Source organism: Mesoplodon densirostris, chromosome 16, assembly GCF_025265405.1.
Source record: "Mesoplodon densirostris isolate mMesDen1 chromosome 16, mMesDen1 primary haplotype, whole genome shotgun sequence".
Lineage (NCBI taxonomy): Eukaryota > Metazoa > Chordata > Mammalia > Artiodactyla > Ziphiidae > Mesoplodon > Mesoplodon densirostris.
The window spans coordinates 48220977-48365155 of record NC_082676.1 but is presented as its reverse complement, the minus strand read 5'-3'; the positions used below and the strand labels follow the sequence as shown (position 1 = coordinate 48365155).

The following is a 144179-nucleotide window of genomic DNA, read 5'->3' as shown; positions in this document are numbered from 1 at the left end:
CTAGAGACTGAGAAGCCAGTGTGAAAAGGGCCACCAGGCAGGAGCTGTGACCCTAAGGAGGTCACACCCACCCAACAGGGAGGAAGCTGGAGGTTAAATCCTTCCAACTTTCTCCTCCTCCGCTCACCTTCTCCAGCTCCCTATTGGTCAAAACCAATGGGAAGTCACAGGGCAAGGGAGCCCTGTGAATCGTCCATGTTTTTGGCCTCCCAAAGGCACAGGGCATAGAGCATACAGTAATTGCCCAATAAGTCCCTGAATTCAACCCTCACAACAATCCTTCAAGGTAGGCATTTACATTCCAATGGGAAAACTGAGGCTCAGAGAGATTAATTAATTGCCCAAGGCCGCACAGCTAGTTTTGGAGGGCTCCCAAGCCCTGTGCTCTGAAGCGCTGTGGAACTTGGATCTGAGGGCAAGTAGATGGTTGTCACCACAAACACTTTGTCAAATAATGAAGTCCCCCAACATGGGGCAGGATCCAAGGAGTTGTGGTGGTCTCGAAAGACTCTCCTGCAGCTTCTGTGACAGGTGAGGTGGTAACTCAGGTGAGGTGCAGTGAAGAGTCGCGCTCCTAGCTGTGGGTCCAGCGCGGCATCCCCGGGGACACCGGCCTCATCACTGACGCCACCTGGGAGACGTGGCAGGGCGCAAACTGCCCGCGTTCAAATCCTGATCCTGTCACCCACCAGCTGTGTAACCTTGGGCAGGTCCCAAGGACATCTGTCCTGTTTCTTCATGTGTTAAGTGAGGATCATCATCGAACCTATTGTGGTGAGGACCTCAGAAGTCAGCACGCGTGGTACCCAGCACCTTGTTAACGCGCACCACAGCTAACTCACAGGGAACTGCCGCTTCCCGGCCTCACTGCCCTTCAAAGGTCCAGATGCACGATTTCTCCCTAATTACACTCTGCTCTGCAAAGCCAGAGGCGTCTTGTCCAGGGCTTGGCAACTTCCTTCCATCAGGGGTCAAACATTCAGTATTATCGGCTCTGTGGGCGGTGCATCTCTGTCTCAAGTACTCAACCCGCTGGCACGGCGCCAAAGCGTCCAGAGCCCACTGGCCAACGTGGGTGTGGCTGTGTTCCAATAAAACTTCATTTATGGACACGGAAATCTGAATTTCATATAATTTTCACATGTCACAAAATATTTTTTCAAATTCTTTTTCAATGATTTAAAAACGTAAATGCCATTTTTAGTTGGCAGGCGTGTACAAAAACACGCAGCTGGCCAGACTTAGCTCTCAGTCTGGCATTGGTTAGCGAACCCCTAGTGTAGGCCCCTTCAGGCAGGACTGACCCCTGAGAGTGACCGTGAAACCTGACTTTCTTCTGTAATCTCACAGCATCAGGACTGGGAAGGAACCCCACCTCTTCCCATTAGAGAGAAATCTACCGTGGGTACTGTGTGATCCAGCTTCTGGCACTCTCCATGCTGCTCGGAACTGCAGCCCCTCTGGCTTCCAGTTCTTCCAAGGGGCCAGCTCCTTCCTGCCTCGGGGCTCCCAGGGGGGCACTTCCCTCTGTCCTGAATGTGCCTCTGTCCATCTATAAGCTGCTTGATCTTGGGACTGTATTTGTCTTCCATCCTGCTGTACTTTCAAGGCCCAGCATAATGTCCGGCGTGCAGCAAGTGCTCAATAAACATGCATTGGATTTAACCCTAAAACAATCCTTCAAGGCAGGTGCTCTATACCACTGGGGAAACTGAGGCCCAGAGACACTAATTAACTTGCTCAAGGTCACACAGCTAGTTTTGGAGGCTCCAGAGTCCTGTCTTTGTTTGTTTTGGCCATGCTGCGAGGCTTGTGGGATTTTAGTTCCCCGACCAGGGATTGAACCCCGGGCCCTTGGCAGTGAAAGCAACAGAATCCTAACCACTGGACCACCAGGGAATTCCCAAAGTCCTGTCTTAAGCGCTGTACTCTGTTGACCAAGAAGTGTCCAAGCACCTCAAATTCTGATGCCAGCATCAACAATCTGGTGACCTTGGGTGAGTCACAAGGACTCTGTGCTTCAGCTTCCTCATCAGTAAAATGAGTATGACAATAACACAATGCCTTCCTCACTGAGTTGTGGCGAGGATTGGGGGAGTTAATAGATCTTGCCTGGCACCCAGCAAGCACCATATAAATGTCAGTCCTTGTCAGCAGGGAGCCTCCAGCCGTGAAGGAGACTGAGGTCTTAGGTCCAGGCAGAAAAATGGCTTCCTCCTTCAGCCCTGGGGTGACACTGCCCTGGGGACCCAGAGCAGGCTGGAGTTGTCATTCAGCCCTTGGTGCTGAGGGCCCTTGGAGGAGAGGCCACTGGACTTTCTAAAAAAACCAGGACCTCTTAGACTAGGAGGTGAGGCTACCCTGGCTTCGTGGGGGTTAAGTCCAACCAGAATGTGTTTATTTTCCCCTGTGTCTGGAAGGGCCTCTCTGGTCTCCATGGCAACGTGATTTCCTGTCCTGGTTTTCCCTTGGATGAGATACCTGCTGAATGCAGAGGCGCCTGGGCTAAAGCTTGGGGTGGAGGCCAGCGCTGAGGCAGGCTGCTTTCCCTGCCTCTCCCACACGGCCGAGTGGCCAGCCAGGGCCCCTGTCACAAGAGCCTTTGTTTACCAGTCCAGACATCCAACTTCAGGGTGACGTCATGGAATCCAGCCCGGAATCCTTGTTACGCCCCATTTTCTTTCTTTCTTTTCAAGGTTTTTTTTTTTTTTTCCTCCTGAGGCCGAGGAAACAGGCCAGTTTGCAGAGAATATTTCAAAACCCTCTCGATCACAGGCCATACCCTGGGTATGGGAACTTCACTAACAATCATTCATTCATTCACCGTTTCATTCATTCAGCAAACATTGCGTACTGGGTCAAATGCCATACTGGGTCAAATGCCAAAACTGTGCTAGAGCTGAAGAAACAGGGAAATAGATCAGGTCTTCAGTCTTGAGGAGCCTCTCTACTGCAGAATGGAGAAAGGCATGGAAATAATCAAACATATACAGTATGGTGTCTCCACAAAGCCCTCTTCAGGGGTGGTGTGGAGTTGTGACGGGGAAGAAGCTCAGTCTCTGCCACCTGCCTGCTTTCAGGTTCAGCTCCTAAACTCCATGGCCTTAGGCAAATCCTAGCCTGAACCTCAGTCTTCTCATCTGTAAAATGGGGATGATGCTGCTACCCACTTGAGAGCATTACTTAGCGTGGTGTTTAGGAGTCTGCCTTCTGGAGTGGGACTGGCGGGTTCAGGTCTCAGCTCTACCACTTACTAGCTCTGTGTCTTGGGGCAAGTTACTTATACTCACTGTTAAATGGGGACGGTCCTGGTGCCCATCACATAGAGCTGTGTGAGGTCTACGTAGGTGAGTGCATGTACATAGGACAGGGCTCTTAGACCTGTTGTGTTACTACCACTACCTTAGGGGACCCTGGAGCCCAGAGGAGGGAGAGACAGGTCCCTCTGGAGAATTGGGTGATGAGCAGTGAGAGGGACCTTCCCAGAGGAGGTAGCATATAGATAATTAGCTATCCAATTAGCTATACAGTTGGCCCTCCATATCTGGGTTACATGTATGTGGATTCAACCAACTTCAGATCGAAAGTATTTGAAAAAAAAAATCCAGAAATTTCCAAAAAGCAACATTTGAATTTGCCACCTACTGAGCACTGTACTGAATCCACATGAATGCAGTGATGTGTAGGCACGCCCTTCTGTGGCCTCGGGCCCCTCACAGGTCCTCAGTATCTCTCCAGTGCTCCTCGCTTGAGCATTGTTTGCCTCACCTCTCGTTCCCTTGCTCCTTGTGTTGTGTGCACCCTTTGTTTCTGTGAAAAAAAAATAGCTTCTAAAGAGCAATTAAGTGGTCAAAGCAATCCATCAAATGCTAAGAGGGAGCCTAAAGTGCCGTTTCAACAAGAAAATAAAAATCTTAATCTTTTGAAAAGCAGCATGTGGCTTGCGGAAGTGGGAGTAAGGTTGCTAAGAACGAATCAAGCATTTACACAGGGAAGCAGAAAGAAGCTGAAATTCGTGGAAGGGTCAGTGGTGGCCCTACAATGGCAAAAATGGTCTCTCTGGTTCGTGATAAAGTACCTGCAAAGCCTGAGAAAGCATTAAGTGCATGACCAGAAGACATGTCACAGAAGGATGTCCCTGATGGTGGCAAAATTATGTGTGAAAAAGCACCCAGTCTCTGTGAGCACTACCGTGAGGGGCTTAAGAGAAGAAGGAGATGCAGGCTGGTAGGGGTTGGCTGGCTGGCTTTGTAAAGCTGCAGCCTCAAGAACTTAAAAATCAGGGGGGACTCAGCATTGGCTGATGCTGAAGCGGCATCAGTGTTCCCAGGAGAGTTCAAGAAACTCATAGATGAGAAAGGCTATCTTCCAAAGCAAGTTTTCTACTTGCTCTGGAAGAAGATGCCCAATGGTACCGACATGCATAAGCGTGCCAAGCATCTAGAGATGATTTAAAGTATACAGGAGGATATGCATAGGCTATATGCAAATACAATGGCATTTTATATAAAGGACTTGAGCATCCATGAATTTTGGTATCTGCGGGGGGTCCTGGAACCAAACCTCTGCGGATACCTGGGGATCGAATGTATCTCCCTATACTTTCTTGAGGTCAGGGTTTATATCTGCATTATTTCATCATCTTATCCCTAACTCCTTGCACAGTTCATGGAGCAGGGAATCAAAGAATGTGTGGGGGGCTTTCCTGGTGGCGCAGTGGTTGAGAGTCTGCCTGCCGATGCAGGGGACGCAGGTTCGTTCCCCAGTCCGGGAGGATCCCACATGCCGCGGAGCGGCTGGGCCCGTGAGCCATGGCCGCTGAGCCTGCGCGTCTGGACCACAACGGGAGAGGTGTGAATGGTCGAATGACTAAAGAATAAATCCAACCTGTTTCTCATGTCATTCAAGACCTTCTACAATTTGACTGAGACCCACTGTGATGGTTAATTTTATGTGTCAACTTGACTGGGCCAAAGGGTGCCCAGATATTTGATTAAACGTTATTTATGGGTGAGGCGTGTCTGTGAGGGTGTTTCTGGATGTAAAGACTCACATTTGAATCAGCAGATTGAGTAAAGCACAGCCCTCCCCAGTGTGGGTGGGTCTCATCTAATCTGTTGAAGGCCTGACTGCAATAAAAGGCTGAGTAAGAAAGAATTCTTTCTCTCTGACTGTTTTTGAGCTGGGACATTGGTCTTCTGCCTTCAGACTCAGACTTAAGCCAGAACTTACACCATCAGCTCTCCTGGTTTTCAGGCTTTGGACTCAGACTGAAACAATACCATTGGCTCTCCTAGGTCTGGACTTCTCAGTATCCATAATCCTGTGAGCCAATTCCTTATAATAAATCTCTTTCTATATACAACCTATTAGTTCTGTTCTTCTGGAGAACTCTGAAACACTCACTTGGTCTAATTCCTGGAAATTCTTCCCAGCCCTATCATCCTAGGCTCTAGTTGTAACAAACCTTGAGAAGTCTTGGCTTTATGGGCTGTTCCAAATTTCTTGAACATCTTTCATCTCTAGCAGATGAAACCCTACTCATTCATTTATTCATTTACTCGCATTTATTCAAAATAATAATTGTGATCATTGAAGGAATAGTATACGGGGTGCTGTGAGATATATTGTGAAGCAAATTGTGTTATTCCTTCAACACCCTTCCCACCTCCTCTCCACCATTCAGAAGCCACTAGAGGCATTGACCCTCAGCACCATGGAAGCAGGAAAAGGGAGGAGCCTGATTGATAAAAACCAGTTATGATATTACATCCACCAAGTCAGTGATTGATTCAGAAATCCAGACCTAGGTCAACCAGAGCATGGCTTTCTCCCAGAGGCAGGGACTGATTTAAGAAGGGGAAATGACCCAACCTAGTCCAGAGGGAAGTGAGGCAAGGGCTCATGACATTTGAGAGAGAGCCTTAAGATGCATTGGTCTCTCCATGGAAACAACCTAAATATCCATCAACAGATGAATGGATAAAGAAGTTGTGGCATACATATATATATATATATATATATATATATACACACACACACACAATGAAACATTACTCAGCCATATAAAAGAATGAAATAACACCATTTGTAGCAATATGGATGGACCTAGAGATTATCATACTAAGCAAAGTAAGTCAGACAAAGACAAATACCATGTGCTATCACTTACATGTGGAATCCAAAATGCAACACAAGTGAACATACATACAAAACAGAAACAGACTCACACATAGAGAGAACAGACTTGTGGTTGCCAAAGGGGAGAAAGAGTAGGGGAGGGAAGGATTGGGAGTTTGGGATTAGCAGATGCAAAGTGTTATATATAGAATGGATAAACAACAAGGTCCTACTGTATAGCCCAGGGAATATATTCAGTATCCTGTGATAAACCATAATGGAAAAGAATATTAAAAAGAATGTGTATATATATATATATATATATATATATATATATATATATATATATATATATATAACCGAATCACTTTGCTGTACAGCAGAAATTAACACAACATTGTAAATCGACTATGCTTCAATAAAATTTTTTTAAAAAGGTATAGTGGGCTCTCCTCTTCTGGATGTTGTTGATTGAGGAAGCGAGGCCAGCACTGAAGCTGTTTTCTCTCTACAAGCCCATGAATGAAACCTACGTAGGACCTGAGCCAAGGCCAATGGAGCAGGACCCACGGGGTCAAATCAGACTCTTTATTGGATTCAATTCATGTCCACATTGATTCAGTTGAAAGTATGTTTTCTGGTTTAAAAAAAAATCCAGGAGCTTCCTAACTGGTATAAACATGTAACATGGGGATCTAGCCATCAAGAGGCAACATAGATTCTTCCAGAGAAGAGCTACATGACCAGATCCAGTGCTTTAAAAAGAGCCCTCTGGTGGCAGTGAGGAAAGTGAGCCGGATTTGAGACTGAAACAGGACCATGTTGTTAGATGCCTGGCGTGGACATGGGTCAAGGACAAACTGAAGGAGACTCCTAAGACTGGAGGCTAAAATATACACCTTGACAAGAATCCTTCCTCAGACTCCAAACGTTCTGAGATGATGGGACTCTATGCAGACCTGGAGAAAATTTAGGAATATTCATTCATGCATCCAACACAGTTTTTGGAGCTCTTATGTGCCAGCACTAGGCTAGCTGCCAGAGACTCAGCAGAGAACAAGACGGGCACAAATCATTGCCCCTATAGAGCTGACGTCTCAGTGGAGGGACAGGCAATAAACAAAAAGAATAAATACACGGATAAAGTTGGTTAGGTGGTGATACATGCTATGAAGAAAAAAAATTTTTAAGGGAAGAGAAATAGGGAGTGTCAGAAAGGGAAATCATTCAGCCAGAAGTTCCCATTCCATGGTCTTCAAAGGTGAGGTTTTTTTCAACAAAACCCCTCAAGGAATGGTAACTTTCTGTATTATTTTGTGGCTGATAAGGTACAGAAACATCTTTCCTAGATAAAGTAACCCTAACATTGATTGGGTGCCTACTATATGAAAACCAAAAGCATTGTTCCGATCGGTTCACAAATACTAGTTTACTTAAGCTCCATTTTAAAAATAAGGGAACAAAAAGTGAACGATGTAAAGTATGCCACCCAAGATGGCACGGTGGCAAGAGCTCTGAACCTGGGTTCATTCAACACTGAGTCCCTTGTTTTGCTTTTTGACTGTGTGATGGTAACTTAGGGAGTAACTCCGCTTAATCCCAAATTCATGTTTCTCAGCAGCTACAATTAGTAGTATTAGATAAGACAACCAAAGAGAAAATAAATTTGTTAGGAAAGCTATGTTTGATTAGATAAGTGCAGTCTTTCAAATGTGTTCCGTGAGAGGAAATATAAAATTCTCTGGAGAGTAAAGATAGGTCAGCCTGACCTCCAGACTTGGATAGTCTTTTCACCAATATTCTGATTCCCACTTGCTCCACTGCCTACATATCTCCTCCTTTTTGCTTCCAAATTTATAATCTCCGGGTGCTGCCTGGAGTCTTTGGAGGTCTGGAACAGACCCAGAAAGGTGAAGATCTTTGACATTTGGAGCAGTGAATCAACCAGATTTCAGATAATGGGTTCCTTGTCCCTTTCTCAAACGAACACACAAATAAAACTCCATGTAATTACGGAAGCCCCATGTTAGAGACCCAAGGGCCAAAAAGCAAAGCCAAGGGCGTTCTGTGCATACCCTTCCTCGGGGCTACTTGGCTCCCCTCCGGCCCACTTGTTTTTCAATCATAAGTTAACTTGTTAGAAAATGATTTTAACTGTACACAAAATATATGAATATCTTCTCCTTAAAACAATTAAAATGTAACAGGTAAGGATAAGTCCCCTTTAGATGCCATTGCTTATCCTGGGCTCCCCTTCCCTGCCTCGGTTCAGTGTGCTTGGAGTCGATCCCTCTGGATGTTTTTCTAAACGTTTCTTCTTTTCTATAGAATCCACATTCTGTTGCTGTCTATGTGCTTTAAAAAAAAAAAAAGTGTCATACTGTACATGTAATTCTGTAATTTTCACTCTTTATTTAAAAGATAGTCAGCCCTAAAGATATGTGGACCCCAATGTTCATAGCAGCACTGTTTACAATAGCCAAGACATGGAAACAATCTAAGTGTCCATTGACAGATGAATGGATAAAGAAGATGTGGTACATATATACAATGGAGTATTACTCAGCCATATAAAAGAATGAAATAATGCTATTTGAAGCAACATGGATGGACCTAGAGATTATCATACTAAGTGAAGTAAGTCAGAAAGAGAAAGACAAACACCATGTAATATCACTTATATGTGGAATCTAAAAAAATGATACAAGTGAGCTTATTTACAAAACAGAAGTAGACTCACAGACATAGAAAGCAATGTTATGTATAGCTGACTCACTTCATTGTACAGCAGAAACTAACACAACATTGTAAAGCAATTATACACCAATAAAAATTATTTTTAATTAAAAAATAAATAAAATAAACTTTAAAAATAAAAAAATAAAAAAGCAATGTTATGGTTACCAAAGAGGAGGTGGGGGGGTTAATTAGGAGTTTGGGATTAACATATACATACTACCATATATAAAGTGGATAATCAACAAGGACCTACTGTATAGCACAGGAACCTATACACAGTATCTTGTAATAACCTATAATGGAAAAGAATCTGAAAAACAATAGATATATATAGAATCACTTTGCTGTATACCAGAAACTAACACAACATTGTGTTAAGTGAACTATACTTCAAGTAAAAAAAAAGAAATAATATATTGCCAGCCAGCACCTTAAAAAAAAAAAAAGAAAAAAAGATAGTCAACCCTTAATATCTAACACCTCACCCAGAACTGTTCTTAGTGAACCTTCTGGGAGGAAAACTAATATTTATCATGGTTCCAGTAGGTGCCAGACACTGCACTAAGTGATTTATGACAAATCCTTGAGGTCTCAGATTTGAGCCAAAGCTGTATTTATTCCAGGGTGAACTGGCAAATATATTCCCAACTGAAGTATATTTAAAATAATAGTTTTAAAATAATAATAGTAGTAGTATGAAAAATAATCATATATGCATACTCATACCATGGCAAGATAATTTAGCCAGCTATTAATTCATAGTGTGGTCCCAATGGATTTTTCCCTCCCTTGCTCCAAGAAGGAAACCAGACTTTGTGTTCTCTCACCTGAAAGGGATTGGTTGATATGGAGGAAAGCAGAAGGAACCTCAAAACAGCCCCCATCTCTGGCTTTGTTCTTTGGAATATTATTTGTTGCAGGACTTATGTTGGGTCATCGCTGAGGATGAGGGGAAAAGGCAAGTGTCTTAGATGGAGGGGAGACAGAGCAATGAATACCAAGTGGAGCAGAACTGTCCCCAGGACTAGTCATGGGGACAGAGTCTGGCATGTCCCCACCCATGTCCTACCTCTTACAACACCCTGGGGAGGTGGCAGTACCTCGGAGGGAAATGATTTCATGTGGCCATTTGGACTGTGGCCTGGGCTCCCATCTCAGCCAAGGATCCTTTGTCCAAACTCCACACAACAGAAGCCAAGCCACTTATCTTTAAAAGCCCAACACGTGGACTCAGACAATGGTGCTAAATGCACTGATCCAAGAGCAAGGCCCGAGAGCTCTCCCACGACCATCACCCACCAGCACGGGCAGCTGAGCAGGTCCAGTGAGCTGATGAAGCTCCCAGGGTTTTAATTTGGCTTATTTGTTTGTTTGTTTATTTATTCATTCCTTAAAAATTTTTATTTTATATTGGAGCATAGTTGATTAACAATGTTGTGTTAGTTTCAGGTGTACAGCAAAGTGATTCAGTTATACATATACATGTATCTATTCTTTTTCAAATTCTTTTCCCATACAGAATATTGAGCAGCATTCCCTATGGTTTAGATAAAAGCCGTGAAGCACTGTGATATTCCTTGCACCTCTGTGCTGGGCCCTCTCAATGAATCCCACCGTGAGGGTGTTTCTTTTTCCCACTCTTGAAGCTGAAGAAACTGAGGCTTTTGGAAGTGAGGTCAAGCAGTTAGCAAGTGAAAGAAGGGGAATTCAACTCGAAGTTGTCTGCTGCTGGAGCCCATGCCTATAACCATCCTAAGTTACAATGCCTGACGGTATTAGCCACATGCTTTCAGCTGCCAGTGACCGAAGCCCAGTGCAAACTAGCTTAATTGAAGGAAGGAATGAAAACACTAATTTGAAAAGATATATGCACCTCAATGTTCATAGCAGTGCTATTTACTATAGCCAAGATATGGAAGCAACCTAAGTGTCCAGCAACAGATGAATGGATAAAGAAGCTGTGATATCAACATAATAAAGGCCATATATGACAAACCCACAGCCAGCATCGTCCTCAATGGTGAAAAACTGAAACCATTTCCACTAAGATCAGGAACAAGACAAGGTTGCCCACTCTCACCACTCTTATTCAACATAGTTTTGGAAGTTTTAGCCACAGCAATCAGAGAAGAAAAGGAAATAAAAGGAATCCAAATGGGAAAAGAAGAAGTAAAGCTGTCACTGTTTGCAGATGACATGATACTATACATAGAGAATCCTAAAGATGCTACCAGAAAACTACTAGAGCTAATCAATGAATTTGGTAAAGTTGCAGGATACAAAATTAATGCACAGAAATCTCTGGCATTCCTATATACTAATGATGAAAAATCTGAAAGTGAAATCAAGGAAATACTCCCATTTACCATTGCAACAAAAAGAATAAAATATCTAGGAATAAACCTACCTAAGGAGACAAAAGACCTGTATGCAGAAAATTATAAGACACTGATGAAAGAAATTAAAGATGATACAAATAGATGGAGAGATGTACCATGTTCTTGGATTGGAAGAATCAACATTGTGAAAATGACTCTACTACCCAAGGCAATCTACAGATTCAATGCAATTCCTATCAAACTACCAATGGCATTTTTCACAGAATTAGAACAAAAAATTTCACAATGTGTATGGAAACACAAAAGACCCCGAATAGCCAAAGCAATCTTGAGAACGAAAAACGGAGCTGGAGGAATCAGGCTCCCTGACTTCAGACTATACTACAAAGCTACAGTAATCAAGACAGTATGGTACTGGCACAGAAACAGAAAGATAGATCAATGGAACAGGATAGAAAGCCCAGAGATAAACCCACGGACATATGGTCACCTTATCTTTGATAAAGGAGGCAGGAATGTACAGTGGAGAAAGGACAGTCTCTTCAATAAGTGGTGCTGGGAAAACTGGACAGGGACATGTAAAAGTATGAGATTAGATCACTCCCTAACACCATACACAAAAATTAGCTCAAAATGGATTAAAGACCTAAATGTAAGGCCAGACACTATCAAACTCCTAGAGGAAAACATAGGCAGAACACTCTATGACATAAATCACAGCAAGATCCTTTTTGACCCACCTCCTAGAGAAATGGAAATAAAGACAAAAATAAACACATGGGACCTAATGAAACTTCAAAGCTTTTGCACAGCAAAGGAAACCATAAACAAGACGAAAAGACAACCCTCAGAATGGGAGAAAATATTTGCAAATGAAGCAACTGACAAAGGATTAATCTCCAAAATTTATAAGCAGCTCATGCAGCTCAATAGCAAAAAAACAAACAACCCAATCCAAAAATGGGCAGAAGACCTAAATAGACATTTCTCCACAGAAGATATACAGACAGCCAACAAACACATGAAAGGATGCTCAACATCTTTACTCATTAGAGAAATGCAAATCAAAACTACAATGAGATATCATCTCACACCAGTCAGAATGGCCATCATCAAAAAATCTAGAAACAATAAATGCTGGAGAGGGTGTGGAAAAAAGGGAACACTCTTGCACTGCTGGTGGGAATGTGAATTGGTACAGCCACTATGGAGAACGGTATGGAGGTTCCTTAAAAAACTACAAATAGAACTACCATATGACCCAGCAATCCCACTACTGGGCATATACCCTGAGAAAACCATAATTCAAAAAGAGACATGTACCAAAATGTTCATAGCAGCCCTATTTACAATAGCCCGGAGATGGAAACAACCTAAGTGTCCATCATCGGATGAATGGATAAAGAAGATGTGGCACATATATACAATGGAATATTACTCAGCCATAAAAAGAAACGAAATTGAGCTATTTGTAATGAGGTGGATGGACCTAGAGTCTGTCATACAGAGTGAAGTAAGTCAGAAAGAGAAAGACAAATACTGTATGCTGACACATATATATGGAATTTAAGAAAAAAATGTCATGAAGAACATAGGGGTAAGACAGGAATAAAGACACAGACCTACTAGAGCATGGACTTGAGGATATGGGGAGGGGGAAGGGTAAGCTGTGACAAAGTGAAAGAGCGGCATGGACATATATACACTACCAAACGTAAGGTAGATAGCTAGTGGGAAGCAGCCGCAGAGCACAGGGAGATCAGCTCGGTTCTTTGTGACCGCCTGGAGGGGTGGGATAGGGAGGGTGGGAGGGAGATGCAAAAGGGAGGGGATATGGGAACATATGTATATGTATAACTGATTAAATTTGTAAAATAAAAAAAAAAAGAAGCTGTGATATTATATATATGTATATATATATATATACATACATACATACATATATATATAATGGAATATTACTCAGCCATAAAAATGAATAAACTCTTGCCATTTGTGACAACATGGATGAATACAGAGGGTATTACGCAAAGTGAAATATCACATATTGTGTAATCCCATTTTTGTCAAATATCCAGAATAGGCAAATCCATAGAAACAAAAAATAGATTAGTGGTTGACAGAGGCTGGGGGAAGGGAAGTGAGGAGGGACTGCTAGTGGATATGAAGTTTCTTTTGGGGGTGATGAAAATGTTCTAAAGTTGTTAGTGGTGATGGTTGTACAAGTCTGTCACTATACTGAAAACCGTCGAATTATACACTTTAAAAGGATGAACTTTATAGTATGTGAATTATATCTCAATAAAGTTGTTATTTAAAAAAATAATAGAAGGGAAACAATTGATAGCAGGAGTGGGCAGAATTTCAATATCCCACTGCCCTCCTTATGTGTATGACAGTTTGAGAAGCTTTCTGAGAAGGACTTCGTGCTAGAGGTGCTTGTTCAGCTCAGAGGTTATGCACCATCCCTGAACCATAGAGGCAGAGAAACATTATTTTACTAATCCCATAATTTTCTGAGAATGACAAGAAGTGGTGTGTACATGAATCTGGGCATATGCACGGACTGGCTGGTATTGCCAGTTGCTTATCTCTTATCCATTCCTCTCATGCTTTCCCATTCTGTTTTAGGCAGGACTGTGCCCAAACACCTTCCCATCCTTCCTTGAAGCTAGTGGTAGCCATGTGAAAGCATTCTTGCCAATGAGATGTAAGCAGAGCTTTGTTAGAGGTGTGGGGGATAGCTTTTGCTTTTGTATTAAAAAGGCATGCTCAGAACTGGCCTTCCTGTTGACCCATCCCCCTTCTTTCTGCCTGGGTCTTGGACTTGATGGCTGGAGCTGAAGCAGCCATTTTGTGGCCAAGAGAATCACAGACCCTGACAACATTAAAATGCTAAAACAATGGTAGCAACTACCTATGTCAGGGTACCTTTTGATTTCTTTCTTTCTAATCCTCTTTCTAATATTAACTTATATGCTTGTTTCTCACTTATTTGTGAGAAAAACCAATCCTTATTGTTTTGGTCCTTGTTAAGTCAGATGTGATCTGTGGACCTACAACATCAGCATCACCTGGGAGTTTGTTAGAAATGCATCATCATCTTAGGCCTGCCCCACCTTCCAAATCAGATTCTACAAGATCTTCAGTTGATTCAGAGGCACATTAAAGTGGGAGAAGCCATGGTTTCAGTAATCACAGGAGTGTGGCTGATTGCAAGCTAACCGAGACAGAGGTTGCCTAGACTCCACAAGATTGGATTAGATGTCCCGCCATCTTTGTTATTAACAACAGTGGGAGATCATCACAGGCAGCTGGAGTGGGAGAGAAGGAGCATGGCCGGACAGCCAGGAGGACTGGTGTGGGGCATTTTCCAGATGTTTATTAAATACTTTCATGGTATTTACTACATTCCAGGCACTGTTACAAGCGTTATGCCAATAGTAGCTTATTTAATCTCCATGGCAACCTTATGACTCATTTCATGGGTGAGTAAACTGAGGCACAGATAGAGTCAATCATAGAGCTGGTGAGTGGCAGAGGCAGGATAGGAACCCATGCATTCTCTTTCCAGAGTCTGTACTTTCTTCCGTGGAGTCTCCCCACAGGATCTGGGGAGAATTTTAAGGGAGCCAAAGCACCTACAGAGAGGGTACAAAGTGGGTAGGTATTCTTTCGTGTTCCTAGTGTGTTTTGGGAGGCGTGGGCTAAACCTGCATGATCTCACTTCATCTTCAAAACTTCATTTCATCAACATTTATCTGTTGAGCGCCCAGTGTGTGCCTTGAAGTGGGGGTACGATGGTGGCAAGATCCTGCTCCTGCCTCCACAGACCTGGCAGGGAGACGGACAGGTAAAGAGTTCTGATGTGGTGCAGTTAGTCCTGGGAAGGGGGTAAGCGAAGCGGGCAGGAGAGGGACACCTAATCAAGAAGGGCTTGCAGGAGACAGAAGAGAGCCAGATGAGATGCAAAGGATGACCAGGAGATATTCAGGCAAATCTGGCTTGTGTAAAATGTGCTTCTGAGGGAACAACCAAAACAAAGGCCCAGAAATGAACAGGAAAGTAGCACTGGACGGCCACTGACACCACCTCCTCAACAGCCAGCCCTGAAAAGAAGAGATATTAATTAATTTCCATTTTACAGATGTGGAAGCTGAGGCTCCAAGAGGCTAAGCAGTGTGTCAAATTCTAGTGTTACATGGCAAATAAGTAGCAGAGACAGGCTTGAAGTGTAAATCTGACACCAAAGGCTACCTTCCTTCAACCACACTATACTGTCCCTTCTAGAATCAGGAACCCTATGCCTCCTGGTGCCCAGAGACTTAGACCAGCAGTAACTCCAGTATAACTCCAATAGCTGGGGTCAAAAGATATTTCTTGGGGTTCCCTGGCACCCTCCCCTTTCTCTTGTGATACTCCTGAACCCTAATGGGCTGAGGATCTCCAGGGTAAAGGTGCTTGATTGGCTATGCTCAGTAATTAGGTTCAAGGTGATGGGTGATGTGCCAGTCTGGCTGGCCTTACCCACCCCTGGGGAATGTCCCACCTATGTGTCTCCACCCTGTTCCCTGATCCCACACATTTAGACATTCGCCAACATGTTAAATATCTTTCTAGCTTCTTTGACAAACCACTGGTCTCCTTCCACCCCACATTTTCCCGTGCCTAACAAGGGGGGCTGATGTACTATCAGACAGATTTCTGTCTGCTCTTTGGATTTGTTTGTCACTAACCCAATGCCATGAGGCTGCCAAGGGGAATCTAGTCATCTTAGGTTGAATTAATGAAAGCATAGGGCTCAGAACCAGGGAGGTGGATTTGGATCAGTGCTCACCAGCAAGGAACACTCAGTTCTGGGAGGAGGGTTGCCAAAGGCAGCCAGTTCAGAGGAGACTATCCAGAGAGTAAGAGGCTCAAAGCCAAAATGTATGAGTAATAGTGAAAGAATTGGGGTTGTCTGGCCCGAAGCAGGAATGACTCAGGAGGAGATGGCTCCTGAACAAGGCTGCAGGGAAGAACTGCAGGGGTCTTGTCTCAGCATCACTTCAGAATCTATTCCTCTGCTGGCAGCCAGGTCTTCAGGCTCCCAAGCCCCTCTGGGTTCCTCGCTCACTCCCCTTACTAAGCTCTAACTTTCCTCTCTCCTCAAACCCACGACCTTGATCTCTCTTCTCGTATTTTTACAAATGATTTTGCCTTCTTTCCAGAGAAAATTGAGGCCAGTAAGAAAAAAAATTCTCTGCACCATCAACTAATTAGTATCCGAACTCATCCTCTCCCCCTTTCTTCTGGTCTTATGGGAGAGAGGCTGGACTCCTTCCCAGGTGATTGCTTCCGCCCTGACTCTGGAGGTCATCCATCAACCTTGTTCCTATTTCTTCAACATCTCCCACTCTGCTGGTTCTTTCTCCTCCTCCTATATGGGAAGTCTAAGTCTCTCCCATCCTCAACAAGCAAACAAGCCTCCCCCTGCCCCCACTGGTTGCCTCCTTTCCTATCTTCTCATGCAGGTAGACTTTATACTCCCTCTTCTCTTCCCAGATTCACACATAAACTCTATCAAATCTTCAAGCCATACCATATAAGCCAGTGCTATTTAAGATACTGGACAATATTGGGTTGAACCATATGAAATTGACATGTTTCTGGCAACAGCTTTCTTGAGTTATAATTCACATACTCTACATTCACACATTTAAAATGTACAATTCAATGGGTTTTAGTATATTCACAGAGTTGTGCAACCATTGCCATAATCAATTTTAGAACATTTTCATCAGCCCAAGAAGAAACCTCAATACCCTTTATCTCCCACCCCAGTCCCCCAACTCTCCATCCCAGCCCTAGACAACCACTAATCTACTTTGTGACTCTATGGATTTACCTATTTTGGACATTTCATGTAAATGGAATCATATAATATGTGATCTTTCCCGAATGACTTCTTTCACTTAGGGTAATGTGTTCAAGATCCATTCATGTCATAGCTGGTATCAGGACTTCATTCCTTTCTATGGCCAAATCATATTCCATTGAATGGATATATGACATTTCTTTGTGCATTCATCAGTCGATAGACATTTGAGTTATTTCTACGTTTTCACTATTATAAATAGAACTGTTAAAAACTTCTGTGTGCAAGTTTTTGGGTGGACACATGTTTTTATTTCTCTTAGGTGTATACTTAGAAGTGGAGTTGATGGGTCAATATATATGGTAACTATATGTTTAATTTTTTGAGGAACTGATAGACTGTTTTCCAAAGTGGCTGCACCATTGTACATTCTCACCAGCAGTGTATGAGGGTGCCAATTTCTCCACATCCTTGCCAACTCTTGTTATTATCTTTTTGATTATAGCCATCCTAGTGCATGTGAAGTGATATCTCACTGAGGTATTTTTGGTTTTGGTTTTTTTGCATTTCCCACATAACTAATGATGTTGAGCATATTTTCATGTGCTTATTGGCCATTTGTCTTGGAGAAATGTCATATAGATCCTTTGCACATTTCTTATTTCTGTTATGTGCCTTTTTTTAAATTGAAGTATAGATGATTTACAATATGTTAAAGGTGCACAGCAAAGTGAATCAGTTATATATATATAAAACTATATATACGTATACACACACACACGTACCTATATATTCTTTTTCAGATCCTTTTCCATTATCAGTTATTACAAGATATTGAATATAATTCCCTGTGCTATACAGTAGGTTCTTGTTGTTTCTCTATTTTATATATAGTAGTTTGTATCTGTTAATCCCAAACTTCTGATTTATCCCTCCTCCCCTTCCTCTTTGGTAACCATAAGGTTGTTTTCTATGTCTGTGACTCTGTTTCTGTTTTGTAAATGACTTCATTTGTATCATTATTTTTAGATTCCACATATAAGTGATATCATATGATATTTGTCTTTCTCTGTCTGACTTACTTCACTTAGTATGATAATCTCTAGGTCCATCCCTTTGCTACAAATGGCATTATTTCATTCTTTTTTAGGCTAATATTCCATTGTGTGTGTTTTTATATATATACATATATATATATTCATATATATATATGAAACATCTTCTTTATCCATTCATCTGTCAATGGATACTTAGGTTGCTTTCATGTCTTGGCTATTGTAAACAGGGCTGCTATGAGCATTGGGGTGCATGTATCTTTTCTAATTAGAGTTTCTGTCTTTTCCAGCTATATGCCCAGTAGTGGGATTGCTGGATCACCTGGTAATTCTATTTTTAGTTTTTCAGGGAACCTCCACACTGTTCTCCATAGCGGCTGCACCAATTTACATTCCCACCAACAGTGTACCAGGGTTCCCTTTTCTCCACACCCTCTCCAGCATTTATTATTTGTAGACTTTTTGATTATGGCCATTCTGACTGGTATGAGGTGATACCTCATGGTAGTTTTGATTTGCAGTTCTCTAGTAATTAGCGATGTTGAACATCTTTTCATTTAACTGTTGGTCATCCTTAGAGAAATGTCTATTTAGGTCTTCTGCCCATTTTTTGACTGGGTTGTTTTTGTTTTTTGGTTTTTGGGTTTTTTTGTTTGTTTGTTTGTTTGTTTGTTTGTGGTACGCGGGCCTCTCACTGTTGTGGCCTCTCCCGTTTTGGAGCACAGGCTCCGGACGCGCAAGCTCCGCTCACGGGCCCAGCCGCTCTGCGGCGGCATATGGGATCCTCCCGGACAGGGGCACGAACCCGTGTCCCCTGCATCGGCAGGTGGACTCTCAACCACTGCGCCACCAGGGAAGCCCCTTCTAAGAGTTTTACAGTTTTAGTTCTTACATTTAGGACTTTGATCCATCTTGAGATAAAGTTTTTATGTGCATAAGTTAGGGGTCAAACTTCATTCTTTTGCATTTGACTATCCTGTTGTCCCAGCACCATTTGTTGAAAAAACTACTCTTTCTCTCATTGAATTGTTTTAATATCCTTGTTGAAAATCAATTGATCATAAACGTGAGGGTTTATTTCCAGATTCTCAATTCTATTCCATTTATCTATATTTCTATCTTTATGTCAGTATCAAACTGTTTATTTACTATGTTTTGTAGTAAATATTGAAATCAAGAAATATGAGTCCTCGGGTTTCCCTGGTGGTACAGTGATTGAGAGTCCGCCTGCCGATGCAGGGGACACGAGTTCGTGCCCCGGTCCAAGAAGATCCCACATGCCGTGGAGCGGCTGGGCCCGTGAGCCATGGCCGCTGAGCCTGCGTGTCCGGAACCTGTGGTCCGCAACGGGAGAGGCCACAACAGTGAGAGGCCCGCATACTGCAAAAAAAAAATAAAATAAAAAAGAAGAAGAAACATGAGTCCTCCAAATTTGTACTTTTTTTTTAGACAGCTCTGGCTATTCTGGGTCCCTTATACTTCCATATAAATTTTAGGACTGGCTTGGCAATTTCTATAAAGAATCCAGCTAGTATTCCAATACAGATTGTGCTAAATCTCTCAATCAATTTGAGGAGTGTTGCCATCTTAACAATATTAAGCATTCTGGTTGTCCTTTAATTTGTTTAAATCTTCTCCAATGCAATTGTTGTTTCTGTAGTTCCAAAATAGTTGAATATTGGCAATTTAGTAATTTTCAACCTACTATATAAAGAAAGTCAACTTTTTCCACAAAACCGGCATATTGTTGATAAACAGACCAGAATCCAGTAGCATCTCAAAACCATAATGCACCACAACCTGTTTGCTGTAAAAGGGTAGTGGTTTCCTGGGGGGAGGGGTGTCAGGGTGGAAACTGGGAGGGGGATGTGTGGACTTACATGTGTGTGTTCACTTTTGTAGTTCATTCAGCTTTTTTTTTTTCACTAATTGAAATTTTTGTTTTATCAATCATAAAAGCAGCTCAGTAAAGTTTTTAATAAATTTTTTACTGGAGTATAGTTGATTTACGTTGTTGTGTTAGTTTCTGGCATACAGTAAAGTTAATCAGTTATACATATACATATATCTACTCTTTTTTAGATTCTTTTCCCATATAGGTCATTACAGAGTATTGAGTATCATTCAGCTTTTTTTTAAAACAGCTTTTTTTTTTTTTTTTTTTTTTTTGGCGGTACGCGGCCCTCTCACTGTTGTGGCCTCTCCCGTTGCGGAGCACAGGTTCCGGACACGCAGGCTCAGCAGCCATGGCTCACAGGCCCAGCCGCTCCGCGGCATGTGGGATCCTCCCGGACCGGGGCACGAACCGGTGTCCCCTGCATCGGCAGGCGGCCTCTCAACCCCTGAGCCACCAGGGAAGCCCCTAAACAGCTATTTTTAAACATTGTTCTAGATGTACCAAGATTTAAAGGTAAGAAGTTTAAGAATTCCAAAGTGGAGACAATATAATGATTATTCGCAGGTAATATAATTACATGTCCAGACAATCCAAGAGTACTATTGAAAAATCTCTTTTATAAAGTTAAGAAAGGGGCTTCCCTGGTGGCGCAGTGGTTGAGAGCCCGCCTGCCAATGCAGGGGACACGGGTTCGTGCCCCGGTCTGGGAAGATCCCACATGCCACGGAGCGGCTGGGCCCGTGAGCCATGGCCGCTGAGCCTGTGCGTCTGGAGCCTGTGCTCCACAACGGGAGAGGCCACAACAGTGAGAGGCCCGCGTATCGCAAAAAAAAAAAAAAAAAAAAGAGTTAAGAAAATCTCTTATACACAATGAACTAATTCTGAAAGGTAGTTGGTTGCAAAACAAATATCCAAAATCAACAGCATTTTTATGTTTCAGAAAAAAAGCTATTAAAAAAAGGAAGAAAAATATTGTACTTAAAAGAACACCAACACCCACTTTTACAATGTTTGCAAAACAAAAATGAAGGAAAATGAAAGAAGAAGCAAATGAAAATACATACCCTGTTCATCTATAAGAAGATTTAATGGTGTAAAGATGCATATTCTCCCTAAATTAACCTTTATTTTTAACTTTATATCAATAAAAATACATTGTGAGGTTTTTTTGGAAGTAGACTCACTGAGTCTAAAGTTCAAATGGAAAAATAAACAAGTGAGGCTAGCCAGGAAAATTCTGAAGAAGAAAACTAATAAAGAAGGATTAACCCTAGTATGCATTGAAGCATATTATAAAGCTGCTTTTATGAAAAAAGTTTGGTACTGGTACATGAAAAGAAAGGCAGATTAACAGAACAGGTTAGAATTCAGAAAAAGACCTAAGTACATTTGAGAAGTTAGTATATGATAAAGCTGTATTTCAAACCAGGGAGAAAAGAAATAAAATCATAGAGTGGAGTAATCAGTACTGAGGTAATTGGCTAGCCATTTGAGAAAATATAACTTAAAGCTGGGTGCTTATCTGATTTCTTACACCAAATAAATTCCAGACGAATAAACAATTTAAATGTAAATAAGTGACACAAAAAATAAGAAAACATGAACATTGTACACACACATATAATTTTGAACTGAAGAAAATCTTTCTAAGCAAGCCACAATACTCAGAAGCTGAACAGGAATAAATGGCAACATAAAAATTAAAATAGGGGCTTCCCTGGTGGTGCAGTGGTTGGGAGTCCGCCTGCCGATGCAGGGGACGAGGGTTCGTGCCCCGGTCCGGGAGGATCCCACGTGCTGCGGAGCAGCTGGGCCTGTGGGCCATGGCCGCTGGGCCTGCGCGTCCGGAGCCTGTGCTCCGCAGAGGGAGAGGCCACAACGGTGAGAGGCCCACATACCGAAAAAAAAAAAAAATTAAAATAGCTGCACAGTATAAAAACAGCATAGACTAAGTTAAAAGATAGATAACATGCTAGAAAAAAAGTGTTTTCAATTCAAACTACAAAAAAACAATTTCTTTAATATACAAAGAGCTCATAAATAAAAAGGAAAATATGAATAGCTTTAAAATTGGACAAAGGATATGAAGATGTAGTTCACAAAAAAGAAATCCAAATTGCTTTTAAACACATAAAAAGTTTCTCAACCTTGCTAGTGACTAAAGAAATATAAATTAAAATGAGATAACAGATTGGCAAAGATAAAAGTGTTTAATAATGTCCAAAAGGAGTGAGAGGAAATAAATGCTTTCATAAACTGTTGGCCAGGGTATGAATTGGCACAATCTCTTTGAAAGGCAATTTGGTGATACTTATCGCATTTAAAGATGTTCATAACCTTTGACCCCGTTAGCCCACTTCTATGAATCTGTTCCACAGATATCTCAAACACATTAACAAAGTTGTAAATAGAAGAATTTTTTTTTTAACAATCACAAATTAACAGAAAAGTTGGAAGTACAGAAAAAGAACTTTTTTCCCCCTGAACCATTTGAGAGTAAATTGCTGACACAACCTGAAAATAGACCCAAATCCATGCCACATCACCCTGGAATAAATTAGTGTATATTTCCTATGAGCTAAGAAACTCTCCTGCATAACCTTAATACAATGATTGAAATCCAGAAATTAACATTGGTATCATCTAATCCTCAAACCCTTTCAGGTCCATAATTATCTGAATGATGTCTTTGAAGGGAAAGGATCCAGTTCAGAATCAAGCATTGTTTTTGTTTGCCATATCTCTTTAATCTCCTTCAGCCAGTCTTTCCCTGATTTTCATAATCTTAACACTTAAAAAAATTACAAGCCAGTTATTTTGAAGAATGCCCCACAATTTAGTTGGTCTGAGGTTTCCTCATGATCAGGTTCAAGTAATGCATCTTTGACAGGAACAGCACCAAATGATGCTGTGTTCTTCTCATTGCATCCTACCAGGTGGTGCTAGATTTAGAAGTATCCGTCTCTTGATGATGTTCACTTTGATCACTCGACTAAGGGGGTGTCTGTCAGGCTTCTCCAATGTAAAGTTACTCCTTTTCCTTTTACATTTTTGAGTATTTTGTGGGAGGTGTTTTGAAATTATGTAAATATCCTGTTCCTTGCCAAACTTTTTTTTTCTTTTTATTTTGGGAACAGCTTTATTAACTCACATATTTAAAGTGTATAATTTGATAAGTTTTGACATATGTATACAGCTGTGAAACCATCACCACAATCAAAATAGTAAACATATCCATCACCCCCAAAAGTTTTCTTTTGCCTTTTTGTAATCTTTCCCTCTCGTCTTTCCCTGAATCTTCCCCATCCCCTGGCAAGCACTGATCTACTTTCTATTACTATAAAATAAGTTGCATTTTCTAGAATTTTATATAAACTGAACCATACAATTTGTACTAATTTTGGTCTGAGTTCATCCATGTTGTATATATCAATAGCTCATTCCTTGTAAGTGCTGAAGAATATTCCACCATATAGATTTATACCAGTTTGTATATCCATTCTTCTGTTGATGGACAATTGGGTTGTTTCTAGTTTTGAAGTGTTACAAATGAAGCTTCTATGAACATTCAGGCACAAGTCTTTGTATGGACAAATGCACTCATATCACTTGGGTAAGAATCTGGGAATGTAATCACAAGGTTAAAATGTAGGTGTGTGCTTATGTTTTTTAAAAAAACTATCAGAATGGTTTTCCAAAATAATTGAATAATTTTACATTCCCACCAGCAGTGTTCGAAAACTACAGTTGCTTCACATCCTTACCAACAATAGTATAATGAGTCTTTTCAATTTTGGACGTTTTTTATAGGTGAGTAGTGGTATCTTATTGAGGTTTTAATTTGCATTTCTCTAATTACTAAAGCTTTCGAGCATGTATACATCTTATTTACTGAAGGTCTGTTCAAATCTTTGGCCCATTTAAAAAAAATAGGTTGCTTTCTTATTATTGAGTTTTGTGACTCCTTTTTGTATTGTGGATATAAATTCTTTATGTGATTTGCAAATATTTTCTCCCAGTCTGTGGCTTTTCATTCTCTGAACAGCATCTTTTAAAGAGTGGAAATGTTTAATTCTGATACCTTATGGACTGTGTTTTTGGTGACTATGAAATCATTGCCTAACCCAAGGTCACAAAGATTTCTCCTATATTTACTTCCAAAAGTAGTTGAGTTTTTTTTTCAAAGATTTTTAGTTTTTGTTTTCATATTTAGGTATATTATCTATTTTGAGTTAATTTTTGTATATGATATGAGGTAAGGGTTGAGGTACTATTTTTTGCATATAAATATCCAGCAAAATTTATTGAAAAGATTATCTTCACTCCACTGAATTGTCTTTGCACCCTTTGCTGAAAATAGATTGAACATGTGTGTATAGGTTTATTTCTGGACTCTCTGTTCTGTTACTTTGATCCATTTGTCTATCTTGATAACTGCTGCTTTCTAGTAAGTCTTGAAGTTGGGTTGTCTACATCCACCAATTGTTTGGTCTTTTTCAAGGTTATTTTTGCTATTATATGTCCTCTACAGTTCTAGATGAGATTTAGAATCAACTTGTCAATTTTTACCAAACTGCCCCCCCAAAAAAACCTGATGGGATTTTGATTATCTTTATTTATTTATTTATTTATTTATTTATTTATTTATTTATTTATTTATTTATTTTGCGGTACGCGGGCCTCTCACTGTTGTGGCCCCTCCCGTTGCGGAGCACAGGCTCTGGATGTGCAGCCTCAGCAGCCATGGCTCATGGGCCCAGCCGCTCCATGGCATGTGGTATCTTCCTGGACCGGGGCATGAACCTGTGTCCCCTGCATCGGCAGGCGGACTCTCAACCACTGCGCCACCAGGGAAGCCTTTGATTATCTTTACATTAAATCTATACATCAAATTGGAAGAACTGATATCCTAATAATGCTGAGTCTTCCGATTCATAAACACCATATATCTCTGTTTATTTAGGTGCACTTTAATTTCTCTCAGTAATATTTTGTAGTTATCAGGGTATAGGTTTTGCACATGTTCTGTCAGATTTATCCCTAAGCATTTCATATTTTTGATGCCATTGAAAATGGTTGTGATCTTTAATTCCAAATTCTTTTTGATCATTGCTATTGTATAGAAATATAAATGATTTTTGTATGTTGCTTTTGTATCCTACAGCCTTACTAAACCTACTTATTAATTCTAGTAGCATTTTTGTAGATTCCATCGAACACTCTGCATAGAAAGTGAATAAAGACAGTTGTATTTCTTCATTTCCACTTTTTTGCATTGACTGGAACTTCCAGAACAATGTTGAATACAAGACGTTCGAGCAGGCATCTTTGTCTTATTCCTGATATTAGAGGAAAAATATTCAGTATTCCATCATTAAGTACAATGTTAGTTGTAGACTTTTTATAGATACCCTTTATCATGTTGAGGCAATTCCCTTCTATTCCTAGTTTGCTATGAGGGTTTTTTTGCTTAAATAAGGAATAAATATTGGATTTTGTCCAAAGCTTTCTCTGCATCTATTGAGATGACTATGTGGTTTTTCTTTTATAGTTTTATAATATGATGAATTACATTGATTTCATTTCTGAGATAAACACCACTTAGTTGTGGAATATTTATATGTCTTTTTATATATGGTTGGGTTTGTTTTGCAAAAAAATTTTAAATTCATGCATTTGTGTTCATTAGAGATGTTGGTCTGTAGTTTTCTTTTCTTGTAATATCTTAGCCTTTGTTACTGGAGTAATTTTGACTTCCTAGAAGGAATTGGGAAATAGTTCCTCCTCTTTGATTTTATGGAAGAGTTTGGTTGATTTTTACTTTATTTATTTCTTAAATATTTGCTAGAATAAATGAAAAAACCTTAACCTGGAGTTTTCTTCATGGGACGGTTTTTAACTATAAAGTTAAATTTTTAAATAGATAAAGGACCGTGCAGGTCATCTCTTTCTTCTTGAGTGAGTTTTTGTAGTTTGTCTTTCAAGGAATTTGACCATTTTACATAAGTTGCTGAATTTTTGGCATAAACTGGTTCACAATATTCCCTTATTATCATTTTAATGTCTATTGAATTTGTAGTGTTATCACCTCACTCATTTCTGATATTACTACTTTGTGTTTTCTATCTTTCTTCCTGGGTAAACATTTATGAATTTTATTGATAAAACTAGTTATCAAAGAACTAGTTTTTTGCTTCATTGATATTTCTCTCTCTCTCTCTCTCTCTCTCTTTTTCTCTTTCACTTATTACCATCCTGATCTTTATTATTTCCTTTCTTATTATTTTGGGGTTCATTTGCTTTTCTTTTTCTAATGTCTTATGGTAGAAACTGAGGTCATTGATTTAAGACCTTATTTTCTAATATAGATATTTAGTGTGCTATAAATGTCCCTCTAAGTACTGCATTAGCTACATTCTACAAATTTTGGTATATTTTCATTTTCATTTTTCATACTTTAGAACTTCCTTTTTGATCTCTCCTTTGACCGTTGGTTATTTAGAAGTGTGTTATTTTGTTTCCAAATATTTGGGGATTTCTCAGATCTTTTTCTGTTATCAATTTTTAATTTTATTCTGTTGAGTATGATAATATGCCATGTATGATTGGAATTCTCTTTAATTTATTGAGACTTTTTATGGCTAAGGATGTTGTTTATCTTCATAAACATTCGGCATGCAATTGAAAAGGATGTGTATTCTGCTGTTATTGTGTGGAGTATTCTGTATATGTGAATTAAGTCAAGTGGTTGATAATATTGTTCACGTGTTCTATGTTCTTACTGATTTTCTGTCTACTTGTTCTATCAATTATTGAGTGAGAGGTGTTGAAATCTTTGGCTACAATTGTGGATTTGTCTTTTTCTCCTTTCAGTTATGTCAGTTTTTGCTGTGTTTTGAAGCCCTCCTAGCAGCTGCATAAACAGGATTCTCATGCCCTCCTGATGAAGTGACCCATTATCATTACAAAAGAATCATCTTTTTCCCTGGTAATAGTCATTGCTTTAAAATCTACTTTGTCTGGTATTAACATAACCACTTCAGCTTTCTTTGGATTGGTGTTAGCCTAGTTTATTTTTTCCACCCTTTTGCATTTAACTTGTTTGTGTCTTAGTATTTAAAGGGGTTTCTTGTACACAGCATACAGTTGGATCCTTCTTTTTTATCCATTCTATTTCTGCCTTTAATTGAGATGCTTAGAAAACTTATATCTGATGTGACCTGGTAGATTTAAATTTTACATTTTGGCTGTTTGTTTTCTGTTTGTTCTTTCTTTCCATTTTCCTTTTTTTTTCCTGTATACTTTTAGTTTTGTAATTTTTATGACTTCATTTTACTACTTTCTAGAATGCCAAGAACTTTTAATGGTTGGAGGACAGTCTTTTAACAAATGGCGATGGGAAAACTGGATATCCACCTGCAAAAGAATAAAGTTGAACCCTTACTTTACACCTTTTTACTCCTCTGTTGGCTTATTAGCCATAACTATTTATTGTATTATTTTAGCAGTTGCTGCAGGGTTTACATTTACAGTCTTAACTTATCATAGTCTACCTTTAAGCAATAGTATACATCTTAGTAAACAGACATTACAACAATACATCCATTTCTCTCCTCCCAGATTTTGTGTTACTTTGTCTTACATTTTATTTCAGCATATGTTGCCAACCCCACAATATGTTTTTCTCATTTTTGTTTTAAACAATTATCTTTTAATGATATTTTAATAATAAGAAAAATATTTTTCATAGCTATCTATGATTTACCTATGTAGGTACCATTTGCAGTGTGCTTTATTCATTTATATAATCTGGATTTCTATCTCACTCATTTTACTTCTGTCTGAGGACTTCATTTTACCACTTTTTTTTTTTTGTAGTAGATCTGATGGTGACAATTATTTCAGATTTTCTAAGCTTGAAAAGTCTTTATTTCATCTTTAATTATAAAAGTATTTTTGAAGGTAGTAGGATTCTAGGTTGACCAATTTTTTTTTCTTTTAATGCTTGAAATATGTTGTTCCATGTCTTCTTGCTTGCATTGTTTCTAACAAGAAGTCTGTTGTTATCTGACTCTATTCCTTTAATCCTTCCAATATTTCCCAATCTTGAATTATTTCATGACATGAAGGCACTATTCAGTTCTCAGCTAAAGACCCAAACATGACCCTCTGCAGATCTCCAGAGCCCTCCATGTGTGTGGTTCTCTGCTTTCTGGGGCTCTGACCTGTCAATCTAGCCACCTTGACTGCTCCAGACTCTCAGCTACATTGTCTCAATTCAGGGAGTCCTCTCTGCTTGGGTTCCCCCTCCCTGTACCACTGCACCATTGCCTGGAAACTATCCTCAAACAGTAATCTAGGGCAATCATAGGGCTCACCTCATTTGTTTCCCCTCTCTCGGGGATCACTCTCTTTCACTCCTTGACATTCAATATCTTAAAAACTGCTGTTTCATAAATTTTGTTTGTATTTTTAGCTTTTTCAGAAGGGAGGGTAAATAGAGTTTTGGTTGCTCCACCTTGGTTGGAAGTGGATGAGGAAACCCCTATTTCTCACCTAATGTTTAATGAATGAATGAATGAATAATATACATTTGTGTCTATGCAGATGTATAGTTTCCTATTTTATTGAGGGGGTTATAATCCCTTACTATCTTTATTTATTTTAGTGTTAAAATTACCCTAAATTTGGACAGTGGGTATAAAAAAATTTAAATATAAAAATGCTCAATGCAGCATTTCTTCATCAAAATTAACGGACTGAGAGTAAAGGAGATTTGCCCTCAAGGCAAAGCAGGCGCCATTATCACTTGTTCAATTCAGAGAAAAAGGGAAACAATAACTGATTAATTTAGCAGTAAATGTTGAGGGACCTAGTAAGGGGTAGGTGTACCTACTTTATCCTCAACAAAACAATGAAGGTGCCTGATGGATCTGGTGGGAAAACAAAAGCATTATGAAAGAATGTTGCTTGCATCTGCAAGATAAAGCAAAACCCAGCAGATCTAAGAAAGTAAGCAGATGTCTAGGAGAATCTATTTCTTGCTGGTAGTCAAGATGGTCACAAGCAGGTACCTGGGAGAGCAATGATGCTCCTTGACACACCTGGTGGGACTGCTTGGAAGAAAGACAACATTCATTCTTCATCATTCAACAAATATTAATTCAACGTTTGATACTCCTGGGCACCACTCTAGGTACTGGGAATACAACTCTGAACATCACAGACAAGTCCCCACTCTTATGGACCTTACATGGCAGCAGTGACTGGATAAAATGAGTTATCTCATGAGAACATGTAAGATTCCAGCCCTAAATGCTCAAGGGGTCCTTTCTAGGAGGGCTGAGTTTCCACCTGAATAGGAGGGGAAAACAATCAGTGAAGTCTAGGTTAGTTTTGATACATGAATCCCATCTGTATTAGTATGAGGTCCAGAGAACCTCAGCGAAGGTTTATTAAAGTAGGAAGCATTTGAGCTGGGCTTTGAAGTAGAAGTTTATGTTAAGTAGACATAATAGGAGAGATGTTCCACCCAGAAGAAATAACATGCTTAAGTCAGAGAGGCTTTGGAAAACATGAGAAAGTAGCAATAACTCAGTGTCACTGGAACACAAAATAGGAATTCTAAGAAATAGGGTAGGTTATGAAGTAAGAGTTCTTGAAGAAGGGTTCTTTTATGTTAAGCAAGGGGTTTCAGTTAATATTCTATAGAGTACAGAGATCTCTTTAAGAATTTTTAGGTCCTTCAGCTCCAATACACTACCCCTCTGCTCTGTTGGAACCTGTGCTCAAGATTCTTAATTACAGCCACTGGGCGCTGGGAGAAATTGTGGAAAACTAGACAAGTAAAGTCAAAGTGAGTTTCAGATACGTTATAAGGGTGGTTCAGCCATGTGGCTGACAGGGTCTTGGTGAATCGGCCAGGTGTCAGGCCTGAGCCTCTGAGGTGGGAGAGCCAAGTTCAGGACATTGGTCCACCAGAGACCTCCCAGCCCCACATAATATCAAACAGCGAAAGCTCTCCCAGAGATCTCCATCTCAACGCTAAGACCCAGCTCCACTCAACGAACAGGAAGCTACAATGCTGGACACCCTATGCCAAACAACGAGCAAGACAGGAACACAACCCCACGCATTAGCAGAGAGGCTGCCTAAAGTCAAAATAAGTTCACAGACACCCGAAAACACACCACCGGACGTGGTCCTGCCCACCAGAAAGACAAGATCCAGCCTCATCCACCAGAACACAGGCACCAGTCCCCTCAACCAGGAAGCCTATATAACCCACTGAACCAACCTTACCCACAGGGAGCAGACACCAAAAACAATAGGAACTACGAACCTGCAGCCCGCAAAAAGCAGACCCCAAACACAGTAAGTTAAGCAAAATGAGAAGATAGGGAAATACACAGCAGATAAAGGAGCAAGATAAAAACCCACCAGACCAAACAAATGAAGAGGAAATAGGCAGTCTACCTGAAAGAGAATACAGAGTAATGATAGTAAAGTTGATCCAAAATCTTGGAAATAGAGAAAATACAAGAAATATTTAATGAGGACCTAGAAGAACTAAAGAGCAAACAGGGCTTCCCTGGTGGCACAGTGGTTAAGAATCCACCTGCCAATGCAGGGGACACGAGTTCGAGCCCTGGTCCAGGAAGATCCCCATGCCGTGGAGCAACTAAGCCCATGAGCCACAACTACTGAGCCCATGTGCTGCAACTATTGAAGCCCATGCTCCTAGAACCTGTGCTCCACAACAAGAGAAGCCACTGCAATGAGAAGCCCATGCACCGCAATGAAGGGTAGTCCCTGATTGCCGCAACTACAGAAAGCCCACATGCAGCAACGAAGACCCAACACAGCCAAAATAAATGAATAAATAAAATTAATAAAGAGAAAAAAAATAAAGAGCAAACAAGCAATGATGAACAACACAATAAATGAAATTTAAAATTCTCTAGAAGGAATTAATAGCAGAATAACTGAGGCAGAAGAATGGATAATTGACCTGGAAGATAAAATAGTGGAAATAACTACTTCAGAGCAGAATAAAGAAAAAGAATGAGAAGAATTGAGGACAGTCTCAGAGAACTCTGGGACAACATTAAACGCAACAACATTCGAATTATAGGGGTCCCAGAAGAAGAAGAGAAAAAGGGACTGAGAAAATATTTGAAGAGATTATAGTTGAAAACTTCTCTAATATGGGAAAGGAAATAGTCAAGTCCAGAAAGTGCAGAGAGTCCCATACAGGATAAACCCAAGGAGAAACACACCAAGACACATATTAATCAAACTATCAAAAATTAAATACAAAGAGAAAATATTAAAAGCAGCAAGGGGAAAACAACAAATAACATACAAGAGAATCCCCATAAGGTTAACAGCTGATCTTTCAGCAGAAACTCTGCAAGCCAGAAGGGAGTGGCAGGACATATTTAAAGTGATGAAAGGGAGAAACCTACAACCAAGATTTCTCTACCCAGCAAGGATCTCATTCAGATTCAACAGAGAAATCAAAACCTTGTCAGACAAGCAAAAGCTAAGAGAATTCAGCACCACCAAACCAGCTTACAACAAATGCTAAAGGAATTTCTCTGGGCAGGAAACACAAGAGAAGGAAAAGACCTACAATAACAAACCCAAAACAATTAAGAAAATGGTAATAGGAACATACATATAGATAATTACCTTAAATGTAACAGGATTAAATTCTCCAACCAAAAGACAGAGACTGGCTGAATGGATACAAAAACAAGACCTGTATATATGCTGTCTACAAGAGACCCACTTCAGACCTAGGGACACATACAGACTGAAAGTGAGAGGATGGAAAAAGATATTCCATGCAAATGGAAATCAAAAGAAAGCTGGAGTAGCAAGTCTCATATCAGACAAAATAGACTTTAAAATAAAGACTATTACAAGAGACAAAGAAGGACACTACATAATGATCAAGGGATCAATCCAAGAAGAAGATATAACAATTGTAAATATTTATGCACCCAACATAGGAGCACCTCAATACATAAGGCAAGTGCTAACAGCCATAAAAGGGGAAATTGACAGTAACACAATCATAGTAAGGGACTTTTAACACCCCACTTTCACCAATGGACAGATCATCCAAAATGAAAATAAATAAGGAAACACAAGCTTTATATGATACATTAAACAGGATGGACTAATTGATATTTATAGGACATTCCACCCAAAAACAACAGAATACACTTTCTTCTCAAGCGCTCATGGAACATTCTCTAGGATAGACCATATCTTGGGTCACAAATCGAGCCTCGGTAAATTTAAGAAAATTGAAATCATATCAAGCATCTTTTCAGACCACAATGCTATGAGACTAGATATCAATTACAGGAAAAAAAACTGTAAAAAATACAAACACATGGAGGATAAACAATACACTACTAAATACCCAAGAGATCACTGAAGAACTGAAAGAGGAAATCAAAAAATACCTAGAAACAAATGATAATGAAAACATGACAACCCAAAACCTACGGGATGCAGCAAAAGCAGTTCTAAGAGGGAAGTTTATAGCAATACAATCCTACCTCAAGAAACAAGAAACATCTCAAATAAACAACCTAACCTTACACCTACTGCAATAAGAGAAAGAAGAACAGAAGACCCCCAAAGTTAGCAGAAGGAAAGAAATCATAAAGATTAGACCAGAAATAAATGAAAAAGAAATGAAGGAAATGATAGTAAAGATCAGTAAAACTAAAAGCTGGTTCTTTGAGAAGATAACATTGATAAACCATTAGCCAGACTCATCAAGAAAAAAAGGGAGAAAACTCAAATCAATAGAATTAGAAATGAAAAAGAAGTAACAACTGACACTGCAGAAATACCAAGGATCATGAGAGATTACTACAAGCAACTCCATGACAATAAAATGGACAACCTGGAAGAAATGGACAAATTCTTAGAAAAGCACAACCTTCTGAGACTGAACTGGGAAGAAATAGAAAATATAAACAGACCAATCACAAGCACTGAAATTGAAACTGTGATTAAAAATCTTCCAACAAACAAAAGCCCAGGACCAGATGGCTTCACAGGTGAATTCTATCAAACATTTAGAGAAGAGCTAAAACCTATCCTTCTCAAACTCTTCCAAAATACAGCAGAGGGAGGAACACTCCAAAACTCATTCTACAAGGCCACCATCAACCTGACACCAAAACCAAAGATGTCACAGAAAAATAAAACTACAGACCAATATCATTGATGAACATAGATATAAAAATCCTCAACAAAATACTAGCAAACAGAATCCAACGGCACATTAAAAGGATCATACACCATGATCAAGTGGGGTTTATCCCAGGAATGCAAGGATTCTTCAATATAAGCAAATCAATCAATGTGATATACCACATTAACAAATTGAAGAATAAAAACCATATGATCATCTCAATAGATGCAGAAAAAACTTTCGACAAAATTCAACACCCATTTATGATAAAATCCCTCCAGAAAGTAGGCATAGAGGGAACTTACCTCAACACAATAAAGGCCATATACGACAAACCCACAGCAAACATCATTCTCAATGGTGAAAAACTGAAAGCATTTCCACTAAGATCAGGAACAAGACAACGTTGCCCACTCTCACCACTATTATTCAACATAGTTTTGGAAGTTTTAGCCACAGCAATCAGAAAAGAAAAAGAAATACAAGGAATTCAAATAGGAAAAGAAGAAGTAAAACTGTCACTGTTTGCAGATGACATGATACTATACATAGAGAATCTTAAAGATGCTACCAGAAAACTACTAGAGCTAATCAATGAATTTGGTAAAGTAGCAGGATACAAAATTAATGCACAGAAATCTGTTGCATTCCTATACACTAACAATGAAAAATCTGAAAGAGAAGTTAAGGAAACACTCCCATTTACTACTGCAACAAAAAGATTAAAATACTTAGGAATAAACCTACCGAAGGAGACAAAAGACCTGTATACAGAAAACTATAAGACACTGATGAAAGAAATTAAAGATGATACAAGCAGATGGAGAGATATACCATGTTCTTTGATTGGAAGAATCAACGTTGTGAAAATGACTATACTACCCAAAGCCATGTACAGATTCAATGCAATCCCTATCAAACTACCACTGGCATTTTTCACAGAACTAGAACAAAAAATTTCACAATTTGTATGGAAACACAAAAGACCCCGAATAGCCAAAGCAATCTTGAGAAAGAAAAATGGGGCTGGAGGAGTCAGGATCCTGGACTTTAGACTATACTACAAAGCTACAGTAATCAAGACAGTATGGTACTGGCACAGAAACAGAAATATAGATCAATGGAACAGGATAGAAAGCCCAAAGGTAAACCCATGCACATATGGTCACCTTATCTTTGATAAAGGTGGCAAGAATACACAATGGAGAAAAGACAGCCTCTTCAATAAGTGGTGCTGGGAAAACTGGACAGCTACATGTAAAAGAATGAAATTAGAACACTCCCTAACACCATACACAAAAATAAACTCAAAATGGATTAAAGACCTAAATGTAAGGCCAGACACTATGAAACTCTTAAAGGAAAACATAGGAAGAACACTCTATGACATAAATCACAGCAAGATCCTTTTTGACCCACCTCCTACGGAAATGGAAATAAAAACAAAAATAAACAAATGGGACCTAATAAAACTTAAAAGCTTTTGCACAGCAAAGAAAACCATAGACAAGACGAAAAGACAACCCTTGGAATGGGAGAAAATACTTGCAAACGAAGCAACTGACAAAAGATTCATTTCCAAAATATACAAGCATCTCATGCAGCTCAATAACAAAAAAACAAACAACCCAATCCAAAAATGGGCAGAAGACCTAAATAGACATTTCTCCAAAGAAGATATACAGATTGCCAAAAGAAACATGAAAGGATGCTTGACATAGCTAATCATTAGAGAATTGCAAATCAAAACTACAATTAGGTATCACCTCACACCGGTCAGAATGGCCATCATGAAAAAAATCTACAAACAATAAATGCTGGAGAGGGTGTGGAGAAAAGGGAACCTTCTTGCACTGTTGGTGGGAATGTAAATTGATACAGCCACTGTGGAGAACAGTATGGAGGTTCCTTAAAAAACTAAAAATAGAACTACCATACGACCCAGCAATCCCACTACTGGGCATATACCCTGAGAAAACCATAATTCAAAAGGAGTCATGTACCACAATGTTCATTGCAGCTCTATTTACAATAGCCAGGACATGGAAGCAACCTAAGTGTCCATCGACAGATGAATGTATAAAGATGTGGCACATATATACAATGGAATATTACTTAGCCATAAAAAGAAACGAACTTGAGTTATTTGTAATGAGGTGGATGGACCTAGAGACTGTCATACAGAGTGAAGTGAGTCAGAAAGAGAAAAACAAATACCGTATGCTAACATATATATATGGAATCTAAAAAAAAATGGTTATGCAGAACCTAGAGGCAGGACAGGAATAAAGACGCAGACGTAGAGAATGGACTTGAGGACATGGGGAGGGGGAAGGGTAAGCTGGGACGAAGTGAGAGAGTGGCATGGATATATATACACTACCAAATGTAAAATAGATAGCTAGTGGGACGCAGCTGCATTGCACGGGGAGATCAGCTCGGTGCTTTGTGACCACCTAGAGGGGTGGGATGGGGGGGTGGGAGGGAGGGAGACGCAAGAGGGAGGGGATATGGGGATATATATATATACGCATAGCTGATTCACTTTGTTATAAAGGAGCAACTAACACACCATTGTAAAGCAATTATACTCCAATAAAGGTGTTAAAAAAAAAAAAGAATTTTTAGCAGCAGCAGCAGCAGCACCTGATGAGACTTACTTGTTAGGAAACCAGTTTGGCAGCAGTGTGGATATTTGGATAGAGGGAGGTAAGCAAGCGTGGAAGAATCATTCCTTCATCCAATAAATTTCATTAAGGGCCTAATATGTACTGGGCAATGTGCTAGATGTGAAAGATATATTGAGAACAAGGCAGTTATTGTCCTTGCTCTCTTGGAGCTTACAAAGAATCTGCAGGGTCAAAAATTAAACAAATAATGATGGAAGTACTACATTACAAATGTGATCATGCCAGGAAGCAGAAGTAGAGGATGCCTTTAGAATATGTAATTGGGAGACCTAATAAAGTCAAGGCAGGTGGTGGTCAAAAAGTCTATCCTGAGGAAGTGACATGTGGTTGAGAGCTGAAGGATGGTAAGGCTGGGTGAGGAACTGGACAAGTTTTAGAAAACGAAAGAAAAGCCCTCTGGAGAGTTCTCTGGTGGTCCAAGGGTTAGGACTTGGCACTTTCATGGCTGTGTACCCGGTTCAGTCCCTGGCTGGGGAACTAAGATCCTGCAAGCCATGCGACATGGCCAAAAAAAAAAAAAAAAAAAAGCCCTTGGATTGAATTGTCTGGAGCAAGGAGAGAGGGGTGGTGGCTGGAGATAACACTGGGCGACCTTGCAGACCATGTTAAAGTTACTGGGCTTTGAATCAAGAGCCCTGGAAAGCCTTTGAATTATTTTAAGTTCAGGAGTAAGATGATCAAGTTTTCAATTTAAGAAAAATCACTGAGGCTGCTGAATGGTGAATGATTTCATGTGAACATGTATAAAGCTGGTGAGGATGTGGAGTACCAGAGCCCCTCCTGGGACTGGAAATGTAACCTGGTGTAACCACTTCAGAAACACTGTATAGCTTCTCATGTAGTTAAGGAGAAACTTATTCTGTGATTCAGTATTTCTATTCCTAGCTATTTATCCAAGAGAGGTAGAAACATATGTCTACTGTCCACCAAAAAAAGAAAGAAAGAAAGAAAGAAAAAAAAAGACTTGTACAAGAATACAGCTTTGGGGCTTCCCCGGTGGCGCAGTGGTTGAGAGTCTGCCTGCCGATGCAGGGGACATGGGTTCGTGCCCTGGTCCAGGAAAATCCCACATGCCGCGGAGCAGCTGGGCCCGTGAGCCATGGCTGCTGGGCCTGCGGGTCCGATCGCAAAAAAAAAAAAAAAAAAAAAAGAATACAGCTTTATTCATAGCAGCTTTATTCATAATAACCTCAAACTGGAAACAAGTGTCAGTCAACAAGAGGATGGTAAACAAACCGTGGTACATTCATTTAATGGGATAATTCTCAGTAACAAAAAGGAATGAACTTCTGACACATGCAACAATATGAATGACTAGGATATGTTCAGCAAGAGAAGTTAGGCACAAAGGTATATATATACACATACTATATGACTCCATCTATATGAAGTCCCAGAACAGACAGTACTAACCCATAGTGATATAAATCAGAAAAGTGGTTTCTTGGTGTCAGGTGTGTGTGGGGGGGGGCAGGGGCGGGGGGGATCAGGTGAGTGATGAAAAGGGGCACAAGGGAATTTTCAGGGCTGACCAAGTGTTCTATATAGTGATTTTGGTTACACTAATTTTGGTATTTATTTTGACAAAATAACTACACGGGTGTATTTATGTGTCAAAACTCGTCAAATTTTTTTTTACTTCAAATGTGTGCATTTTATTTTATGTAAACTATACCACAACAAAAAAGAAAGGGGAAGAAAAGTGAATCGGTGGCATTTTCAGGGTATACTATGGGGGCTGGCAGTGGAGAAACAGAGGAAGGGAAAAATAAGAAGTTTGGAAACAAAGTAACAGTGATACATTGGATGATGGGGAGAGGAGTCAAAATTGACTCAGGTTTCTAGCTGGGGCAGCTTAGTGCCGGGTATTACTGCTACCTGGGGGAAACTCTTTTTGGGGACAGGTTTGTGTGTGGTGGGAGGAATGGGACAGAGAAGGAATAAGGCTAAATTCATTCATTCATTCATTCATTCATTCATTTTTGGCTGCATTGGGCTTTCGTTGCTGCGCGCGGGCTTTGCCGCGAGCGGGGCTACTCTTCGTTGTGGTGCGCAGGCTTCTCATTGAGGTGGCTTCTCATGTTGTGGAGCACGGGCTCTAGGCACGCGGGCTTCAGTAGTTGCAGCACGCAGGCTCGGTAGCTGTGGCGCACAGGGTTAGTTACTCCACGGTATGTGGGATCTTCCCGGACGAGGGCTCGAACCCGTGTCCCCTGCATTGTCAGGTGGATTCTTAACCACTGTGCCAGCAGGGAAGTCTGGAATAAGGCTAAATTCTGACACATCAATCTGAGAAGCATCAATTGTCCCCATTATACTACCCTTAATCCTGTTAATCGTGCCTTGCTAGGTTGTCACTGGAGTAGCATTCCTCCGCTCTTTCCTCAGTCCACAGCAATGGTTCTCCATAGGGTAATATTTCACCTCCACTCCTCAGAGGGGTGGGGGAAACTGCTGAAGGGGTTTGGGCTGTCACAAAGAGGTGGGATTCAGTGGAGAGGGGCTGGACAGGGACAGTCCCACAAAATGTAGGACCCCCCCGACATTCTCATGAGTGAAAGCATGTTTGTAATTATCCAAGGACCTAACTCTTTACTTTATTCAGCATTACTATACACTTAAATTTTCAGTAATTCAATGTTCCCTTAAATTGAAAGAGAATTGTTCTCTAGTTGTTCAGAACTTGACTGAGAGTTGTCCTCTCTTCAGATAAATTACATCTCCAGCATCACTACAGTTCTTGGTGTATGAGTAGTTATTTCAACACTGCTGCATTTGTAGGAGTGATCCAACACATAGGTGCCAGGATCTGCCTACTTTACTGAGTCTTCCAGTGTAGACCATTACCAAGTATTTACATAGTGAAAGACATTTTATTTTATTTACTTTTCTTTGAATTCTTTATTTCAGATATGTCATTTTATGTGATTTTAAAATTATATGTTAGGTAGCTTATACTATCTATGATGATCATTTAGGGATAGAAAGGGTGGTGTTACAAAATATTTCTTATCAAAGGGAGCTGCGGGGTCTAATTCAGTTGAGAAAAAAAGATCTACAATGTAGTGGTTAGTGATCTAGGCTCGGAAGCCAAATTGCTTGATTTTTACCACTTTTTAGGTGACTCTGGGCAAGTTAATTATCCTCATCTGTAAAATGGGGATAACATCATTGGGCTGTGTGAGGACAATGATAATGATCAGTTAATATTTTTAAAGCACTTAGAACAATGCATAATTGGCATGTATTAAGTACCAAATAGATTTCAGTTAAATAAAATAACTATACTCTTTCCAGGAAATCTCATTTGTGTTCATGTTTTCAATATCCATTTATACATTATTGTGAAATTTTTTCTAAATTTAAAAATATTTTGAGTGAGCTTTATTTAAATATGTATATATATATATATTTCACGATGGTATTTGGTAGAGACTTGGGAGAAAAAATAAACCTTTCAAGTACATAATTTTTCAAGTATTAGGCTAGTCATTTACCCTTCTTAGATAAGGAAGAGAGGGTTGAAGAATACTTAAGCTCTGGTAACCTCAGAAACCAAAGGAACAAAAAACCCAAGGAAGAAAGACAAATGGAGAAAAGATCTTATTTACGTTTAATTTTGTACAGCCTCTGTTTCTTACTATGCTCACTAAGAAGAAGAAGCTTCCTGAGATAGTTACAGATTCTTCCAGAGCTATTCCATAAAAAGCTATGGTAGGAAAGTCATTTGATGTTATATACAAATTCTCAAACTGGAAACTTCAACCATAAGGCATGCAACATATTATACTATTCACTTTAAATCTAGAGAATATGCTTGTTGTAGGAAATGGCATTTGCTTACTTAAACCAGCTATGTTAGTGAAACCCATTACTCTGTACAGAACCTTGTTTCTGATTTTGTTCCTAATTGTTTATACAAGTAAGTAAAAATGGTGGCACCAGTGGATTTAAAGCTAAATACAATACAAAGCCTGTTTTCATCCACAATAAGGACACACAGTCTAAGCCTCCAGCCTGAGACCCTTCCTCTGCTGTTCCCTAGGTGCTGGGTTGGCTGCCCCTTTTCTTTCAGCTCTCAGATGAAGCTTTACATTTTCAAAGAAACCTTCTTTGACCACACAATCTATGTAATGTTCCTTTGTTTCACGCTTAGCACAACATTTCTTTCCTTCTGTGCACTTGTCATAGTTTATAATTATAGACTTTATAGTTTGCTTTAAAAAGAAAAAAATCTGTCTGCCTCTTAAGACTTAATGCACAGGAGTAGTTGCTCCTGTGTTGCTGAGAACTGGGCCCTAGCACAGTACCTAGCACATATATTTGTTGCCCAGACAGACTGGCATTTTAGCATTCTGGGGTACACAGGTGAGATATGGGCTAAAAATATGAATTTGAGAGTCATCTACATTTAAATAGTATTTAAATACAAGAGAAAGGATGGAATTACCCATCCCAAGGAGAAACTTGAGACAGAGAGGGGGAAGAGTCTGTAACAAAGCCTTGGGGTTCTCCAACATTTATTTGGTACAAAGCAAGAGATGACGGCAAAGGATACAAAAACAAGAAATGGCTAGAGAGGTAAAAAGAAACCCAGGAGAATGTGCTGCCAAGACATTCTGGAAAAGAAGCTATCTTAAGAAGGCGGGACTGGTCAGCTGTGACAAATACAGCTAAAAATTAAATCAGGGGCTTCCCTGGTGGCGCAGTGGTTACGATTCTGCCTGCCAATGCAGGGGACGTGGGTTCCAGCCCTGGTCCAGGAAGATCCCACATGCCACGGAGCAACTAAGCCCATGTGCTGCAACTACTGAGCCTGCATGCTGCAACTACTGAAGCCCACGTGCCTAGATCCCGTGCTCCGCAACAAGAGAAGCCACCGCAATGAGAAGCCCGCGCACTGCAACGAAGAGTAGCCCCTGCTCGCCATAACTAGAGAAAGCCCGCGTGCAGCAATGAAGACACACGGCAGCCAAAAAAAAAAAAAAAAAAAAATGAAGTAAATCAAGAGCAGGATAGAAATGTTACTATTGAGTTTGAGAGCTTCAAGGTCATTTCTGACTTTGATAAGAGCTATTTGGGGGCAGGAGTGGGGATGTCAGGTTAGAGTGGGCTGGGAAAGGAGGTGAGCAACTGGTATAGAACACCTTTTCAAGAAGTTTTTCTGGGAAAGAGAGAAAAAAAGAAAAGAAATGAAGCTGGAGAGGAATGAGCCATCCATGGAGTTGTTTTTTGTTTTGTTTCCATTTTTTTCTCATTGTGGAAGTTACTAGAATATGTTTGTCTGATGATGGGAAATATTCAATAGAGACTAATTATTAATAAAGAGAAAGAATAATAAGAGAAGACCCCTTAGTAGGCTTCTTTTCTTTTTTTTTGGCCACAGCATGTGGAACTTCCCCAACCAGGGATTGAACCCATGCCCCCTGTATTGGAAGCATGGAGTCTTAACCACTGGACCACCAGGGAAGTCCAGTAGATTTCTGATAAGGAATCAGTGCTGGTTTTCTGTTGTCATTCTTCTTTGACCTATCCCTATGCACCAAGTTTAAGAGATAATCAAAAAGTGATTAGCATGCCTTCATAATGCAGCCCTGAAGGAGTCCTATGTGATTGTGTCAAACCACTCTGGAAAGATCTTCAAGAAATTATATCTTCTCAGCTTCCTTGGAGCTGGGAATTAGTTCCAGGGTTTCTCAACCTTGGGTGCTATTGGTATTTTGGTTCAGATACTCTCCCGCTGGGGGAAGTGGGGCTGTGCTGTGCACTGTAGGATGTTTAGCAGAATCCCTGGCCTCTACCCACTAGGTATCAGTAGCATCCAGTTGTGACCATCAGAAACCAGAAATTGCTAAATCTTTGTGTGAGGGTTAGGGAGCCAAATTGCCCCAAATGAGAATCAATGATTTATTCAAACCTAAGGAAGTCTAATTTTTTAAAAAAAATCAGTTAATCTTAACAGCTGTGTAAATGTTGATAAATATTACATTGCTTTATGCTCTTGTGGAAAACTATTCATAAACCTGGTATGAAAGCATACTGTTCTATATATACATGTTCATTTTTTTAACTCCTAAAGAAATGCTGTAATATAATTTTTAATGCTTTAAGTAGAAAGAACAATAAAAGAAAACAAACCCAAATATATGCATGGATGAATCGAACTTAGGGATATGGCAAGAAAAGGGAAGTCACTAGCATTTATTTGGTGCCCCCTACATTTTACATTTTGCAAACCAGATTAAAAAAAATTTTTTTTACGTGTTCATTGTATAAAAATGAAAAAAAAAGCCAGATACATTAAGAGAAGGATACTAAAAACTTAACTATATCATCAGTTAACATTTTGGTACATATGCTTTAGGACTTTCTGTGCATCCATTCATTCCCTTATACATTAACTTATTACACATCTCCCTGACAGAGGACAGGAACTGGGCAGTCAAGGGAGGTTTTGTTTCTTTTTAATGGGAGAGATTTGGACATGTTTTAAGGCAATGAAAGGATCAAAGCAGTAGAAAGAGGAAAATGGGATGATCCGTAAAGTGAGGTTCCTGAGAAGGAATGGATTGCAAGCACAGAGTTGGAATCATCTTTAGATTAGGGGGGAGAAAGCGTTGTGAGGGACTTCACTGGTGGCGCAGTCATTAAGAATCCACCTGCCAATGCAGGGGACACGGGTTTGAGCACTGGTCTGGGAAGATCCCACATGCTGCAGAGCAACAAAGCCCATATGCCACAACTACTGAGCCTGCGTGCCACAACTACTGAAGCTCATGTGACTAGAGCCCGTGCTCTGCAACAAGAGAGGCTACCACAATGAGAAGCCTGCGCACGGTAACGAAGAGTAGCCCCCGCTCTCAGCAACTAGAGAAAGCCTGTGCAGCTACGAAGATCCAGTGCAGCCAAAAAGAAAAAAAAGAGAAAGCGTTTTGAGAGGATGGAAAGAATACACACATAGGCACACGAATATATGTATCTTATTGTATATACAGGTATGTATATTGCTGTATCTACCCGTAGGTATGTATCTTGTATCTACATGTAGGTATATATTTTTACTTTATGTACACATATGTATCTTACTATCTTCATATATAAGTATCTTACTGTATCTACATGCTTTCACAGTGTGAGCTACTTAGGAACTTGCTTTTTTACTTAGTCTATTGTAACCATTTTCCGCTGTGCCATTATTCTTCCTCTCCAGCATTTTTATATTATCCTAACGCATGCAGTAGTTCCGTTTTTTTTTTTAATAGATCTTTACTGGAGTATAATTGCTTCACAATACTGTGCTAGTTTCTGTTGCCCAACAAAGCAAATCAGTCATATGCATACACATGTCCCCATATCCCCTCCCTCTTGAGCCTCTCTCCCATCCTCTTTATCCCACCATTCTAGGTCATGGCAAAGCAAAGAGCCGATCTCCCTGTGCTATGCTGCTGCTCCCCAGCAGCCAACTATTTTACATTCGGTAGTGTATATATGCCGATGCTACTCTCACTTCACCCCAGCTTCGCCCTCCCACCCCATGTCTTCACGTCCATTTTCTATGTCTACCTCTTTAATTCTGAACTAGGTTCATCAGTACCATTTTTTTTTTAAGATTCCACATATATGCGTTAGCATACGGTATTTGTTTTTCGCTTTCTGACTTACTCTGTATGACAGACTCTAGGTCCATCCACCTCACTACAAATAACTCAATTTTGTTTCTTTTTAAGGCTGAGTAATATTCCATTGTATATATGTGCCACATCTTCTTTATCCATTCATCTGTTGATGGACATTTAGGTTGGTTCCATGTCCTGGCTATTGTAAACTGCAATGAACAACCACTATGGAGAACACTATAGAGGTTCCTTAAAAAACTAAAAATAGAACTATCATATGACCCAGCAATCCCACTACTAGGCATATACCCTGAGAAAACCATAATTCAAAAAGAGACATTTACCACAAAGTTCATTGCAGCACTATTTACAGGAGTTCAGTTTTTAAAGCCACGTCGTTATGTTGGACATTTTGGCTGTTCACAATTTTTCACCACCATCAACGCAGGACTTAATATCACGATGGTGACATTATCTTAATATCACGATGGTGACATTATCTGTAGCTTTCTAGGATTTTTTGAACAGAAGTTCATGCAAGTGGAATTGCTCAGTCAAATGGTCTGCAAAATTCGAAGGATAAAAATCGCTTTTAAACCTCACTGTCATCCTCAGGTATGCATTCTTATCTGAGGAGGAAACAGAGAAGCAGAGAGGTTAAATAATTGGCCCAAGGTCAAAAATAATTAGAAGTGGCAGATTTCAAAAGCAGCGCGGAATCATCATGCTGCGGCTGGGGTAGAATTTGCGGTTTAGGCGATTTTTTTTTTTTTTTCTGCTGTGTTTTGGTGGGGGAGGGGCCGGGCAGCAGGGAAGGAAACTTGTGTCGCAGCAAAGAAGGAGGAGAGGGACTCAAGTCAGAATCCGAGGCGGCCGTGCCAAGAAAGGCTGGGCTCGGAGTTCGGCGGGGCCCCTGCCGCTGTGCTGGGCGCCTCGGAGGCTGTGACCCACCCCCATCCCCCCAGGGAGGTCCAGCCGGCGGCCGCGCCGCGCCGGGGCGGTTGCCAAGGGCCTACCCCGTCTGCGGCTCTAGTTGCTACGGCCTCCATCTTGAGGCCGGTGGCCGCGGCACCCCCGGAAGGGGTTGCCGAGTGGGGCATTCACTTCCGGTTTGGGGCCTGCAGCGGCGTCGGTGGTGGCGGCGGCGGCGGCGGCAGCGGGTCGGTGTAGAAAATGGCGCTGGTGCAGCGGCTCGGGCTTCTCCCCGCGGCGCTACGGAGGGCTTGAGGCTCGCGAGCCTCACTCGCCGCGCCCCTCTTGCTCGTGCACTTTACACACATGAGGTGAGTGGGGCGGGGGCCTCCCTCCGGGCGGGAGGAGCCTCGGGCGCTGCCGCAGGGCCCGCAACTGCGGGCTGCAGCGGCGGCGCCGGGCGTCCCCGAGACCTCGGGCCTCGGCGTGAGGGAAACCGGCTGCGCTGCTGCGGAGGCCGGACGGGAGGCCCGGAGGGGCCGCGCTGCACGGCTGGGGCCAGGCCGGGGGCTGCAGCTCGCCCGCGCCGCCTGACCGCAGTCGGGGTTGCAGCCCGCAGCTTTGTGAGCCCCCCCGGGCTCCCCTCCCCCTCCCCATCCGGCCCCGGCGCGAGCCTCTGCCGCAGCAGCTCCGTTTTCATGCGCATCTCTCTCTCTCTCTCCCTTTTTCTTTTCTGTTCCAGAGAATTGGAAGCTAAAGCTACCAAAGACGTAGAAAGAAATCTTAGCAGGTAAGATGGGCGAGCTTACCGCCTCTCGATCTATTAATCTTGTATTTCCACTCTGGCTCGCCCTTGCTGGGTTTAGAAGTTACCCGGTGTCATTTTCTTTCGCACGCAGGGAGCAGACACGGAGAAGAGGCCGGAGGGAATACTGGATGGAGGGATTGCGGGGAGATGCGTAATTACGCGTGTGTTCCTTTCTTTGGTGGGGGGGGGGAACAGCGAAAAGCAATTCTTGTAAACTTAGTTAAAGCATTCTCACCCTTTTAGAATTTAATTAGGGGACTTGTGCATTAATTACTATTGTAAATGGTTGCAGGCATTGTGTGACTCATGATTGAGGCGGCCCTTATGGCGGGCTGTCAAACTGTTTTGGCTTCCCCGTTATTACTTTGTAACTCAAATTGTTGCCTTTATAAAAAGATCCTATGTGTTCGCATTTTTTTTTTCAACACATTGCAGTCAGGCGGATTCTGTTGCACTGGAAGCAGTTTTGCCCTTGAACTTTACCAAGCATAAACTGCGTTTTGTTTTCTTTTGAAAATATATTTATATCTGCGTTCGGTGTGTGCTCTTTTTATCAGCTGGTAAAATAATTAAAAATCTGTTCCCAGTAAGTGGTTCTCATTCCTCTTGGACCTGAGTGCTTTTGCCCTGGTAATTTAAATCATCACCACAAAGGGGTTTTTTGGTTTTTTTAAACGATGGCTTTATGGAAATGTTGAGCTTTATTGAGCTGTAATTGCTTAAGCATCAGGGCATTGCACCGTATTTAACTCTTTTTCACATTCATTTTCTGTCTTACAGTCTTTTCCTTTCTTATTCGCCGTTTTCTTTTGCATCGTATTGGGACACTCAGAGAAACTTCTAGATTAACCTAATCAGTGAGCAGCTTTCTTTCACTTGAACAGAATAAAATAAAATTTCTCTGTCTCAGGTCTTAGTGTAGTTTGTGCTTGGTGATTGTAAGTTTTATGTTTGTGTTGAGGTTCTTAATTAACATTCACAGTTCAAATCATGTGAATATTTTTCAGCATAGAGAATCATTTCAAACTGCTAGTCTTTTGAGTTTTATAGGTATTAATTTGTTAAAGTGATCATTAAAGAATCTGTTCAGTCGGTGAAGGATGGACGTCATCGTCTTACCAAATAAGAGATTTTCTGTTATTCAAAATAATTACAGGATCATTTAAAGGAAATTAAACCCGATGTCACTGACTAAATAACTGTTGGATATTTAAATAAGTTTTGTCAAAAGCTATTAAAGAAATGTTAAGATATGAAACCGTTAAATAAAACAGGTTGAGTTTTTAAGGTGTAATTTCAGAAAGGAGCTTGGAGGTATCAGTCTGTTTCTCTTTCTGTTTTTGCTTTGTCAGGTAACTATATCAGTGTAATTCCTATGGAGGTTTTCTGGGACTATAAATTAAAAATTGTCTCTACCACAGGTATAATTTTTACATGCTATTACAGTTGGATAGAACTTGGAGTCTCTGTATCAGCTATGTATCAGGGTCTGAATCCCAGCTTTGGCACTTAGAGTATGACCTTGACTCTTGGCAAATCACTTAGCCTCTCTGTTCCTAATCTATAAAACAAGAGGCTTGGGCCAGCTAGTTGCTAAGGTCTGTTAGGTCCCTAGGGTTTTATAAAAAGGAGTCAAGTGTTGTCCCTGGCCACGGAGAGCATGTGCAGTCTAGGAGGAGGACTGTCATGGGTACATAAATAACTAATACAAGGTAGATGATGTAAGAGTCAAAAGAAGATACCATTCCATTCATATACTTAAGGCTCTTCGGTTGGTCAGAAAGAATGAAAAGGAAAAACAACAGGGCACTGTGTACTAAGGACCCTGTGAGAGGGTAACATTTCCTAAAGGTTAAAAGTTTCCTGAGGAGGGAGAGAGATGATTAGGTGGGTAAATGCTTCCTTTCAACTCCATCCTTAGCTCTGTGCTTCCTTTTTCACAAATAAGGAGAGTATGTCTTTACCCATTTGTGCTCTCCCCAGGAAGGCATTATCCTATATTCATTCAGTAAACATTTCTTGAGCATCTTATATGTTCCAAATGGAAGACTAGGCACTAGGGAAGGGAAGAATGGAAGTAGCTGAATTTATTGAATGTTTTTTCTGTCTGCCTGGCACACTTTTTTGAAGGTCTTATATTGACTCATCTGATCCTGGAACACTGTGAGGTAGGTATTTTTAATTTTCCTGTTTTATAGGTGAAGACTTTGATGCACAAAGAGGTTAAGTAGCTTTCAGGAGGCCACACCACTGGTATGCTTTGGACTTTATTGTGTTGCTTCACAAGAGGCGTGGTTCTTCACCTTGAAAAATTTTAAAAAATCTTTGGGGAGGCACAACCCACACATACAAGCAACACTTCTAGATCAGAATTTCCCACCCTGGGCACTGTTGACATTTTGACCAGATCATTTATTATTGTGAATTCTGGCCTGTGCATTGTGGGATGTTCAGCAGCATCTACCAGAAATACTCAGATGTGACAATCAAAAATGTCTTCAGATACCGCCAGAGGTCCCCTGGAGGGCAAAGTCACCCACACTGTTGTAGGTCTTAATGTTTCACGAAGATAACCAAACATTTGGATTTTTTTTTTTTTTTTTCCGGTATGCGGGCCTCTCACTGTTGTGGCCTCTCCTGCTGCGGAGCACAGGCTCCAGACGCACAGGCTCAGCGGCCATGGCTCATGGGCCCAGCCGCTCCACGGCATGTGGGATCCTCCAGGACTGGGGCACGAACCCGCGTCCCCTGCATTGGCAGGCGGACTCTCAACCACTGCGCCACCAGGGAAGCCCAAACATTTGGATTTTTAACGTTAAATCTTTAAATGTTAAATATCTTTTAATACCACGGAACTCCAAATTCCCATTGTATAGACCCCCTGTTTGGAAACTCTAGTCTCTGAATGAATGACAAAGTTATATTGCCATTCTCCTTTCCCTCTGCTAAACTGCAAACCCTCAAGACAACATGCCAGGTAGCCCGTGCCAGTTAAACAAAATTGGCACAATAGCTAAGTTTAGTTGCTCACATGAGGTAAACTATCTTAATTTACTGTTGGCCATTGAAATTGTCACTTTTTGTCGGTATCCTGGGCATTCACAAGAGAGCTATAATGTCTAGATCTGTGAGATCGCCATTGGAACTAAATTTTAAAGAATGGAATCAGATTTGTTTTTTTTTTTTTTTTTTTTTTTTGCGGTACGCGGGCCTCTCACTGTTGTGGCCTCTCCCGTTGCGGAGCACAGGCTTCGGACGCGCAGGCTCAGCGGCCATGGCTCACGGGCCCAGCCGCTCCGCGGCACGTGGGTTCTTCCCGGACCGGGGCACGAACCCGTGTCCCCTGCATCGGCAGGCAGACTCTCAACCACTGCTCCACCAGGGAAGCCCTGGAATCAGTTTTTAAAGGCAGAGAAAAAGGCAATGTAGGAACAACAGCAGAAATGAAGGCACAAAATCCAGAAAGTATAGGGAAATTTGAAATAGCAGTAAGTAGTTCAGTTGGATTGATATATAAGGGTGGGGGCAGGTGTAGAGTTTCTTGAATATCAGGTTGAGGACTTTTTGCATAAATCTTACATTGTGGGAGGCTACTAGGTGCTTTTAGGTGGGGTGGTGATAGGATAGAAAAATGATAACTAGTGATCTGGGCAAGAGGTGTGATGAAGACCTGAATTAAAATGGTAGCAGAAAAGAGGGGAGAGTGTGAGATACTAAAGATGTGGAATATGGGGTTTGACAGCTACTTAGTCTGTGATTAGTTGTGAGAGGAGTAAATACACAGGGTCTCTATCTTGGCTGAATGGGAGATTGACCCAGCCTCTGAACAGAATAGATGTGAGAACAGAAATAGGAGTTTGGAGAGAGAAGATGGTAAGTTACAGTTTATAGTTGTAAAAAATCTCTTGTAACTCAACTTATCTATCTTAAAAAAAATATATATATATATATCCAGTGTGATAGAATCATTGAATATTTAGGTCTGGACCATGATCCCAGCCAATATTCTGATCCCTTCATTTTACAGATGAGGAAGCTGTGGTCAAGGTTATAGTCTCTAACAAGTGACAGAGCTGGGATTCAAACAGGCCTTTTGACTCTCACTGTAGGGTTCTTACAGCTAGGCAGTATTTTATATTGCACAATAGAAGAAAGATAACTGTGGTTTCTCCTTTCTTTCTGAAAATGTGAGAACAATTCCCTGAATATATTTCGTGACCATTTTACTAATTTACTATAATGTAGGGTGTGTTGTCTAAAGTAGAACTACATGCTTCATGTTATGCTGTTTTTTTTTCTCCCTAAACCAACCATTAAATGTCATCATTTAAGAGAAGTCGTTAAAGATGCTACATACCATATAAAGTAGCATCTAAACTGGAACGTTTTTATCTGAGACACCTTTACTTGGGACATACTAAATAAGAAAAGACTAGGGACAGCAGGAGTAAACCAGAGCATTAGGTCTTCCTAGATAAGGTGGACCCTGCTCTTGGAATTCACCAAACTTTATCTGGAAAAAAAAAAAATCATCTTCTGATTTTGTTAAGCTTTTCTGTTGCTTTCCTGTGATGTAGTTTGTAGGCCAGCAATTTCATATTAGTAGGTTTCTTTCTAGCTTTATTTGGCAGCTATGTGGTATATCAATTGGTAGAATAAATGAATCACAAACTGTAAGCCTAATTTTAAAATGTGTAACAACCCTCTGGAAATTTTAAATATAAACATCATTAAAAAATCTGAGTACCATTCTGTAACTCTTGTGAGTTTTGGCATCTGAAGTAAGTGTGCAAGTATAAAATACAGTCCTTTACAGTTCTGTTTTATGACAACCTCAGAAGTATTGCCCATAATTGGAAAGACTAAAATAGATATGGCTGTATATATTCTTGTCAGATTGACTTACGATGTCTCTCACTCAGAATCGAGAAAATGTCCTCTCATTTAAAAAATTTTAAAAATCATTCTAATCTTCAGCAAAGTACCAAGAATAGTGCAGTGAACACCTGTATCTCCACCTAGGTTTACCAGTTACTAATATTTTGCCAAATTTGTTTTATCATGCTCTCTCACCCCTAAATAAGACAACATGTATCTCCCAAGAACAAGGGCATTCTACATAACAGCAATCAAATTATCACAGTCGGGGAAGTTTAACTTTGTTACAGTACTATTTGGTCCATATTCAAATTTTCCCAGTTGTCCTAATGTCTTTTTTTTTGGACATTTTTTTGGGGGGGTCGGGTAGCTATTTAATTTTTTTAAATTTATTTTATTTTTGGCTGCGTTGGGTCTTGGTTGTTGCGCGCAGGCTTTCTTTAGTTGCGGCGAGGCGGGGCTACTCTTCATTGCGTAGCGCGGGCTTCTCATCACGGTGGCTTCTCTTGTTGCGGAGCACAGGCTCTAGGTGCGCGGGCTTCAGTAGTTGTGGTACACGGGCTCAGTAGTTGTGGCGCACGGGCTTAGTTGCTCTGCAGCATGTGGGATCTTCCCGGACCAGGGATCGAACCCGTGTCCACTGCATTGGCAGGCGGATTCTTAACCACTGCGCCACCAGGAAAACCCCTAATAGTATCTTTTAAAATGTAGTTTGTTCTTTTCTCTCAGTTCCTTAATCCAGGGTTGCATTTAGTCATCTGTAATTTCCTTCCATCAGGAGCAGTTCGTTATGCATTTCTTCCCCTTTCATGACATGGACATTTTGGAATAGTCCAGTCTAGTTGTTTTTGCAGGCTTCAGTTTGGATTTGTCTGGTTGTTTCTGTATGATTAGATTCAGGTTGAACCTTTTTGGCAGGAATATCACATAGGTGATGTGTTTGTTCTCAGTGCATCACATCAGGCTCTCTCCCTGACCCCTTTGAAGGAAATTAGCTAAAAGTTTACCCAGTACTTTTACCTTTACACTAGCTCAGTGTTTCTTTCATTTTAGGATATGTCAAACAATTAGTTGAAACTGAGGTATAATTTTAAATAGTTGAGGTTACAGTAATTACAAGTCTTTTTAAAATTGGCCAACTATAATGATTGCAGGTTTTTTGAAGGGTTATTCTGAAGGTAGCTCTTCTATTGTTAGACATAAAAGTTGCGTGTTTTTGGCTTTCACCAGTAGTAAACTGAACCCTGGTAAGAAAATGAAACATAGGACTGGGCTTGTGATATGCATTCTTCAAAAGAATACCCCAATGAAGTTAGAGTGGCATTGTGCCACCAGAACAGGGTTTCTCATCCTGGATTCCACAGAGGGACCACAGGTGGTATGAGGTAGTTTGAAAAACTGAATGTGTGCTTTTTTTTTAAAAAAAAAAAGATGATCCTCAGCATTTATCAGATTTCAAAGGCTCATGGCTCTGCAAATATTAAGAAACATTGTGTTATAGGGGGGATGTTAGAGGAGCTGAATAATGTCAGTAAAAGGGAGATTTTAAGATTTAAAAGAGAGAAAGTAACATTCAACTAAGGCATGGTTTCTCAAAAAAAAACAAACCCAAAAGACCAACAACATGAAAATACAGTTGTCCCTCAGTATCTGAGGGGGATTGGTTCCAGAACCCACACCCCAGCCCATAGCAAAATCCAAGGATGCTCGAATCCCTTATATAAAGTGGTATAGTATTTGCCTATAACCTGTACACATTCTCCTGTGTACTTTATTTATTTATTTATTTTTATTTAATTAATTAATTAATTTATGGCTGTGTTGGGTCTTCCTTTCTGTGCGAGGGCTTTCTCTAGTTGCGGCAAGCGGGGGCCACTCTTCATCGCGGTGCGCGGGCCTCTCACTATCGCAGCCTCTCTTGTTGCAGAGCACAGGCTCCAGACGCGCAGGCTCAGTAATTGTGGCTCACGGGCCCAGCCGCGGCATGTGGGATTTTCCCAGACCAGGGCGCGAACCCGCGTCCCCTGCATTGGCAGGCAGACTCCCAACCACTGCGCCACCGGGGAAGCCCTCTCTGTGTACTTTAAATCATCTTTAGTTTACTTATAATAACTGATAACAATGTAAATACTATGTAAATAGTTGTAAATACAAGGTAAATGTTATGTGAACAGTTGCCCATGTATGGCAAATTCAGGTTATGCTTTTTGGAACTTTCTGGAATTTTTTTTGATCCTTGGTTGATTGAATCTGTGGATTTGGAACCCGGGATATGGAGGGTCAACTGTATAGTTTAAATGTCATATTAAGGTGGTCTTACTTTTAAAATGAATTGCATACTCTGTGTGAGCTGGTTATGAAGCAGAAATCCTAGCATTTCTACTCTTGTAACTAGGGAAAAGCATTTTGAATTTTAGGCAGTAGTACGTTGTGTGACCATGACTCAGCTGACTTCCCGTTTCAGATGGAATGTTCAAAACAGATTGAAACTTGGAATTTTATACTTTGAACCTTACAAGATACTTTCTGCAAACAGCAATTGATTGGATTTGTATAATAACAAACAAGATTAAACCAAGTCACTTGCTTTGCTATTCTTACTAGTGGTTTTGAGTCAGCCAGCATTTATTGAACAGCTTGTTGCAGTGATATTGAATGTTTTTATAATTTTGACATCTGTGTTTTGTTGACTTGGGTCCCTTCTTACTCTTATTCTTTTGGAGTATCCCCCTAAAACACAAGGAAATAGTGCCGTGTGGTGTGAAATATGCACTAATTTAAAATGTATTTTTAAGCATTACTTTGATAATTGACCATACAAAGGCTGTCAGAGAAATATGTTTTACTTAATATTCTTCTTGTGAATCCCTAGGTGATGTGAGGCATATAAGGGAGAATCTTACCAGGTAAAAATAGAAAGGGACAGAAAATGTGCATTCTCTACACTGCTGCAAGTGAATCATGTTCAAGCCACAGTTCTGAGCCTGTCGCTCACTATTTCTTAGAAACCTCTGCTGCCTTCCTAGTGACTCTGGAATTGAAGCCCAAACTCTTGTCTGTGCTGAGCTTATCTGTTTAGCTTTATCCCTTCTACCTTTTGCCCTGTCCTCAGTTCCTCCTTCTCTGAATGTCTCCTTCAATTTCTCCCTCAATTTTTTTTTCTAACAGCTTTATTGAGATTAAATTCACATACCATAAAGTTCACTCTTTTAAAGTACATGATTCAGTGGTTTAGTATATTTACAGAATTGTGCAATCATCACAACTACCTAATTCCAGAACATTTTTTTTATCCCCCCCCCCCAAAAAAAACCCATACCTGTTAGCAATCACTCCCCATCACTCCATCCCCTGGCAACCACTAATCTATACTCTGCATGGATTTGCCTATTCTGGACATTTCATATCAACAGAATCGTATAATATGTGGCCTTTTGTCTTGCTTGTTTCACTTAGCATGTTTTCACAGTTCATACATGTTGTAGCACGTACTTAATTCTTTTTATGGGCAAAAAATATTCCATTGTGTAGCTGTACCACATTTTGTTTATCCATTCATCAGTTGATGGGCATTAAGGTTGCTTTCACTTTGGGGCTATTATGAATAGTGATACTGTGAACATTCGTGTGCAAGTGTTTGTGTGGACGTACATTTTCAGTTCTCTTGGGTATGTACTTTGGGGTGGAATTGCTGGGCATATGGTAATTCTGTGTTTAACTTTTTGAGGAGCTGCCAAACTATTTCCAAAGCAACTGCACCCATTTTACAATTCCACCAGCAGTGTATGAGTATTCCATTTTCTCCACATCCTCACCCACACTTGTTATTGTTCTTTTTGATTATAGTCATTTTAGTGGGTGTGAAGTGGTATCTTACTGTGGTTTTGATTTGCATTTCCCTAATGACTGATAATGCTGAGCATCCTTTCACGTGCTTACTGGCCATTTGTGTATTTGATTTGGAGAAATGTCTATTCACATCCTCTGCCCATTTTACATTTGGTTATATTTTTATTGTTGAGTTGTAAGAGCTCTTTATATGTTCTAGATACAAGTCCTTTATTAGATACATGATTTACAGATATTTTCTCCTATTCTGCGGGTTGCCTTTTCACTTTCTTGATGTCCTTTGAAGCACAAAAATTTAAAATTTTGGTATGGCCAACTTGCTGTCTTAACCATTTTTGAGTGTACATTTCAGTGAAATTAAGCACATTCACAATGTTGTGCAACTGTCACTACCAGTGACTCTTTTCATCTTGCAAAACTGAGACTCTGTACCTATTAAACAGTAACTCCCCATTCTCTCCTCCCCTTTACCCTTGGGAACCACCATTCTAATTTCTGTCTCTATGAATTTGACTGTTATAGGAACCTCTTGAGTAGTTCCTAGAACCACTCCTAATATTTGTCCTTTTGTGACTGGCTTATTTCACTTAGCATAATATTCTCAAGGTTCATACATGTTTTAGCACATTAGCCAATTGATTTTTGTATGTTGATCCTGTATCCTGCAGCTGTGCTGAACCCGTTGTGTGTGTGTGTGTGTGTGTGTGTGTGTATTCCTTAGGACTTATATATATAGGACCATATTAACTGTGAATAAAGATAAGTTTTATAATTTCCTTTCCAATCTTGGTGCCTTTTGTTTCTTTTTCTTGCCTAATTTTCCTGACTAGAACCTATAGTAAAATGTTGAATAGGAATGGCAAGAGTGAACATCCTTGTCTTGTTTCTAATCTTAGAGGAAGAGCATTCAGTCTTAACCATTAAGTATAATGTGAACTGTGGGCTTTCTGTAGATGGCCTTTATCAAATTAAGGAAGTTTCCTTCTATTCCTAGTTTGAATGTTTTTGTCTTGTCATGAAAGGGTGTTGGATTTTGTCAAATGCTTTTTCTGTGTCTGTTGAGGTCACGTTGGTTTATCCTTTGTTCTGTTAATGTTGTATTACATTGATTTTCATATGTTAAACCAACTTTGCATTCCTGGGATAAATCCCTCTTGGGCAAGGTATATAGTCCTTACTATATGTTGCTAGATTCGATTTATTAGTCTTCTGTTAAGGATTTTTGAGTCTGTGGTCACAAGGGTTATTGATCTGTAGTTTTCCTTTCTTGTGATGTCTTTGTCTTTTGGTACTGGGTATGGTCTGGTTTGGAACCTAGAATCTGGGGTCTTGAGCTGTTTGGTTTGGCATCTACCTCATTCTGCATTGTGCATTAATAATTGTTTTTATATATCCAGTTCCATTTTTTCTTTTTAATTTTTTCCCACTTTATTAAGGTATGATTAACAAAATCAATTCCATTTTCTTTTTTCCCCCCAGCAGTGAGTGCATTGCCTGTGTATGTGTGTGTGTTCTATTGAGATATAATTGACAGCTGATTTGAAATATTTATATGCATGTTTACCCTTGAACAACATGGGTTTGAACTGTGTGGATTTTTATATGTAGATTTTTTTTTCCCACTAAATACATATTACAGTACTACATGATCTGTGGTTGGTTGAATCGTTAGATGTGGAACTGTGGGTTTGGAGGGCCAACTGTAAAGTTATATGCAGATTTTTGACTGCATGTGGTTAGTGCCTCTAACCCCTGCATTGTTCAAGGGTCTACAGTATTACAATATGATTACCACTGAAGCATTAGCTAACACCTCTATCATGTCACATAATTATCATTTCTTTTTTGTGGTGAAAACATTTAAAATCCAGTCTCTGAGCAACTTTGAAGCATATAACATAGTATTGTTGACTATAATCACTATTCTGTATATTAAATTTCCAGAACTTATTCCCCTTAGTTTCAGGAGTTGCAGGTTTGTACTGTTTAACAACATCTCCTCAATTCTATCCCCCAGCCCCTGGTAACTGCAAGTTCAGGTTTTTTAGAGTCCACATATAAGTGATAATCATATAGTATTTGTCCTTCTCTGTCTGACTTATTTTACTCAGCATAATGCCCTTAAGGTTCGTTCATGTTGTTGCAAATGGCAGAATTTTCTTCTTTCTCGAGGCTGAATATTATTCCTTTGTATGTGTATACAACACCTTCTTCATTCATTGATGGACACTTAGGTTGTTTCTATATCTTGTGAATAATGCTGCAATAAACATGGGAGTGCAGATATCTTTTTGATATCCTGTTTTCATTTCTCTTGGATATATTCCCAGAAGTGGGATTGCTGGGCCATTAACAGTTGTATTTTTAGTTTTTTAAGGAACCTCCATACTGTTTTCCATAGTGGCTGCACCAATTTACATTCCCACCAACAGTGCACAAAGGTTCCCTTTTCTCCATGTCCTCGCCAACACTTGTTACACTTGTTACCTCTTGTCTTCTTGATGACAGCCATTCTAAGAGGTGTGTCAATTCCATTTTCTACTGTATGCTCTCCTTTCTTTGGTCGCAACATTTTTTGGGTCCTAACGTTAGTTTAGTGCCATATTTTGTACCTAGTTTCTTGTAGTTAATGTTTAGTGTACACTTATGTGCATCTCTTAAGCACTTCCTCTGCATTACCTAATTTAATCTTCACAACAACCCTCTGAGGGAGGTACAGTCTAAGACCTCTTATAAAGGAGGAGACGGAGGCGTTAGAGAAATTAAACAAGTTGCTTACACAAGTCGGTAGTGGAGTTGAGATTTAAGCCCACATCTCTTTGGGATCAGAGCCAGAGCTCTTAACCTCATGCTGTGCTGCCCAGGAAATGCTTGTTTGAATAGATTGGATTTAAACTGGTCCTTAAAGAAGTAGAATGTGGGTAGAAGAAAGTGAAAAGAGTTCATGTTTGGTGGTGGATGGGGTTAGAGTGTTAGTAACAGCAGGGAAGAAGGAATTGGTATTAAATTGGAGTACTAATATAAGTAGAACTGCTTTTTGTTCGCAGAACAGTAATTAGTTCTATTTGGAAGAGTGAGATTAACATCTGAAATAATTAGAAAATGAGCATTGTTTAATTAGAGGTCAAGGGTGAGTTTTGTATGAGTTGGAAAGAATTATGAAGGAACTAGTAATTGTTAAGCCTCAAAAGAGGAGTAGATTTAGGAGAGTAGTTTAGCAAACCAGATTTGGGGTCAACCTTTACCATTGTCTTATACTGTACAGGTCACTTAGAGCTTCCAATCCTTGGTTTCTCTTAGTGTCAAATGGGAATAACATAAATTCTGTGTTTTGGCATTGTGGGTTCAAAATAGATGATCTCTTCAGAGCACCTTGTAAACTGTACAGTGCTCCTGTTACTAAGGTGGGGGGTTTCAGTTCTTTTAAAATTCTAATACCACTATCCTCAACCTGTGATTTTTATTTGAAAATAATTTCAGTCCGAGAGAAATTTTACAAGGATAGAAAAAAAATTCCTGAATAGCCTCCATCTGTGTTCCTCAAATGGTGATATTTAACCACCTTTGCTTTCTCATTCTCTTTTTACATGCATACTGGTTTTTTCCCTAACCATTTGAGAGTAACTTAGAGACATGATGTCCCTTTACCCCTAAAAACTTAAATATTTATTTCCTAACATACTCAGCCATAAAAAAAGAATGAAATAATGCTATTTGCAGCAACATGGGTGGACCTATGTTGCTGCAAACATAGATTATCATACTAAGTGAAGTAAGTCAGAGAAAGACAAACATTATATATCGCTTATATATGTAATCTAAAAAAATAGTACACATCAAGTCATTTACAAAACAAACAGACTCAGACATAGAAAACAAACCCATGGTTACTGAAGGGGAGGGGAGGGAGGGATAAATTAGGGGTTTGGGATTAGCAGATACACACTACTATATATAAAATAAACAACAAGGATCTGCTGTATAGCATAGGGAGCTATATTCAATATCTTATGGTAACCTGTAATGGAAAAGAATCTGAAAAAGAATGTGTGTTTGTGTATAAACTGAATCACTGCTGGACACCTGAAACATTGTAAATCAACTATATTTCAATTTAAAAATAAAATAAATATTTCCTAAATTCAAAGACATTTTCTTAGTAACTACAGTGCCATTATCAAAATTGGAAAAGTATTATTCAGTACAATCTTAATAGCAAATCTGCAGATCTTACTCAAATTTTGCCAATTGTCTCTAATACCTTTTAGAGCAAATTTTTAAAAAAAACAACTTCTTTCTGGTCAGAGATTCAATCTAGGATACAGGCTGCATTTAGTTTTCAAGTTTGTTTAGTACCTGTAATCTGGAACAGTTTCTCAGTCTGTCTTTGTTTTTGAAGACCTTGATATTTTTTAAAGAGTACAGGTTAGTTATTTGGTAGAATGTCTCTCAATCTATATTTGTCTGATGTTTCCTCTTGATTAGATTTACATTATGTGTTTTTGGCAGGAATAGCACAGGACTGATGTTGTTTTGCTTATTGCCTCATATAAGGAGGTGCATCATGTCCATTTATCTCATTATTGGCGATGGTAACTTAAACTACTTGGGTAAGTTGAATACCAGCTACTTGGTATATGTCAGGTTTCACCACTGTAAAGTTAGTACTTTCTCTCTGTAATTAATAATTATGTTGTTGGGAGTACTTCGAAACTATGTAAATATATTATTTCTCATCAAGATTCTTGCCTGAGTCAATGGATTGCTAAATAGTGATTTTCTAAGTCCATTATTTTTGCTACATTAGTTGACATTCTACTGTATGATCTGTCCCTTTACCCTGTTAATTCATCCATTCATTCATTTATTCATATCAGTGGGGATTCATGGATTCTTCATTTATTCAGTGGGTTGTAATCCTTTACTAGCATTATTTTATTGCTTAGTTTATGAGGCCAGTAGAAGCCCCCTTCAAGCTCAACCTCCTACTTTTTGAGGATATCCAGACTATGTATCATCTGTATCTTCACTGCTACCTCATCATATCCTGTTGTCTTATTTTTTCTTCATTCTTAAGAGGAAGATATGCTGACTTCACTGCCGTCTGTGCTTCACTACCTGCCTATGCTTTATGGTTCAAAATCAAATGCTATCTAGAAATACACAGCGTTGCTGCCACCCTGTCTTTTGTCCTCTTTTCTCCACATATTTCTATCACAAATAGGTATTTTTATTAGTTTCTGTATGTGTGTGCTTCTAGAATTCCTTTATGCAAATACAAGCACATGGGGGATATATATTCCTATCTCTTCCCCACTTTTAACACAAAAGATAGTATACTGAACCTTAGTTTTTTCCCCAGTTAACTATATACCTTTCAGATCCTTTCATATCAGAATATGGAGGCCTTCCTTATCTGTTTTACAGCAGCATAGTTATTCCATTTTATGGATGTATCAATTTTATTTAACTACTTTAACATTTGCAGGTATAAACTACCTGTGACTGTAAACAAGCTTCTCTTGTGTTACCCCATCTATTATCACCCTCTCTGATACCTTTGTTCCTTAACCCCTTTTCTACTTCTAAATAAGTACTAGTCTTCCTTATTTAAAAAAAAAAAAACTTCAGTTTTATCCTGTTTTTTTTTTTTTTTTCATATCATGGCTAAATTTTTGAAAATCTGATCACGCTTAACCTCTTTTGCAGCAGTTTGGTTTCCATCTTTACTATCTGGTGAAATTGTAGCTTTGAGGGTTACCAGTGACTTCCTGTTGTGTAGTGCTAGACTGGCTTTGGTGATTAATTTAGGCATAGGAGGACAAGAAGGAGGAAAAAAGAAGAGGCTGAGAAGCAGATAGGAAAAGGAGAAGCAGGAAGGCTGGGAGAAAACAATAAATTGTAAGGGAAAAAGTAGGTGAACAACATTTTTTGGCAGAAGATGTGAAATTATTTTCAAAACTAGCTTGTAACATACAGTTGGTTTCTGTGTGAAGGTGAGCTGGTTCATGGTAAGTTGTGACTGATAGGCTAGTTGGGCCCTATGGAAAGTAGCCCCCTATTTTCTATAATCATTTCTAACAGCAGAGCCTCCATTTAAAAATTTTTGCTTTCTACAATCTGGAGTTGTCATTAACCTGTCTCTCTCTTGTCATTCTTATTAATATTGTCAACTATTCCAATTTCTTGTGATTATATTGGATTTATTCTTTGCTGTTCGTTTCCACTTGCCACCATCATGGTTCAGGACATAGCACTTTTACTTGGATTACTGCAACAGTCTTCTCACCCTATTGAGCAAATTTATTTCCTACTTTTACCCAGTGCTTTTCCTCCCTTTTCTATCCCAGTCAACACTGGACCCTGAAATTGCCATGCTAACAGGTCTCCATGCTTTGCTGGTGTCCATGCCCTTTTGTGCTCCCTTGCTTGAAAAAGCCCATCTCTCTTTAGAAATCCTGCCTCTTCTTTAAGACCCAGATCAACTTCTTACTGCTCCATGAAGCTTTGCTTAGCTGTAACAGCTCATATGCATGTCTTATTTTCCTGAACTTGCTTATGACCTCTACCAAATGATTTCTTGTTTCCATATTGTGGGTGTGTTCAGTTGTTGTTTCTACAAAATTGTAGTTTAAAACCATGTATTCTACTTGGGTTCTCCCAGTACACAGCAGACTGCTTGACTTTAGGAATCCCCAGGCATATTCTTACTGATTAAACATTTTGTATGTTATTATTAAATGATTTTGGATGCAGAGAGTCAGATCATCCAGGTACCTTGAGGGTCTGCTTCCTTGCTGTCCTGTGGATGTGTACCTTTTTTAATGGGATTTTGTTTTTGTTTTTTTTAACAAATGATATACTGATCTGGACCTTGACCTTTTTTCAACTCAGCAGTGTGTCTTAGAGATCTTTTCTGTAAGACCACATTTGTTGGGGGGGTTCCCCAAGACCACCCTCAGGTCTGATGATTCACTAGGAAGGCTCACAGGATTCAGCATATAGTCATACTCATGGCTATGAATCATTACAGTGAAAGTATACAAAGCAAAATCTGTAAAGGGAAAAGGCACCTTGGACAAAATCCAGAGGAAACTAGGTAGGTGTAAGCTCCCAAGATTTCTGTCCCTGTGATGTCACACAGGATGTGCTTAATTTCTCTAGCATCAAATTATGATAACATATGTAAACTGTCTACCAGGAAAGCTCATTAGAAATTCAGTGCCTAGGGGTTTTTTTAGGGGCTGGTTATGTAGGTACCCTCTGCCTAACGTGTACCAAAATTCCCAACTGCCATAAAAAAAGGTTTTCAGCAAAGCTGTACTGTTTGTACTAAGCTTACCCATATCAGTTAGGGGTTGGTGGGAACCTCCCTGAAATCCAAGTTCCTTGCAACCTGCCAGTGGCCAACCTTACAGTCCTTTCTTAGGATCACAGTCTCAAACCTGCTGTGTTAATAACTCCTTTCTGCACACCATGGAAATCTATAACTCCTCTCCTTTTTTTTTTAACTAATGCGTAGTATTTCATGGTATGAGTACATTATGATTTGTTTAATTTTTCCCTATTGATTGGCTTTTAGGCTATTATTTTGCAGTATCTATTTTTGTACCTTTCCTTTTGTAGAGGCTTAGATTGAAATTGATGGGTCATAAACATAGTGATGTTTAAAAGTTTAATATTAATAGATATTTTTAAGTTGTTCACCAGAGGTCCTTGCTAGTCCATATCCAACAGCAGTTTACAGGAGTATCCTTTGGAAGAGATTGCTTTTAATGATACTCGTGTTGGGAATATAGGGAAAACCGACCAAGCATCAGGAAGAGCAGTTCCAGGATGGGCTTTCTAGATCCCAGGTCTGTCTTGCTGCCATTATGGACACTTGTCTTACTCATTCTCTTCCTGTTCCCAAGACACTTGGTTCACACGGTTATCTGCTTCATCTAATCTCCCACCTTGTTGCCTTTAATCATTTGGGTGGAGGCTTGTGATCATTTTTGTCTTTTATTATGGAAAATTTCAAACATACACAAAAATAGAACAGAATAAAGAACTTTCACTACCTATTACCCAGTTTCAGCAATTGTCAACATTTTGTCAATCTTGTTTCATTTTTCTCTTTTCCTTTTTTGGGAAGATGGGGTGGGGACTGGAGTAGTAAAAGCAAATCCTAGACATGATTTTTTTTTTTTTTTTTTTTTTTTTGCGGTACGCGGGTCTCTCACTGTTGTGGCCTCTCGCGTTGCGGAGCACAGGCTCTGGATGCGCAGGCTCAGCGGCCATGGCTCGCGGGCCCAGCCGCTCCACGGCATGTGGGATCTTCCCAGACCGGGGCATGAACCCGTGTCCCCTGCATCGGCAGGTGGACTCTCAACCACTGCACCACCAAGGAAGCCCGACATGATGTTTTTAAAAAACATTTTTTTGGTACTAATTTACAAAAATAATGCATGTTTACCATAACATTTTCCATGGGGATATGCTTTTTAAAAAACATAACAATTTCCCTAAACAGTTGGTTCAGTTGTGAGGTTACTGTAATGTCCTAGTTCAGGAGGGTATTTCCTCATGTCTTTCCTTAAATTTGTTTAAAGTTATACAAATATACAAACAGACAACTTTAAAAAAATATGGGCTAACACTGTTCACAGTTCTTCAAATTGCTTTTTTTTTTCATTTAACAATGTTAGGGACATTGCTTCAGATCAACTTTTTTTCAATACAATATGCTATGCTATTATAAAGCCATTTCTTTATTGATGGACATTCAACTTTTCTGCTTTTCAGCCCTTGTGAACCTTGCAGTGAACCTTCATACGCATATGGCCTTGTGTACTAGTGCTTTATTTCCGTAAGACACATTCTGAAGCATGGGGTGGCTGGTTAGATTATGTCTTCCTTCCTTCCTTCCTTCCTCCCCTCCTCCCCCACCCCACGTAGTATCTTAGTTCCCCAGCCAGGGATTGAACCAGTGGCCCCTGTAGTGGAAGTGCGGATTCTTACCCACTGGACCGCCAGGGAAGTCTCAGATTATGTGTAACTTTAATTTTTAAAACTGTTACCACAATACTTTCCAAAAGGTTATAGTAGTTTTCTACCAGTAATATAAGCAAGAACCTCTTAAGGTTCATTTTTGCCAGCACTGGATATTATTATTCTTGAACATTTTTGCCAGTGAAATTAGTATAAAAAATAGTGTAGCGTTATAGTTTTTTGCCTTTATTAGAAAGAAAACTCAGCAATTTATTTTAAAAAATAATATATTGAATTGGCTTTATACTAGGAAATGCAAAGCTTGGTTCAATACTAGAAAATCCACGATAGAGTTAATCATATCAGTGATGATCAAAAGACAAAAATTCTGTAACCATTTCAATAGATACAGAAAAGAAATCTAAGAGAATATAGCATGCATTCATGACTGAATTTCTGAGCAAACCAGAAACAGAACAGCCTTTTACTTTTTAAATATTAAAATTTAATATTAATACTGGAAAAATTTTAATATTTAAGTTTTTGAATACTTACATAGCTCAGAAACTAAAATACTGTATGAAAAGGTTTATACAGTGAGATCTCCCTTCCTCTCGGGACCAAATGCTTAGTTCCTTCTGCTTCCTCCCCCACAATTACTATTAGTTTCTTAGGTGTTCTTTTAGAGTCATTTTAGACACATACAGATGAATATGAATACATAGGCTCTCTCACTTTATACACAAATGGTAGAATACTATGTACTCTGTCATGCACCTTGCATTTTTCATGAGTTTTTTTTTTTTAAAGACAGGCATTTTTGCTCACTTCTGATAGCTTTTTAGCTACTCTCCTACTTCTCTCTCTTCTTAAAACAAACAAACAAGCCCCACAAAACTATTGAACTCCTCAAATATGGACCTTACAACTATTCACTAGTTGTGGTCTAGTTGTTTCTTCCACATTGTCCTCCCACAAACATTCACAAAATAAAAAATACTGAAATTGCTGTCTTAAATATCACCAATGCCTGGTCCCCTCTTGTTAAAACCAGTGGTTGTTTAGTCTTTGTCTTTGACTCTTTTGCAGTTCTTGCTCCTGATTATACACCCCATGGTTTTTGGAACTCCAATACTTTGTATTTCCTGTAGTACATTGTTCTTAAGTGTTCTTATAAAAGGTGGAAGGAAATAAGAAAAGGATTGTGGAGGCACACAGTCTGGAGAAAAGATAAAAGTGAGAAGATGTGTCACTTAACCTATCTAAAGGAAAAGGATTATTCTCTGTGGCTTCTGAAAAGAGAGCTAGTACTTTGGGAGGTATAATGGTGTAGGGGAAAGGAAGGACCATGACTTTGAGAACCAAGATTTGAATCCTTACTCCACTGTATACTAGCCATATGACCTTGGACAAGTCACTTAACCTTTCTGAGCTTCAGTTTCTTCATCTATAGAAGGGAAACCTGTCTCTATCGTTTTAAAAAAGTGACAAATGGAAAATATATTTAAACTGCCCGGCATAGTCACTGTAACATTTTAATCACTCAGAGGTTTGTTCTCATTCCTAGATCCAGAACTTGCATATTTGAGATATTTTGCTACTAACTTTCAAGGAATGAATGATTGCTGACTGGAATGTTGTCTTTGTGGAGCATGTACAACATGGACAGCTTAGACCTACCAAATCCGTCAACCCTTACTCATTTTGATAGATATGGTGAAAGATAGAATCAAATATCTTAAATGACTCTACTAGCATTTAAATTCTGAAAGTCGAAGTGTTTGGGTATATTTATATATTTTTTTCCAGTTGGCTTTCTGAAGGAGATGTGGGAAAAGTGTGGTTAGTTGGTGGTGATGACAGTGTTGAAGAAGAGAACTTTTTTCTCTTATGCTTCTGGTATCAATTGATACTATAATATTTCCTTGAGGAAATATTTTTTAAGTACTAAAGAGACCATTTTTGGTCAGGAAAACATGTGCTAATGTCATCAAAAAGTCTTCAAAATGAAGTTTGAGAAGGGAGAAAAAAATTCCGGGTAAATAGTAAAGGAACATCCCATAGAGTAAAATTATAGTGATGTAGAACAAGGTTAGAAAAGGACTTGTCTGTAATTCACAGGCAAACACAAAGAACAAATGCTAAAGATTCCTGAGTTTCTGCATAATAAGTGACCCTAAATATCTTGACAAAAGTAGAGTGAATACAGTCTTAGAGATGCCACTGAGAATTGGTGAGAGGGGTTCCTGACTAGGCATTTGAGTTGCTTACTCAAATGTGTTAAGTAAGCATTCTTCATTTAAACCTTACAGAAATGCTAGGAAGTAGATGCATACGGTAATTTATCCCCAGTTTTAATGAAGAAATTGAGGCTGAAGGAGTTTGAGTATTTGGAGCTAGTAAACAGCTTTGGTTGAGTAACGTGACAATGATGTAACTTATTTGCTTTTGTTTATGAACTTACTCTTTCTCTCACATGCTGTGGCTATCTCAGCCTTGGCTTCCAGGATTACAGTGAGTGAGCTTGCTCAGTCTCATTACCTCCCTCACACAGAATGCTAGAGAATGAGTCATGGTTACAGTTGGCTTGAATCTGTTTCGCTACTCTATTAGCCACATGACAGTGCTGCTTTGAACAAAACGGAATGAAATACAGCAACAGTTATCATCCTCTTCTTCCAACTTCTGATTTTAGCAGTTGTATACTTAACTTTTACTAAATTATCATCAATTTACATAATGTCACTCATTTTGTTTTTCATGGTCTCCCTGCGTCTTCTCTCAGTTTCTTCCATCAGCAAAGCCAACTTAGGTTTCATGTAATCTCAATGGAGTGCACCTATAGCACCCCTTCTAGTTTTGTATGTATTTGTCTGTGTTTCTCATTTTATCTTCTACTGCATCCCCACTGTCATATGCATTCCAGCCTTAATGAATTATTTACAATTTCCCAAGTGTCTAGTTCATGTCCCTTGAACCTTCTCTGCCTGGTATTCATAATGTCTCCTCTGGAAAGCTTCCTCAGGGCAGAGTTAGGTACTTTTTCTTTGTGTACTGATTTTCTTTAAGTATCTCGTGATTTTTGGTTGTCTGTTGATATTATGAATGAAAGTTTAGGTTCTAGACTCTAGGGTAATTAATGTAGGTACTTGAGTATGTTTCCTCCAACTTTGTGTAGATTTCATTACCCAGTAGCCCCCTACCTTGAAAGGGTTGGGGGGATGCTGATGGGGAGCCCTGTGTATGTGAAGGGTGTTGATTGTTAGGCTTCACTTTAGAGTTGTTTTTTTGGATTTAAATGCATTTGCTACCTGTGGCCGTGTAGCCATATAGGAATGGAAAGTGGATGGAAAGAGCTGAGTAGTTGTGGCCTTTCTATTCCTTATGCAGTCTTTGCTCTGTGCCTGTTTCTGCTCAACCAGCTCTAATCTTGGAGCCTCTCTGGAGCTCTACCAGAGGATGGCACATACAGCCGTTTAAGACTTCTCTTGTGTTTATTCTTAGGTTGCAGCTTCCTTTGCTCTTGTTTATTCATCAGCTCTGAATAGATTTAGTACCCTTTTCCCTATCATTTCAGTGAGGGAGAGTAGAAAGGAGGAGACAAATACATTTGCCCATTCATTTTGAAATCCCGAGCCAGAGGTTCTGTTGACAAATTTGAACATTTCTGATTTTAAGAATTGAAACAAACTTACTTACGTTAGTGCATTATGGGTTGTTTCCCAAGTATTGATAGAACAGTATAGAATGTTTATAGGATATGAAATTAGTATAATGCTAAAATACAAGTCATCTGTTTATGAATAAGTTGTGTTCTAAATATAGGTATACAGCTTTTTAGAGCTTTATAGGAGAGCTGAAGATACCCCAGATACCTGGTCAGGAGAGGATTGTGGGGAAGGTTCCAGGCATTGCCATTAGCTACTAATTGATAATTGGGGCCAGAAGCAAGGTAACTCTGCTCGTGAGATGTTGTTTACATTCTAGAATTGGAGGAAGTTGCTTGTTTTCCAGTGTAAAATTTGCTAACTTTAGGTTGTCTTCCTTGATATAACGTTAAGATAAAAGCTCTACTACTTGTGGCTTACTAAAGAAAAGTACTGTGCAGTGGCTGTATAGTTAGACTGAGGTTGCAAGTTGTGTTTTATTTCAATGAATGATAAAAGAATAATTTGCCATGTCTTTACTTCTAATAAGAGTGAAAATGAATCTATATGCAACATTACTGTTATTAATTCATTTTGGGAAAGTTAATTGCAACTGTGTGGTTCAGGGATTTAGTGCAAGAAGAAGAACAGTTGATGGAAGAAAAGAAAAAGAAAAAAGACGACAAGAAAAAGAAGGAAGCTGCTCAAAAGAAGGTAGTATATGTATAAACTAATTATTTATATTAAGCAGTTTAAACATAGATTAAAAAAGAAAATTACTCTTATCGGATTATTTAAAGCATTTGATTTAATGTTTTAACTTCAGTGGAGATTCATTTTAATATTTAATGTCTTTGAATATGCATTAATAGTAACTTGTTAAGTGTGTACAATTTAATGCATAGTTATTTGATTTTGCCAGTAATTTTTTTCGAAGGTAAGTGCTTTGCATAGGTCTTTATTTTTCGATTAGGTGTTCCTAGGTTTTCATAATACATCATTTTATAGTGAGAAGAGCATGGAATTTGTAGCTGCATAGAGAGGCTTTGAAATCGGGCTCTCCCACATAGCATACAGAACAGTGTGGCCTTCAACTTTATTTAGCCTCTCTGGGCCTTAGTTTCCTTATGTTTTGTAAAATGAGAGTTGAATAAAATAAGCTAATGTAATACATACACATAATAGAAAATAAAGGAAATAGTAATAAACATAATAGGAAACAAAGTGTCAATTTCCTTTTCTCTTTTTATTTAGTACCTGGGCTGATTTTTTTAATTTGCAGATTATGTTAGGATATTTAAAAATAAGCCTAAGACATACATGCTGCAAAAGATCTTTAACCAATACATTAATCAAAAACTGTAATCAAAGAAACACAAATTGCAGAAAAATAAAAGATGCCTGTAAAGATTTTTCCAAATTAATACTAGAGGCTGATGACAGTTAACTGAACTAGGCACTCATCTCCTGCTACATCAACGTTTCAAGGACCTTAAAAATGTTCTAAAAGACCCAGTGACGTTACTGTTCCATTTCTGTATTCTAATGAAAAGTTATGATTTTAATTTTTAATATATACCTTTTTTGTGCTAGGAACTGGATATAGACCAGAGCAACATATTTAGTAGGGAAAACAGGATACAAAACTATGGCAGGTAGGGATCTGTTGAAGCACAGAGAGAAGTGCTTAACTCAGCCTGAAATGGGGTAGAGGGACGGGGAAGTTTTCTTAGAAAAGAAATTAGCCAAGTGAATAAGGAGCAGAATGGAAAATGATTCCAGCAGTATAAACTGAGAATTAAGTGTCTATAGCCTGTATGTGTTAAAGTATGGGTTTTGATTGCAGGGGGTGGTGGTGGGAAGGAGCCAAGTGTAGAGATGTCGGGATGAGACTGGAGGGGTTGGTCATAACTGTTGGCACTTCTCGCATTTTGGCCATCGGGTGTTGGGGAAAACACCAAAGACATTTTAGTAGATTGACATAAAAGTTTGTATTTTAGAATTGTATTTAGAACCTTGGCCAATTGTGGAATTGGATTGGAAGGGGTAGAAACTAGAGACTGAGATATTGGTGAAGGGACTATTAAAAGAATCCATAGAATTTGTTGAAAGGATATGAAGGGAGGGTAACCTAGATTGACTTTTAGGTTCCAGAGTGAGTGGCTGAGTACATTTTGGGAGCAGTTAACCAGGTTAGGGGATACACAGAAAGGGGAAAAGAAATATAATTCAGTTCTGAACTTGCAGGGTTTAAGGTGTGATGAAGCGAGTAAACTGGGGAAGAGCAGAGTACAGAGCACAGAGTGTGGAGGATGAGTTGATGTAATAGGCGACCCTTGTTGTTGGCCTTTTGTTTACTCAGGAGTGATGGGAAGAGATGCATTTGGAATAGATTCCTAGTATAGAGTTTTGGCATTGATAATGCCTTAGGCCTCTGTCAGAGGCCTGTTGGTATAGGATCGTCTTTGCAATTTGATCAATCTTTGCTTAGGATTTGTTATGAAAAAGTTGTGTCCTCTGTAAGTCTAAGGTTGGGGGGAAGGCTTATCAGACTTTTGTTCGGTGTGTGAAGGCCAGTTACTTAATGAAAAGAGCCTCTAAGAAACTTGAGATATATTGAGGAAGATGCTTGAGTATACTTTGTGTAGAATCATTAGTTTGGCAAGCATCTGAGTGATGCATTAGGCCATGTTGATCCCCTGCTTCTAAGGAGTTCAAGATTTAGCTGGTAAGTCAGGATGTATGTGAAATGACTAGAGAAGAGGCCTTAAGTTATTATATAGTGAAGCATGTTTATTTGGAATTTACTGTATTTACTGAGGAAATTCTAAGAAAGAGAGGAGTCCCTCGAATGACTTCTTTAAATAGTGTTTTTTTTTTATTGAGGTATAATTGGCATATACATCATTTTAGTAGTTTTCACTTGTACAACATAATGATTCAATATTTGTGTATGTATTGTGAAATGATCATCCCAGTAAATCTGGTTAATCATATCCATACCTAATTGGAGAATTTTTTTTCTTGTAATGGGAACTTTTAAAATTTTAAATATTGTATTTTTAAATATGTAATGTGAGTATAATTTTTAAGTTGTAACATATACAAATAAATGACTCTAATTGTTAAAGTTTACCTTTATATTCTTTATAACCAAATCTAAGTCACCAAGGCAGTGTCTTTAACACACGAATGAGGATTTTCGTGGCATTTGGCCCCTCACAAAATCTGAAGTGAGTTCTTCATACTGTTTCCACTCCATCCCTGCCTCATTTACTGTAGGGTTCCAGGCTCTCACCCCAACTGTGTCCCACTGGAACCATCATCAGAGATATGGTTCCATAACCATTAGAGAGATGGGGAGGGATTTTTTTTCCCCCTTTCTTTTGTCAGATCTTCAGCATTGATAGGGATTCCTATGTATCCTATAGAAAAAGTAATATCTAGTGATTGAACACAATATAAAGGAATATCTAATATTTAGATATTTAAAGGAATATTTAATATCTTTAATAAATGTTAAGCTTAGTAGACTAATGCCACTGTAAATAAGACTGCTTTCTGAATTCTAGATAGCCAGCTTACAACTGAATTTGAATTCAACCCATTGGTGAAATGAGGACAGCTGGTATTTCTGTAGGCTGTTACCAAATAGCTCTTTAAAAACAAAATAAAAGGAAAAATATCCCAAGTTGGCACACTTATAGCCCATATGAAAGATTGTGAGTCACAGGAGTTTTAAGATAAGTTTCCTGGAGCTTGTCTTTTGTCTGTAGTAGGAGCCAGCAGGTGTATCCAGGTAGGTGACAGAGATCTCCATAAGCTAGGGAGACAGGCCCATTTATATAAATGTTGAAACATGAATTCACTATGGTAAAAACAGTCTATCTGTTTTATGTAATCTATGCACACTTTGAAAAAAACTATATATTTTTGTTTCTGAAAAGACTTCAGATACTATCTGTTTTAATCCATTCATTTTATATATAAAGAACACAAGCATTAAAATGAGTTAAGTGTCACCATCAGGGTGACAGAACAGGAATAGAATTGAAATCTTTTTATTCCCCCAGGTTTTCCAAAACTCGGTGCTATGGCTTTATCCTTTTGGTATAGAACATTATCTTATACTTTTACTTTATTTTTCACCAACTAAAGGTGAACTTTAAAGCTGGAAATAATATGGTGGTTTTTATAAGGCATTTAATAAGTCTTTATGCCATGAATACAGAAAACAGATTTAACAGTCTCTAACTGTGGTCTTTCAAAGAAATTTAAATTCAAACCAGAGTTAATTTCTATTTTAAATAAAAAACTAGATACACAACTCCTTATATAAAGAATTAGACACCAAACAAAGCTCACTGCACTATTTGTACTATGATAGTTTTTCTAATTTTGTCTATTAGTTAAATATCTATTTAAATTCCTTTAAAATTTTTTGACACAAAATTACATGGTTTTTATTTTATTTCAGTTCCATACATCTCTAGTTAATAATAGAAATCAATGGATGATTTTTTATTTTTTATTTTTTGAAAAGCCTTCTATTTCACATCTAAGACTTATGGCTATTTGCTTACCTTCTGATTCTAGGCTCAGAAAATAATTTGATATAGCACAAGAATGTAGTTTCTGTACTTAAGAGAAGGCTAACAATAGTAGTAGTAGGTTGTTACCATAGATTTATCTCTAGGTTCTGTTTTTAGAAGAAATTTCTAGATGGAATCTTGAGGGAAATGTAGTGAGGAGGAAAAAGGAGGATGAGAAATCGGTTAATTATAGAGGGATCATTTAGCATAAACTTTACTTTAAACTTGTAATTGTAGTTCCTAGAAAGCATATAATGGTTGAGGGTTGGAAGGAGGCACCAACACAAATTGGGATCTTTCGGTAGAGAATGTTTAAAAGTCAGTGTTCATGGATATTTTTGTTATTGTGTTAAAAGCTTGAAGGGATTTTTATAAAAGGCTTTGTGGATTTAAATGTACTCATTTCGAGCTTAAATTAGTCTTACGTTGTAGAAAACTTCCAATTTCATTCCTCCTTTTTGGAAATTTTAGTATTTACTAGTTATGTCTCCCAAAGGCTGTTTTGTTCTGAGACTAGAGACCATATTCATCAATCTAAGTAGCAAATTTTCTCAGTAACCTAAGTGGTAATGTAACCAGGCCTGGAGCATTGTACTCATCAAGGGCAGTTAGGTATTGTCTTTACAGTCCTGGCCCTTATTTAAGCTTACTCTTTTCTTTTTTTTAAAAAAATCATTCAGCAGACCTGGGTTCTAGACAGTGTGCTGCTTGCTGAGAAATCACAGAAAAGATCTCTAACCAGTAATTATCTCATTTAAAATAAGTGAATCAAACTATTAATTCTTTATTCCTTGTTTTAGTTTCTAATACCTGGCACTGTTAAGATATTTTAGATGATTAGAAAAAGAGAAAAAAAGTAAGACCTGGGAGCTGGGAGTGAGTTTGAGTCAAGTTTGTGAGAGAAAGGAGCCAAAGCATGGGTGAGTAGGGCACTAGGGAATATCTGTTGAATGCTTTCTGTATGCTAGGCACTGTCCTAAGCGTGCTCTCTTTTATTTTTTTCCCCTAAGCTCTTTATATGAGTTAAATCCTTTTAGCCTCACAACAACTCTGAGGTAGGTATTTTTGTTCCTGTCTATAGATGAGAAACCCGAGCTTTAGAGAAGTTAACTAATTTTGACCAAGGTCACACTGTAAATGGTGGGGCCAGGAGCCAAAGCCAGGCAGTCTGGCTTCAGACTCTGAGCCCTTAACCACTGAGGTGTACTTAGGGGTCGAGGAGCTGGGACAAGTGGTGCAGAGCCTGACAAACAAAGCACCTGGCATGGACCTGGCATGGGTGTGTCTGCCACTTGTCTGATGCCTTCACTAATAAACTGAGGCAATTGTGATAATTGCTTGTGGAATCACAGCTCAGGTTTTTTGTTTGTTTTTAAGAAAAAAATATTCAAAATAGAAATACTTTTGCTTCTCAGTTTGCCAGAATCCTTTAATTCTGTTGTACAAGATCCACAATGATACCTCACGTTTGAATAGTATTATTTATCCAGAAAAGATCTTTTTATATTTTACTTGAGCCCTATAATAGCCCTGAAAAGGTAAGCAGAACAGTTTTTTTTTTCTCCTCCTCCATTTGAGGGATTAGGAAACTGAGACCCAGAGGGTTTAAATGACAAGGTCATTTAAAAGTAAGACAAAACAAAAAAAAAACAGTTGAAGTTAATTTTAATATATTTTATATAACCCAATATATCCAAAATATTACTATTTCAACATGTATTCAGTATAAAATATTATCCATGAAATTATTTACCTTTTTAAAAATACTAAATAATAGAAATCTGGTATGTATTTTGTGCATATCACTTCACACTAGCTCTATTTCAGTGGTCAGTAAACACATGGGGATAGTGGCCACCATTTTGAACAGTGCAGACAAATATGCTTAAAATCACTGACCCCACTTGGAAAATTCTCTTTTTAATAGTTTGAGTAATATACAAGTTCCCTGGACCAACCAACAAAAACCTATTTGAACGAAATGGAACTTTTTCAGTTCTATTTCCTCCTAATCAGGAGCTCTTGGGTTCTATTACTTATATTCTTTCACTATATTAGTTGGTGTTCTGATGGGCAGACTCTTTTGAGTGTCCCCTTGGTGCTGTTCTCTGTAGCTGACACAGTACTGAATGAGGTTGATCATTGTTCTCAAGCAACATGGAGGTTTTTTTTCCCAAAGGAGTTGGCATAGTAGATATCCTTTATGTTGTAAGGCCTAGAAGAGCAACACTATATATCTTGGGGTTTAGTAATGTGGTCATGGTTTCTATGTACTGTAGCCTAGTTTCCTTTGGAAGTAAACCGTGGAAGAGACCAGGTGAGTTAAACAAAAAAACAAAACAACGCACAAAACAACACACAAAACCTGTTTTCAAGATGCAGAATAATTTCCGTGTTTATTTTTTGGGTTTCAGAAAATTATGTTATCTTATAGTTTGACGTGATGCTTGTAATACTTGGAAGTATTCAGATACTGAGTTCTCTCTAATAAGACTATTTTTCTATTACCAGATTTTAAAAACAATTTCTTCCAGAAATAAATTAAGTGTTCAAGCTAGTTGACTGGTCTTTTGCCATTGTCCTTCCATCAATTTTTTTTTTTTAATTTTCGATCCATATAAAGTAAAAGATGGGCCTCCATTATTTTATGTGTCACTAGTGCTCTAAAACTTGGCAGAGTACTTCAGTATCTAGATTGACTCTCTGGCTCCCCGGGGAAAGACTAATGTTTGGTGTGGCTTCAATATTATGGTAATTGCCATATAGTTCTATAATGATATAATTTTAAAACTGGTGTTTTTGGTAACAATTTAATATGACTAAGCAAAATGAATTATCCTGCCCTATGACAGTTAAGAAAAGCTTTATCTTCATTTAGAAACAATTCCTGGTTATTCAGTTACTAATTATTCAGTCTTCCCTCACCTCCCTGGCTATCCTTGTATCTTTTTTTTTTTAGGATTCCCGCACAGTTGGGCATAATCAAAAAGTTGATTTTCACTTGGGGCCTTTGTCTGTAATCAGTTCTTTCTGAGGCCCTTGAAGTTTGAGCCAGCCCCCTTGAGGCAGTCCTACTGTCCTCAAGCCCCTCCCGCTGTTGTGTCAGAGACAGTGGAAGTAGGGGCAGGCATGGGAAGCAGGGCCCGTGTCAGTTTAACTTCAGAACACAGTAATTTTAATTGAATTGTCAGATGTGTCAAAAGTGACAAATGTTTCAAAAGTTTTCCCACCCAAAAATACTTAAAAGTTCACCATGCTTAACTGTAGCAGCCTAACTTCCAGGAGTTAAATGTATTACTAATTTGGCCAAAGAAGCTTTATGCAGCTTTTCTTCCAGAAAACTTCATTCATGTTTTATCATGTGATACAAGAAAATTTGAAGCCCTTTAAACATCTGCAAAACTCATTAGATCCATTAAAGGTAAAGGTGACAGTTATATAATTTTAGAACTAAATGAAGAGAGAAGTGAAGTTCCACTTATCATTATTATTATTATATACTGTCATACAGTGGTGTCTTTTCTGCTTTGTGCCTAAAGCATTTCAAGAATTTTTTTTTACTAATAAACATTGTGTCAGGGACAATGGGGCACATCTGTGGGAAAAGCATGCTTTCTTTGCATATCTTTTCCTATGTAGTTCATCTAAATGACAAATTCCTTATTTAATAAAAATGTATATGTCTTATGTAATAGTAATATATGAGCATTTTATCATAACAATCCATTTCTTTCAGTTTCATATTTACATTGTTTTTTGTTTGTTTGTTTTTATTTTAGGCCACTGAACAAAAAATCAAAGGTACGTTGTTTAAAGCTATTTTTTATTCTTTTTTTCATTAAAGGAAGGTTGTTGATATGCATTTTTATTCACCTCCAGGATGGGAGAGAGAAGAGCATGAAAGGAACAGGGGGTGGGGACAGACTTCTTCAGTGACATCACCGTGGAGTCATCTTTTGGGGTTTATGATTTATTGTAGTATATATTACCACCTTAAAAATATACTGTTTCGAGACCTACCTTACATTTATCTCCTAGAATAAACACCACTTCCTAACACACTTCCTTGATTGGAGTCTTTGAGCACATGTGCCTTTCCTTCAGTCTTCCATCTAAAAGTCTTCTTGTCTGGAGCTACCTCTAGGACTTTATTCCTTGTTCTCTGTATAATATTGTCCCCAACTCCTTCCTGTAGGCAGACAGTGACATCCATTCTATGTTATCACTGAGAATAGTAGATTGCTAACATTATGGTCAGGTTGAACAGCCCCCAGTACATGCCAAGCAAAAGACTTCAGGATGGTAAGGAAACAGGAACCTAATTCCTCTCAGATCCTGAATCAGGAGTTCTTCACCTTCCCAGGAGTTGACTACCTGTAATGAAAGGTGTAGGGCTCTCTGATGCTGAACTTGTTAGGCCTAAAGATTCTGAATTTTTACGTAAGCTATACCCAAAGTATAATCTCTGCATTTGGCTGATACCTGCACTCAAAACTGCTTGTTTTTATTAGAGGTTAAAGTAAGACATTGCTTTTTTTAAAAAAAATAAATTTATTTATATTTTTATTTTTGGCTGCGTTGGGTTTTCATTGCTGCATGCGAGCGTTCTCTAGTTGTGGTGAGCAGGGGCTACTCTTCATTGTGGTGCGTGGGCTACTCTTCGTCGCGGTGGCTTCTTCTGTTGCGGAGCACGGGCTCTAGGCTCGCGTGCTTCAGTAGTTGTGGCTCGCGGGCTCTAGAGCGCAGGCTCAGCAGTTGTGGCACACGGGCTTAGTTGCTCAGCAGCATGTGGGATCTTCCCGGACCAGGGCTTGAACCCGTGTCCCCTGCATTGGCAGGCAGATTCTTAACCACTGCGCCACCAGGGAAGTCCAAGGCATTGCTTAAAGTAACATTTTTAGGTGCAGTTGTATGAGAGTGAACAAGAACAGATAAGGAAGACCTTTTTGAGGTTGTGAGTCTTAAAGATGAGACAGCGTGTCAAAGAAAGAATGAAATGGCAGAGGGATCAACATGAGTGAAGGCACAGAGACAAGACATAATGTGATGTTATGTGCATTGGTGGTATTCCAAGAGCATTAAATACCTAGTGATAAGTGGTCAGGGTTGAGGGGTTTTTCTGAAGGAGGTAGGCAGGGACCAGGTCAGAGAGGGCCTTATATGCTAAATGTACTCAAGGAGCCACTGAAGAGCTTAAGAAGAGGGTGACATCATTTGTTTTTTCATTCTTTTAAATCTAGCAATCACTTACATGGAAAGTTTTGGTTGAAAGATGGGCAGGGATTTGAAAGATGGAGCTAACAGAAAAAAGACACTGGGCAGAAGAGGCAGGTGGACAAGAAGAGGGAATATTCAGAGAATGAGAATAGGGGTGTTAAAGGGAAGGGGCCGAATATAGGCATAGAGGTAGGGGGAACCAGAGGACGGACTTCATGCTGCTTAAAGAGTGGAGAGCTAGGGGGCTTCCCTGGTGGTGCAGTGGTTGAGAGTCCGCCTGCCGATGCAGGGGACACGGGTTCGTGCCCCGGTCTGGGAGGATCCCACATGCCGCGGAGCGGCTAGGCCCGTGAGCCATGGCCGCTGAGCCTGTGCGTCCGGAGCCTGCGCTCCGCAAGGGGAGAGGCCACAACAGTGAGAGGCCCGCGTACCGCAAAAAAAAAAGAGTGGAGAGCTAGCAAAGTTCTTGTATTTAGAGGTCATGGTCATAAGCTATGCTTTAAGAACATTTCTTTGTCAGTTGTGTCTAGCATCACCAAAAAGGAGCAGTACTAGAGAAGAGAAGAGAAGGAATAGAGAGGGTAATGAGGATTTGAACTGAGGTCTTGACAGTAGAGGTAGGAGATGGATGACAGATGTTTGAGATATAATTGACGGGATTGGTGAGATCAGAAGAGGACCTGAAGGTGATATTGTGGCTTTGAATTTGGATGTCTAAGAAAGTTACAGGGATGTGGAATGATGCAGGGAGTAGCACTGCCAAATTAGTTTAGTGGGAACATGGGGAATTCCCTGGCAGTCCAGTGGTTCGAACTCTGAGCTTCCAGTGCAGGGGCCACAGGTTCCATTCCTAGTTGGGGAACTAAGGTCCTGCAAGCCTTGTGGCATGCCCCCCCCCCCAAAGAAAAATTTTAGTAGGAACATGACCAAATTAATTTTCTTAAAACTCCACTTTTCTCACACCACTCGCCTGGATAGGAATGTTGAGTTGTTCCTTGTTGCTTTGCTTCAAAACCAAACTCCTGGTTGACTTTCAAGTCCCGCTTTAATCTGACCTCCCATGATCTAACCAACTTGTTTCCCATCACTCCTTTATACTTTTCAGATCATTCTTATCTTTTTCATGTTCATTCCTGTTTGTTTCTTTTTGATTCCATTTCTTAGCCAAGGATGCCTTTCAGCTTTTCTAACCCTCTCAGAACTCATCTTCTAGTGGATCTCTCTAACTGCCCTTGATCCTTCCCTTTCCAGTTTCTTAGGATGTTGTGATGTGTATTAAGCTTGGGGCACTCACTTATATTCTATCTTAGATTTTTGACTGGTCCATGGATATTTGTTTCTTCAGACGTGATCTTTGAGTACCTACTGTTTATATCCTTTCCAAATGTAAGTCATTCTTTTACATCCATACATAAAACATGAACATATTTGAACCTTTTTTTTAGATTTTCCACAATTCTGAGAATGTTAGGCTGAGTATATGAAAGTCACTTCAAAATGCTTTATGTTGTTTTGCCAACTATTTTACTCACTTCATCCTTCTTTTGATGGCAGCTCCCTTCATACTTGGTCACGCTTATTCTGATTCATGAAAATGTATTTATTTTCGTGGTGTGTACAATATATGGTGTTTATGGAAGTGATTAGATTATAAATTGGAGGCTTGTGGTATGGGTTTGGCTCACACAGTTGTTTTTTTTTTTACTAAACTTTATTTTGGAATAATTTATGATTTACTGAAAAGTTGAAAAGATAGTACAGAGAGTTTCCATATAGACCTCACCCAGTTCCCCATTATTAACATCTTACATTTCTGTGGTACATTTGTCAAAACTAAGAAACTGACATACGTTGATATTACTGAACTCCAGACTGTATTTAGATTTCACCAGTTCTTCCATTAACTTTTCTGTTCTAGGATGCAATGCAAGATAATTTGTTTAGTTGTCATTTCTCCCTGATCTCCTGTGGTCTCCACACAGTGTTTTTATTGTTATCCTTTAAATTTTTAATTGATTGCCAACATTTAAAAATCAGGAGAATTCACCTAATTCAGGATTATAGTTTATACTGTCAGCATCCTTTCTGTCTTTCTGTATTATAGAGTCTGTATAAAGCCCAGGTTTAGTCACATGTGGCTCTTAAGTACTTGAAATCTGGCTAATGTGACTGAGGAACTGAATTTTAAATTTTATTGGACCACATAGTTGTAGAGCCTTCTTGGTTGTTAAGAGTCAAGATTTTAGTGCTCAGACTGCATAACTGGTTAGGCCCGGCACTCCCTGTAGAATTCTGCCTTAATGAGCTACTTCTTTTTCTAAGGCTACTGCCATTCCCGATTAAATAATACCTACTTATGTTGCTCTCATTCAGTGGTGAAACTGTATAAAAGCTGGATTTTTGTAAGGTGTCGTAAATTAAATTCTTGACCAGCTTTCTTATATGAGAACAATATGATGTTTATTTCTTGGTGCAGTGGACTCATGCGTCATCTCATAAAAATGTGGACCATTATAATGAGTGACATAATGAAATTTCTGAAAATTTTATTCTTACCTTTTGACTTGAACTTGGAAAAACTGTAAGGAGCATAGCTATTTGAATGTTTGAATATTTGAAATTCCTTTCTAAGATATGTATATGATGAGTATCTCTTTGAAACAGCAGAGGAATGAAGTGCTAAAAAAATTATGATGAGTTACAGGAACGGATGGGTATCCTGTGGACCTATACATTGTAAAGACAGGGAAGGACTGGGAACTCTATCAAGAATAAACGTCATTTTTTAAAAACAGCTTTCCAGCTCTGACACTGGCTTGTTTTGGAAGCATACTAATTGTACATTCCTTGCAAAAGAATAAGCACTGTTAATTTTTGACAGCTAATATTTATTTTTCTGTCTGTCTGTATCATGTCAGTGCTTTCTTCAAGTGGTTTCATAAGCAAGCTAATTACAGAGAATAACAAACCCTAGAGCTCCTAAAGGAGATGAGGGGAGCCTGGGATGGAAGCAGGAATAGAGAAAATTTGATACAGATTTTCTGTTTTCTGGTGATCACATAGGGAAGCATAGTTTATTGTGGCTGTTCTCTTTCCGGATTAATTAAAAACTCATGAGAATTGACTCAACATTTAAAACACATTTTTGTTACTGCCATAGTTGGAAACCATTATTTGTATTCAATTCTAGCCTTTCTGTTTTTCTATCAAACACAATTTCATTACTTAACTCCATTGATCTAGGGAGTGATCAAAATATTCAAGAGCTGTTAAATCAGCTGCATGTCACATCATATTGGAGGCGTCAAGATAGCTAACTCTGAGCACTTACTCTGTAGCATGCACTGTGCTTTATATTTATATTGTGCTTGATTATATTTCATTTAGTCAAGGCGAGATTCTGAATATTTAATTACTAATAGTGAATGGGCACCAGTGATTCATAACACTGTACTGGAGCAGACCTAAGATCTTAATGTGCTAAGATTAACCCTTAGCTATTGAATTTTGGGAAATGTGTGGGACCCAGCAAAGGCACCAGGGCAGCAGCCTGGGAACTGTGAGACTTAATGCAGTGGATAGTTAAAAACTAATACAGGAATAGGGCTTCATCAGTGTGTACTAGCACAATATAAGGCTGCATTTAATCGTTTCAACAGCCCTATGAGAGTGGATAGTATTATCACCATTTACAGGTAAAATCAAGGTTAAGAAAGGTTAAGTAACTTTCCTATTGGTTATGCAGCTGATTGGTGTCTGAGTAAGGGTTGGACTACTAACCCTACTGGGCTCTACTGCTGCTTTTTCTTAGAAAATATCCCTGTAGTTAGTTACATGGAAGACAGAACAGGAGAGCTACACCATTGCCCATGCTTTTTAAAAAAAAAAAAAAAAATTAAGTTTCCTAGTTCATACTCTTATTTATTTATTTATTTATTTTTGGCTGTGTTGGGTCTTCGTTTCTGTGCGAGGGCTTTCTCTAGTTGTGGTGAGCGGGGGCCACTCTTCATCGCGGTGCACGGGCCTCTCTCTGTCGAGACCTCTCCCATTGCGGAGCACAGGCTCCACATGCGCATGGTCGCTCCGCGGTATGTGGGATCTTCCCAGACCAGGGCTAGAACCCATGTCCCCTGCATTGGCAGGCAGACTCTTAACCACTGCGCTACCAGGGAAGTCCCTGCCCATGCTTTAATAACATGCAATGAATGAACTAAAACAATGCATCTTTTAAAAATATTACAGAAAGATCTTCTAACAGATTTTATAGTAGTTCCCTGTTGACTGAGCACAAAGAAATAAATAAAAAATTGTATTACCAGCAAAATTTTTTGAATCAGAGAGGTTTCGACAATTTTGTGATTTGTGAAGTGGTTGACTTTTCAGGAATCATTTAACATTCATGAAATACTTATTGTGTGCCCACCCTGTTTCATGCACTGTTGTGGTCACTGTTGTGCATGAACAAAACAAACTCCAAGTCCTTGTCCCCGCTGTGTTTCCATTCTCATCTTTGTTTTAAATGTTTTTACCTGTGATCTCAGCTTAGCACTCTGTTTTCTCCACGAGATCATAAGTTGCTCAATCACAAAGCCTCCTACAATAATGAAATTCAGGAACTTTGGTGGCCTGACAAAGGATCACTGTACTGCATACAGGAGAAGATTGAGGCCCAAATAGATTGTGACTTGAAACACATTGCCTGACCTTATTCACATAATGGCACATGTAGAAAATGACATTTGTGGGGCTATTGTAAACAGAAGAGGCTGCTGCTCTCAGCTGAGGATGACGATCTAGAGAGTCTGGTCACCTGGACTCTGAAGTGCTGCTCCCCTCAGCATCCCTATAACCGATTCCTGTCACACAGATTGGAAAGGTCTGCTGTTAGAATTGGGGTTCAGTTCAGTGTTTTTCTCCACAGTATGCATGGTAGAAACATGACTTTTGTACCACAGGCAGGTATTAGGTAATATTTGGAAGACCAGGTTCTGATTCCAAATGTGCCATGATAGTACTTCGGCTTTATGAGAGATTTTGAAGGCAAATGGGTACTGACCTCTTTGAAGAAGAGGAGGTTGTTACTGATTAAGAATTTACTAATGGTGAATGTGTTTCTATGAAGATGTCTTTGAGCTATGTAACAAAAAGATTTCTAACTGTGCACTAACAGAAAGGGGGGAAATGGGCTTCTGCTTCCATGGGAGTCAATAAAAAGTACTGTTTTTAGGTATATCATAGTCACCATTTTTCCTTTTCTCCTATTGAGAAAGAAATTATTTATATAGATTTATACATGTAAATCTAGATTTATGTACTCAGGAGGTTATGAAGAATGCTAAGGACCCCTTTTTGTTTTAGGTAAGAACCATTTTATTTCTACCAAATGTAGATGTGTTTGCTTATAAATACTAATAAATTATTAAAATAAGTAGAAAAGATTTTGGTGAATTCAGATGCCTGATGAGACTGGAGCAGGACAAAGGAGACAGGAAATAGATATGAGAAAAGCAGAGATTACTGCAGTTAACAAAGTAAACTATTGTCAAAAACTAGATTCAGGGACTAATGAGCCTATAGTTGTTGGAGGCATCGTATGGTTGTGTCCTGAGCCCTGAGATATTTTGCCTGGGCAACAATTAGGTCTTCAATTTCAAAGAAAACAAATCAGGAGTCTTCTGGTATAAATTTTGGAGTAGAAGTCGGGATGGATTAGCAAGAATAGCTTTATCAGTTACAACCAGGTAAAAGAAAGCTCCAGACTAGGAAAAAACACATTATATATCATCATTTTCACTTTTATATACTTGTAGGTCTAATTAGAATAGTAGCTGTGCTTCAGAATGCTTACTAAGAGCTCTCTCTCTCAGTGCCACTAGCCTTAGTGAAAGTACGCCTGATAAAATGTTACTTAAAGGCAGCATTTTGCCAGAAGTGAAAAGCATTGATTCATCTAATAAAATAATCCTGGAATTTTTGTGTAAACCAGGCATAGTGGTTAAAAGTCCAGTCTTCTGAGTCAGATAAACTTGGATTTGAATACTGCCTTTGTAGTTCTTATCTCTGTGACCTTGAGCAAGTAATGTAACCTCTAAACTTCGGTTTGACTGTTAAAAGGAGATAATCCAGGTTACTTAATGTGGGAATGAAATGATATATAATATAGAACATAAATCACTGGAGGGTAGTTAATGCTGAGTATGTGATAGATAACTTATAAACGCTAGTTAGAAAATTTTGATTTGTAGCTTTCAAAGTCATTAAGCCAGAATTAGTCATTCCTTTATTTTTGGAGAGTATGATTTTGCTCTTATAAGTAAGATGAAAATGTATACTAGGAGGAACATTAGTTTGGGGGTCAGATTTGGTTTTAAATTTTAGCTTCGCCATTTACTAGATGTTTAGTCATGGGCAGCCTTCTTCTGCCCTTAGCTGCCTTATTGGTAAAATGGAAGTAATAATTCAAATGCATAGAATCATGGTGAGGATAAAGAGATATTAGATAAATTGTGTGGCATCCAACTGATACTTGGTAAATTGTAACTCCCACAACTATGGTTTTGCAGTATCCTAGCAACCTTTTAGTCCCTTGAAACATATTAGCAGTTTCCCCAGTCATTTCAGAGTTCCTCCTCACCCAGACGATGACTTGCTTTTTCCTCTCATTAAAGTAGAACCCAACCCAGCATGGGTGAATCACAGTGCAGTGTCTCTGCCATAGTGCAAGGAATATGTCTTGCAACATAAGAATGGGATATATTATCTTTATAAATCTGTCAGGCCAAAATTGGTATTTTATTGTTTTGATTTAAATATAAATCAATTTGTTTATTGATAAAATGGAGTATCATATGTTTAATTGTTTGTACTTTTTTGCTCTTATGAATTGCCCATTCTTCTCTACCCATTTACCTCTTGGGCATAGAGTTTTTGTTATCTATTTACATGAGCTCTCTGTATAAGAAGCTCATTAACATTCCATTTAATGTGTTTGATGCAAAAATTTCTAAGATTATGGACTGTATTATATGTTTGAGGTTGTTCTGAGGATGAGATACAAGGTAGAAATATCTAAATATCAGACCCCATAGGGGGTACATATGCAGAAGATGCAAATATATGTTTAGAAGAAGGAAAGCAAAATTAAATAACATTTATATTCTTAGTTTAAGACTCTGGTCCTAAACTCTAGTGACTCTGTTGAATGCTTTCCTATGTTAGGTTTAGCAGCCTTAAACCAAAACAGTACCTTTTCCCCTTTGGTTAGGGGAAATTGGGGTGGGCAGTGGGAGGGGAGGGAATGGATCCCTTTAACTTGTTCCAAAGGACAAATATTTTCCAGTTTGCCTTTTAATTTGGAATAAATATATACACACAGACACCTTTGAAAAAATAAAATATACTGCATAATTTTATTTGCTCAAACTTAACAATTTTTACTCTTTGATTTCTTGACTCATTTTTATGCTGAGAAAACCTACCATTTATCCAGATTTTAGAAAAAGTTTTGCCTGTGTTTTCTGAAAGCTTTTTAAAAATTTAGCATTGTATAGTGTAACTGTTTAATTTATCTGAACTTCATTTTTATATATATTTGGGACCATTTTTTCTAATTAAAAAAATCAAATTAATCAAAAATTAAATTTAAAAATTCCTTTATTATATAACTTTTGCAAACTTTTTTTTCCCCCAGTGTGTTTGGGACTTTTTTTGTTGTTCCTGTCACTAACTTCTAGTTGAATTGTTAGGTATTATCTTTCGTTTTGTTTTGTTTTGCACTCACAAATAGAAGTCAAAAGCTCTGTAGATGTTGCTCCAGTATCTAGTTTTCAAAACTTACTCAGAAATGAGAACCACATGATATGTGCTTTTAAAAATACAGATTCTGATTTAGTAAATCTGTGAGGCTTGAAGAACCTGTTTTTGTTTTAAACACATGCCCCATAGCACTTTTAATTAAATAAATTTGGGGATCACTTCTAGAATTGTTAGTTATGAAAGAGAGACTTGAGGGCAATCTGACTATTTTTTTCCTTTTTTAATTTTTATTTTATATTGGAGTATAGTTGATTTACAGTGTTGTGTTAGTTTCAGGTGTACAGCAAAGGGATTCAGTTATACATATACATATATCCATTCTTTTTCGATTCTTTTCCCATATAGGTTATTACAGAATATTGAGTAGAGTTCCCTGTGCTATACAGTAGATGCCTTTTTTTTTTTAAAAGCATGTGCCTCTGCCTGAAAAATCTTTCATCATCCCACTTTTCTGCATCTCACATATTTGGACAAAATTTGATGGACAGATTAACCAAGATCTTGGGAATACCATATTGTGAATATTGTATGGATATCCTCTAGCTCTTAAAGAAGATCTGTACATTAGAACAGATGTACCTTGCCTAAGGTGTTTTGCTGAAGAGCAGAATTGGTTAATAGGCTGGTTTCATCCAGAAATTCATTAATGAAGCTCGGTGGAAGAATTTACTCAGTCAGCTAAACCTAGAGGATTGTAGAAGGACAAATCAGCTATGTTCCTCTTCGTGTTGGTAATTTAAGATGGGAAATTTTGGGTAGGAAGGTAAGAGTTCCTTGAAGAAGCAGAGCTAAGACCCAGGAGAAGGTATATTTCTGATTTCTCTAGGATTTTTGAACATGCCATTTGCTGTTCTTGGTGCTGGGAACACCACGTGGAAAAAGGAAGCAGAAGTAAGAAACCTGCACTTACAGAGCACATGTAGTGTAAGGCAGGGGTCCCCAACCCCGGGGCCTGTTAGGAACCGGGCCACACAGCAGGAGGTGAGTGGCAGGCCAGGGAGCGAAGCTTCATGTGCACCTCCCCATCGCTCGCGTTACTGCCTGAACCACACCGCCCCACCCCCGTCTGTGGAAAATTGTCTCCCACGAAACCGGTCCCTGGTGCCAAAAAGGTTGGGGACTTCTGGTGTAAGGAGTGCCTAAGAGTTTTATGGGAGTGGGGAGGGGATGTTGTCGTAAAATACTTATAAGATTAGCTGAATAGGGGGGTAGTGGGGGGTGATTAGTTGTTTCCTAGGAAAGGTGGTAGACAGATTTTCAAGAAAGGAATGTCATGAAAGAGCATGATGCCTTTCAGAGAACTGGAGGTATTTGATGCAGAAGAGGAGATGTGTGTGGATGTAGCAGGATATGAATCTGGAAAAGTGATAGATAGGGGCTGTGCTAAGGACTTTGCATTAATTCTGAGAGCACTTTAATAATATAAATAATGTGGGGCAGAGAGATGATAGATTTGGGGAGAGTGAAAAGGGGGTGGGATGGGATCAACACTTAAGCCAAGGAGACCAGTTAGGTTTTTGCAAGATGAAATTGATAAGGGCCTAAATCACAGCAGTGACATTGGAGATACAAGGATGCGTTTGGATTGTATCAAGGAGATAATTAATCTATTGGACCTTTAGACTGACTGGACCTAAAGGGATAGGGAGAATTTGAGGACGATGTCCCTGCTTTAGTAATTAGATAGATAGTGAGGCCGTTTACTAAAATAAACAACAGCACTCCTACTTCTCTGGCAGTCGTAACTTATTCTTGCCATAACTTCTCTTCTTCTGTCTGCTATTTAAGCCTATTCTTTAGGTCTTACCATTTCTTATTTTACAGCTTCATAACTTCTTTTTCTACCTGTATGCTGAATCCTAAATCCATATTTTTAGTTCAAACTTTTACTAAATTCTAGAACCATATATTCAGTAGCATTCTTATAGCAGTGGTTTTCATAGTTTACCCAAGGACACCTGAGAGGCTTCCTGACGCTTTCATGAGATCCACAAGGTTAAAACTATTTTCGTAATAATAGTAGAAAGGCTTTGTCTAGCTACTTATTCTCTCATGAGTATATAGTGGAGTTTTCTAGAGGGTACATAATGTGCAAGTCACAACAAATCCGATGCAGAAGTAGATGTGAGAATCCACCTGCCTTCTGTTAAGCCAGATGTTAAAGGGATTTGCAAAAATGTAAAACAATGCATACTTTTCTTTTTTTGTTTTGGAAAATTTTTTTCAAAAATTTATTTTAATATATAAAGGACTTTCTTAATGAGTCAATAAATATTTTAAAATTTTCTTTGTTTAAATTCCTAGTATGGTAAATATCTATAGATGTAACCCACATGAACAAAAAATTGTTGGTTTTCTCAGTAATTTTTTAAAGTGTAAAGGGGTCTTGAGACCAAAAAGTTTGACAGTGGCTGTCCTATAGTAATAACAAACCTAACAATTAAACAAACAAACAAACACTAAACTCATTCTCACATACTTCCCAAATTTAATTTTTGTCTTCTATTTCATATCTTAGTAAATGGTACTACTGTCTACTCGGATTCCAGGCCAGAAACCTTGGGTTCATCCTAATTCCTCCTCCTTTTTTTTTACCCAGATGGTAATAGTAATCACTGACATTTATTGAGTACTAACCATGTGCCAGGTACTGTTTTTAGTTCTTTACATCTATTATCTTGTTAAAACCTCACAAAAACCCGATGGGTGTAGGTATTAATACTTAACTCTGTTTTACAGATGAGGAAACAGGTACAGAGGGGATAAGTACTTTGCCCGTGGTCATGTAGCTAGTAAGTTCCAGAGCCAAAATTTGAATCCAGCCAGTCTTTTGAACCTTTACTTCTTTGTTCTGCAACAGTTTATGTAAGATGGATATTATATATGCTTCTTGAGGATTTTATTTACATACTCCCTGTAAAGTCATCTGAGCCAGGTGCTTTTTAGGGAGGTAAATCTTGCAGGATCTTTCAGTGTCCTCTGCTGTTATTATTCCATAGGATCTTCTCCTCCTCTGTGAGCTCATTTTGGTAAATTATATTTTACAGAGCAGAGGCTGGAAAACTACAGCCTGCAGGCCAGATCTGGCCCACTGCCTGTTTTTTTTATGTGAAGTTTTGTTGGAACACAATCATATCCATTCATTTACGTGCTGTCTATGGCTGTTTTTTTGTGCTACAGCAGTAAGTTGAGTAGTTGCAACAGAGACTGTATGGCCTGCAAAACCTAAAATGTTTACTGTCTGGCCCTTTACAGGAAAGATTTGCCAAGCCATGTTGTAGCACACTCAGTTTAGCTGGGTTTTCTGTTTTATTGGTATAGATTATAGTATTTTCTTGTCTTTACAGAATCTCTATATTTGAAGTTATGTCCTTTTCTCCCCAGTACTATTTATATTTCTTCTTTTATTTCCCCCATTGTTTGGGATTACGAAAATTTTGTCCGATTTATTTGTAACAGTGTTAATGTTGGTATTCCATCTTATGCTGTGCCCTACAACAATTGAAATAGCATGTGATTTAGAGATAAATATTTCTTAAAAGTATGATAGTTAAAAAAAAAATGAAGAAGTATGCATGGTAGTATTGATCAAACTATGTGATCCTGATGGATGATTTCATAAATTTCTCCACTTCTTCTATGCTAATTAATCTATTTTTTTCTGCCTCTTCTGGGATCAGTGTTAAATAATTCCCTCCTCCAGTTTTTCCAATTATTTACTGAGTTAAGCCTTATGAAATATCTTAATTTTAGAAAATCATCTCTTATTTTTTTTCATTTTCTTTTTTTTTTTTTTTTTTTTTTTTGCGGTACGAGGGCCTCTCACTGTTGTGGCCTCTCCCGTTGCGGAGCACAGGCTCTGGACGCGCAGGCTCAGTCCTTGGCTCACGGGCCCAGCCGCTCCGCGGCATGTGGGATCTTCCCGGACCGGGGCACGAACCTGCGTCCCCTGCATCGGCAGGCGGACTCTCAACCACTGCGCCACCAGGGAAGCCCTCCATTTTCTTTTTTAAAAATTAGGTTAATTGGTAGTTTACTTTTTTCATAGAACCATGCCTTGGATTTATTGGTTCACTTATTTGCATTCCAAAAAACTTATTGAATCAACAGTGTAAAATGTTCCAGAGATTAAAATGTAAAATTATAGCATATATTGTTTATATTCCTTTTTTATATTTGTGTCATATATTTATTCAACTCTTTATTTGCTATTGGTTCACTTTTAAAGTCATTGATTTCTACTTTTTTTTTTTTTTACTGATTCTTTCTTTTTTTTTTTTTTTTTTTCTTTCTTTTTTTTTTTTTTTTTTTGCGGTATGTGGGCCTCTCACTGCTGTGGCCCCTCCCGTTGCGGAGCACAGGCTCCGGATGCGCAGGCCCAGCGGCCATGGCTCACGGGCCCAGCCGCTCCACGGCATATGGGATCCTCCCAGACCGGGGCACGAACCCGTATCCCCTGCATCGGCAGGCGGACTCTTAACCACTTGCGCCACCAGGGAGGCCCCTGATTCTTTCTTACTGCTTCCTTTTGTTCGATTTTTAACTTGAGTTGGTTGCTTCACATTCATTCTCATTTGTTGAAAATAATTAAGTCTATGATATCTTAAAATTTATTATGTATATTGTTTTCACTATTTTTTTATATAATTCTACAGTTTTGGTATTTATTTCCTCTTCAACTCAAAATTTATTTTAAGTAAGGCAGTTGTATTTGCCTGTGTTTCTAGTGTGATGCCATTGTAATCCAGAAATACCATCTGTAGTATTCCTACTTTTTGTAATTTATTGATGTTTTCTTTAGTGCTGAATGGTTTGTATGTGCACTTCATGACTGTTTCTCAGGTGCTTGTCAAAAAGGGTGTTACCTCATTTCGAGATATATGGTTTTGCTTTTTCTCAGTTTTTCATTTCTGTCCCCACTTGGTTTACATGTTTTGATACTAAGATTTGGTATATAAAGGTTCTTAGCTGTTTATTTCTTTTTAGTTGGTTTCTTTTATCAATTTGCAAAATCTTTATAATGCTTTCTCTTTGAATTTTAAAAGTCTGATATTAATGTTGCTTTCATCTAAGTTTTGTTAGCATTTCTTGGTAGTATATCTGTCTCTGTACTTTTCCACCAATTTTCCTGCATTGTTTCGTTTCAGGAGTGATTTTTGATAAGTATATTCCTTAAGTTTGTTTTTTCTTTTCTTAGCCCTGTTTAAGGTCTTTTATTAACTAGTTAATTTAACCCACTCACATTTTTATTGTGATTACAGATATTTTGAGTTTTATGCTTGACATTTCATTTTGTATTTCATGTTAACCACAATTTAAAAGTAATTTTATTGCATTTTCTGTATCTGTTGAATGGATCGTTTTGTCATTTTTCCCCCTTCCAATGGTTTAGATATTTACTGACATAATTAACCTAAATTTTAACTACACATATACAGCAGTGAAAATTATTCAGTATTTATATCTGTTACCCAGCAACTCCACCCTTACCCTGGCACACCTACATGTACTGTTAGCTTCTCCTTTACTCTTTTCTACTGCATCCCATGTTTACATCTGAGCTTTTACTTTAGATTATTTAGTTTAGTATTATAATCAGTAGTTACGTGTCTTAATGTTTTTACTGGTGTCAGTGAAGTTTTCTGGCCCTAGAAACTAGTATGTCTTTCAGCCTTATTTTCCCCATGGCGCGTTATTGATAAGAAATACAGGAGTTCTTTGAATTTTTGAGGTAGGTGTGGGGTTGCTGGGTGACCGATGTAAATACTGCTTCTGAGTTCCTAGTCACTTCTGAAGTAGTGTTAGGGTTCTTATACATGTCTTCGTATAGGTTATTCACAGTGTTTGCATGTAGGATATCTTCTGATTCCTTGAACGTATTAAACAACACTTTCCTGTTGCTGTCTCACATAAATAACATCTTGTTTGGGTATTAAATTGTTGTCACAGTCTTTTCCCTTTAGTAATAAAGTGGCGGACAGACTTTAGCAGTGGGTAACTGTACCACTTTAAGGTTACATTCAATTGCCAAATACCATACTGAGCCCAATACTAGGCATGTAACAGCTGAGTTAGAGTTTTTATGTGCCTTATAATTTCATGGTTACATATACTTCATCTTCTTTTGGTTTCAGAGGTACTTTAGGATATTCTAGTTCCTTATTTTCCTCATGACAGAGGCATATACACTATTGTTACATTCTGGGAGCATAAAATTGTCTAGGAGACAGAATTTTCTACATAAAGTAATTAGACCTAGAATGCACTTGGCCCAAATGCTAATAAGAGGCTCTTCGGTTGCCTTCAAGAATGGAAGGAATTCGAAGCAGTAGATGGAATGTTTGTGATTTTTCAATGTAATTCCTCCTGAAATACAATTTTTTTGTATTACTTTAGAAAAATCAAAATCAGATTTTAAAAAATAAGAGGTCAAGATCATATATTAAGAATAAAAAGTATCAGTATTAGTGATATAGACTAAATCCACCAGTTCAGAGAAAGAAGACAATAGTGAGGCTAGACTGTTAAATGAAAGGTGGCTGTAGATCTGAGGGTTTGTAAGAGGAAGTTGGGTGGCTATTGCAAACAACCCATGTGACCAGCACTTTATCACAGAATCGTATACATTTTAGGCATTTGATAAATATTTCTTTTATTTGGGCCACAGTAATAGCTTTTGTTTACTGAGTGTTTACATTATTCTGGGTACTAGATCAAGACTGTCTATACCATATAGACAAGGAAAAAGACACAGAAATAGCGTAGCTAGTGAGTGGTGGGGTTGGAGCTCTTAACTCTTGAACAGTTTTCTCTGAGTGTCCTCACCGATCACATGGAGACGAATCACTTTATCTGACAGTGGCATCTGTGGAGATGCAACAAAATCTCAGAGAAACATTAAACTGCTACAAAAGTATAAAGTGGTATTATGCCAATCATTAAAAAATAGGCACTTTACAGGCATACCTCAGAGGTATTGTGGGTTCAGTTCCAGGCCACCGGAGTAAAGTGAATGTATATTTTTATTTTAAAAACTAATAATTTAAAACTGCACACACAAAATGATAAAGTGAATATCACAATAAAGCGAGTCACAAATTTTTTTGTTTCCCAGTGCATGTAAAAGTTATGTTTGCACTATCCTGTAGTCTATTAAGTGTTCAATAGTATTATGTCTTAAAAAATATACATACCTTAATTTAAAAATACTTTATTGCTAAAAAATGCTAACCATTATCTGAGCCTTCTGTGGGTCGTAATCTTTTTGCAGCGGTAACATCAAAGGTCACTGATCATAGATCACCATAACTAATAATAATGAAAAAGTTTGAAACACGGCGAGAATTACCAAAATGTGAAACAGAGACACAAAGTGAGCAGGTGCGGTTTTAAAAAATGACACCGATAGACTTGCTCGATGCAGGGTTGCCACAGACCTTCCATTTGTAAAAAACAAAAAACAAAACCACCACCGTATCTTCTAAGTGCAATAAAGCGAAGCACAATAAACCAGAGTATGTGTGTATAGCCTTGTGTTTGGTGCTCTGTAAACATTAATATATTTAACCTTAGGATAGCTCTGCAAGCAATAGGTGTTATCCCTCTTTTACAGAGGAGACCACAGGCTTGGGTTTTTACAACTTGTCCAAAGACACAAAGCTTACTAAAGGCAGAGCTGGGATTGAAACCTGGGTCCATCTGGCACCAAAAGTTCATATACCACGCTGCCTCCCTGTAGTTTTAGAGATGGGGTACATTTTCACTGGTTTAGAGCATTTCCCTCAGTTTATTTACTTATCTAATCTCTTTTAGGAGGCCAGAAATTCACTGTAGTCTCTGATTGTTCATACAGTAGACAGATAGCTATTTTTCAGACTTGTGTAAGACAGGGTATCCAAGTTATTTCTCCAATTTTGGTTAGTCTCATAGATTTCAGTCTATGCTCTTTGTATATACATCCCAATTCTGAATTTGTCTTATTTGATTCAGGCTTTACATTTTAATAACAAAAAGCAGTGTTAACTTTGCTGTTCTGTAAGGGAACTATCAGGATTATTTTCTACCCTTACTCTGTGTTGTCTTTCAAAGATGAAAAATAGGGACCAAACACATTAAACATGAGGCAGGTTAAGAACAGTTACTGGGGAATTGAGGATTCTTTTGGGATGACCAAAACTTGATTTGTCACCTTTGTTCTTTTAGTTATTGTGAGTTCCAGAGTTGTATAATCAGTGCTTGTCCTCTAATTGGAGATAATATGGGAAAGAGATGGTGAGCATGAACTGTCATCCAGGACAGGGAATGCTGACTGGTGTCCATTCCCTTATCGGATAGGTAGTTAGCAGAAGTAAAATTTGACGCTTGGCAGTGATCCTTCTCAAGAAAACTGGAGTCCATGAATGAGGAAGGATATCCCTGCACACGTAAAGCTTCCGTTCCTGTAGGATTGTTTTCTTAGAGCCTTTTTACTTAGATGGCTTGCAATGGAGGTGCACTTTACTGGCTAATCTTTTCCACCCCTTTTCTTTTGTTGGGATTAGTGCCAGAACAGATAAAGCCCAGTGTAAGCCAGCCTCAGCCTGCCAACTCTAATAACGGCACTTCCACAGCAACCAGCACTAATAATAATGCCAAGCGAGCCACAGCCAACAGTCAGCAGCCGCCGCCGCAGCCGCCGCCGCAGCCACAGCAGCCGCCGCAGCCGCAGCCACCACAGGCCTTGCCTCGGTATCCGCGCGAAGTTCCACCTCGATTTCGCCACCAGGAACATAAGCAGCTTCTAAAGAGGGGTCAGCATTTTCCTGTCATAGCAGCAAACCTGGGATCTGCTGTTAAAGTGTTAAGCAGCCAGTCAGAGAGCAGTGCTTTAACAAATCAACAGCCACAAAATAACGGAGAGGTGCAGATCAGCAAAAACCAGTCAGGTGAGAGAAGGCATTTCTTACGAGACTCCAACTGTCATCATTAGCAGTGTAGCAAGTTTATAAACTCATGCCTGTTTGGTGATGTATTTGTATTCATCAGTATCTGTGTTGTAAAAATAAGAATTCTATACAGAAGTTATGAATGGGGAATCTGAAAATGTTTCCTGTAGGTTAACTAGAGCTCTCCCTCCAGATCTTACCCATTTTAATATACAGCTTATAGCTAAAATTGATTATAAGACTATAGCTAAAATTGAGCACCCCCCCACCAAGTTACGTGCTAAGCAACTGTGCACGTTATTGCACTTAATCCTCAACAACCCTGCGAGGTGTAAGCTGTTCTTATCTCCACTTTTCGGTAGAGGAAACTGAGGTACCAAGACAAAAATGGCTTGAGATCGGTTACCACGTGCCGTAAAGAGACTACCACCCATGAAAATTCTGTTCAGAGCACGTGCATTTCAGTTACTGCCTCAGAATGGCTTTTCTCAGCTCAGTAATGATTGTGAGCCAGAAGATAAATCCAGTATGTGATTACAGTTTTCTCAAAGCCCAGTTTGTTTTGATATGTTCTGACGACTGGTTTGTCCATTCACTTATTGAACTATTTTGACACTCTTACCACAAGTCATATAGAGAATTGAGGATAATCAAGGTTCCCACACATGAAAACAGTAGCAGACTGGTAGTGAACAGAGTCTCTAGAGCCAGATGGACCTGGTTTTGAAGTCCTAGCTCTACCATATACCAGCATGTGTGACCTTGGCAGGTTACTTAATTGTTCCATGTGTTCGAGTCTCGTTTGAGCAGCCTTTCCTAACTATCCCAGGTAGAATATTCACTTTCTACCTCTATGCTCTCTTATATATACCAGGAACTACTCTACATTGTAATATGGTATTTCACAGCTAATAAGTAGCAGAGCCTGCACTCACATCGAGATCTGTCGGACTCCAAAGCTATGTTCATAACAACCGTGCTTTGCTTTGGCAGCATATTGGTAGTGATAGGTAAGGAGGAAGAGGACACAGATGTGATTTTTCGAGCATAGGTAATTAGAGAAGCGCATTATTGGAAAGGATGCAAACTTAAATTACCAGCCCAAGTTAATACTTACTTCTACTCCCCTACACACTTTCTTGCATAAGCTTGGCCAAATCACTTAACTTATCTGACTGGCTTTGCTAATCTGTAAAGTGTAGCACCCAATCTGTAGGGTTGCTTTGAGGATGATATTATGTGACATGTTAAAGCAGCTAGTTTAGTGCCTGATATTTAGGCACTGAATGAATTATCTTCCCTGAAACTTTTACCGAAGGACCTGCACTTTTCAGGAGGAAGAGTCTGGTTTAGATATGTTAGATCTAATGCCAAGCAATTAATAATTTGGTTTGAAGTTCCTCTGGGAAGTCAGGTTGGAAGCAAAGCAGATGTACTGAGTCATCAGCATCATTGTGGTTAAAACCTAGGCGAGGTTATTTATACAACAAATGCTTGAGTACCTACTGCAAGCTAAGTAGTAGTGGTATGATAATTAACAAACAGGAAAGTGGGATAGTAAATTTAGAAAATATATGTTGAATATGCTTTTTCAACTTGGGAAATGAAAGAGCCAAGCTGTTATTGAAATGGAAACATTGGGAGTATAAGAATCTTATTTCTCAAAAATTGATATGGGTCAAGAAACCCAAAAGTGTTATGGGTATACATTCAGATGAAAAGAAAGCCTAAGATGTGGGCATAGGAAGAAGTCTTCCAAAAAAGGCTGAGAAGGAAAAGTATCCCACCTGTTTCTAAAACAACTTCACAAAGGTGGACTGCGTTAATGTGGAGGTTAAGATGGAAATAGGAGGGTGCAGCCATCTGACTGAGGTTTAAAATTAAATCCCCACACAGCTAGAGAATGCAGAGGATGAAGGCAAAGCATTCTGCAGAAGAACCAGACTTGTGCTTTTGTCTTTTTTTAAACATTTATGAATCCCCCTTTAACAGCATAGTCACATATTTACCTTAAAATATTTTTGTAGGTGCTACTAGAAATGATAATAGAAACACTAGTCACATAATAGAGCATTGGGTGTCTGTGAATTAGGGAGGACTTCTTAGGTCTGTCCTGGCTCCTGAAGGGCTAATAATAATATAACCACAATAATAATAATAATATAGTGACTAACCCTTATGGGGTGCTTATGACCCACACTCTATTAACATGTTTAACTTTCATTTTGCAGATTAGAGAATAGCTTAGCAATCAATGAAGAGCAGCATGCTAGACAGTACAAACAGCATGAACAAGAGCCCAGAAACCCAAAAATTGCATGTTGTGAATTACATGTAGTTCAGAAATGTGGGAACATAATCTTAACTGTTTTGTCTGTTTGTACTTGTGTTTGGTTTTTTTGTTTCCTGAACAGAGATAGGTAATGGAATAGATTTGACATTTAAATTAATACATGCAATACATACATAGAAATTTACTTAAAAGTTTGCATGGTAAAGATGAGTTCTGGATACACTTCCCGTGTCCTCACAGAATGCATTTCTCGTTTATTCACTGCAGTCAAGGAAGAGGGATAGTACCTAGATGACATTAGGTATTTTCTAAATTAGAGGTCACACAAACTAAATGCCTTCATAGGCTAGCAGGTAAGTGGAGTAAAGGATGAAAAGAAGCAATGGGGACTGTGGTAAATGTATTAATTTTGTACCCTGCCTGACTACCTTTGCATTCTCATTTTAAGTTTTTAGAACCCAGTGCTGGTCAAACCACACAACTCTGCAGGCTGAGCTGCCAGTTTGTGGCTGTGCCTCAAACACTTAGTGATGGTTTCAGTCATCACTGAAGGGACCTCCCTTTTGCAGTTGATTTCTTAGAGCCTTAAGGTATCAGGCCTTGCTACTCCCCCAAAAAACCCTTGAATTGGGGGGCCTGAAGGCTGTGTGATAAAGGATTTGGGGGGACTTAACGCTTAACAGGGCTGGCAGCACTATTGTTCTTATGGGCCAGAGTGTTCCAACCCACATTTTTATCATCCAACTGACATGACACATGCAGAAAAGTTAAACAAATAGATTCAAATCCATCCGTTATTAGTACATTATATATACATACACATGCACACGTGTGCACAAATGTTCATTGCACTTCACCTTTAATACTTCCACAGGTAATTTCTTAAAGAATAAGGATAGTCTTCTATACAACCATGATACCACAGTCACCGTTAAGCAGAAGAGGGATATTTTCAACAATATCCTGTGATACGTAGTTCATGTTCACATTTTTGCATATGGTACCAAAAATGTCTTTGTTTATAGTGTGATATTTATATAAAATATAAAGCTTGCAAAACAACATATTTTGCTTATGAATAAACTCAAATATAGCATTTTGTGTGGTTACCACTCAGTTACCTACTGTAGAAGAAAGGAGATGTAATCAAGAGAGGGGTACACAGGAGTTTTCTATGATATTAGTAGTATATACCTTAAGGTGAGGGGTGTGTGAGTTTTTTTTATATTACACTGTAGATTTTCCTACGTTTCAGTTTTTTTAAAGTTTCCAGAGATGTTTAAAGATTAAAATACTGTCCATCCACCTGTGCTCTTAACTGTCTTTTCGGTATGGTACACATCCTCGCTGTCCTGTAACTTCCACTTCTTGCTCTCAACTCGTCCCATGGTCTGTAAACATATTCAAGTCTTTATAATCTTTAAAATAAATTCCTTTAAACTCCCATTCTCTTGGGGCTATTGTAGAATTTCTCTCTACTTTTAGAGTTCTTACAGAAATACTCTATACTTGGAATCTCTGATACATCACTTCATTCCTCTGTAGTCTGGCTCCTGCTCACTTGACTAAAGTAGCTCTTACTAAGGGCACTGATCGTCTGTGTGCCAAATCCAGACTTTTTTTATTTTTAATTGTGGTTACAAAACAGACTTTTCCATTCTTAATATATATCTACATTTTTTATCATTGACCACTTCCTCCTTTTTAAAGCTCCTGCATTCTTTCATTTTTCTTTGACCAGTTTTCAGATTTTATTCCCTCCCAAGGCTTTGTTTCATCTCTCTCCCCAGTTTTAGGTTCCATGTCTTCTGGATTTCTTCAGCTGATGTTGGGCCCTTCAAACTCAACATGTCCAGAATCGAACTCATTATCTTGCCACATACCAGTTTCTCCTTCTGGATCCCATTGCTCAAAAGGTCGGCAACCCCATTCACCCAGTCACCCATCTAGAACTCTTAAAATCATGCTTAACTCTCCTTCTTCTTCATGCCTCCAGGCCAGTGGTTTACCATGCCCTGCTGATCTTAACTCCAGAACATCTCTCAGCTTTCCTCTCTCCTCTGCACTGCTGCCACCATTGACTTGGTTCAGACACTCACCACCTGGTCTAGAGCAACAGCCCTATGAATGTCTTCTATAGTCGTCTCCCCGCAGTCCCTACCCCAGAAACCAGTCATGATCCATACACCGCATTTGGTTGTGGTATTGCATTTGTCTTCTTTAACCTGCCATGCCCGTTCATTTACATGTTATCTATGGCTTCTTTCCAGCTACTGTGGTAAGTAGTTGCCACAGAGGCCATCTGACTGGCAAAACCTAAAATCTTTGCTAATTGGACCTTTACAGAAAGCATTTGCCAGCCCCTGGACTAGAGGCTAGAATAACTAAGGATACTCTTTTTTTTTTTTTTTAATTTTTTTTGCCTGCGTTGGGTCTTGGTTGCTGCACACAGGCTTTCTCTACTTGCGGTGAGCGGGGGCTACTCTTCGCTGCAGTGCGCGGGCTTCTCATCGTGGTGGCTTCTCTTGTTGTGGAACGCGGGCTCTAGGCGCGTGAGCTTCAGTAGTTGTGGCTCGCGGGCTCTAGAGCACAGGCTCAGTAGTTGTGGCGCACGGGTTTAGTTGCTCTGCGGCATGTGGGATCTTCCCGGACCAGGGCTCAAACCCGTGTACCCTGCATTGGCAGGCGGATTCTTAACCACTGCGCCACCAGGGAAGTCCCTAAGGGAACATTTTTAACTTTCTCACTCAAGTACTGTTTGAAATTGTGCATCTAAGGTTCTCTCATATTCCCAATGATAACAGTTCATACTTCCTGGAAATACTATAAAACCTAAATACTGTTAACTTCTGAAGGTCTTTCTTTTTGGTGAGATTGGAAGTCTTTAAGGCAGAAAGCACATATTTAGCCATTTTGTTACATGATACATATTTAATTAGAAAATTGTGTGAATTGTCCTGGATCTAAATTCTTCCTGAATGAATTGTGCGATTCCCTTGAATTATCACCAGTCTTTGCTCTACCCCACATATCTTCTTTCTGAATAGGTGCTACGTAATGCACTGCTATGTCCTTTTTTTTTTTTTTTTTTTTTTTTTCCATTGGCCATGCCTCATGGCTTGCGGGATCTTAGTTCCCCGACCAGGAATTGAACCAGGGCCCTCACTGGACCGCCAGGGAATTCCTTTTTTTTTTTTTTTTTTTTAGTATTTTTGAGGTATGGTACTAGAGCTGCCCTCAGTCTTCCTAAGGCAATTTTGTATGAGAGTAGGATGCTGATGATATTTTGGACTTCAGATGTTTCTCAGTTAAGTGCAGTCTTCCAAATCTTAGTTTAAAATTTGTATTTTGCATTACACTCAGTAATACTGAACTGTCCCATTTCTTGGAAAAGTGTAATTATCATCTTCTACTTAATGATGTTTCTGTATGTTTGTCTTCCAGATCATTTGTAATGATGGCTTTTGGCTTCCTTATGTGTAAGGGAAATATATTATTTGACTTCTTCCAATTCTGAAGTAGTCTCCGACTCTGAAATGTTTTAGTCGTGATTGCTGAGGAGTCCTGCACTTTTTATAATTTTAGTCAGGCTGGTAATCTCCCCACCCCCACCCCGACTCCCTACCCCACTCCCCTACTCTTAGATTTTTATTTTTCTATCTAAGCTGCAGTGCTTTTCATAACAAAAATGTCTTTGTGATCCAGCCTTGGTAAATGCAGTTTTTGAGATAGCCTTTTAATTTAGGTTTTTGGGAAAGTGTCAAGTAGGTTCCAGATTAAAAATGGAATTTTAGCTAATAATTACTGATGGCATCTCTTATTTTCCTAAAATGCATGGGAGTACACAGCAAAAGGCAAATTTAGAACATTACCACCTCCAAACTAGGTCATGGCCAGATTGTGAGAGAAGTTTCACTAACATTAAAGGTGATAGAATTGGTTTGCCAAGTGTATTCTGCTGTTTTCTGGGGCTTTTTGCTTTTGATGTATTTGGGCATTAAAAAAAAAAAAGAAAAACTTTAAGTAGTCCTATCTCTTTTTTTAATGGTTTCTTTCTTTGCTTTTATGTATAAAAAATTCTCGTTCACAAATAACTTCTTGGTTTCATCTTAACACTGAATCATTTGGAATTGTTTTTGATAGGTTGTCCATTTAAAAAAATCCTTATAAAGTATTGAATATTCCTTTTGCTGATTTAAAATGCTAACCATTGACATATAACCTTAGATAATATACTTGGGGCTGTTTCTGGATTACTTTTTCTGTTCAATTGAAGTTCTTATGTACTCTGGTAGTACAGTGCTATTTAACTGTTACATGATAACAAGAGTTTTTTTAATCCTCTTACTTGTTTTACGTGAACTTTTAAATCACTTTAATCAAATTACAGACTCTTGCTAGTAATTTTTTTATAATTGAATTAAACTTAAAAGGAACATTGTTATATATTCCTATTGAGGAACAAGTTTCTATACTTAATCAAGTTGTCTGCTATGGCCTGCAGTAAAGTTTAATCATATATGACTTTTAAAGTATTTATGTTAGCTTTACTCCAACTTCCTTTATAGTTTTTTATTTTTTGGCTGTGTTGGCTCTTCATTGCCGCGTGCGGGCTTTCTCTAGTTGCGGGGAGCGGGGCTACTCTTCGTTGTGGTGTGCGGATTTCTCATTGTGGTGGCTTCTCTTGTTGAGGATCATGGGCTCTAGGCACACGGGCTTCAGAAGTTGCAGCACGCAGGCTCAGTAGTTGTGGCATGCGAGCCCTAGAGCACGCGGGCTTCAGTAGTTGCTGCACATGAGCTCTAGTTGTGGCGCACGGGCTTAGTTGCTCCGTGGCATGTGGGATCTTCCAGGACTAGGGCTTGAACCTGTGTCCCCTGCATTGGCAGGCGGATTTTTAACCACTGCACCACCAGGGAAGTCCCCCAACCGGCTTTATAGTTTTTGTGGCCATTACAATTAGGATCTTTTTTCATCCCATTTTGCTATAGTCCATGAGATGATGATGATGATGGCTTGATTGTTTTAGATTTGGAGAAAAGTGGGTGGATTTGAGACTTCGTGATGTTTGGTTTTGCTATGCACAGGAAGGAATCAAGGATAAATGTTAGGTTTTAGGAAACTTACTGAGGTGAGGAAAACTAGTAAAGAAGCAGGATTGTTTTTTCCTTTGGGAGGAGGCACCTGTAGGGGTATAATCTAGGAGCTGGCATCCTTTTTGGATGATTTAAAGTAAGCAATGGAGATTTAAAGTAAGCAATTTCTTATATGAAATTTCTTATATGAAATCTCTAAATGGAGATTTAAAGTAAGCAATTTCTTATATGATTTCTAATTTTGTTCTTCATGAGGGAGGCATGGTGGAATGACATGTGCTTTAGAGATAGGACTGAAAAATAATGATAATCACTGATACACATTAATTAGTGAAAATAATGGTCCTCATTTATTAAGTACCTGATCTGGATCAGATATGGTTCAAAGCACTTTTAATTATTAATCATTTAATCCTCACAACTGTGTGAGATAGGTACTGTTACTATTCCCACTTTACAGATGAAGAAACTAAGGCACAGAAAGATTGAGGATCTTACCTGTGGTCACATAGCTGGTAAACGGCAGAGCGGCTTTTAAACCCAAGCAGGCTGGCTTCAGAGTTTTGCTCTTAATTACTACACCAAACTGCCCTTCATGGAGCACTTAGTTGAAACCAGTGCTGAGCTACATACTTCGCATATGACAGTAGGTTAACTAAACAACCAGGTAAAGAAGTACGTACGTACTATTTGTATCCCCATTTTGCAGGTTTGGTCATACAGCTACTACATAGAGTCCAGACTTGAACCTGGGTATCTCTAGAGTTCCAGCCATGTTCTGAGCCACCTTGCTTTTTTACCTAATGATGAATCTTGCCTTCCTTACCTTATTTTCTACAACCTTTGAGCCTTGATTTCATCTGTAAAGTGAAGGTAATGCCTGTGCTCTAGGGTTGTTTTCAAGGATTCAGTGACAACATTGCACATAAAGCACGTGCTCCAGAGTGCCAAATGATGTTGCTGACAGTGCAGGTGCTGGTCTGTTGATTTGCTTTTACCCAGTGAGACTGAGTGACATTTTAGTATCCTTTATTTCATGAGAAAAATCCTCCTCAGGGGCACTGAAAGATGAAAAGCTTTACTCGGCAGCTTAAAACTGCCAAATGATTCTTAATCAGAGAGCAGAAGTCAGAGTCACAGAACTTTAAAATATATATCTGTATATCTATATTTGGTGAATTATGTATACATTTTTGGTCTCTGTCTAGTCCTCTTTTTTTTTGCTACTCTTTCTAGCTCATCACCTTTTGCTGCTTAACAATTGTGCTTTGAGAGAAAATGATGCAAGATGAACCTGATTTTCCATATTAGCAATACCCTTACAGTGAGTGACAGTTAACTTTCTGGGCTTACAATGCCTGGTGGTTGGTTCATTGCATCTGGGACATGACTTGAGCATATGTATTACTTAGAAACACTACATATGATTCTGATTACTACTGTAGTAGAGAACTATAATATGAGCAACCCTCTAGGGACAGTCTAAATGCAAACATCTTATGCAGGTTAATATTTCTGAGGATTTCTAACTACCAGATCCTTAAACTGAATGAGAGTAATGAATTTGGGAAAGCATTAGAAGAACTAAAACTGCCTGCCCTACATGCAGTACAATAACTAGGTGATAACATCAGTACATAGCAGTAAGTCTAAAATAGGATTATGTGACTAGTCATTAATGTCTTCAAATGTCAGCAGTTGATTTTTTAATCATAACTTTGATCTTCAGCATATCAACCATTTTTCTGTTGTCTTCTAATAAACATGGCTATTAAGACATTTTTATGAAGGAGAGTAGAACTAAAATTATTTTTACTTGCATGCAGTATTTTTCAGATTGAATATGAACACTACTGAAATGGAAATATAATGGAAAAGGCTTTATAATTCTTATAAACTTGTTGTAATACCCAAAACAGTTGTGCGAAAAAGCTATTCTAAAAAAGTGTGGATAGAAAAGGATTCCTAATATATTTCTAATACATTTTATCAAGTTTGGCCTGTTCACTTGTCCTTAACCATTTATATCCCAGCCCCTTCTTTCCCATGTTGGGCCTCCAAGCCTGGGTTGCTCCGTTATCCTAATAACATCATTACTACCTTGTCCTTCCTGACTCCAAATTCTTTACTTGCTGATATGTTAACAATTCACTCATTCAAATATTTATTGAGGAACTCTTATGTTCCAGGTACTGCTCTAGGCTCTTGGAATAACATCAATGAGCAAAGCAGCGAAATTCCCTGCCTATGTGGAATTAATTTATTGGATATGGAAAATCGGTGGCTGAGATATAACCAATGCCTTTGTAATTATACTGCCAAGTATTATATCTTGTTGATGTTGAGGAGCCACGTACATTTATAATATATTCATCAGTTTTCAAAACATTTCATACATTTTTGTGCTTCTTCTTTATTCTAGATATAAACCACAATACTTCAGGATCCCATTATGAAAATTCGCAGCGGGGACCTGTGTCTTCTACAAGTGACTCTAGCACAAACTGTAAGAATGCTGTTGTAAACGACTCGCCTGAAAAAGAAGCATGGCCCTCAGTCCCTGGCAGTGATCTAGAGTTGGCTTCAGAATGTGTGGATGCTGATTCTGCCTCCAGTTCTGAATCAGAGAGAAACATCACTATCATGGCTTCAGGGAGCACAGGTGGTGAAAATGATGGCCTTCGGAATAGCACTGGACTTGGATCCCAAAACAAGTTTGTGGTTGGTAGCAGCAGCAATAATGTGGGCCATGGAAGTAGTACTGGGCCGTGGGGTTTTTCCCATGGAGCCATAATAAGCACATGTCAGGTCTCTGTGGATGCTCCTGAAAGCAAATCAGAAAGTAGCAACAATAGAATGAATGCTTGGGGCACTGTAAGTTCTTCATCAAATGGAGGGGTAAATCCAAGCACTTTGAATTCAGCTAGCAACCATGGTGCCTGGCCAGTGTTAGAGAACAACGGACTTGCCCTAAAAGGGCCTGTAGGGAGTGGTAGTTCTGGCATCAATATTCAGTGCAGTACCTTAGGCCAGATGCCTAACAATCAGAGTATTAACTCTAAAATGGGTGGTTCTTCTACCCATGGTACCTGGGGAAGCCTTCAGGAAACTTGTGAATCTGAAGTAAGTGGTACACAGAAGGTTTCATTCAGTGGTCAACCTCAAAATATTACCACTGAAATGACTGGACCAAATAACACTACTAACTTTGTGACCTCTAGTTTACCAAACTCCGGTTCAGTACAGAATAATGAACTGCCTAGTAATACAGGGGCCTGGCGTGTGAGCACAATGAATCATCCTCAGATACAGGCTCCCTCGGTTGTAAATGGCACTTCCCTTTCTCACCTTAGCAATGGAGAGTCAAAAAGTGGAGGCTCTTACGGTACTACATGGGGTGCCTATGGTTCTAATTTCTCTGGAGACAAATGTTCAAGCCCTAATGGCCAAGCTAATGGTGACACTGTGAATGCAACTCTAATGCAGCCTGGCATAAACGGGCCTGTGGGCACTAACTTTCAAGTTAACACAAATAAAGGAGGAGGTGTGTGGGAGTCTGGGGCAGTGAATTCCCAGAGTGCATCATGGGGAAATGGTGCAAATTCTGGAGGAAGTCGAAGAGGATGGGGAACTCCTGCACAAAACACTGGCACTAATATACCCAGCGTGGAATGGAGCAAACTGCCTAGCAATCAGCATTCCAGTGACAGTGCAAATGGCAATGGTAAGAAGTTTACAAACGGATGGAAATCTACTGAGGAAGAGGATCAGGGTTCTGCCACATCTCAGACAAATGAGCAAAACAGTGTGTGGGCCAAAACGGGAGGTACAGTGGAGAGTGAAGGTAGTACAGAAAGCACTGGACGCCTTGAGGAAAAAGTAACTGGGGAAAATCAGAGTAGAGATAGAAGAAAAATTGATCAGCACACATTACTCCAAAGCATTGTAAACAGAACTGACTTAGATCCACGTGTCCTATCCAACTCTGGTTGGGGACAGACTCCTATTAAGCAGAATACTGCCTGGGATACCGAAACATCACCTAGAGGGGAAAGAAAGACTGACAATGGGACAGAGGCCTGGGGAAGCTCTGCAACACAGACTTTTAACTCAGGGGCGTGTACAGATAAGACTAGCCCTAGTAGTAATGATACCTCATCTGTATCGGGGTGGGGAGATCCCAAACCTACTCTGAGGTGGGGAGATTCCAAAGGCTCAAACTGCCAGGGGGGATGGGAAGATGATTCTGCTGCTACAGGAATGGCCAAGAGCAATCAGTGGGGGAATTGCAAAGAAGAGAAGTCTGCATGGAATGATTCGCAAAAGAACAAACAGGGATGGGGTGATGGACAAAAATCAAACCAAGGTTGGTCCGTTTCTGCCAGTGATAACTGGGGAGAAACTTCAAGGAGTAACCATTGGGGTGAGGCTAATAAGAAATCTAGCTCAGGAGGTAGTGACAGTGATAGGTCCGTTTCTGGTTGGAACGAACTTGGTAAAACTAGTTCTTTTACTTGGGGAAATAACATAAATCCAAATAATTCATCAGGATGGGATGAATCTTCTAAACCGAATCCTTCCCAGGGATGGGGAGATCCTCCAAAGTCTAATCAGTCTCTAGGTTGGGGAGATTCGTCAAAGCCAGTCAGTTCTCCAGACTGGAACAAGCAACAAGATGTCGGATCTTGGGGAATCCCATCAGCTACAGGCAAACCTCCTGGTACAGGCTGGCTGGGAGGACCTATACCAGCCCCAACAAAAGAAGAAGAGCCCACAGGCTGGGAGGAACCATCCCCAGAATCCATACGGCGCAAAATGGAGATCGATGATGGAACTTCAGCTTGGGGAGATCCAAGCAAATACAACTACAAAAATGTGAACATGTGGAACAAAAATGTCCCAAATGGCAGCAGCCGTTCAGACCAGCAAGCCCAGGTACATCAGTTGCTACCATCTGCAAGTGCCATCTCAAACAAGGAGGCAAGCAGTGGCTCTGGTAAGTGTTTTATTTTATGGAGTCTGTTACAAAGTACTTCACAGTGTTGTGAACCTTGTTTCAAGTTACTGTTATAAAGTTTGTTTAATGAAGTATTTGGATGTGCACACAAAGCTTTTTTTAACTCTAATCCAGGAGAAGTTTATAGGGAAGAAAATTATGGGGAAGGTGTTTACCATCAGGGAACAGAGCTCTGCCTTTGGCAGTGTTGGCTCTGAATCCCATATACCCCATTCTCTATTAGGAATGCTGTAGAAGGCAGAATTGGAAAAGTGATGTCAAGCTGGAATGCTGTACACTTTTTTCAGTTCTTCTGAGTCAAGCCATCACGTTTTGGTTTTATTATTTGACTAAAATATCCCCAGAAATAAAACAAGTATCTAATAAGCACCATGCTCTCTAAACAACTAGGTACTATATTTGTCCTTAGAAGGAATTTACTTAAGTAGGCATGAAATCTAAGTCTATTGGATATAGCATGTATGTATGTTTGCTTAAAACATTTAATAGTATCTTTCTAGTATATTCCACTTTCGTCTTATAGCAAGGAACTAATTCCTATCCTCTGCAAATTATCTTGACAATGACATTTTTCATTAGTTGTCACTGAGATGTGTTGTCTTTGTTAATGGAGGTTTTATTGAATAATCCATTGGATGTAGAGACAGAAGTGTTTTTGTGAACTAACCTTTCAGCACCTAATTTTTTTTCTGAGTATTGTTAATTTAGATATAATTCTTAGAAAAAACAGGTATGTATCTAAGGGGAAGGCTGTTTTGGTTCTTTTAAACAATGTGTTTATGCCTTGGCTTTGCCTTGCTTTGGACAACCTAATAAAAAAATTTTAAGAAGCATTGTTCAGCATGTATAAAAGTAGGATGCCTACCTATTATTAGTCTTACAGTAAATTGCTTTTTCCAGAACAGTGATGTTGAAAGGTTGTACATATAGTAAAAATTTTATACACATACTGTACCCAGCTTGATCACCTGCTTTAATTCACTAGGTTTGACTCAGAATGACTTGACTTTTCCAGGAGTTAAATTCATCTTCAAAGGAGGATGACTTGCCATAATTAAGGTTATTCAAAAGAATCTGCTGTACACCCAGAGGGCAATTCTGAAAGAAGAGGTGAAAAAAAAATTCATACCATATAGTTAAATTATAATAATGGGAAATTATTTGTCTTCTTTACATAAAACAGATGCCATCCTTTCTGCCTATCACAACATTATTATTTAATACATAAATGTGAAGGTCTTCTTCTTTTGTTCCCTAAGTATTCCTTATTGCCCCTACCGTGTGCTGATGACTTCTTTTCCCACACTTTCTAAAGGCTGGGGTGAGCCCTGGGGTGAGACTTCTACTCCAGCCACAACTGTGGACAATGGTACTTCAGCATGGGGTAAACCCATAGACAGTGGTCCCAGCTGGGGCGAACCCATTGCTGCGGCATCCAGCACATCCACGTGGGGCTCCAGCTCTGTTGGTCCACAAGCATTAAGCAAATCTGGTAAGTTATTGATAATTCTTGGTTTCCGTTTTACAGCAGTGGTGATCTCATTGACTATAATTAAGTAATTGGATAATACTTATGTCATTGATAATGTATCCATGTATTATCATACTAGATGATTTCCCTATCTGTTTGGCTCTTTGAACTTGTTAATGTGGTTTGCTTTTTTACCTCTCTGAATTTTCCTATCTTTTCTTTTTCTTAGAAGTGTATAACTATTAATGATTTGCATGTACTTCACCAAATCTAAATTATATTTTACCAAATTGGATTATTTAGAAATAGTCAAGCAACTTTCTTGCTATCCAGCACGAGAGACTGAGTATAATAGTCATGGGGACACATGTCCAAACTGTCTGGCTCAGGTTCCAGATAGTTCCCTGAATATTACACAGAAAATGAACAGAGTTCAGGAAGGACCCTCAGTATTCAGATGAACATTGTCACTATTCCCATAGGAATTCCAAAGGCTGAGTATAGAGATGAAATACTTTCTGCTTTTGGCTTGCTATACTTTTGGGCCATTCTCCTTAAAAATATGTATTAAAATTAATTTTTTTTAATTCTGTTCATCCTCTTGGCCCTGTGCCTCACCATGCAGCTCGCTAAGCAAGTACGAACAAGAATGCCACCAATGTCCCATGTTTAGGAACCCTCTGATTTGTAAAAGCATGGCAGGTGTTTTATTGAAAATTTTAATAAAAATAAATTCTTGTTTAGTGTAGCTTTTAGCTCAGCATATAACATACGTTTTTGCCATGCAGATCTGGTAAGGGAGATAGAAGAGGGTTTTTTAGGTTCTCCCCCTGCTCTGCCTGCTTAATGAATGCTCAGCCTCCAGAAAGAATTGTTTGATTAAAGCATGTTGCTCTTTCTCACAAATCCACAATCAGGGCCAAAATCTATGCAAGATGGCTGGTGTGGTGATGATATGCCATTGCCTGGAAATCGCCCCACTGGCTGGGAAGAGGAAGAGGATGTAGAGATTGGAATGTGGAATAGTAATTCATCTCAAGAGCTTAATTCATCTTTAAATTGGCCACCATATACAAAGAAAATGTCATCGAAGGTAAACATTTCAAGGGCAAAGCCCTTGAAACTTTAAGTCCCAAAGGTAGTTTACCCACAGAAAATTAACGTTCTGCCTACCCGTTTATGGCAATCAGTATAGTCCGTGCAGTCCCCACCTTAGGTAGAACCTCTCGTATGGGCAGCCACCTAGAAAAACATAAGACTACAGGAACTTCCTTTCTCCCCACTGCTACAGCTTGGGATTTCTCTCCTCCTCCCCCTCCACCAGTGCTGCCTGGGACAGCCCCTCGCCCCAGGGTGGTGCCTGCAGTGCTGAGGATGAAGAGAAGGGCAAATCTCGATGTCGAACCTTTCCATCCCACTGCCAGTTCGTCTCCCATTCCACCTCCTCACCTGGGGTCCCCGACCTCCCCATTACCCAGAGTTACCATCCTCCTTACTCATGCCCCATCTTTGTCCCTTCTCCACCCTGAAAGGTCCTGTGACAAAAATCCCTAGGAATGAGTAGAGTTTTGTTTTGCTTTTAAATGTGGACAAATCTTATCCCAAACCTGGCTGTTCATCAGAATTGTATGGCATTTGTTTAAAAAGTATAATTTCCTATACCCTGGGCACTGTTGTTTTGGAAATTGGACCAAGTTTCTTGTCCTAAACAAGCTTTCTGAATGTTTCTGATGCAGAGCCAGGTTTGAGAACACTGGTGTCAGATTTTCTTGGGGACCATTTTGAAAATATGTGCCTAGTCCCCCAGGTGATTCTAATATATCCTCCCCACCCTATTTGAGAACAATTTCTTTTTGAGGGACCTTAGAAGTCAAATACCTAGTAGCTCACTGCCAGGGTCCCTCCCTTTTGATCCTGGGATTCTAAGTCTAGGACCTGCCATTTTCACTTAAAAACTTTTTCATTTGGCTGAATTTGCCTATTGCCTCACCATATAGTTTATGAAGTGCTTTCCCATATTTTACATAAATCATTTGATCCTCATAACCTTCTGAGATCGAATACTAATGAGGAGTTTGAGACTGGAAAAAGTGTTGACTTGCCCAAAGTTGCATAACTAGTAAGTGACAGAGCAAGGACTTAAGTTTAGGTCTTCCAATTCCAAACCCTGTGTTCTTCCCACTGGACCATGCTGTTTTGTGACTTTGTCTTTCCTTACAGGGTCTGAGTGGCAAAAAAAGGAGAAGGGAAAGGGTGTGTAGCCTTTTTACTCTTTCTCCTTTGTTTCTACTAGTAAAAATCTTTTAGAAAGCAACTGCAAATATTTATTTAGCCTCTGCTGTGTGCCAGGTACTGTGCTTGGTGCTGGGGGTTCAGAAACACTAGGATAAGAGCATATCTTCCAAGGAGCTCAGGGTCTAGTATGGGGCATTAAGAGTTGCTCTAAGGAGTGTTAGCTTGAATTTGGAAGATGCCTCGGGGTGGGGTGTGTTAGGGAAAGGGTTAGCCTGATGTTACTAAAATACAGAATTTTAGAGAAGAGGTGACAGTCTAATCTGTAGTTAGATTAGGGGCAGATACCAAAGTGTTTTCAGTAACATGCCAGAGAATTCGAGCTTTATTTTGTATAAAGTATGGGGCCAATCAAATTGAATAGAGGGCAACATCAGTTTGGTTTTTAAAACTAATTTTTTTAAAGAAAGCTAACCAGTGATAGTATGAAAGATAAATTGGAACAGAGGAGAGACCAGAGTTAGTGACCTTAGTTAGGAAGCTTCTGCATTCATTCTGGTTAGAAAGGACAGCCTGAATTGGGAAGCAAGAATAAATGTTTAGTACAAGGGATTGTTGTGAGACACATTTGGAATAAAAGAGACAGGTCTTGGCAACCAGTTAGGCATGGGGTGGGGGTGAAAAAGGAAAAGGAATCAAAGCCCACTTCAGAAACCTTGGAAAGGGTTAGCTGCTTGCTTCAGAGACCTGCAGTTAGGGGGATATTACGAAGCTGTGTTTTGTTCCACAGTCAGAAGGAATAGGTAGTAGCAATGGGAAAGGGAAATGAGGGCAACAAACTGAGAATGGTTCTGTGATCCTCACGTTAATGGGAGGCCTTGGTCTCTATGGCTTCCAGCCTCCCTATCTACCAGACTGCTAATCATGGACCATTTATTCTCTCAAGTCATGTCTCCAAGTAGTTTCCGTACCTCCCATACCCTAAGCAGCCACAGAAAGCCAACACCAAGTAGGAGGAATCCCAGCTTTAGTTGCTGCTGGGGATATTGTGTTCTTGGCAGCATAAATTGGAATTTTAAAATACTCTTTCATATGGAAACATATGGTGTTTTTTCAGTACAGTGCACATAGCATAATTAAATTATGGGTTTAATTGGTTTCTTTGGACTAACCTGAAACCTGGTGACTCTTCTTACTTTGGTTTTGTGTGAGAATTCTACACATCCAAATTATAATTAATCTTTTAGGACACAGTTCATTTATAAATTGGAAACTGTCTGATGAACAGTTCTCCATTATCCAGAGAACCTTTTTACTTTTTGTGGGTCATCAAGGCCCTTTGCTTCTGTCTTTTCCTTCTGACTGCTTGCCTTTAGAGATTTCTCTATGCATTACAGCTATACCAGAGGACTGGAGCAAAGGAAGTTGAAAATCAAATAAGTTGATTTTTAATTATGAACAACTCTGTGAGAAGAGTTGGTTGGAGGAGAAATTTATTGGCTAAAAATGAGAGTTGGGAATTGTCTTGAAGTTTTATTAATCCATCACTATACCCAGATAAATAGAGATGGCCATGGCATCTTTCTACTCTTTTATTTTACAAAGGGAATGATGAAAGGTGGAAACAAACAAGAAGAAGCATGGATAAATCCATTTGTTAAACAGTTTTCAAATATCAGTTTTTCGGTAAGTATGTTTTCTTGGCAGCCTCCTTCCCTTTTAATGGTGATCCATAAACTTACCCTAATTTCATTTTTTTTGTTTTCTTAACAAATAATTCTTTTGAGTCCTTATGAATATGCTGAGGTTAGAATAAAATTTTCCATGAGGTCTTCTTTATTTTTACAGTTTAGCTAAAAACATTGATCACGTATCTTTTTTTTTTCACGTCTTATTTTTAAAAATATTTTTTTATCATATTAGGCAGTGAAAAATGAAGTTTTATGATCCACTTAAATTTCACAAATAAGGAAATAAAGTAAAATTCTTCACTTTTAATTTATTTTCATTGATAAATTAAGGTCTACTAACATGCTACTTTTTCCTTCTTCAGAGAGACTCACCAGAAGAAAATGTACAGAGCAATAAGATGGACCTTTCTGGAGGTAAGAAGAAATTAAATCAGTTTGAGTTTTATATTCATCATTGATGGAGAAACTTATCTGACATGACCCTACTGAAAGAGCGCTGACCTTGACCAGGAGAGGGAGACCTGGGTTTCTGTTTCAGTGTTCCTATTCTCTCTAGCAATACATTAGAATGTGGGGATTTTATGAATTAGTGTGCCTTTTAAAGTGTAAATCACTGTGCAGATCTAAGGTAGTGGTACTGTTAGTCTTTGGTTACCTCAAATTTAGTCCTGTCAAGAATAAGTTATCCAGGTTGAGTGATATAGTCTTCTTAATTTAGGGAGCAGTGTGTACAAAGACCCAGATATGTGATAGAGATATCTTAAACCATACTGGAGAAATGGCAAGTAGTTCCACGTAATGGAAGAAGAAATATAAATTGGTTGTGGTGGTGGGAGTGTGGTGATGGTAAAAGCTTTACCTAGGTGAGGTTGCTGGAAAGCTAGCTAGGTGGTAAATCATGAGGAGCTTGGGTGTCTGAGCTTTATTCTGAACGTATGGGATTAAAGAATTTTAAGCCAGGAGAATGAAATGATTTGGTTTTATGTTTTACAAAAATAGTCATGGCTGTAGATTGAAAATATCTTGGGACAGAAAACATTGGCAGCAGGGGAAGACTAAAAGATACTAAACATAGCAAAACCAGTTAGAGATTTGTTGCTGTAGCCAGTGAGAATTTTCAAAGCTCTGAACTAAGACAGTTGGTGGGAAGAATCTTAATTCAGTGTAGGCATAGGAATTAGAATGAATAAAAGTTGATAACTGGCTTGAATCGATTTGCTATGGAGGATGAGGGTGAGGGTGTGGTAAAAGATATTCCCCAGCTTTCTTGCCTGGACAGTTTAGTATGTGGTACTGTTGTTGTTGTATTAGTCTGAGTCCAGGCAGAAGAGAGAAACTACATAGTAGTTTGAACAGGGAAAGTTTAATACAAATGTAAAGAATCACTATTAGACTAATGAGGGATTGGCTAGGAAGAGGTAATAACGAGACTCCTCAAGAATATATGAATAGCAGATATAAGAAGTAACCTAAAGACTAAATTGTAAAATCAACAGCTTAAACAGCTGTTCAACAGCTTAAAAAGTGAAAAAAGGGAAGAGAAAAGAAGATGGCCTATGCAGATAAGCAATAGATAACATGCAAAACTACTGCCATCCTTATTTCTGTAGTTGGCCACAAGCTCTCGTTGGTATCTTTGGCTTCCTTCTTTTACTACCCATTCCATACTTCCCCACTGTCAGCCAGCACCTCAGCTGCTCTGGGTTCTTTTGCTGGTGGAGTGACCAAAACCTTCATTCCTGCAGGGTCTGAGCCCTCAGTCATCTTGCCTTTTTTGGTTGTTACAGTTTTTTCATTAACCTTTACTGCTGGGCATGGAATTACTAAGAAGCACCCCCAGACGCACACACCAACCCCCTGCCCACCTGCCCGATTCCAGAGTCTTTGCTGCCTTCATTTTGTAGCAGGAAACCAGGTCCCCCTTGGTAATCAGAGTCAGTCACTCCAGCCATCAGGTGAGCCCACCGCCCCCTTGCCAGCTGGTTCAGTGACATCGGTTCTTAACTGCATCCTGTAGGACAGAAGCCCATCCTTTTAGGATGTTGTCTTTCAGCTTGCTTTGTAACTGGGTCTTCAGGAACCACTTGTACCTATCAGTTTGGCTAGCTACTTTTGGGTGATGATATATGTGGTAAGACCAGTTAGTTAAGCCCATTACTCTACTTCCTTTACTATGAAATGAGTTCCTTGATCAGACACAGTGCTGTGAGGAGTGATGGATAAGGCCTTTTGTGAGACCATGGATGGCAGGGGGGAAAAGTCCGTATCCAGAATATGCGTCTATTCCTGTGATGACAAGGCTCTGCCTCCTCCATGGCTCACTGAATGGCAGAGAAGTTGCTGTGCTGCTGTGCTGTTGGAACTTGCTGGAAATCTACCCTTCTAGGGTGCTGGGAAAAGCTGTTCATGGAGAGATGTCTCACCTTAGACACTGTGCTACAAAGCTGCTTGGAGGTATGTGGGAATGCTGGGAGAAGCTGGCCTCTGAGTGAGGCTGACCACCCTGTACTGCAAGTGTAGGGCACAGGAGAAGCTGGAAGCACTGCCAAAGCCGCCAAGGGCACGTAGGCAAAACTTCCGCCTGCAGTGTCTCTCCAGCGCCCTCTATTGACAAAGCCTCAGTGCCACCTGGCGAAGGAAAAAAATGTAGAGCCCAGATATTTTCACAGAGCAGTCAAAAAGTGTGAATTTGGAGCTGAGAGACAACAAATCAATAACTGGCCATTATTTGAGATAGGAAATATAGTAGGAGAAACAGGTTTGATAGACAAGGTTACTGAGTTTAAAGTTGCTATGAAAACCATGTGGTGATGTCCAGTAAGCAGTAGAAAATCTGGATGTGGAGCTTAGAAGAGATAGGGCTGGAGATAATAAGTGTAACTAGACACTGATGGTAGTACAGCCTCAAAAATAGGTTGACTAGGGAATTCCCTAGTCGCCCAGTGGTTAGGACTCCACGCTCTCCCAGCCAAGGGCCTGGGTTCGATCCCGGGTCGGGGAACTAAGATCCTACAAGCTGCTCCAGCACGACCAGGAAAAAAAAAGGGTTAAAAAGTTTAACAAAAAAAGAAGGTTGGCTAGAGGCTTATAGAGTAATGGACCAAAGACAAACTCCAGGGGGAATAATGACATTTAAGGAAAGGTCTGAGGAGAAATGGAACAAGTTAGAGTAGAATAATTTTCCAGTAGTCAGATGAGAATAGAGATTTGAGAAGAGGAAAGTGATTGTCATGGAATGGATTTGATCCTGGCGGTTAGAACGAGTCATTGGTAACTTTAGCCAGGGGCCTTCTTAAAGGATTGGTCAAGGGGCGGCTGCCACATTTGGCACTCAGATGGTTTTTAAAGTGATGCGGGGACTTCCCTGGTGGCCCAGTGGTTAAGAATCTGCCTGCCAGTTCACGGGACACGAGTTCAAGCCCTGGTCCGGGAAGATCCCACATGCAGTGGAGTGGCTAAGCTTGTGCGCCACAACTACTGAGCCTGCGCTGTAGAGCCCACGAGCCACAGCTTCTGAGCCTGTGTGCCACAACTACTGAAGCCCGTGTGCCTAGAGCCCGTGCTCCGCAACAAGGGAAGCCACCGCAATGAGAAGCCCACGCACTGCAAAGAAGAGTAGCCCCCGCCCGCCGCAACTAGAGAAAAGCCTGCGTGCAGCAACAAAGACCCAACGCAGCCAAAAATGAATAAATGAATGAATAAAGTGACGCGGAATGGTTGGAGGAATGGTTTGGAGAGAGGATGTATCATGCCACTTTTTGAAAAGATTTTATTTAGGTAGGCAAAAATAATGTGGATTGTTAGGAAAGAACAGCTTGGAGAGAGACTTGGAAGAAGAGTTGGTTGGGTTTGGTTACAAGATTAGATGTGGAGAGTGAGGAAAAGAGTTCGAGATGGCCAGCTTGGGTGCGTCAGTGAATGGTGACACCATTAATGGGGGAAAGAGAACAGAGGAGAGCTTGTTGCAAAAGTTCGTTGCCAAAAAAAAAGTTCGTTGCCATTTGAGGGAGAGCTCTTAATTACAAGTGCTGAAAGGTGGGTTATTCACATATGTGGACCAGTACTTCTGGAAAGCAGCAGCATTTGAAAATTGTACCTATTTTAAGAATACTTTCCTTTTGTTAAAATTTTTCTTTTCCACTTGCCTAGGATGAGGGTAGTAGGGGTGAGTGTTGTGGTGGCTGCAGCAGCAGGCATCTCAAAGAAGGACAGCAGTTGCAAAGAAATTATGGGTGAGATCTGAGGACTGAGAAAATGTGGAGCCTGAGGAACAGGGAAATGGGAGGAAAAGGTATTTTCGCAAGGTAAAAACCAAGGTTTCAAGGCTGTGTGACTAGGAGAATGAAGATGCCACTTTTGAGTCCCATGAAGATCTAGAGGCGATATCATGTGCTTGGTTTCACCTGTTAAAAGTGACAAAGGGGCATTCAAGTGGCTATACTTAGCAGGCAGTTAAAGATGTGCGACTGAGCACAGGAGTGAATTCAGAGTAGGCATTTGTATTTGAGGGTCACCTTGGTAGTGAATAAGCCTGAGGGAGGCCAGTTGGAGAGAGAGAGTTGAAAGAGTGAGACCTTAAACATACTGAGTACATCCCAGCATTGAAGAAACACAAAGAAGTGGGCTCAGCTATGGAAAGAGGAGAAAGAGAACCCAGAACGGGTATAATATGATAAGGATGTGAAGTTAGAGATTTGTTTAAGTAGGATTGTAGCCTGGGAGCTGGCTATTTTGAGTGAAGATTTTTTGCCAGACAGGGGCTTTCCATGAGAGGAGGTCATATTTATTGCAGCCTAGTCAGAATGAGGAGAGCAGGGCAAGCCCTGAGAAGAGGAAGACCTTCCCCTGTCTGCTAAATGGGGGTGAGATAGTAGGGTTATTAGCATTCGCTGAGAATGCACGTTCAGAACGGTGCCTGGCGCTTTGTAAGCATCTGCTGGATGATGGTTTGTCTTGGTGCTATTTCTGTTGTTTGTTATTGGAAACTGTGTTGTTATTTTAAAATTAAGCAGATTATAGATGACCAAAGATGTCTTAACCGTCTGTCTCCTAGTCTATTTTCAAGTTAATTTGGTTCAATAAAATAACAGTATTCGCTAAACCCAACTTGTGAGGAATGCAAGGTTTATTAAATGCTAGTGCATTCTTCACATGTCCTGGTCAAGGCAGAAGTCATTTTGGTTTGGAAGTGAGTATTTTTCTTTCTACTGTACATTTATCTGAAACCATCTAGGTTAATTATCTTCCTACTTGATAACGTAGTCTCCTGCATTTATTAGGAATGTTACAAGACAAACGAATGGAGATAGATAAACATAGCCTAAATATTGGTGATTACAATCGAACGGTCGGGAAAGGCCCTGGTTCTCGGCCTCAGATTTCCAAAGAGTCTTCCATGGAGCGCAGTCCTTATTTTGATAAGGTAAGTTGTTCGTTTGTTTTTTGTTTGTTTTACCCTGTGGCTAAGAAAGCAGTACACTTAATAGCATAATTTTCTCATTAACAGTTTAGAACATTTAATACAATATAAAGTGTTATAACCCAGTGCCAAATATTACTGGACTTGTAGTTCATTGTCCTTTTATGTCTCGATTTATCATAGGGGTTGCATTTATATTTTCCTCTTAATCCCATAAAGTATGTTTGGTTCTTTTTATGTACTCTAGAATTAACACTAATCCGATCTCTTCTGTTTTCTGCCTGTTTCCTGTTGATGCTGGAATGTCATATGACTTCTCTTCTGTTCCTGCAATGATTTCTCCCTTCCACTTGTTTGCTTGGCTGGTGTTGCACATCTTTCTGTCTGTCCAATCAGGATGGCATTGTAGCAGATGAATCCCAAAACATGCAGTTTATGTCCAGTCAAAGCATGAAGCTTCCCCCTTCAAATAGTGCACTACCTAACCAGGCCCTTGGCTCCATAGCAGGGCTGGGTATGCAAAACTTGAATTCTGTTAGACAGGTAAGTCCACATGTGTATTTTAGGCTCTCTGTTGATTTGTATAAGTAATAAGATCTCTCTTACATGTAGTTGCTGTGTTTAAATCAATATTTCAGTGTGGTAATGAGGTGTTTGTCCCTAAAGAATCCCAGTGTTATTTGGTGGTGGTTGTTTGTTTTTGTAGAATGGCAATCCCAGTATGTTTGGTGTTGGAAACACAGCAGCACAACCCCGGGGCATGCAGCAGCCTCCAGCACAACCTCTCAGTTCATCTCAGCCTAATCTCCGTGCTCAAGTGCCTCCTCCATTACTCTCCCCTCAGGTGAATAAATTTCCACTATATTCTCTACTCTTTACCTGGAAAAGAACCTTGAATAAATTTATATTTGAATGAGATGACTAGTTGATCATCATAGTATTTATTGGCAACTTTGAGATGAAACTAATTCTGAATTAGTTATTATTACAGAGGGATGTGGTAGGGTGAAGAAAATGAGTCAAAGATAATTTAAATCTAAAATTTATCATTCTCTTTCATAAAATACCTTGAGGGGAGGAGGACAATAGCAAAGTAAATTGACTGGTTTAAGATTCATCTCTGTCACTTTATACTTAACACATGAAAATATATGTGAACAAGAAATTAGTGAAGTCAAGAAAGACAGTTAGAACACAATCCGTCCCCCAGTAATAGTCCACAAATTTTAATTGCTCTACTGATAATTTAAAATACACAGTACGTTTTGTTAGCTTGAGTTACTTTTATTTACTTTTATTATTAACCTACCATTGTGATCCTAAGGTTCCAGTTTCATTGCTGAAGTATGCACCAAACAACGGTGGCCTGAATCCGCTCTTTGGCCCTCAGCAGGTAGCCATGCTGAACCAGCTATCCCAACTAAACCAGCTTTCTCAGATCTCCCAGTTACAGGTAAGTAGAATAATAGCCTTATCAGTATACATTTATTGAGTGTCTGCTGTGTGCCAAACACTAGAATGTGCACAGGAAGTGTTGCAGTAAACAAAACGGGCATAGTCATGGCCTTCAGGGAGCTTACAGTCCATGTGTGAAGACAGATGGTGAGCTCGAAGGGCAGGGTGCTCTGTGAGCAAGGCCAGCCAAGTCTGGGCTGGTGGTCGGGGTATGATGATCAGGAAAAGTTTCCCTGATGAAGTGGAAGTTTAGATTGAGCAAAAGACTGAATTCAATGGAATGGCTGGAGGCCAGAGAGTCCACACAAGAGAGATTAGATGAGGCAGGGCATGTGGGCATTGACTAGATGAAACCATGCCTCTGCAGGTCCCTCTGCCACCGTCACTCTAGGGCACGCTAGTCTGTGATGACGTGATACTGATCTTTTTGCAATCTTCCCTCCAGCGATTGTTAGCGCAGCAGCAAAGGGCGCAGAGTCAGAGAAGCGTGCCTTCTGGGAACCGGCAGCAGCAAGACCAGCAGGTAGATCTGATCCTTCCCCTTGCTTTGCTTGTACTCAGCTTATATCAACTTCATTGTAAGAAGACAGTCGAAACGCCTTTATTAAACTATAATGGAAAAGGTTGTTCATTAAGTCTTCCGTCTGCCCAGAAGTCTTATTAACTGGTATATAGTGATTCTTCACCTTCCTGCTGAGAAGGAAGTGAATTCAAAAATGAAGGGGAATGAAGGTGTCTGTAAAGACTTTTCTCCACGATTTTTCACAGTCATCTTGTCGTTTTAAGGGTCGACCTCTTAGTGTGCAGCAGCAGATGATGCAGCCGTCTCGTCAACTTGATCCAAACCTGCTGGTGAAGCAACAGACTCCGCCGTCTCAGCAGCAGTCACTCCATCAGCCAGCCATGAAATCTTTCCTTGAAAATGTCATGCCCCACACTACACCTGAGCTGCAAAAAGGGCCATCACCAATAAACGCTTTCAGCAACTTCCCCATAGGTGGGTTTCTCCTTGGCCAAAGCATTCAGCTGGTGCTTCATGATCACAAGTTAACGTCCTGCTCTCTTACCTGTCCAGATGTTCTCTTGTGAGTGCCACGCTGATCTTTAGCTGTTCCCTCTCAGAGTGGCCACGCCTCTTCTAGCGCTAGCCTCTTCATGTTTCAGGAAGGCCTCTCTCCGTTCAAGAAAATGACACTATTTAAAAAATCCCACGCTCTTTTGAAATGAGTTAGTGTAAAGATATTATTTCTTTTTAACACTCATAGATATCTTAATTGTAGGATATGAATTGGAGGGGAGGACTGAAATTATTAGAGCATGCCAGAGAAATTTTGAGCCGTGCTGCTTTGAGGAAACAACTGGGAACAGTCACATCTGAAATTTTAATTACTGTTTAAATATTTATAAATGATTACTGGCATAAATGTAGAAAATAGGGGTGAGAGAAGGGATTGCCTTTATTCCTTTTGCCGTAGCTCCGCCCCCCCCTTTTTTTATGATGTCTCCAGGCTTTTTATTCCCTCTGGGAATTTCAGGCTTATATGTCTTCTCCTTCCTTAGGTCCCTTTTCTTCTTGTGCCTTTGAATATATTTTGACTTTTGATTGTTCACACCCTATTTATTTTACTTTTTCTTTCTCTCTTGTAAACCAGCTTTGTTGGTTAACAGGCCCAGTTTTGTGGAAGGCAGTCAGTTAACTAGCACGTTCTGGGCTGTGGGCAGGAGTTGGACCTGCTGTTGCCCCTGGTGCCGTTTCACTTTGGCTGAACCTGAAACATGATTTGGCTCTCCCTGATAACTGCTCTCCCTGATATTGCCATGGACTCTCAGCTAGGACATAGGTGGAAGTTTGAGTTTTAGGAGTTGTTAGCAATCTCTTTACATTCCCTTGTCAGTTACCACTGCAGGTGAATTCCAGAGAAGCCGGGTCAACCCAGAGACAACAGTATAGTAGTAAAAGAATACCCAAGTGTACACTGAGAGGTTTTGGTCTCACTAGTGAAAGGAAGCGACTCTCACTGATTACATACTAGACATATAAATTGGGCCAATGAGGAGATAAGTTTCTAAATAAGGGATTTCCTAGGCTCGCTACTCTTACGGCAAGAGACTTCTTCTTGATTAAGAAAGTCTGCTTAGCGGCTTCCCTGGTGGCGCAGTGGTTAAGAATCCACCTGCCAATGCAGGGGACATGGGTTTGAGCCCTGGTCCAGGAAGATCCCACATGCTACGGAGCAACTAAGCCTCTGCGCCACAACTATTGAGCCTGCACTCTAGAGCCCGCGAGCCACAACTACTGAAGCCTGTGCACCTAGAGCCCGTGCTCCACAACAAGAGAAGCCACCGCAATGAGAAGCCTGCGCACCACAATGAAGAGTAGCCCCCGCTTGCCGCAACTAGATAAAGCCCGTGCACAGCAATGAAGACCCAACACATCCATAAATACATACATACATACATACATACATTTATTTAAAAAAAAAAAAAAAAAAGGAAGTCTGCTTAACCCAGGCAAGCACCAGTATGGTTGTCTGAATCAGGCATTGGCAAACTACAGCCCATTGGTCAAATTTGGCCAGCTGCCTGATTTTATAAATAAAATTTTATTGGAACACAGCCATGCTCTTTTGTTAATGTATTTCCTATGGCTGCTTTTGTGCTGTAACAACAGAGTTGGATAGAGACACTGAGACCATGTGACCCATAGAGCCTAAGATATTTACTATCTAAACCTTCACAGAAAAAACTTGCCAAGTATTGGGTCTAATTAATGAGTCCAGAGAGCAGCAAATTTAATTACTCTCTCCAAATAGGGGTAATATTAGAGAATTTATATTATTAAAGTTTTAAGCTTGACCTGGTATCACAGGGACTCATCAGACCCAAGTATCTAAAAACCATTTGTTTTGAAACTTAGATTAAGAACCACCTCGATGTGTGTTAAACAAAGATTCTGGCTCCCACTGAAAAGTGTTTTTCTTTTTTTTTGGTCGTGCCACATGGCATGCAGGATCTTAGTGTGAGTTTCAGCACTGGGAAGATTGAAGCAAGACAGTAATAGAACCTGACTGACTTTTTAAGAACTCATCCTGACTGACTTTTCGTGTGTGCCCATTTATATACTTTTATTTTTTTTATTATTATTTTTTTAACTATTTCTTAAATAAATTTATTTATTTTATTTATTTATTTTTGGCTGCGTTGGGTCTTCATTGCTGCTCCCGGGCTCTTTCTAGTTGTGGTGTGCAGGCTCTCTCTAGTTGTGGTACACAGGCTCTCTCTAGTTGTGGTGCACAGGTTACTCGTTGCGGTGGCTTCTCTTGTTATGGAGCATGGGCTCTAGGCGCGCATGCTTCAGTAGTTGTGGCACGAGGGCTCAGTAATTGTGGCTCGTGGGCTCTAGAGCGCAGGCTCAGTAGTTGTGGCACGTGGGATCTTCCTGGACCAGGGATCGAACCTGTGTCCCCTGCATTGGCAGGTGGATTCTTAACCATTGCGCCACCCGGGAAGTCCCTATACTTGTAATTTCTTACCCTGCGCATACTTAAGCTTAAGAAAACATCTATCATCAATTCTCTTGGGGGCGGGGCTGGCAGGACACGCTGCATGGCTTTTGGGATCTTAGTTCCCCGACCAGGTATCGAATCCGTGCCGCCTGCAGTGGAAGCAGGGAATTCCGAAAAGTTTTCATTTTTAACAAGCATCTCCGATTATTCTGTTGATGATGGTCCCCAGGATCACACTTTAAGAAACACTGGCTTAATGGTCAGTTTTCTGACTATGGAATCTAAGATAGAAATTTCCATCTTTGTTCCAAGAGAATATCTAAGTCTGATGTGTGTCATCAGCAAAGTTCAAGTAAGTTGCACCTTGGGATATGGGAGTCTTGCCCTAAGGTACAATTGTTAGAGCAGGACATTTTTACTTTTAAATGATAATATCCTTTGGCGGGTCAGGCAGTTGAAAATTGTTTATAAGCAAAAGTTAGCAACTGAAAGTGATCATATATAATTCTTCTCTTGGGAAGTACCTAAAGAGGTATATTTTAATAGATAAACTTTAATATTTGGCTGTCGTAGAATTTTCTGTTATTTTGCCAAGGAATTTAAAAATAATCAAAATTATATGGAGTAGTTTCCCACAGTTAAATGCAATTATAGTACTAACAGTTTTATGGTACTAACAGTTTTGAAAATGTTATATTAATGAGTGTTAGACAAGCTATTTAGGATTTCTGTGTGTTGCTTTCTTTGATAATCTAGCCATGGCTCGCTCTTCTGACGTTGTTTCTGCGTGGCATCGGCCAGGAGTCCAGAGTGTCTGTCCTGCCTGCCTTGCCTTTGTCTATAATCATTTGGCTGTGCCACATTTGCAGGATGATATTTATTAAGGAACATTAGGATTGAAAACATTAGATTAGCTACATATGTTTTTCTAGAAAATGAAAGTTGTGGTACCAGAAGGAAAATATGCTATATTTTATAAAGTGGTTTTTTAAAATTATTATCTTATTTTTAGGCTTGAACTCAAACTTGAATGTAAATATGGATATGAACAGTATTAAAGAGCCACAGTCAAGACTAAGGAAGTGGACTACAGTGGACAGCATTTCTGTGAACACATCTTTGGATCAAAACTCCAGCAAACATGGTATAAAATACATTCTTATATTTTGACTTTAAAAAAAATAACTGTAGAATACTAAATTTAGGCTTTATTTTATTTTAAATATGTATTTTCATAGCTAAATTCTCTTAAGAACCTTTTCTCATTATTAAAAAGTACTTTATTAGTTATTAAATCTTAGTTAAAACCAAAAAAAATGACCTTTATTGTGCTGTTGTGAAAAACAGATCAGAGTACACATATATTTTTTAATTATTCCCTCTTTAGATGGTCATTTAGTTTTTTGCTATTATTTTAGTGTTCTACTTAACATTTACTCAATTTAATCTGATATAAGGGATTAAAAACTTCCACCATAATTTGATTTCTAACAGTTTCTTTCCATTCATCTAGTAATTGTTAATGGAGTATTTTCTGCTTTCCAAGAACTGTGCTAGGCCGCCTGGAATACATAGATACATATATACATACATGCGCACAATTGACTGTATGTAAACAAGTAAAAATACTTGCCCTGAAGAAGCTCATTGTTTGGTAGCAAAAATAAACATGTAAACAGCTTTACTACACTGTGATAGGTGCTGTAAAAGTTAATACATACAATAGGATACATAGTATAAGAATGTGAAATCTAATGGAGAAGTGAGTCAGGAATAACAAACCATGGGTCTGAACTGAGTCTTGAAGTTTACCAAAGGAGTGGAGAAAGAACACCATGGAGAGGATAGCATGTGAAATGTTCAAAGACAGGACCTCCTGGTGAGTTCTGCCAGGTGGGCATGTCTGGGGGTGAAGGTACCAGTGAGAGAAAGGAGGAAGGTGTAGCTGCAGCAGTAGGTATTGAGCAATCGTGGAAAAGTTTGTGCCCAAAACATCACTTTAAACATGAAAGTGGTGGATCTCTAAAGGCACCTAAGGCTTAAAGGAGTCTAAGTGAGAAAGAGGGCAACGGACATGAGAAGACGGAGTGCATTGAAGAGAGTGTTAGAATTATGGACAAAAGGGCCTGGTAACTAACTTAGTTCATTCTGCAAATATATGATGATCTGTGATGTGCCTCCTCTGCTTCTTGCCTTCCTCAGTCCAACCCTATACCTTACCCTGGGCTCAAGAGTCATTTCCAAGAAGCCTCCTCCAGGCTTTGTGTTCGAATAGTACCTCCTGTGTATCTGTCTTGTGTGAGTATCCATTTAGGCCTGTTTCCGTCACAGGACATAAATTCCTGGAGGTGAGAGTCCATGCTTTGCTTACCTGTAGCCCCACTGAGCACATTGCAGCACTCGGGGGACATTTGCTGGGTGAAAGGATGAGTGGACGGCAATGCAGTTAATGGTAGAGTAAAGGTAGGAATTGAAGCAGGCCTGCTGGGACAGATAATGGATGGATTTTAGACTCGTTGAGTGTGGTATTTTAGGGATAGCTCAACGTGGAAAAGCCCAGTAAGAAATTAGAATTAGAGGCCTGGTACTCAGAAGAAAAACATGGGCGAGAGTAAGATTTTGTGTTCATCAGAATGTTGATGTCGTCGACATGGACAAGGTTGCCCAGAGAGACGGCGCATAGAAGGGAATGAGGACACACAATCCTAGAGCCAGTGGTAGTCAAGAAACCTAGAGAAGAATGGGTAGGAGATAGGACGTGGAGACCCAGAAACATGTTTCTGCCGTATGGTTTTCTGTCTACTCTGATTAAAATGAATTTTTCCATGTCTGACCCTCAGTTTCTTTGTAAAAATGTTTCCTTCCTCTCACTGCTGTTTAAGGTGTAATGTATATCATATATTCTCAAGTGCTCGGCATACTTACCTAGGGCATACTGGTATGTATATAGTATGCGTTATATAAATGGCGTGTCATCATGCAGCATAGGTTTTTTTTTTTTTTTTTTTTTTGGCGGTACACGGGCCTCTCACTGTCGTGGCCTCTCCCGTTGCGGAGCACAGGCTCTGGACGCGCAGGCCCAGCGGCCATTTAAGCTCCTGTCTCATTGCCTGGCATGTGACATGCAGGTAGTGGGTGGTAGTGTCTTCTTATAAGCAGCCTATTATCATAAGTTTGTTTTTCATTCAATTCAATTAGTAATTTTATGTTTTAATTTTGTATTTTATCTTCTCTCTTTTTTTAAACTTAGTATCTGTTTTTTATTTTTTCATCATGCATTTATTTTATTGTTTGATTTTGCATAAACCTGGAATGTGAGCAGTGAGTTTTTGTTTTTTAGGAATTAGCTTAAACAATAAATAGTTTTATTCCTGTATACATAGCAGTCTAATGAACATATTCTAGAAATGTTCTCTTCTTCAGAATAAGGAGGTTGATGCTCTTCCTCCTTTACTTCAGTGTAGGTTCCTGTTATTCTGTTTTTTTTAATTAAAATATAGTTGATGGGGCCTCCCTGGTGGCGCAGTGGTTGAGAGTCCGCCTGCCGATGCAGGGGATACGGGTTCGTGCCCCGGTCTGGGAGGATCCCATATGCCGCGGAGCGGCTGGGCCCGTGAGCCATGGCCGCTGGGCCTGCGCGTCCGGAGCCTGTGCTCCGCAACGGGAGAGGCCACAACAGTGAGAGGCCCACATAACGCAAAAAGGAAAAAAAAAAAAAAAAAATATAGTTGATGTACAATATTATATAAGTTACAGGTGTACAATATAGTGATTCACAATTTTTAAAGGTTATACTCCATTTGTAGTTATTGCAAAATATTGGCTAAGTTCCTTGTGTTGTACAGTATATCCTTGTAGCTTATTTTATACCTAATAGTTTGTGCCTCTTAATCCCGTCCTTATCTTGTCCTTCTCCCCACTGGTAACTACTAGTTCTCTATATCTGAATCTGTTTCTTTTTTGTTATATTCACTAGTTTGTTGTATTTTTTTAGATTCCACATATAGGTGATATACAGTATTTTTCCTTCTCTGTCTGACTTATTTTACTCAGCATAATGCCCTTAAGGTTCGTCCATGTTGTTGTAAATGGCAGAATTTTCTTCTTTCTCCAGGCTGAATATTACTCCTTTGTGTGTGTATACAACACCTTCTTCATTCATTGATGGATACTCAGGTTGTTTCCATATCTTGGTTATTGTGAGTAATGATGCAATAAATGTGCAGATATCTTTTTGATATCCTGTTTTCATTTCCCTTGGATATATACCCAGAAGTGGGATTGCTGGGTCATTAGTAGTTGTATTTTAATTTTTTGAGAAACCTCCATACTGTTTTCCACAGTGGCTGTGCCAATTTACATTCCCACCAACAGTGTACAATGTTCCCATTTCTCTACATACTCATCAATATTTGTTGTTTGTGGTCTTTTTGATGATAGCCATTCTGACAGTGAGAGCTGATATCTCATTGTGGTTTTGATTTTCATTTCCCTGATGATTAGCGATGCTGAGCATCTTTTCATGTGCCTGTTGGCCATCTGCATGTCCTCTTTGCAAAACTGTTCAGGTCTCCTGCTCATTTTTAAATTGGGTGGTGTTTTTTTTTTTTTATATGTTGAGTTGTATGAGCTGTTATATATTCTGGATATTAACCCCTTATCAGTCATATCATTTGCAAGTATTTTTTCTCATTCATTAGGTTGTCTTTTCATTGTCAGTGGTTTCCTTTGCTGTGCAAAAGCTTTTAAGTTTAATTTGGTCCCATTTGTTTATTTTTTTTAAATAAATTTTTTTTAAATATTTTTAAAAATAACTTTATTTTATTTATTTATTTTTGGCTGCATCTGGCCTTCGTTGCTGCACATGGGCTTTTCTCTAGTTGCGGCAAGCAGGGTCTACTCTTCGTTGCGGTGGACGGGCTTCTCATTGCAGTGGCTTCTCTTGTTGTGGAACACAGGCTCTAGGTGCGTGGGCTTCAGTATTTGTGGCACACGGGCTCAGTAGTTGTGGCTCGTGGGCTCTAGAGCACAGGCTCAGTAGTTGTGGTGCACAGGCTTAGTTGCTCTGCGGCATGTGGGATCTTCCTGGACCAGGGCTCGAGCCCGTCTCCCCTGCATTGGCAGGTGGATTCTTAACCACTTCGCCACCAGGGAAGCCCCATTTTTTTATTTCTGCTTTTATTTCCTTTGCTTTAGGAGACGGATCCAAAAAAATACTGCTACGATTTATCTCAGAGTGTTCTGTCTATGTTTTCCTCTAGGAGTCTTATGGTTTCTGGTCTTACATTTAGTTCTTTAGTCAATTTTTAATTTATTTTTGTATATGGTGTTAGAGAATGTTCTAGTTTCATTTTTTTACATGCAGCTGTCCAGTCTTCCCAGCACCACTTATTGAAGAGACTGTCTTTTTCTCCATTGTATGTTCTTGCCTCCTTTGTCGTAGATTAATTGACCATAAGTGTGTGAGTTTATTCTACTATTCTTCATTTACTTAACTTGACATCTTGCAACTGTCATTTTTTCTTTTTTAAAATTACTTTTGTATTGTTAATACAAATTACTAAATTTTTATATGCTTCCCCACCCCCAAAATGTTCTCATTGTCTTTACTTTAGCAGGCCTTGTAACTAATCCGAAGCAGCCCAAGACTAGTAGTAGTCTTCCCTTCATGGATATTATTTTGAGACCTCCAGGCTTTTACTTTATCCCCTTAAAAATCAAGAATGTTTGATAGAATTTCTTCTCTATGGTTGCTTTTATTCTTTCTTCATTGTTGTATTTTTTCCTTCCTTGTAAAAATGACTTCAGAAATACACCTTGACCTGTTGTGGTTTTGGTCTTCATGTCTAGAAAGAAAGACCTGGTTAGTTTTATATCTGTATAGAAGAACCCTCTAAATTTCAAGTCTTAAAAGGTTGGGGTTTTGTTTTTTGGGTTTTTTTTTTTTTGAGCATTTCAGTCTGTTTAAAGAAAGTGCTTTTTCTTACCATAATAATTCTCTAATTGTTTATACTATCATTTTCTCCCAGAAGTGCTCCTCTTGGCTCTGTGGTTCTTTTCCTTCTCTTACTATCTCTCTTTCTCCTGGTAGAGACTTAGAATCTTCTTCTCAGGCACACTCTTTCTATTTGTTTGCTTTGTTTTCAGTTTTCCTTATATTAAAAAAATAGAGAAATGTTAATCATCTTATTTCCATTATTATTTTGGTGCAGTTTGTTCTTTTGTCCTTATAGAAATCAAATTGGCATCTAACTTTGTATTCTAGAAGAGATCCCCAAACTGCTGGTCTGAGTGTTACGTTTTGTTAGACACTATTTTGAAAATAATTTTTTTGAACCAACATCTATTTAAACATTCAGGAAATTTCATGTACAGATTCAGATTTCTGGCATCTCTGGAGAAATGTGAAGATCTGCCAGCACCAGGCTCCAGAGCAGTCACTACCCAGAGTTGAGTGGCTGCTGCCCATGTGCTTCCTGGCTCATTCTTCCCATTCCCCTCACACCTGTACCTTCCCTCCCATTGGTGGAGAAATATTTTTCTGTACTCCCTAACCAGAGAAATATTTCCCTGTAGTCATGTTTCTATCTGAGGAGGGACCATGGGATTTTTTTTCTGTAGGCAGCTTGCTTCACTTGTATATAAAACCTGATTGGCCTTATTGGCATTTGTATTTCCATGTTGTAGGAAACGGGGGTTGTTTTTCCATAGGACCAGAGTAGTGTAGAGATCATTTTTTAAGAGGGAATGATCCGATAGCAGTAGTCAGGCTGGGCTGAGATGGGCTGAGCCTGGAAACAGGAGAGGCCTGTGGGGACGCTTGGCTGGCTCTGATCTTTTGCATCACAATCTTACGTGGGTTCTATTTTTATCCCCATCTAGTGAAGCTTAGAGGGCTAGTAAGATAGTTGTGGATCAGAGGAGAAAGGGCAAATTCAAGAGAATCTTCCGTGTCAGAGATCCCCAAGTACACTGGTTTCCTAGAAGAACTCACAGAACTCAGAAAAACGGTAATACTCATGGTTATGGTTTATTACAGCAAAAGAATACAGATTAAAATCAACAAAGGAAAAAGGCACATAGAAAAGAGTCCAGGAGAAGCTTTTTGTTGTCCTCTCTCAGTGCAATTTCTTGGACTTAATTCTCCCAGCAACAATTTGCGAGAACATGTACAAAGTATTGCCAGCCAGAGAAGCTCAGCCAAGCCTTAGTGTCCTCAGTTTCTTGTCAGGGGTCAGTTGTGTAGACATGGAGCACACCTGCTTGTCAATCTTCAACCCCCTGCAGGCCCTTCAGAGTTCAGACAAAAACAGCATGACCCAGGCCCCATGTAAACAAAAACAGATGTTCACCATAAATCACATTGTTCTCATAAACTCTCTGGCGTGGCCATGGCCCAGTGTATGCAGAGGAACTCTTATCTGGCCTGCTGTTCTGTGAGTTACAGGAACCCAGGAGCCATCAAGGGCTAGTCCCTGAAGCTCTTTGCCATGTGCAGTCTAGCCCTGTGCTCACCCTTTACTGCACACCTTCCAGAGTCAAAAAACGAGATTCATTAAGGGAAGTAGAGTGGAGGCAAGGCCATTTAACAGGGGAATTGTGGGTCAAGTGAGATTCGGACTGGGGTATTTGTGATACTTTATGGTCCTAAGATTCTGTGACTTAACCAGAGTTTATAAAATCCCTTTCCCCTCCTCACTGCCCAGAGAAAAGTACAATGTTCAGGAGCTGGAATACATTTATTTTAGTCTTGGAGTTAGTTGAGGGCAATTGGGAACGGTTTCCAGGAGGCCTGTGATCCCTTAAGCTGAGATATGAAAGATAAACGGGCATTAGCCAGGCAGAGGTGGCAGGAGGGAAAACCATAAGGCGTGAGTAGAGGCTAGAGTTTTAAGAGCCTTACAAACTATTGAAGAGTTTGAATTTTACTGCTCTGTAATGGAGAACTGTTGAAGAGTTTTAAGCTGGAAAGTGACATGATCAGATTGGCATTTTTGAAGAGGCAGTGTGAAGAACTGGGGAGCAGACGTGGACAGATCAGTTAGGAAACTTCTGCCTAATCCAGAGCGTGGTCAAACAAGAGATGACAGTAGTCTGATCTCATGTGTTGTTATTCAAAAGCTATATGATCATTTCACAATCTATACAAATAGCAAATCATTATGTTGTACACTTGAAACTAATATGTTATATGTCAGTTATATCTCAATCAAAATATTTTAGAAAGAAATGAAGATGAAATGTGTAAGTTATAAAGATGCCCACTAAACGAAAACTACAAGCCTTCCACAGTTTCAGAAAAGATGAGTCAACATTTTCAAAGTTTTTAAAGAATCTATAAAGAAATTGAAAGAAATTCATATTGAATCATAAAGCAAAATCTGACTCTATGCTGTATACAGCGGGACCTAGAACAAAATAATTCAGAAATCTTTGCAATCACAGGAGGAGAAAAAAGAGCTAGGTAGGCAGCAGGATTGACAGGACTTAGTGATTTTAAAATAATAGGGAAGAGCCAGGAGAGACTCTTGTTTTGTGACTTAAGTAACACCAAATCATTGTTCCTCTGATTAGTATTAAAAGGATATTTTGTTACATTGATTCCTTCCCTTTTCATTGGATTTTATCTTGAAACTTTGACTAAACTTGGCTTAAAGATCAGTTTGCTGGTTTGTAGACATTGGACTGATGATTATCAGAAATTAAAGGTGACATTGTCATGTAATTGAAGGAACATTGGAACATGAACTCAAGCAGCCCTGAATTCTAAGCTAATTTGCCACACGGTGGTATATCACATTTGGAATTTTTCTTAAGAGAGGGAGTGGGAGCTGAGACAATGGCAAAATGTCAAAATAAATATGGACCCTAGAATTGACACCTACCTCCGCTACTAATTAGCTCTGCTGTTTATTAGCTGCTGGCAAGTAACTTAACCTCTCTGAACTCTGGTCCCTCCTCTGCTAAATGGGAGTAATAGTAGTACCGCTTATGATGTTTTGAGGATCGGTAAGGCAATAACTCTGAAGTGCCTAAACACCAGAACAGGGTGAGACACATAAGTGGCCAGTGGGCCTCAGCTCTCATCCTTATTGTTCTTGCCGTCACTGTCATCTTATGAGTGCCCTACCTCTGAGACGGCACCGTTTCTCCAGTGTAAATCCAGCTCTCTCTGCTTAAACTAAACCTACCACATAAACGTTACATTTCCGTTTTCTGGTGCTCTCCCATGCAGTATCTAATACAATGTAATGGGATCGGGGCTGCCACTTAAGTTATGTCTGTTGTCCTTTTTAATAAAATGAAGTTTGAATAAGTAGATATTGTTTCTTTTTAAAAAGGGGGGCAGGTGCTTTCATCATTGCTGGTTCTTGTGTAAGAATTAATCACTTCAAATTTGGCAATTATGCTTACTTACTGTGTTACTTGCAACTACTACTTTATATATCCTTTATTTCCAAGTGGTTTTAATTAGGCGAAGATACATAGTTCACTAAGATAAAAATAATAACTAGATGAGGAAGCCAGAGGAGAGAGGGAAATGGAATTGGTGGAATAACTGAATCAAGTCAGGGATGGGTTAGTGCCCACCAGTGAGTGGCATGAGGTCCTGTATTTTACCAGAAGCTCATAGCTGGAGCAGCCTTGAGTCCATGAACCAGGGCTTTCCTTATATCTGTTTCAGACTCTACATGAATGGACAAGACACTTGGTTTTCCTTCTGTTGTCAAATCCAAGTTCGTCTGATGCGCAGTGAGGCCAAACAAACTGAAATGTTGGAGTTTGGAGTAGAGAAAGGAGTATTGCAAGGCCAAACAAGGAGAATGGACAGCTTGTGCTCAGAAAGCCCAAACTCCCCAATAGTTTTCGGCGGGGGGGAAGAATTTTTATAGGCGAAATTGGGGTGGGGGGGCTACAGGGGGTGTAACCTTCCTCTGATTGATTGGTGGGGAAATAACAGGGTGGTGTTCCAGGAGTCTCGATCGTTAGCCCTCTGGTCCCATCCAGTCTGTGGTCCAGTGTTTGTGATCAGCCTGAAGTTACCATCCTCCACCTGGGTTGGGGGCCTCAGTTCCTGTAGAAGAACTCAGATTTCTATCAGGTTGTTATGTATATCTTTTGAGGAGGAACCAGGATCTGGCCCGTGGCTACACTATTGTTTCTTGACTGCCTTTCCTTGGTTTCTGCGTTCCCTCACTCCCCAGATTAGTAACTGTTTGAATCTGCCCTTTGGAGCTCAGGGAAGGTCTAGGAGGCTGAAACCTTTTTTTCTACAAACAAGAAATGGGGGACATGGAATGGCTTTTGTACACAGGAGGGCCCCACAGGGACCTGCTCAGTTTCACTTTCTTCACCCTTGCTCCTCCCCGTTCCAGAAATTGTACCTCCTTCGATCAAGTTATTGAGGCTAGAAATTTAAGAGGCATTCTCTTTTTCAAAAAGTTTGAGATAATTTACATATAATACAATTTCTCCTTTTAAAGTATAAAATGCTGTGGCTTTCAGTAACATTCTCAGAGTTGGGTATCCATCGAACAATCAACTTTTTTTTTAAACTTCTTTTTTTTGTTTGTTTTTGTCTGCCTTGGGTCTTCGTTGCTGCACGTGGGCTTTCTCTAGTTGCGGTGAGCAGGGGCTACCCTTTGTTGCGGTGTGCGGGCTTCTCATTGCGGTGGCTTCTCGTTGTGGAGCACAGGCTCTAGGCGCATGGGCTTCAGTAGTTGTGGCACGCGGGCTCAGTAGTTGTGGCTCGCAGGCTCTAGAGCGCAGGCTCAGTAGTTGTGGTGCACAGGCTTAGCTGCTCCGTGGCATGTTGGATCTTCCCAGACCAGGGCTCGAACCCATGTCCCCTGCATTGGCAGGTGGATTCTTAACCACTGTGCCACCAGGGAAGCCCCACACAATCAACTTTTGAACATTTTCCTTACCCTAGAAGAACCCCTTAGGTGTCATTCCTCCCACCTCCATTTTCCCATCTCTCTAGCCATAAGTAAAAACTAATATTTTTGTTTTCTATAGATTTGTCTGTACTGGACATTTCATATAAGTGGAAGCATATAATATCTGGTCTTTTATGACTGGCATTTTTGGCTTAGCGTAATGTTTTCGAGGTTCATCTGTGTTGTAGCATGCACATGTATTTCACTCCTTTTTATAGTTGAATTGCATAATATATACCACATTTTGTTTGTGCATTCATCGGTTGGTGGATATTTGGGCCTAAGAGATATTCTTGATTTCTTCCTTTCTCCAAACTGCACATTGAGTCCATCTGTGAAAAGTACCCATTCTGCTTCCAAAATACATAGTTTATGCATCTGTTGTGTCTCCTAATGGTCTCCCTGCTTCTATGCTAGCCTGCCTTCCGTTTTCCACACTGCAGCAAATGTGACCTCAAAACAAATAGGATTGTACTAGTTCCCTTCCTAAAACCCCTCAGCATAAAGAACTCCTTGCCAAGTCCTACAAAGCCCTGTCTGAGGGTGTTGTAAATTCTGATGCCTTCGGGGAACAGGCAGGGCATAGGCCAGTCTGGAGTGGTAGGGCCTGGGACAGCTAGAGTGTGCACACCCCACCTCAGGATCTTTGAATTCCAAGCATTTGAAATGAAATGTACTAGGTCATCCCTGCCCTTCAAGATCAGGGCCCCACTCCTTCATGTTGTTCTCTCTCCCGTTTACTGTTTTTCAGGCAAAATGATCTTTCAGTTCCTCAAATGTGCCGAACAGTTTTTCTCCTCAAGTCTTTGTGCAGGCTGCACCCACTGGCTAGAATCTTTTCCCCCAGACTCTTTCCATGCGGTCCCTGCCCCCTCCTTGACACACATTCTCTCCTTCTGCCCTCTGTCCATTTACTTGGCTTTTTGTGAGAATATACTGTCATTGTGGGCAAGGACCTCATTCATATCAGAGACTAAAAGTGATTGAAATCTGGAAGAAAGCACAGGGCTTTCTTTCCTCCTTACATCTTCACATAATCTACAGAACAGTTTGGAACCCACAGATCTAATAAAAAGTTTTCTTACTATATTTGACAAACTACAAGAAATAAATATGATATTATATTTTGCTCACATTTCCCTTCCATTTTCTCTTTTTAGGTGCTATTTCAAGTGGTTTCAGGCTGGAAGAGTCTCCATTTGTTCCCTATGACTTTATGAACAGCAGTACTTCACCAGCCAGTCCTCCGGGTTCAGTAGGAGATGGCTGGCCACGTGCCAAATCGCCTAACGGCTCTAGCAGTGTTAATTGGCCACCAGGTAAAATGCCGACATCTTCTTTTATGAGAGTTTGTGTCCATTAAGGTTTCAATACCTCTAGATATACTAATGATTTGGCCCTGATTCTGTGTGATTGGACTGAACTACATGAAGGATGAGGAAGAACACAGAAATGTGAATGGGAAGTTGAGCCCAGGTCTTGGGCTGATGAGTGACCTGGCCCATTACCAGTGCCTTTATGCTCCAATCTGTGAAGGTGGGGTTAGTCCCACAGAGGGATTAGGCCAGCGCGAAGAACGATATAAACCTCCGTTCATTGTTCTTCTCTGGCTGTGTCTGGGGACAGAGGTGACAGCATTTCCATTTACTGAGGAATCACCAGAAATGCACCTGTGACCTGTTTCATCCTATCCAACTTGCTGTGGCTTTGTGATTTGTAATAAAGCACTTTAAAATGTTACTTTTAAGAATATATAAACCCAGAAAAAAGTTGCAAGTTATTCCTAAAAAGCAGTTTATGTTAATTGTGATATTGAGTCAGCCTGTTAGGGTATTGGAAAATAATTTGAGAGTATTGGAAGATATTTGATAATTGCATAGACTTTAGGAATAAAACTTTTGGGCAGTTACTGATGGATTTTCAGATGATGATTAAGCCTGAACTAATTTTAAATTTTTATTTCCAGAATTTCGCCCTGGTGAACCATGGAAAGGTTATCCAAACATTGACCCTGAAACTGACCCTTATGTCACTCCTGGCAGTGTCATAAACAATCTTTCAATTAATACTGTGCGGGAAGTCGACCACCTCAGGGACAGGAACAGTGGTATGTAGGCAGATACGACTCAGGATTTTTGAATGATGCAGGACAGTGGCTCAAAGTAGATGTGAAACTTTGAGCAGCGAGAGTCACTCCAGCACAACACAGCACCTGACCTCCAAGGGGCTCGTGACAGTGATAACAGAATTCTCAATTCCCCGTAGGTGACTCTTTAGCCACTTTTAAAATGATGAGGATTTATTATCACTTGATGTGGTAAACACAAAGGACCAGCAAACATTTGCTTTCCAGTCACTGTATTAACAACTGAAGGTTGTTACCCATTTTATAACAAGTTTCGTTTGTGGTTATTAAGAAATGGGTGTTTCTTATGCAAGATGTTATATTATTATTTGTTTATACACTCTGGATGTTGAACTTTCATCTGGAGAAGGAATTGGCTTTCTTTGTCTCCCAGAGAGTGAAAATAAGAAAAATTTAAGGGTCGCTGCAGTCCAGATGCACTTTTAATGGGTTATCCAATGAAATCCTCCTCCTGCCTACCACGTGGTTATCTTTCACCCCAGGCATATGTAAGTATTCCATGCATGCAGTAGAAGAAAGGTGAATGAAATGAGTGACGATCTCTTCTCTTTCTGTAACGTACAGCCTCACAGCTGTCCCTTTAAACAGTTTGTAATAAAGAAACTGTAAACCAGTCAACACTTTCTGTTCAATACATAATTTGTTAACAGGTGTTTGCCAGATCACAGTGGTAAGATAAGAATCCTCATCATTCTAAAATGACTGAATTTAGCAGACAACTATGTACAGAACTAGGTAAAGCCACTCCTTTCACAGGAGAACGTGGGGACAGAGCCCACGATAACACCTCACAGCCTGGTAGGTAGTGAAAGAGTCTGGCAGCCGGAGCTGTCGCAGTGATCCACATAGTGGTCGGGTCTGGGGCTGAACTAGGGTAGTGGTCACGGGGATTGTTTAAAAAATAGGAAGAAAGGCTAGGTTTTCGAGACTGAGCGTAGGGCACAACGGGAGAGGACAAAGGCCTGGCTCACTGGTAGTGCCAGTGCCAGGGCACCTTGGTGAGCTGCCCAATAAGAAGTCATTAGAGTTCAGAGACAGGCTGGGGCTCCGGTGGAGCCCCTGCTGAGAAGCAGGGCTGGTGGTGTCTCTTGCTGGATCCCATTGTTGGGGTGCGTTCTCACAGACAGGGATGAGAAGACCGGAATGGGAGGGGTACCTCGTGTGAGCCACGGTGGAAACAGTGAGCAAGCTCTCCACGTGCTGTTTGGAAGGCAGGAAGGAAGCTACAGTCATGGGCGCCTTTCCCGTGGCCCTGAACATGGCGGTTTCCTTTCTGTGGCGCATACTGTTAAGTTGCAGGTTCACTGGGTGCTTTTGCTGCTTCTCTGATGCCGTGTCCCCTGCTCTGGGGATGACTGACTGTGCTCTTTTCCCGTGTAGGGTCATCCTCATCCTTGAACACCACGCTGCCTTCAACTAGTGCCTGGTCATCCATTCGTGCCTCCAACTACAACGTTCCCCTCAGCAGTACAGCACAAAGCACTTCAGGTGGGCCTTGTCCTGAGTTGGCCAAGGCTCTGGCAGAGGAAGGGGCAGAACCTGGGGCCAGGGCCGTTGTGTTTACCTCGTCTTCTGATCCCGAGTCTTCTTTTCAGGGAGCTGGGGAGTGTATTTCTGAGCCTGGGAAGATATTTTTAACACCATTTGCCCCCTCTTAAAATTTACTGTATCCAGTAGTCATTTACGAAAATAATCAGGTTTCACTGAATAGCCACTCTCATCTGAGAGCTGTCTCAGATTAAATGTAATTTAGTTCGAAGCAGTAGTCCTCAACAATCTGTAGTGAAGGACCTTTTATTTTTTTAATGCCCAATCCTTTGCAGACTGATAACTTTTGTAAAATACAGTAAACCTGAACTTCGAATTGCTAGAGTACACACTTGGGAGTTACAGCAGCGTCAGATTGCTGGTAGAGTTTACAAACGCTCACTCTGAATTTCTGTATTTGTACTGTCACAGACCAGTAATAAAGTGTGTTGTGACCAGTCTTCCCATCACACTTTGAGACGTGCTGACTTAAAGACATGCTCCTTACGAGCAGGTAGAAAAAATAATTGATGGTGACAGAAATTATAAAGTTTTCTATCCCCTTCTGCTCTCTCGGGTTTTTTTTAGTATTATTTCGATTTACTTTTCTGTGTTCCTGGCTGTGCTCTGGACCCGTAGGCAAGTTGCTTAACCTCTCTGAACCTCAGTAAAATGTGTGTGAGGATTAGAGGTAGCGTACACCAAGCGCCCAGCAGCCCAGCGCTCAGCATAGAGCAGCCCCCGGCGAATGTCTGCTGTGAAGATTCCCTGAGTTAGGGCTGCTTTTGTAGTCCTTTTTTCATGAATGAATAACACAGTGCTAAAATCTAATGGCCTAAGTGTTGGTCTAGAGCAACTCATTATGGTTGTTAAGGTATGGAGTTCCCACTTGCTACTTTAGAGCAGCTCAAAGCAGTGTTCAGTGTAGTTGTATACGCTGGACTAAGGGTCTCACAGGTCTTAAAACTATTAATAAGAGACAAACAGTCTGTTCTGAGGCAAGGGAGCAGTTTCCTTTTGGCTTTTTGTTTTTCTTCTGCAGTTTAGTTTGATGTGGGTTTTTTTTTAAGTTTTTTTTTGTTTGTTTGATTTGCTTTTAGTGGGGGAATTGGTGTTGTCATTAAATTTTCTCTTTTCTGAAAGCATTTATCTCCCCTCTTTCCCACTTTGTTTTTTTCCTTTGAGTAGCCAGAAATAGTGATTCCAAATTGACATGGTCTCCTGGTTCAGTTACAAACACCTCTCTGGCTCATGAGCTGTGGAAGGTCCCTTTGCCACCTAAAAACATCACTGCTCCGTCCCGCCCACCTCCGGGACTGACTGGTCAGAAGCCACCCTTGTCTACGTGGGATAATTCTCCCCTTCGTGTAGGTGGAGGATGGGGAAATTCTGACGCCAGGTATACCCCAGGTAAGACGACATGCATAAGGTGGTTTCATGTGGTTTATTTGCTGAACACTAATCAGTACCAACAGTCTAGTTTAACAGAGACCTAAATAGCAGACTGTTGCATTATCCTCTATAAAGTAAGATTAGAACTTAACTAAACATAAGATTCCTAGTTCATTGCTATCTTCCGCAATTGCCATGCTTTTGAGAGTCTTAAATTTTATTTTAAATTTTGCCCAGTTTACTTACATTTCCCCAAAGACACACACCTGTCAGTGATAAAGTTAATGGAATGAGGATCTCCTTTCTTTCAGAAGTTCCTCAAGGGCTCATCTTATTAGGTATAGTGACTTCCTGCTCATGGCAGGCTTGTCATAATACCATGTCACATGGAGCAGAAGTGTTATCTGACAAGCCTGGGGAGGTGGGAGCAGCCCATCTGGGCCTTGAAGAATGGGGTGCCTCAGAAACACTCCTGTACTTAGGATGATCATAAAATTTATTGATTAAACAGGGACGTTTGAGAGTGAAAAGGGGCGCTGTTAATTAACTGTACAGGCCTAAACCAGACTGTCCCAGGAAAGCTGGGACAGATGGTTCCCTTACCTCTCTACTCCTTCCGTAAATGACTAGCACTGGATTTGTACTGGCATCATGTCCCCACCCGCCTCCCCCCAACATACACAACACACACAGCCACAAATACAACTCACAGCTCGTCTACCAGTTCATCCATTCTACCCCGCCCCCCCAAATGCACCAAACTTTCTCATCTCCAGGATGAAAATTGTAGTAAAACCTCTAATCATTTCTGATCTTTGGACAGGTGATTGGCTGAAATAAAACTTGCAGTGTTTCCTTTGGGGGAAAGTTTTAATTATGTGAAAAAAGTACATGAATCTGTTTCAAGCTACTGAATGCAAGTTAGTGTAATTGGTGTCATGTGTAAGTGGTTCTTTCAGGCCACAGACGTCTTTTGGGTGCCAGCTAAGTGCCTGGTGGCACCCTTACCCTCAGGAGGGTTGGTGGAGTTGAATGGGCTCAGGAAGCCTGTAAGAGTCAGCCAGGTCAGCAGAGGGCGCAGCATGTGCCAGGTGCAGAGACCTGTGAAAGCACAAGGGTTTCCTGCTGGAATTGCTGGAGCTTGGCAAAGGGTGGTGTTCAGGGCAAGCTGAGTGGGCACGAGCTGTGTCACGCAGCCATCTTCCTAAGCCCCCCGGAGTGTTTCTGAGGCACTGTTTTTTGGGGGGTTTTTTTAAGTTCTTTTTTTTTCACACACACACACACACACACACTGTATTTTACTTTTACAAGAGATAAGTAAACTGACACCAAGCATTGTAAATGGGTGCCCACAACAAAAGCAACAATGATTGCAATTACCAAACACGAAACACACTCACACTATGTCATAATATTGACATTCAGTCCAGTAATCCTCCACTGTAACCACTCCTTTACCTTGCAGTGAAAATTGATTTGTATATGTTTTGCCTCTGAGTCCTTGTAGGATTTTTTTTTTATTATTCAAACAGAAAGTCACAAAAATTATAATCATCCTCATCAGGTCTGAGGCACTTTTAAGTAGTTGTAGACAGAAGTGACTTGATCATGTCTTAAAGCTCTGCTGCTGGGAGGGAGAGACGATGCTGTAGGGCCGGGCAGGAGAGCCAGGTGTGGAGCCCCTGTGGTAGCCCAGACTGAAACGAGGAATGTCTGGACGACTGCAAGCTCTTAAATCCCCTCGAACTTCACACCCTGTGGGACGTGCATGCAAAGTCATCAGTTGATCATCATGAGCTGAGGCTATTCCCCAAAGGCTACCATTTTGCGATAGTTTTAGCTTTATAAATGGGAAGACCCCAAAGGCATCTGGCCTTTGGTTCACTAGCCCACCATGTGATGAGCTGGCAGCCCTCTGAGCCCCCTCCCCCCAGAGGCAGAGCCACGTGCCCCAGAAATTAACACCCGGTCAGAGCTGGAGTGAGCTGGCGTCCTGGGCCCACAGAGAAAATACCCCACGTAGACGCACAGGTAAGTAAGAAGGAAGAGAAGGACCCCACGAGCCCAGATGATCCTCCTGGATGTCTGCAATTTGACTGGAGTATGTTTGTCCTGAACAGTCATTCAAGCCACAGTCTTGGAAAACTGACTTGTCCTTTTTCTTCCTTGTTTAGGTTCCAGCTGGGGTGAGAGCAGCTCAGGGAGAATAACAAATTGGCTTGTTCTGAAAAACCTTACACCTCAGGTAAGAACATCAGGTATCCTGGCTTATGTGGATACGCCAGGTAGCATGGAAGCAAAGGTTTCCATTCTGGTTTAAGTCTGAGATGAGGACTACCCAGGCCTTCCAAGTGGTGCTGAGTAGATGTCAAGGCCGGGCAGAGGAAATAGCAGAGAATGGTCTTTAGATGCCTCAGGCAGGCTGGTGGTCTGATCCAGTGGTTTTTACAGTATAAAATGCACGGGAGCTGACCAAAAGTACAGAGTCCTAGACCTCACCCCACAGACTCTCATTTACTATATCTGGGCTAGGGTCAGGGATCTGCATTTCTACAAGGGCATTCAGATGAATTTGATGCAGGTGGTCCTTGTACTGCGCTTTGAGAAAACTTGTCTGCCCTTCTAGATTAGAACATTTTCTTAGTCCCTGGACTGCCCCCTCCTCTGGAGGCTGGGTGTTAAGAGCCCACCCCCCTCCTCCCCAGGGAGCAGTGCCTTGATGCATCCTGTCCTCAGGGCAGGGAAGAGAGAAGACATGAAGCCACAGCAGGGTCAGTGACTAACTAAGGAATTGGGGATCTGGGGAATGTCCAGGAGTCTAGAGGCCACAGAGGTATGGCTCTGGGACCAGTGGAGGTGGGGAGGGGGGCACTGTGCCCTGTCACAGCAGTGAGTCCCAGTGAAGAGTGGCACCAGGAGTGAAGACCTTGGGCAAGAGAGAGGGGACCAGAGTCCCAGCCTGGGACAGCCTACCTGGACAGTCTTCATGGCGGTGCGTCTAATTGGCAGTTCCCACGCTCTGTTTCCTAGATTGACGGCTCAACTCTGCGTACTCTGTGCATGCAGCATGGCCCACTGATAACATTCCACCTGAACCTCCCGCATGGAAATGCTTTGGTCCGTTACAGTTCAAAAGAAGAGGTAGTGAAGGCACAAAAGTCTCTGCACATGTAAGTCGGCCATTCTGCGCATGGCGCCTGGAAAATGCCCCTGGGGTTGCAAGTTTGGAATTCTCTCGTTAGGGCTCCCTCGTGTGTATGGAAGTGCAGCTGGTGATCCTGTGTGCCGTCTCTGGGCCAGCACTTGGGGGCCCACGGTGAGCGCGTCACAAAAGCTGCGGCCTCACTGTGTCTTGGGCTCCGGGGGCAGTGCTCAGAAGGGGTGCATCACACCAAGTCCAAATGGCCCTAGAAAATCCCTTAAATGGCCTGTTAGGAGACAAGAAGACACGATCTTGATGCCACAACAGCACTGGGTGGCACGGCTGGGCCCGGAGAGCCCTGGGCGCTGTGCCCCCACCGTGTGCAGCCTCCGGGGCACACGCTGGCTGGAAGGGAGGGCACGCTGGGTCCTTGTGTGCCCCGCCCTCTCCCTCTCGCCCTCCACTGCTTTTGTAGCAGAGACAGTGTCACCTTGACTTTGACTCAGACCCCTCAGCTAGCCCGCTTGTGTCTCTCTCCTCCAGGTGTGTACTGGGGAACACTACTATTCTTGCTGAGCTTGCCAGTGAAGAGGAGATCAGTCGTTTCTTTGCACAAAGTCAGTCTCTGACCCCTTCTCCCAGCTGGCAGTCTCTCGGGTCCAGCCAGAGCCGGCTGGGCTCCCTCGACTGTTCCCACTCATTCTCCAGCCGGACCGATCTCAATCACTGGAATGGTGCTGGGCTGTCGGGAGCTAACTGTGGAGACCTTCACGGCACTTCCCTCTGGGGGACCCCACATTATTCCACAAGCTTGTGGGGTCCCCCAAGCAGCAGCGACCCCCGGGGAATTAGCAGCCCGTCCCCCATTAACGCTTTTCTTTCTGTTGACCACCTGGGTGGGGGTGGAGAGTCCATGTAACAGTGTAGACTCGACTCAGAACTGCGACCTCAAGACGCGAAAGAAAGGAGCACTAAGTTGGGCTCGCCGCCTGCAGCCAGGGCCACCTGTGGGAACAGCTATTCTCTGCACATTTTCCACTTTGTTTTCCCTGAAACATATCAGTTTGAATACTTGAATCATGCAGGCCAATATTATAATGTGAAAAGGTATCTATCTATTTACACTCCCAAATAGCGCCATACATGCTACACCGTATAGAATGAGCTCACTTGTGTATATTCATCATGTTTAGCCTTTGGGTTCTTTTTTTTTTTTTCCCCTTTCTCCCCCCCCCCCCCCCCCCCCCCGCCCCATTCATTCTTTCTCTCTTCTTTTTTTCTTTTTGCAAAACCATTTTTTGGGCTGATAATGTATGAGCTTTTAACTTTGCACTGAATGATGTTCTCTCCGTCTAATCGGCAATATGGGGGGGCAGCTGTTCCAGTGTAAATGTTTACTCAAGGATGTTCTTAAAAGGTGTGCGCTCTCTACTATGCCTTGATGTTTGCCTACCTTATTGTGGTATCGTGGAGTTTAAAAGATCAAGTTATGATACTGACTTAGGACTATAAATGAAAGTATTGCACCAGTTTTTTCATGTTATAAAACTAAAGAATTTCGCTCTGCAGTTTGAAAAACTGTGGCCACAGCTGTGACTTGCAGCCCACCTGCCACCCAGGACGGGCCCTGCACTTTGAATAGGCTTTCCATTTTGTTTTGAGGGTTCCCACGTTGAACCTTCTTGTTTACAGATTTTTTTGTTTGTTTTTTGAGAAAAAAATGTTTACTCTTCCATCATTTAAAAAAAAAATTAAAAGACAAAAAAAAATGGAGGATGATTTAAAAGATGCTTTCTATCTCTGGGAAAAAGGAGCAGCATTTGGCCATGTTCTTTTGTTTTTCTATTCCTGTCCTAAATCAAAGAGCATGGTTCTCAGGAAAACCAGTTCCCCAGTTTAAAAAAAAAAAAAACAAAAAAAAAACCCTCCTTGTAGTTTCTTATAGGAAAAAAAGAAAAACCCCAACTTTTAGCACTGATACTACATATTGCTCTGTTAAAGAATTTTCTCTGCCAAAAAGAAAAAAAAACAAAAAACAAAAAAACGCTTAAAGCTGGAGTTTGAGATTCTGCTTTCAGATGCTGTCTTTTTATTAGTGAGTGATGATGGTTTGCTAATAATCAGTAGGTAATAATTTTTTGTAATCCCATCAAGTGGCTCTATATGTTTCTGCTCTCTTGTGACTGTGTTAATGTTTAACTGTTGTACCTTAAAGCCGAAATCAGTAACTATGCATACTGTAACCAAGGTATTGGGCTTACAGAATTGTTCGTTGTATAAAGAAAATTTTAAATGTTGTTGCAAACTAACGAGTTACACCATTTTTAAAATTTCTTTCTCTCCTTTCCCCTTTTTTTGCCCACAAATGGTATTATAATGCTTGCTTAGTCAAAGAAGAGAGACTAAACAAGGGTAAAAATTTTAACAGTACAGAATTTGCCATCATTTCATTGCCTTGATTCTAACTGTTTGTGTCCTAAGATGCAAAAGAAGTCAGTGGCTTTTAACTGTTTACAAATAGAATGTGATTGTAAAATGTACAGTTTGGTTGTGTTTGAATTATGAAATTTCTTCAGATATAATAAACCATGACTTTTTGGCTGCTCAACATTAATTGTCTCTTTTTTGTGAATTTATTTGTACGCTCTTTTTTATAATGGAAGTTTCAAAGTTGCTATGTATGAGGGTTCTCATAGAGCAACCGGTAAAAATCTAAGCAAATATTTGAATATTTTATCCGAACTTATACACAATTTCACCCTGAAATAATGTGAGAACAATGGGAAACTGTCGCTTGCTCCTTCCTGCCCTCTTTGAGCATCTTTGGGATCTTGTTGCTCAAAACTCTTCTGTGACTTCATCTTCCCCACCATTTGTGCCCATCTCAAGCCTCAGCAAGAGACCATTTGGAACATGAAGCTTAATGACTTGACAGTGTTCTAGTGTTAAACTCTCATACCTCTGTTACACAACGAGAAATGCCACAGCCTGGACTGGCCTTTTTCTTCCCCCTTCACGGCCCTCCTCCCTCCTCACTGCAGGAGCTCCGGGGCAGAACCTGTGTACGTATTTCAGTGTATGACTTCAGATCATGCTCCAACTTGCCAGGTGTAAGCTAATGTTGGTGGACACCTTAATATAAGCAAATGTTGTTCAATGCATTCAATGTATATTGACTTCCATACTGGTTTTTCCAAAAACCAAAGGTAGCTTTGAAAAGCCACGTCTGGAAATGTTTGGAACGTTAAGCTGATTGACCTTGTGGGGCTTTGAGTAGAGTATATAATTGACTTCATAACCGCGTTAATTGTATTGTTAAAGTGTTTGGGAGTTTTTTGCGCTTGTTATGTGAAAATAAAGTGTTTGATTTAAAAAATTAAAAAGTGGTTTGGTGTTTGCCTAGTCCTTAAATACAACAGTTCTGGTCCCTAAGCGACTGTGTTACTCCTAAATCTTTCTTAATCTCTCCCAACTGCCTGTCCCTTAGTCTTTAGTCCAGGCCATTAGTTTGACCATGACATTCCCCTGGCTCTGTGACCTCAAGTCACTAACAGCCTGTAAGAGTTGATCTAAACATTGTAACACGTCCAGTCATGCATCTCCAAATATAGCTCGCAAGGGCCACACAGCTTCCGTGCCCCTGGACGTGTTTTAGCTCTAGACATCCTGAGCTGCTGTGCCTCGCTGCTCTGGCTCCACTCT

General features: G+C 39.9%; 1 protein-coding gene across 4 annotated transcripts; it reads left to right on the top strand.

Annotated features, from left to right (window-relative positions):
- The first annotated feature begins 44636 nt into the window (after positions 1 to 44636).
- On the top strand, positions 44637 to 143860 carry TNRC6A (trinucleotide repeat containing adaptor 6A). 4 transcript variants are annotated; one of them, XM_060079016.1, is made up of 25 exons: positions 44638 to 44818; positions 45190 to 45237; positions 67229 to 67316; positions 74974 to 74995; positions 92767 to 93150; positions 102962 to 105535; positions 106872 to 107048; positions 107945 to 108120; positions 109248 to 109280; positions 110865 to 110945; positions 111313 to 111364; positions 116230 to 116372; positions 116766 to 116912; positions 117076 to 117213; positions 117694 to 117822; positions 118270 to 118347; positions 118611 to 118821; positions 122343 to 122474; positions 133431 to 133589; positions 134237 to 134377; positions 135797 to 135904; positions 137132 to 137353; positions 139510 to 139580; positions 140366 to 140505; positions 141021 to 143860. In XM_060079016.1, the coding sequence occupies exons 1-25, from the start codon at positions 44814 to 44816 to the stop codon at positions 141394 to 141396; spliced, it is 5835 nt and encodes a 1944-aa protein (XP_059934999.1). In that variant the 5' UTR covers positions 44638 to 44813; the 3' UTR covers positions 141397 to 143860. The 4 variants fall into 4 exon arrangements, with proteins under 4 accessions (XP_059935003.1, XP_059934999.1, XP_059935002.1 ...); XM_060079020.1 differs by lacking the exons at positions 140366 to 140505; positions 141021 to 143860 and adding an exon at positions 140041 to 140106 and having other exon boundaries at positions 44637 to 44818; XM_060079019.1 differs by lacking the exon at positions 92767 to 93150.
- Positions 143861 to 144179: the final 319 nt, after the last annotated feature.

What these genes read in the sequence shown, in the direction of transcription:
- TNRC6A (XM_060079016.1), top strand. An exon ending in GATCAGCAAAAACCAGTCAG is followed by an intron (nt 93,151 to 102,961) that starts GTGAGAGAAGGC and finishes TCTTTATTCTAG; the next exon opens with ATATAAACCACAATACTTCA. An exon ending in TGACGCCAGGTATACCCCAG is followed by an intron (nt 137,354 to 139,509) that starts GTAAGACGACAT and finishes TTCCTTGTTTAG; the next exon opens with GTTCCAGCTGGGGTGAGAGC.